At 42.2% G+C, this 143,178-nt stretch overlaps 7 protein-coding genes across 11 annotated transcripts; 4 read left to right on the top strand and 3 right to left on the bottom strand.

Moving 5' to 3' along the window:
• Positions 1 to 4,837: 4,837 nt before the first annotated feature.
• LOC139285386 (serine/threonine-protein kinase pim-2-like) lies at positions 4,838 to 7,110 on the top strand. The gene is made up of 7 exons (XM_070905949.1): positions 4,838 to 5,198; positions 5,672 to 5,766; positions 5,858 to 5,905; positions 6,040 to 6,252; positions 6,394 to 6,571; positions 6,695 to 6,883; positions 7,019 to 7,110. The coding sequence occupies exons 1-7, from the start codon at positions 4,838 to 4,840 to the stop codon at positions 7,108 to 7,110; spliced, it is 1,176 nt and encodes a 391-aa protein (XP_070762050.1).
• A 4,519-nt stretch (positions 7,111 to 11,629) lies between these two features.
• On the bottom strand, positions 11,630 to 30,450 carry LOC139285385 (alpha-2-macroglobulin-like). Its single transcript, XM_070905948.1, has 36 exons — positions 30,365 to 30,450; positions 30,012 to 30,192; positions 29,664 to 29,820; positions 28,399 to 28,451; positions 27,321 to 27,341; positions 26,031 to 26,196; positions 25,867 to 25,951; positions 25,616 to 25,766; positions 24,473 to 24,590; positions 24,233 to 24,342; positions 23,977 to 24,144; positions 23,615 to 23,845; positions 23,035 to 23,098; positions 22,777 to 22,922; positions 22,152 to 22,301; positions 21,522 to 21,662; positions 21,320 to 21,410; positions 21,007 to 21,187; positions 20,526 to 20,751; positions 19,475 to 19,601; positions 19,242 to 19,363; positions 17,978 to 18,029; positions 17,552 to 17,635; positions 16,629 to 16,805; positions 16,259 to 16,334; positions 15,877 to 16,033; positions 14,960 to 15,034; positions 14,341 to 14,503; positions 14,059 to 14,246; positions 12,997 to 13,209; positions 12,564 to 12,688; positions 12,390 to 12,480; positions 12,215 to 12,283; positions 12,028 to 12,133; positions 11,788 to 11,829; positions 11,630 to 11,634 (listed from the first exon to the last, which is right to left on the bottom strand). Exons 1-36 carry the CDS (start codon positions 30,448 to 30,450, stop codon positions 11,630 to 11,632), a joined length of 4,398 nt encoding a protein of 1,465 aa, XP_070762049.1.
• Positions 30,451 to 33,429: 2,979 nt separating this feature from the next.
• LOC139285382 (alpha-2-macroglobulin-like) lies at positions 33,430 to 52,769 on the bottom strand. Its single transcript, XM_070905946.1, has 35 exons — positions 52,684 to 52,769; positions 51,676 to 51,856; positions 51,328 to 51,484; positions 50,055 to 50,107; positions 49,446 to 49,466; positions 48,639 to 48,804; positions 48,467 to 48,551; positions 48,232 to 48,349; positions 47,622 to 47,760; positions 47,412 to 47,521; positions 47,135 to 47,326; positions 45,307 to 45,507; positions 45,026 to 45,089; positions 44,767 to 44,912; positions 43,488 to 43,637; positions 42,423 to 42,566; positions 42,224 to 42,302; positions 41,977 to 42,112; positions 41,500 to 41,725; positions 41,081 to 41,207; positions 40,699 to 40,820; positions 40,556 to 40,607; positions 39,794 to 39,877; positions 39,385 to 39,561; positions 37,697 to 37,772; positions 37,214 to 37,370; positions 36,067 to 36,141; positions 35,670 to 35,832; positions 35,399 to 35,586; positions 34,826 to 35,038; positions 34,377 to 34,501; positions 34,203 to 34,293; positions 34,028 to 34,096; positions 33,841 to 33,946; positions 33,430 to 33,479 (listed from the first exon to the last, which is right to left on the bottom strand). The coding sequence occupies exons 1-35, from the start codon at positions 52,767 to 52,769 to the stop codon at positions 33,430 to 33,432; spliced, it is 4,329 nt and encodes a 1,442-aa protein (XP_070762047.1).
• Positions 52,770 to 66,102: 13,333 nt separating this feature from the next.
• On the bottom strand, positions 66,103 to 68,832 carry LOC139285380 (serine/threonine-protein kinase pim-2-like). The gene is made up of 8 exons (XM_070905944.1): positions 68,778 to 68,832; positions 68,021 to 68,341; positions 67,447 to 67,541; positions 67,308 to 67,355; positions 66,961 to 67,173; positions 66,642 to 66,819; positions 66,330 to 66,518; positions 66,103 to 66,194 (listed from the first exon to the last, which is right to left on the bottom strand). The coding sequence occupies exons 1-8, from the start codon at positions 68,830 to 68,832 to the stop codon at positions 66,103 to 66,105; spliced, it is 1,191 nt and encodes a 396-aa protein (XP_070762045.1).
• A 6,223-nt stretch (positions 68,833 to 75,055) lies between these two features.
• Positions 75,056 to 81,929, top strand: usf1 (upstream transcription factor 1). Of its 4 annotated transcripts, none has more exons than XM_070905553.1 (11): positions 75,056 to 75,075; positions 75,761 to 75,822; positions 75,950 to 76,032; positions 76,410 to 76,522; positions 77,039 to 77,152; positions 78,935 to 79,088; positions 79,380 to 79,458; positions 79,560 to 79,618; positions 79,712 to 79,806; positions 79,912 to 80,040; positions 81,131 to 81,929. In XM_070905553.1, the coding sequence occupies exons 2-11, from the start codon at positions 75,815 to 75,817 to the stop codon at positions 81,218 to 81,220; spliced, it is 924 nt and encodes a 307-aa protein (XP_070761654.1). In that variant the 5' UTR covers positions 75,056 to 75,075; positions 75,761 to 75,814; the 3' UTR covers positions 81,221 to 81,929. The 4 variants fall into 4 exon arrangements, with proteins under 4 accessions (XP_070761654.1, XP_070761652.1, XP_070761653.1 ...); XM_070905551.1 differs by having other exon boundaries at positions 79,891 to 80,040; XM_070905552.1 differs by having other exon boundaries at positions 79,380 to 79,467.
• A 241-nt stretch (positions 81,930 to 82,170) lies between these two features.
• gkup (glucuronokinase with putative uridyl pyrophosphorylase) lies at positions 82,171 to 92,759 on the top strand. Its single transcript, XM_070906264.1, has 23 exons — positions 82,171 to 82,309; positions 83,201 to 83,307; positions 83,556 to 83,600; positions 83,694 to 83,847; positions 83,994 to 84,065; positions 84,458 to 84,546; positions 84,707 to 84,863; positions 85,240 to 85,317; positions 86,650 to 86,741; positions 86,832 to 86,937; positions 87,062 to 87,141; positions 87,228 to 87,296; positions 88,823 to 88,883; positions 89,001 to 89,017; positions 89,113 to 89,170; positions 89,383 to 89,475; positions 89,569 to 89,629; positions 89,717 to 89,830; positions 90,436 to 90,493; positions 90,683 to 90,751; positions 90,828 to 90,891; positions 90,997 to 91,068; positions 92,153 to 92,759. The coding sequence occupies exons 1-23, from the start codon at positions 82,253 to 82,255 to the stop codon at positions 92,246 to 92,248; spliced, it is 1,869 nt and encodes a 622-aa protein (XP_070762365.1). The 5' UTR covers positions 82,171 to 82,252; the 3' UTR covers positions 92,249 to 92,759.
• A 490-nt stretch (positions 92,760 to 93,249) lies between these two features.
• Positions 93,250 to 132,589, top strand: LOC139285536 (ubiquitin-associated and SH3 domain-containing protein B-like). Of its 2 annotated transcripts, none has more exons than XM_070906103.1 (14): positions 93,250 to 93,377; positions 125,923 to 125,976; positions 126,642 to 126,828; positions 127,401 to 127,599; positions 128,209 to 128,378; positions 128,496 to 128,704; positions 128,966 to 129,110; positions 129,208 to 129,331; positions 129,425 to 129,544; positions 129,655 to 129,747; positions 129,854 to 129,998; positions 130,131 to 130,237; positions 130,386 to 130,495; positions 132,452 to 132,589. In XM_070906103.1, the coding sequence occupies exons 1-14, from the start codon at positions 93,250 to 93,252 to the stop codon at positions 132,587 to 132,589; spliced, it is 1,929 nt and encodes a 642-aa protein (XP_070762204.1). The 2 variants fall into 2 exon arrangements, with proteins under 2 accessions (XP_070762204.1, XP_070762203.1); XM_070906102.1 differs by having other exon boundaries at positions 129,205 to 129,331.
• The last annotated feature ends 10,589 nt before the right edge of the window (positions 132,590 to 143,178 follow it).

Here is a 143,178-nt window from a genome sequence, read left to right as displayed (position 1 = left end):
TAGATATGAGGCAGTGGCTTCATTTGTCAACAAGTAAACAAGACAGCGGCGCCACCTACAGAAAATCAAACTTCATCAACAGTAAATCCGGGGGGGGGGGGGGGGGGGGGGGGGGGGGGGGGGTTCTCTCACGAACACATCACCATCACAACATGCACATGCGTTTTGAGGGCACAGCTTCTGTCACATTCGGCCTGACCCGGCTCTCCTCTCCTCTCCTGTGCACTAGAGCCCCCTAGTGGTTGTGGGTCATCCTGAGTGGAATAATGAATAGATATTACTCTCATCACCACGTAAAATACAAAGTGCAGACAGTTATGTCTGTTTTCACCAGTCACTCGTTTACTTCAGCTCTCTGCTGTTTAAAGCTGGGCAGGTGGTGTCCACTTGGCACCGACGTTCGGGTCTCTTGTGAGGTTAATGTTGACAATTGTGCCTTATTATTTTTAGACTTAATTGACTTATTATTTTCAGTTTTCAGTTGCAGTTTGGTTGGGTTTGGCAACAAAACTACTTGGATTGGTAAAACAAACACTGGAAAAAAAGTTAAATCTAAAGCGGAGGAAACTGGTATTATTAATTTTAATGTGTGCCCTCCAGTCTGTTGGTCAGTTGCACCTTCATGGCTAATCCCAGAACCTGAAGTTGATCCATACATACTGAATCATAACAAAAAAAAGAAAGAAAATAAGGAGATAAAATCAAAGAAGTGACGTCTCATCTGCAACAAGAATGGAGTTCATATTTACAGATTTATGCAGATGGATCAAAGAGTGGGAAAGTGGCATTTGGAGTAATCATTCCTGAATGAAGAATTCAAAATGGACGTAGAATTTCAGATCAGATGTTCAGATGTCAGTATTCACACCAAACATACTGGCAATGATTTTTGAAAGTTAATCCTTGGTCAATCCTGTGTTTGACCCATCCAGCCGCCAAGTTAACACAATCCCAATGATGCTCAACCTTTGTGAAAGGCCTGAAGATAATCTTCTCCCAGTGGCCTGCGCTTCCAGCTGGGTGACGCGCAATGTCCAATTGGGTCGCTCTGTCTGTCCACTGGGTAGTGGAGCAGGATGACTGGACAGGTTGTGTACAGTTTGGACGGGATATTGAATGAAATGGCTCTCCATAATAAAAAAAAGTTTAAAATTGCCAATGCCAGAGGGAGAGAAAACACTGGACAGCGCCCGTGGTTTGAACCCCAGGGAGGGATTGAACCGCGAAATCACAGAGATTTGAGGAGAGAAGTAACCACCGAGCTACACCAGTGCGTCTGTAACAGCAGGAAACAGACCTTATCAAGGCTGCTGCTGTCTGCTCTGCCCTGTCAGTCCTGAGGGGGCGCTGCTGTGCAGAGACAACTGCACTTCATCCTCTTAAAAGAAGACAGCACTGTAACAGTGGTGGTGCAGTTTGGAGTCAGAAGGGAATGAAAACACTGGACAGCGGCCGTGGTTTGATCCCGGCAACCAGTGGGGGACAGCATGTGAAGAAAATAAATAATTAGATTGAAAATAAGGATGAAGAAAAGAAGAGGAGGAAAAGAGAAGAAATAAGAAGAAATAAATGATCTGTTTGGGTTTGGATGCATGTCAGCCGAGCTTTGCAGGATAGCTTTGGTTTAGTGTTGTGAATTCATTCTGTTCATACACACTGCCACATACGTTGTTTCCCCCCCTTGTTTTCCTTTAGCTGTAAGAGCTATCACAGTCTGATCTATTGACACTGAATCCTTTGTCCTTTTGTACAGCGACATTTCTTCCATTACAAAGAAGCAGAAGGCCACGAGGAACTTGGTTTCTGCACAGACAGCATGTGTTCTCCTCTGCACAAAGTCAGTCAGAAAAATCTGTGACTATTCTCAAAACATCTCTCCTCTCGGCCTAAACACCATCTTCTGCTGACTCCTCACAGATTAGGACTCCTCTGGTGCATTCACACCTGGTATTACCTGTCAAAAGCATCACGTCGTCCAGCCCCCCCCCCCCCCCCCCCCCCCACCATGACATCAACCTCAAGCGCTGTCTGCAGAGGGCATGCTCCATCATCACAGACACTTCCCACACCAGCCATTGACCCCACAGGGATACTTCCAGGCTTCTTTTTGTGCTCCTTGGTTTGTCAAGATGCCCTGAAAGATGAGTGTGTTGTGTTGTTCTGTTAATACAGTCAAGCAAAAATGAAGCCTCACCCTCAATTCATTTTACCCCCCCTGCCCCTTAGTGAGTGTGTGCAGGAAAATCACATCTACACAATCTTGGCTTATGATATATTTTGAATCTAAGAGTTTAAATTGTGATTATTCAAAAGGGATCTTTGTGATGCTCAGGACAATTTCTTTCATTTTAGAGGCAAAAAGTCTTTCTGGGTTCCAGATCATCACATGACCTGCAGTTTGAACAGTGGCCATTATGTCAAAATCACGCCTCCACCCACACTGCTCCTGGAGGATGGGGCTTTCAAGTCGTTCATTAGATTGATAACACCTGTGTGCTTCCTGCTCTGACAAAACGTCAAAATGTCTGCTGCGAAAAAAGGCCTAATCTGAATAGTCCAATGTGGTACTAGACAAATGACTACCAAGGATGAACTGTTTTGAAGCTGGACATTTGTGTTTGTTCGTAACGCTGCAGTATTTAGAGAAGGCCATCAGAGGATAGAGAATGAATTGGGAAAGGTCATAAAATAGAAGTGGTGATAAGATACACAGCAGACAACAATAATTGTCAATGCAGCACATTCAAGAAACAACATGTACTATATATCTAATAAAATGAAACTATTGTTAGATATTGATAGATATGAGGCAGTGGCTTCATTTGTCAACAAGTAAACAAGACAGCGGCGCCACCTACAGAAAATCAAACTTCATCAACAGTAAATCCGGGGGGGGGGTTTCTCTCACGAACACATCACCATCACAACATGCACATGCGTTTTGAGGGCACAGCTTCTGTCACATTCGGCCTGACCCGGCTCTCCTCTCACAAACACGGCCCTTCAGCCAGGACTCGTTGTGAGGTTAATGTTGACAATTGTGCCTTATTATTTTTAGACTTCATTGACGAATTATTTTCGGTTTTCAGTTGCAGTTTGGTTGGGTTTGGCAACAAAACTACTTGGTTTGGTAAAACAAACACTGGAAAAAAATTGTCTGTCCACTGGGTAGTGGAGCAGGATGACTGGACAGGTTGTGTACAGTTTGGACGGGATATTGAATGAAATGGCTCTCCATAATAAAAAAGAGTTTAAAATCGCCAATGCCAGAGGGAGAGAAAACACTGGACAGCGCCCGTGGTTTGACCCCCGGGGAGGGATTGAACCGCGAAATCACAGAGATTTGAGGAGAGAAGTAACCACCGAGCTACACCAGTGCGTCTGTAACAGCAGGAAACAGACCTTATCAAGGCTGCTGCTGTCTGCTCTGCCCTGTCAGTCCTGAGGGGGCGCTGCACAGGGATACTTCCAGGCTTCTTTTTGTGCTCCTTGGTTTGTCAAGATGCCCTGAAAGATGAGTGTGTTGTGTTGTTCTGTTAATACAGTCAAGCAAAAATGAAGCCTCACCCTCAATTCATTTTACCCCCCTGCCCCTTAGTGAGTGTGTGCAGGAAAATCACATCTACACAATCTTGGCTTATGATATATTTTGGATCAAACAGTTTAAATTGTGATTATTCAAAAGAGATCTTTGTGATGCTCAGGACAATTTCTTTCATTTTAGAGGCAAAAAGTCTTTCTGGGTTCCAGATCATCACATGACCTGCAGTTTGAACGGTGGCCATTATGTCAAAATCACGCCACCACCCACACTGCTTCTGGAGGATGGGGCTTTCAAGTCTCGCCCCTAATAATGTGGACATGGAATTGGGACAGTATTTGGGCTGTGACATTTCACAGGTCATTAAATACATCATTGTTTGCTAACATGTTGGCCACATAAGCTTGTGTGTTTTAACGTTGTTCAGCTGCCACCAAGTGGCCAATAAATAAATAAATCCATTAATGTAGCTTCACAATGTTCCTTCTTTAATAAACACCTCATTGAAGTGTACACATTGTACTACTGTTATTATTATTATTTCAAGTGTGTGTGTAATGGAGGATCTACAGTGTATGGCTGTAGTACATGTTGTGTGTTATAACCAATGGTTTTAAGGAGGTTTTGGTCACTATGGTTATTTCAGCCCACTCTCTAACTGTGATGTCACAGAATGGAACTCCGGTGATCAGAATCGACACGTAAAGCGTCAGAACCTCAGAACACACAGAGAGACAAGAAATCCACTCGCACTGAACATTTCAGCAGAGCCAAACACAACTTCTGGAGATTCACAGTAACTTTTCTCAACCGTTGGTATAGAGAACATTTACTGAGCAACATGAACGTGAATTCCTCAGAGATTCTTCATTCTCTGGACTTCGAGAGCAATTCAAGTGAGTGTGAACTCCTGGCAAACACCTGCAGCTGCTTTTCATGCACCGCAAAAAGTTTCTCATCAAGTCATTTTGTCTGTAGTTCAGTGTTAATATGTACAATTGTAATCTGATACAAGTAACTACAGCTGTCCAGAGGGGGTTGAGGTCAGGATGGTGGATGGGCACGTAGAGCGTCTGACTTTCATGCAGGAGATCAGAGTTTGTGTCCCGTCAGACCTTTTTTTAAAAGGGACACTTTTTTTAACCGTTACTGCGATCTTCCCACGACCTTAACCATACCATAGTTACCATGTGCAGATATTGTAGGAAAAAATTAATATAATTTGAAAATGTTGGCACTGAATGTTACAAAGCAAAGTTGTTGAACGTAACAGAGAGTTTTGCAGAACCATCCAATATGAACAAGTTGATGTTCACTGGGTTTATCTCACTTGTAGAGATCAGTGGCAGCACCACCGAACCCAACAACGGCATGGGGGACTGCCGGGTGACCAGGAGCAAGAGGAAGGCCAGCATTAAGCCAGAGTCACCCAGAAAAAGGCAGAGGTGTGCCAGCGGCCCCACTGAGGTGGCAGTGGAGGCTGTGACGGCCAAGGGGACCAAGAGAAAGGCCAGCACCACAAGAGAGTCCCCTAGTAAGAAGCAGAGGGGTGGAAGCAACAACACCAACGGCTGCGACCTCCCCCCGAGCTCCTGTGGCCCTTCAACCTCCAACCAGAACAACGGGAGCTCGTCCGTCTCAGCCAGAAGCAGCCGAGGTAAGCTGATAGTGTGAAAGAACACGAGAGAGAGCTGCTGTTCGTACGTGAGCACATCCAGCACTCCTGGCTACCACCTGGCCAACAGATAGTCCCACACTTAACCCCCCATGTTGGTTTTTACACTTTGGTTTTTATTAATCAGACAAGATACAACATGTTAATTAGCCAGCTTTAGAGGGGCTGGCAGGCGGACTGTGTTACCTCTGGACAGCACCAGCTGTTTGCCCCCACCCCCAGCCTTCAGATAAGCTAACCTGCTGCTGGCAGGTTCAAGGTCTTAGTGATTTGAAGCAAACTGTAATTAACATTTACACATGAGGAAGTTTGTCAGCTATAATGCAGAACAGTAGGAGAAGATTTGACAAACCCCCAGGTTAACAACCACTGATTTCAACCACAGAGGGGTTAGGGTGGGATGTTCCTCACGAATGCAGTGAAACGTGAATCTGTGTTTGTGTTTGTGTGTGCAGCCAGGTTTGAGGCCAAGTACCTGCAGCTTGACAAGCTCGGAGAAGGAGGCTTCGGATCAGTTTATGCCGGCTACAGGAAAACGGATGATTTACCAGTAAGTATTACGAAGGTATTCTCACATCACACATGCACACACAGCCATCACTCCCTGCACTAACCAAAGCACTGCTGACTCTGTCCTGTAGGTGGCGATCAAACACGTCCCCAAAGCAGTTGTGAAGAGTCGACCAATGGCGAGTGACCTGATCTGAGATCATTGCATATCTTTGTTCTCCTCCTTGTTACTTTGTTGTTGATGAAGAAAGCACACACATACACGACCACGTCTATCAAAACACTCACATTGTCGTTATACTGTTTCCTTCAGGTCCTGAATGGAAAGACATACATGGTCCCCTTGGAGATGCTCCTCATGGTGAGAGTGGCACATGAACCAGGGGAATCTGCAGCCGTGGCATTGTTAGACTGGTATGATCTGGACCAGGAGGTTCTCCTGGTCATGGAGAGACCAGTCTCCTCTGTGGACCTGCTGAACTACATGAATGACATCGGTGGTCCCGTGGAGGAAGACCAGGCTAAGGTACTGAAGCTGGGTGGAGCAAGTTTCTGTGGCGGTGTTTGGTGTTCCCTTCAAGCTGCGCCAAGCTACTTTTGAAAATGTCATCATTTTGAATTTTGTCAGTTTCAGTGGAGAGTTTTAGGCTGTTTGTCTCTGTCTCAGAACATCATGAAGCAGCTGGTGAAAGCAGCCATTCAAATGCACTCCAAGGGCGTCTTCCACCGTGACATCAAAGCAGAGAACGTCCTTATTGAAACCTGCTCCGATGTCCCTCGAGTCCGGGTCATAGACTTTGGGTGTGGCTGCTTCGTGAAGAAGAGATCTCACCGCGACTTCTCTGGTACGACGTCTGGCTTCTGCTGCTGCTCTTCATCCATCTGTTGATCTCTGGAGTGATGACTTTCATTGAAACCTTCTACTCATCCTTTGTTGCTTTCCGTCTCCATCTGTCTGTGTTTTGTAGGAACCTCCCCGTACGCCCCTCCAGAGTTTTTCATACGGGGGAAATACAAGGCAGGTCCCACCACAGTCTGGCAGCTGGGTGCGCTGCTCTATGAACTGCTGGAGGGATACAATCAGTTTAGCACCACCATGTTCCTGCGCAGGAAAATGCAGTACAGCTGCGAGATGCGGATGCTGAAAGTGTCCAGAGGTAAGACAACACTGGTGTCAATGCAGTACCTGAGTTTTGGTTCTCATAGTGTGCAAAGCTTCTTCCCTCCATGTTCCCACAGACGGCTGCAGCTTCCACCCTAAGCTTTGCTTTGTTCTCTGTCTCTCGTCTCAGACTGCCTGGAGTTCTTACAGATGTGTTTGGTTTTGAACCCAAAGGAGCGCATCACTCTGGAGCAGATGCAGCAGCACCCCTGGCTCAACTAGTGCTGCACAACCCACCCCCCAAACACCTCCGACCACCCCTTGTGCTGGGCCAGGAACTCATATGGGCCTGTCAATATATGTGTTATATGTATAAATATGACATCATCTGCCTTGAAATGTCAGCCATCACTCCCTGCACTAACCAAAGCACTGCTGATTCTGTCCTGTAGGTGGCGATCAAACACGTCCCCAAAGTAGATGTGAAGAGTCGACCAATGGCGAGTGACCTGATCTGAGATCATTGCTGATCTTTGTTCACCTCCTTGTTACTTTGTTGTTGATGACGAAAGCACACAGATACACGACCACATCTATCAAAACACTCCCACTGTCGTTATACTGTTTCCTTCAGGTCCTGAATGGAGAGACGTGCATGGTCCCCTTGGAGATGCTCCTCATGGTGAGAGTGGCACATGAACCAGGGAGGAGGTTCTCCTGGTCATGGAGAGACCAGCCTCCTCTGTGGACCTGCTGAACTACATGAATGACATCGGTGGTCCCGTGGAGGAAGACCAGGCTAAGGTACTGAAGCTGGGTGGAGCAAGTTTCTGTGGCGGTGTTTGGTGTTCCCTTCAAGCTGCACCAAGCTACTTTTGAAAATGTCATCATTTTGAATTTTGTCAGTTTCAGTGGAGAGTTTTAGGCTGTTTGTCTCTGTCTCAGAACATCATGAAGCAGCTGGTGAAAGCAGCCATTCAAATGCACTCTGAGGGCGTCTTCCACCGTGACATCAAAGCAGAGAACGTCCTTATTGAAACCTGCTCCGATGTCCCTCGAGTCCGGGTCATAGACTTTGGGTGTGGCTGCTTCGTGAAGAAGAGATCTCACCGCGACTTCTCTGGTACGACGTCTGGCTTCTGCTGCTGCTCTTCATCCATCTGTTGATCTCTGGAGTGATGACTTTCATTGAAACCTTCTACTCATCCTTTGTTTCTTTCTGTCTCCATCTGTCTGTGTTTTGTAGGAACCCCTGCGTACGCCCCTCCAGAGTTTTTCATACGGGGGAAATACAAGGCAGGCCCCACCACAGTCTGGCAGCTGGGTGCGCTGCTCTATGAACTGCTGGAGGGACACAAGCAGTTTACCACCACCAAGTTCCTGCAAAGGAAAATGCAGTACAGCCGCGAGATGCGGATGCTGAAAGTGTCCAGAGGTAAGACAACACTGGTGTCAATGCAGTACCTGAGTTTTGGTTCTCATAGTGTGCAAAGCTTTTTCCCTCCATGTTCCCACAGACGGCTGCAGCTTCCACCCTAAGCTTTGCTTTGTTCTCTGTCTCTCTTCTCAGACTCAACTAGTGCTGCACAACCCACCCCCCAAACACCTCCCACCACCCCTTGTGCTGGGCCAGGAACTCATATGGGCCTGTCAATATATGTGTTATATGTATAAATATGACATCATCTTCCTTGAAATGTCCTCCAGCATTTTGTGTTGATTAATACTTGAAAATATGAATCATTGAAATTCTTTTTGACGTCAGCGTTTCATCCTGAAACATAAACATTAAGTATTTTCATGGTGATTTAGTAAATGTTTGGCCAGCCATCTAAATACTCTGACAACAGGTATTATTCTGATGCTAACCACTGATGAAAAATTCATTATTGACCTTATACGTTTCAACAACAAGGAAGTGCTCCGACTCCATTGCTTTCAGTTTTCACTTCCTGTCATGAGTGTGTAGATTGACAACTGCTGCTTGTGATCACCTTGCATCCGCACTTGAGCAGATATCTGATCAGTTCTATAACATAACGCACAGCGTGAAGGAATTCAACAGCAGTCTGATAAACATCCACAGCATTCATTATATCAGTTTTCCTTCACAGCTCTGGGATCAGCTGGTCAACGGTTATTTACTTACACTCTTAATGCAATATCTTTCTAATTTTATTTGTTTTTACATTTGAATGATTGAGTTAGTGATAATATGAAGCGAAACAGGAGTAGCACATGGAGTAGATACTTTTTACTTCAAGTCAGAAGCTGGTATTCAATTTTTTTGTCCACGGTGAACAGCAGCAGCTCAGATGGTGGAGAGAGAGGGAACAATAAATAACGGTTAGTCAGACAGATAAAGTCATCAAACTCAAGACTCATCAAGAGTCCTCTTCCTCATTAACATCATGACACTCAGCGTCAGGAAAAGCAAGGAGCAGCACGAGGAGCAGCAGGAGGGGAAGCACGAGCATCAGGGAAAGCGTAAGGATAAGCAATAGGAACAGCAGGACCTTGTTGTTGTCGCTCCATCCCATAGTGCCGTGGCGGGAACTGCTGGAGTGGAGGAGAGGGAGGTCTGACATTTTAAGATTAAACACCGTTCAAGCTCACGTGTTCGAGTATTTATAAATAAAATGTCGACGTAATAATGGCTCCCTCTGTGCATACCCAGTATGCCATCTTTATGTGACTCCACTTCAGTAATTTCAGTGTGTTGATACTGATTTTGTTGTGGGGCGATTAAATCAAGTGATCAAGTGACACTCTCACGCTCACATTTTGTGGGAAGAAAGTCATCTCAGGCCATCATGTGTAACTGTGTAAATACTTATTGTATGATGATAAGTATAAAGTGCTGAACCTGAGCACACAAGTGTTGATGAGTTTCACAGTATTAATTAAGATAACTGCGATATGTCACAAACACGACATTATTCAACACACGAAGCCCTCAAATGAATCAAAAAAAGTTGTAAATGCTTTATAGATGCTGTTTTCAAAAGTATTCAACCCCTTTCACTTTGGCAAACCTCAATTCAACCAGGGTGCACAATGTTACCTTTAGAAGGAACCTAATCAGGCGGGTGGTCAATTTGGGAAAAAAAAAAAACACATAGCGTCCATGAAACACATGTAATTCTAGTGTGAATGACTTTGAAAGAGTCTAAAATCACCAACGACAGAGACTTTCAGCGCCGGGCTGTCCTTCCCCTCTCATTGGCTGGTGGCATAAATTGCATTAAAATGAACATTCTTCCCAGATTTCTTCACCTGTTTCGAGCCATTCCTATGTTCATCCCCAAATATTTCTTCCAAAAGCTTGACAGTAGCATTTCACAGTTTATCTGGAATAAGAAGAATCATAGGATGCATTTTCAGCTCTTTTATTGGGTTGCCAATATGGGTTACCTTCATTCTGTTTTACGCTGGAGTAAGTCCAAATCTCTCCACCCGTTTCCCACCTGGCTTCATATTGAACCCGTTTCTTCTTCTTTATAAAAGGGGGCCTTATTAGAAATTGGTACCAACCTTATGCTAACAGTCTGTCTCCACTTATGTCCTCATTTAACAGCGACTGGGTTTTGGACTGCTGGTTCGACAAAACAAGCAGTTTGAAGACACGAGTTTTATGCAGTAGCACTAGTAATTTCAGATTCAGCTGGCAGACTGTAACTGCGTTCTTGTTCTGGCCATTAAGGCATTGAACTGTCAGTACGTCACGGCAGAGAGAGCACCGCTCACTTTAATAGAGAAATGATGGACCATGATTGTCACAAGCAACTATAACACACCCCGATAATATGATACATACATCATACATATTCTTTATCCCACCTTGTTTCCATAAGCAACCTCCAGCTATGAAAATAATAAAAAGCACGCACATTGATGTATTAATGTTAGAGTAACTTGAGTTCTGCAACAGCGCCCTTTAAACTGTGTGGGATATTTGATTTTGCCACATAAACAGTGATTACCCTGAGTGGACCATTTTCTGGCAAACAAACCCGCGTGGTCATCCTCAAACAGCGCTGAAGGGTTACAACACACTAAAGTACAACACCCACACGTCGGCCCAATATTTGTGCAGTGCTGTCCCCAAGGACAGGGACAGGGGACACACCTTTGAGGACAGCAGAGTCCAGCAATGTCCAATGCGAGAGAGAGAGGTGCAACAAAGGTCATCGGCCGGATTCGAAACCAGGGACATTGCGGTTCGTGGTCAGCTTAGTGGTTCTCAAACTTTTTGTCATGCCCCCCCCCCCCCCCCCCCCCCCCCCCCCCCCTTAGAAGTCTATTTATTTCCCTACAATCATATTCACTCAATTTAGTTCCACTCCATGTTTTTCTGCCCTCCAGTTTGAGAACCACTTCCCAAAGCCAAGGCGTCCACACAGAAGGGCCCAAACCAGCCGGCAGGTCCGATCCCCGGCAACCTTCTTGCTGTGAGGCCATCTATTGTTCTTCTGCAGGTATGTTCAACAACTGCTGCTAATAATAATAGCAGCAATAAATGTGTTATCTAATATAGAATAAACAGCAGAACATATGTGGAATATTCACTTCATTTTATTGCCCAACAGGCACGAATTTCACTTCAGACACATACAGGAGTTACTCAGCTGCAAGCCGTTGTGGCAGAACACTAACACATTCAAATCCGTGTTGAACGTGCGCGTGTGTGTTTACACGAACAGACATGGAGTTACACAAGGCACATAAAACGTATCTTTCATAAAATGCAGCTCGTTTTCAATCGCACCGGAATCAGCGACGACCCGAGGACTGACACTCTTCAAGCTGCAAAAGAAAGAATGAGAAATCGGCACATTCATAATCATTTATTATGAATTATCTCGTACTTGCGAGAGCTGGCTTCAGGTTTATGGGCCATTAAGTGACTTTTGTAAGAAACGTTGTCGTGCTACTATGTATGTTATTACAGACTGTTACCTGCAGCACAAGGGAAGATGTATTCTGTCTCAGCCTGGTCACCTGAGAGGAGAAAGAAGAAGCAGAAGAGAGATTGACTTTCTTTATATGTTCAACAGTCACACACACACACACACACACACACACACACGTAGTACTCGAAATTACTAATTAAGTGTTCAGGTTGTTGCATGGCTCTACTGAGGAGCAGAGCGTGTCAGTGTGTGCCGTGGTCTCTGTTAATGGATCTAGGGGTTTTACTTGGCTGGTAGTAGTCGTAGATCTTGACCACGGCTGGCTTCAGGTTCTGCACTGGGAGCTCCTGTACGAGCTTTAAGCTGTGGTTGATGGGCACGTCCTTTTGTAACTGTCGGAAGAGAAACAGGCGACGATCAGTCACAAATCTGAGGGGCGCCGTCCATCGTCCCTCACTGTGAATTCCTCTCACCTCAGTTATGTACACGAGGACATGATCCTCCTTTTGTTCAACGCGATCCACCAGCAGGGCACCTTTGAGCTGTGAGGAGAGGGCGATACTCAGCTGGGTTATCTTTACCGTCATCACGACATCAACGACTGACACCAACATGTCTGTTCAGGTTAAAGTCACTGTGATAACTCACACTCTTCAAAGACTCTGGGTCTGGGACAAAACCAGAGAGCATTTTGATATCCAGGATCACCATGTTTGTACTGTTCTCCTTTCCACTGTACCTGTTAGTGGACACAGGATCGTTTATAGAAATGATTCTTCAGTTATCGCTGTAACATGGATCTAGTTGTTGTGGATTACTTACAGGGACTTTAGCTTCAGACTGAGTCCAGGTCTCTGAGATTTGCTGGTGCAGTCGGCCTCTGGTTTGACCTCCACACTGAGAGTGGTGACATCAGTGGGAGTCGGGATGTTGTAGTGAAGAGAAATCTGGGAAAGATGTCCATAAGGAAGGTTTAATAATCATAATAAGTGAACAAGGGGGGGGGGGGGGGGGTCAAGTGATATTACTTAAATGTATGTATAACAGAGTCAGATTTTACCCCTTATTTAGACCAAAGAAACACCTTGGAATAAACACAGCACACTCACACCCGTAAAATTGGAGGTATGGTACTTTCTGCTACTGGGCTGCTAACATTAGGACATAGTTATAGTGTGTGTGGTGTGGCAGTGTGATGGTTGCGGTGGTGTATGTATATCAAAGAGAAAAGGGAGGAGCTGCAGTGACCTCTGACCTGCATTGAAGCACACGCAGTTCCCTTCACCTCCAGGCTGTACTTCCCTGTCACGTCCTGCAGCAGCTTCTCCTGGTAGAGCAGTTTGTTGCTCGGATTCACATCAAATGTCAGCTGGCCACTGGGAGACTGGACTGTCACTGTGCTTGAACCCCCCGGACTGAACACTACAGTGGAGTAAATGGCCAGAGCCTGGAGAGCCACCACTGTGTCCTGCAACACACACACAATGACACATAAATGTATGCAAATGTTATTTTCTTTATACATAAAGCAAGTTTCAAGCAGGTTTTCATACAGATGTGGCTGCCTGTAAAGTGAGAACATTATGGTCAGTATGGTCACATATGTGATTTGTAGTTAATGGGTTAGAACCAGACTGTGTATAAAGATGGACGATGCGTCTCCACGTCCTCCCACTGTACAAAAATTAAGCCAAAATATCCCGGATACGGCCGCTGCCATCTTGCGCTGGTGACGTCATTTGAAGCCAGAGACTGCGCAGTGGTGATCGAGTGAGAAGTTTATTTGATGTATACTTTGATTTTTAGTTTGGCCCATGTCCCATCCGTTAACATGGAGGGGGCGGGGTTTATGACCTATACTGCAGCCAGCCACCAGGGGGCAATCGAGCTGTTTTGGCTTCACTTTAGGGGAGCTGTCATGTCGTCCATCTTTATATACAGTCTATAGTTATAACTGCTGTTGTCCTTGGTGTGGCATAATCACTGACATTAAATTGTTGAGGTAGTGGGTAACGTCGCTGTCCTGTGAGAAATGTATAAATTATGTGATTTTGAATTTCTCAGATAAACTTAAGGATTTACTATTCCTTTATAGGTGCTCATAAGTCAAATTAAACATTTAAAAGCCCATTGAATAAGATGAAACATGCATCGACACAAAGATGGAAATTTGCCATTTTGGAGATTGATGGTTTTCACAAGACAGCGACTAAACGGTTAAGCTTCAGTGTTAGGTTACAGCTAGCCACAGTTACCTTCTGCTCCTATGTTTTCACCATAGAACACCGTACGTTTAACTCGTACGTTTGAGATGTACCTGTGTAGAGGAGAAGCCTCCATAATGGTTCTGCTGGCCTGTCAGCCATCTGACGATGCGGGCGGCGTCGCCCAGGTCTTCAGCAGTAGGGGAGCCACTGAGTTTGGCCAGCAGCACATAGGAGCTGATCTCCACAGACAGAGAGGCTGACTCTTCTGTCGCTGTCTGAGACCAGTGCCGGAAACCTCCTAAAAACAGCCATCCACAGACAAACAGGCACAAGGCGTGAGCTACATTCACAGCAGCGAAGCCAGAATGATTTCCTTTAGGAGGATGACTCACCTTGGTTTAATGCAACCGTGTCCAGGTGCTTGAGAAGGTGAGCGCGGGTCTCCACGTCTCCGGCCAGGGTGAAGACGTACGCCAGCAGAGCTGTAGTGTAGGTGTTGCTGAGGTCACTGATGGACTCCCTGAGGCAAGACAGGCTCCTCCTCACCACAGGATCCTGTGACAGGTTAGGAGAACACATTGTACACAGCAAGTTTATTCTGTGTTCCTATGAATGGAGGCAATAAAACTAAACAACAGCACATAGGGAGCTTTACAAAGTGAGGACACAGCGGAAACATGCCAGGAATCAAGTATTTACCAGCACCACTGACCTGAATGATAAAGAGGTGGCAAAACAACTACCAACAAATTAAACCACCACCATCAAATGTCATGTCATTGTCAAATGAGGCCTGCAGTGCTAACCAACAGAACAGAGCGAGCTTCAGTGTGGACTGGTTATGTTTCCACCAAGCTTTGCTCTGGATGTTAGCAGGGTCTCCCCAGTTTAAATGTGTAAAAACCACACCAACTTTGTGTTTTCTTCCTTATTGGTTTGTGCAGATCTTGTGAAGGAAATTCTCTCTAGTCGACAGTTAACGCAGCATGAGATCTTTAGGAGTCTACTCACATTTACGGACGTGTTCATCTCCAAGAAGGCAACAGTGATGTAAGCACTGAGAGTCACCTCATCGGACACACCACCCTGTAGAGAGGAAGCATTATGCAGACATCATCATCATCATCATCATCATCATCATCACTGTACCTCCAACACGCTGGCGCGCCCCATCCACAATTCTGAACACAGCTTACACGCAGATTGCAAATGGTGGCATGAATCTGCGAGCTCATGTTTTATTTGCTCTGGCAGATGCGACCGGCGCCCCCCCCCCCCCCCCCCCCCCACCTCCACTTTCAGACAGATTTTCACCCGTCCTGATTCAGGTCGGGCCAATCACAGCCGTTTATCTAATATGGGGCGGGTTTAAGTTGCCATGGAGGCATTTTCATAAACAACCAAGATGGCCGCCGCTGATGTGGAGCGCCATCACGTCAGTATTAAACAAACAAGGACGGTCGTTCATGTTACGGAGGAAAGTACTGGCTTCTAAGTCACGTCACGTTATGTTGAACTAGAAGCCATATGAATTGGACGTTGGAGCTAGCTACCTAGCCTGGCAGCTTGCTGCTACGTCACAGGTTGCGTTGCTCGGATTGGTTGTAGAGCCCAGAGGCATTTTGGTCTGTGATAACGTTGATAACGCCCCTTGGAAATAGAAAATGAACCGAGAGGTTGACCAGGCTACAAAATACAGGTATGAGTCCTACAGGGCTCTCGCATGACTCGTGCATGAGTCGCAATTATGGCGAGTGAAACCTTTTCAAATGAACTTGAGAGGGAATTATCTCGTGTTTTTGGCACTAGTTACTACTGAGCCATGGATAAAAGGGGCCCTGATGGTGCAGTGAAAATGAACATGTCCAACCACTGTCAGTCATCATCCCGTCATATTCATACAAACTCTACAGGGACTTTCAGCTTACCTTCATTCTGTTGTTGAAGAGTTTTCCCGACTGCTGGAAACAGCCATTTCGCTGTTGTTTGTGCTGCAGCCAAGACTTTGACTCCTTGATCTTTGTTGGGTCGATGTAAATGAAAGATTGTGCTTTGGCAAAAGATCTCAGCACAAAAGCGGTCAGCCTGAGAGGATATTAAAACAAAATCAGACAACCCTGCAATGTCTCACGATAGTACCGCAATGTACTAACACTTACGGCCATTAGCTAACCTAATTCGTGCATGAATTAGAAATGCTTGTGCACATGCTTGTGTTCACGCATGCATTTTTCTTTTCTGTAAAGGTTGCACATCATGTACATAAGTATTCTTTATTCTTTGTGAATGATCGATCAGTAATGTTCTCACCAAGTGTTCCCTGTTCCTGATCCAAATGTGCTGTAAGCACCGTCGTCATGTTTGTAGTTCAGTTGTCTCTGGTAGCCTGTATAACAATAGAAACACGCTTATTAGGCCATTAATGATACACACTTTGTCTCACAATTGTCTGCCTTTATTGGACAGCTGGCAGGAGAGAGATGACAGGAAATTAGGGGACGAATGACATGCAACAAAGGTCGGCAAGGGGTTATGGCGGGGATGCTATGGCCACCGGGGTACCCCTGATCTGTAGTCTGTGATTGGAATTATGAGCACTGTCAAGCGATGACACGTGACATGCTTATATCGCGTGCCGGCAGCACCGTTACAGATTCACACAGAGTTCACAGAGACTCACCACTGGTCAGGAAGTTGGTAGCCTTCTCCTTGATGGCTGTGGTCAGCTGCTGTGTGTTTTTCAGGTACTGGAGGATGTAAATGTTGGGGGCCAGGAGCGCCATGTTCTGCTCACCACATCCATACGGCATCTTCAGCAGCCCATCCAGGTTCTTCATGGCCCGGCCCAGGATGTCACCTGCACAAACCCCAACATGTAAATAACCTGACCTTTCATTTCTACATGGACAGATAATCAAACATTTTGTTATGCTGCAAGAATCAAATGTAATATGTTACAAAAGCATCTTTTGCATCTTTATATTTGTTCTTTTGCTCTCATCATGTATATTCTTTTCTTTGTTATTGTTTGTAGTGTCTTGCTCACACAGACTGGGCCCTTTTTTGTGCACGACACTCACTCACTTAAAGTCCCCCTCCGCTCAAACATGTGTTATTGTTACTTCACTTGGATGTTTGACCTTCATTGCGCAGAGTTTGACACCAGAGGGCTGTTTTCAAAGTCATCCGCTGAAGGGCGAAAGTTTTTCCAAGCTCACCTTAAATCTCAGTTTAACACATGTGCATACGAGCTGTGACATCACAAATGTTTGGAATCCAATGAATTTTTCAGTGAAGAAGAAGACATCTTGTGTCCAGCTGATATATTAGCATATTTATAGATTCTATAACATGTTACATGTGAGAATTTCACCCCTTTGTGGAAAAAACTATATTAGACACAAATTATTATTCAAAGCATAGTATTTTTATATGTCTTAAAACATGTCTGGAGGGGGGAAAAAATTGAAATTTGAAAGCTCAGTGGTTTGAAATGGTTTGACAACAATGGTATAAAAGCAAAACATGATTTTTAAAAGGTTAACCTGTCAGAATTTGTCTGGTTAAAGCAACACTCAATTAAAAATGAAGTTATTTGTTTACCCAGGACTGATAGTGAAGCACGCGCAGATCCATCAATCATGTTCTCAGGGAGTTTTATGTCTATTTCCTCTGTCAACGCTTCCCCTGTGTACAGACAGACAACACACACTTTACAGAGAGAAACTCAAGTAGAGCTCAGTACTTAAACAAAGATGTCATTTAGATGGTTAGCGCATTCTGAATTAAAACAAGTCAGACTGGAAATAAGATAGATCAATGTCCCAAAAATTGGGGGTTCTTGGAGCTCTTCTATTAGCTTGATAAAATGTAATAAAATGTTTTTGAGTAATGACATTTAAAAGAATCTGAGACGCCTGCGCTACACTTGGCACAATTGCCATAATCACAATGAAACAAATTGCTACCTGCAAGTAGTGAATGTCCCTATTGCATTTTTGACATGTAATCTAGTCGAACCACACTGACCTTTTGGGCACAGCAGAAAGTTGTGGGTCTTTGACATCTCAGTTCCCTCAGCCTGAGAGGAAGAAATAATATGAGTTTTAAAGTTTCTATCTTGTATTAAATGCAAAACTAGAATTATCGCCCCATGGTTGTATTCCTCTGACAACCAGTCAAATTGCAGTTCCACACATCCATGTCTGTCCAGACTCATATAATATATGCAGTGAATACTTGGAAGGAATTGAATAAAGCGTGGTTATCACTATATTGATGATACATAATTATGTATGATTGCAGTGAATATACATTGTTGAACTGATTAATGAAGGATTAGCATAGATGTATTGGTATAGCTACACAAAATGTGGTGCTTTTGTTTTCTCCTGGCATTTTGAGATGCGAAGCCTCTCTATGAGCTGTAGGTGAAACTCATTCATTCACTCATTCATTCATTCATTCATTCACTCACTCACAGGATCACGATCAGCTAGGTGCGCTCCAATATGTTGTTTGCAGTCACGTGATTCAGAAAAAGCAAACATTTCAGAATGAGGCAGGAAACGAATGGCAGAATGGACGAGGTGGAGGAAAGTCCGTACTTTGCCAGTTGTATTGTTCAGTCATTGTGAAATCTGGAATTGTCCAATTCATTCTTAAATTATGGCTAAAAACCTATTTTGGGGCCACAATGACCTTTGACCTTTGAGTCAAAAGTGTCACCTTATGGTGTTGAATATTGGCCAAAAAAGGCATTTTTCCAGGACTTGAGGTAACAGTGAAGTTGACCTTTGACCTTTTGGGTAAAAACTGTCATCACTTCATCGTTGTATTCCATTAACATTTGTGTGACCTTAGTCTGTCATAGCCAGACCTATCTCCACACAGGGTCTGGCTCAACCCATTATCATTCTGGCTCGTTTGTATTTCTTTAAACCAATCACAATCGTCTTGGGCGGTGCTAAGCCCAGGATGCAGCGGCGGTGCTCTGGCAAAACAGTAACACACAGATAGTGGAAGGGGAGGAGAATTCCGACTGAAATAGAATAGAAAGTCTTATCCCAACAGCCCACATCCGGTGAGTCAGACTAGAGTGACCTTGACCTTTGACCTTTTTGACCAACAAATTCTAATCAGTTCATCCTTGAGTGAAGTGGACGTTTGTGCAATATTTGAAGAAGAAATTCCCTTGAGATATTGCATTCATGAAAATGGGACGGACGAACAGATGGTGGCATGAAAATAATGATTAAGGGACAAACTTTTTATTTGTTTTTAAGGTACCAACCTTTACTATGAGAGATCGTGTGACCACATCGATGCGACCTCTCTCTGGCACGCTCACAATCTCATTATCACATGAAGCTTGGGATGTCACAGCCTCAGCAGTCACAGACACATTCACAACCCCTAAAAAAGATCAACACACACACAGTGTGAAAGTCGATTAAGTTAATTCGTTCAGTTCGTCCACCTTGGTACCCTTTAACATTTCACTCCGGTGTTGATGTTGATCCTCACCTAAGGCTGAGGGGGCCATGGTCCAGCTGAGGGTCTTACGCTCATTGCCACACAGACAGGACGTGTACTGGTCGCCAGAGAGGGGAGTGAGGGTGTAATCTAAGGAAGGTGCTGGAGTCACAGTGACCTGTTCAAGAGAGACAACAATATATTTTATAACTGGAGATATTGTGAAAATGCAAACAAGTTTGACCTTTCGTAGGTGCATCTTGCAAATGTTTTTGTTCCAAATAAAAGCAGACATCAAATTATTGAGTCGTTTGAAAACTAACCTAGTCAGGAAAGAGAGGATTATTCCAAATATTTACAAGAACTTTGGTAACTCTGTCATTATGACTGAATCGACAGGGCCCACAAGAGAGATGGGGAAAGTTGACCAGCGTGCCAAATTTTTGTCCATTCAATTTCAACAATGCTTTGAAAGTCCACCTTGAAAAGGGAGTGGGTAAAATCAGTATCTATGGCAATCTGTTTAATGAGAATAAGAAATTAAGTTTGCATTCGTCAAGGCCCGAAATATATAAAAGGAGTTCATCGGCATATAAGGACAGTTTATGAGTGAATCATCTGTGTTTGTCCCTTCAGTTTAATAGCTGGGTCGAGGAGTAAGTGACAGCCCTGTCTGGTTCCTCTATATAGAGGGAAGTATTCGGATAAAACAACGTCAGTACAAAAAGAAGCCAGGTGTGATGGAGGGTCTTCATCACATTTAATTATGTTTTGTCCTGATAGGTATAATGTTTATTTTTGTGTCCCAGATCATCCAAGTTAAAGAAGATCAGTGATTCCCTGAGAAGAAAAACTGTATTTTGGTATATAATATTGGATGAATTTCCATAACATTTCCACCAGAGGATGAATTATAGTAACTTTGGTGATTCCTTAACTTTTCATCTAGCACCATCATCAGGACAAAAATTCAATTTGCCCAATACTTTGATTTATGACCAAAATTACCAAATGTTAGCACGCCAACACACACACAAACTAAGATGGCAAGCATGTTGGCATGCTGACATTAGCTTATAGGTCGTGTGAAAACGTTCATTACCATGATGCAGCTGGACAGGTAGTTGAAGGTGGTGGCCCTCAGTTCAAAGTGCTCCCCCCGGATGATGGAGTAAGGCAGGCTGAGCTCGAGGAAGAAGGGCTGGAAGACGTTGAGCTCTTTACGAGGAGCCAAGCCAAAACCCTGAGGGGACAAACAGAAAGCCTCCGTCTCCCAGGTGGTGATGGTGTCTGGGACGGTGAGGGACACATCCTTCGTTCCAGACTTTCTGAATCAGCAGACACGCACAAACATATTCAGTGAGCTGGAAAGACATACTTACATAGGTCATGACAAAAATGATTTGTTACAACAATCAGGTTAAATTAAAGTCTTGATGAGCAGTGTAAGTCAATTATTTTCATGCAATGCATGTAGGCAGGGAGACACTTTAGTCCACATGCTCTGTGGGCCCAAAAATGCACACAAACAAATATTTTTCCCCATTTCATGACCATCAAAATCCCTTGTGACAGAAACTCACCCAACTTCCACCAGGTCCCATATCCATGTCTCTGGGAAGAAAGTGCGTATTGTCTCTATTGGTGGAGGTGGAGGAGCATAGTTTCTGCCACCGCTAGCCCCACCAGGACCAGGTACCCCTGCCATTCCTACTACTCGCGAATCCATTCTGTGTACATGAGGAGCGCCATCATAACTTATACCTGAAAAGAAACCAGAAAATATTCCATCAGGGAATAGCGGGGGGTAGCAATGACACAGTGAGTCAGTTTAAAGTCAGTTTAAATGCTGGTAAATATTCAGTGTCACTTGATAGAGCAAAAACAATAAGTTACCATAGTGGCCTTGGTGATATTCTCTTCCCCTGTACCTGAGGCATGAAGGCACTCGGATAAACAGGTTCGTTGCCACCTTCAGCCCTACATTCTAGATAATCCAACAACACACAGGCATCACCAAAAAGTTAATTAAATGTGTAACAACAAAAAACATAATATATTCTTTATATTGTATATTATTTTGTTGTGCAGGAAGTACCTGGAAAACTGTATGAGCATCGTTTTCCTCGACCCCGTACGGCATAACGTATCTTCTGGGTCTCACATGCAAGCATTCTACAGGATCTTGAACATCATAAGGGGTGTAGGATACCTTTCTGACAGGCAGCAAATCAAATATCTGAAAAGAAAGGTATGATTCAAAGCTATAAACTGTCAAATGTTTGTTGTTCTATGAAGATCTGACAGCTTGGGAGCTCTTGGGATTAAAGGCTTACTCTTTTGTCTTGAATCATGGATGTAAAGTACATCTGTGCCTTTATACATAAGGTAGACTTTTACCGAAGGATACACCTCACATATGTGATCATAACTTTTTTTGTATAGCATTTTCAGAACAGTGTGCTGTACAACTGGGAAAAAGTAACAACAAAATCCGCATTGAACTGTATTGAACAGCTGTATTACACAGTTAGTAACAATGTACAACTGGCAGAGGCAGAAAAGGAAGAAAGAATAATCATGACACGATCCAGTCTCTGGCTTCTGTTTGGTGTCTAGTGTCGGCAAAAAATGTCGTTGCACATTTCTGATCCGTTGTTTGCTTAATTAACGAATTCTGAGTCGGGTACAGCCCTAAAATGACGTACGCTTCTATTCTCGCAGTTACCTTGTCTGCCTCCAGAGTCTTCCCTGGCTCCTTGATGAGGACGCTCTGGTCGACAGCGCTCACGCCACACAGCGAGTCTGGCTGGGCCGTCACCTGCAGGACGCTTTCCTCGCCTGGGACAGCCGAGGACGGAGAAAACTCCAGCGACACCTGAGACATGCAGAAAACACACGTCGCACCACCTGGTATGAGATGAGAACCTATGGTTTTCGTCAACGTGACACAAATGTGTATTTTACTCCAAAACAAGATTGATCTTAAATCAAAACTGTAAATGAAATCCCTGACCTTTTCATTGTGGGGAGTGACGAGGTCAGAGCCTAGATGTCAAAAAGTCAATGCTGCACATGCTCCACATTTACGTAACAATCCATTCCCCGTGAACTGGCGAACTGAACTTAACTTTGACTTGTATGCTGTGGCTTCAGACAAGGGACATACCACCATACATAATATATCAGGTTAAAGTCATTCATTTGACAACTAGTGTGGTATTTATCATTTCTACAAAAAAATCTGTCCTCCTTTCAATGAAGGGCTACATATTGACCTTTTGTAACACAACCAGCCTACACATACATCTGGCGAGCGCAGTCGCTGCCACGCGTCTTCTCCTCACACTCACCTTGTGACTGAAGCATTTTTCGGTGGAGAAGTCGGCACTGTGGGCGATCACACTCTCACTGGGGAGGACGGCGTAAGCCACAACCTGGACCATTGGTGCCATCTCTGCAGACACTTTCAACTGGAAGGACACCTCGCCCTCAGTCACTGAAACAACAGGAACAACTGTTATGAACAGCAATCATCATTCCAAGGCCTCCGTAGATCAATCAAAATGCGGCCATGCTAATTTAAAGGGTAATCGTAAGACGTCATCCACCTGATGTCTCTCGCACTTCAACCTGTTTAACTCCTTGCATGACGATGGCTCCTTTGGATAAGACCTGGAGAATATGAGAAAAAAAAAAAAACGACACAAAGAATCACAACACTACCTGCTGTTCTGGTGTGTGGTTATTTGTCACGTTCCCAAGCACTTAGTGAAATATGTTGGTATGGTTCATGTCAAAAGGTCCAGCGTGGAGGACATCAACGGAATAAAATACAGTTGCTTTAAAGACAGATCTGGGGCCAGTCTCATAAAGCGAGTGGAACTTAGTCTGGCTCTGGTATCTGGTTTTACTGAACTAAACATCGGTGATCTTGAATAACTGGTCACTGTCTGCCATTGGGACATAGGGTACTTTTTTTATCTAGATGATCTATCATTGAGTCTATAAAACATTTTCTATTCACAAAGTAGCCTCATAATTTTCAATAGTGCATTTTATGTATTACTGATACTACTAAAGCTATTTCCCTGCTTACACTAGGGTTAAACGATTAACCCTGATGTTAGTTAGAAAAATGTGAGAGGCCCCTGGCTTCATTGATTGAGAAATACGTCACCCGCCACTCACCAGATATATCACATCCACGGAGCCCTGGGCCTCTCCAACTACAGTGTATTTGACGGAGATGCCCCCCTCTCTGTCGCAGAGAAGTGGTTCATCCTTCTTCTTCATCACCTCCAGGGAGCTGACTGTTTTAGTATCAGGGGAAGGAAGTTGGGCCACAGACAACACGTGATTTGCAACCTCGTGGTATGCCACTCTGTAACCAATGTAGTCCCACGTCGGCTTGTTGCTAACCTGGGTTGCAGAGGAGAAACACCATAAATGAGCTCATGGTGGTTGAGGTAGCAGAACGTTTTGGAAAGACATGATGTGACTGACAGATGTTGTGCTTGCAGGTTGTCTCTTTAGTGCTACTTCTTACTCACATAGAGTTGGATGTCATTGTTTCGGTTAGCTGTGCTGAACGAGAAAGCGGTGACGCCATCGCTGTCAGTTGTGAGGTTCTGCAGCAGACGTGCTGACCACCTCTCACCCTCGAACAGGTACACCGGCATGTCAGGAATTGGCGTATTGTTGTAATAAACTGCTTTCACCTGTTAGAAGCACAACGTTGTATCACTGAGAATGCACATGGCTTCATTTGCACTATGTATATAATCCCACTGAACCGCATGCACCTACCTTTCCCTCCACGTTTGATCCTTGCTCATAAATCTTGGGTGTGTCAATAAAGGACAGCTTTCCAACAACATAGGAAATCTCCATTCTGTTGTCTTGTTGGTGTGAAATACCTGCACAAGAAGCCTCCATGTTACAACAATGTGTGTGCCATATTGTTGAAATATATGACATTGTAATTTTCTTGTTACACCGACTCTCTCTTTAAGATATAAATATAATATAAAATATGATAGGACTCGCCTGTCCCCTCCTCTTCCACCACGGCTCTGATGTTCAGAACATCTTGCAGCACTTTTTGGTCAAATTTTGTGAAAGCTGACATCTTGAAGGTAAAAGTGGCACAGCCTTTCTTGTCTGTCTAGAAAATACAATAAAATATGATAAAATACAATGGAAAAGTAAATAGGACATTTTAAACCCCCCCCCCCCAAACTGGTCACAACGCTTTCATGTTTTTTCAGTATTCACACACACACACACACACACACACGCACACACACGCACACACACCACACAAGTGCCCATGTGGTGCTAGGTAACACAATGTCAAACACCCTGGCTCGCCCGGTCAGAATACTGTACATTTACACCACACCATGACTGCAGCTGTATGCGACGATGGAGTGAGGAGACAGGCAGACATTTAAATTACAGTTACAAATAACACTGCCTTTTTACACTGTTGTATCTTGCAGTTATCAGAGTGCAAAGCTTTTTTTATGAATCAAAAAGGTGAACACTTTTAATATGCAGGTGCAGGTCTATTGATAGCTATAACCTATACACTCGATTGTCATGGACATGGAATATAGGTTCAGAGCTTAGCACATAAAAGTGAGGGAGGGAGGAAATTCAGCCCATAAAGCCATGAGGGTCAGTTTTGTAGATGTGGTGATGACGCACTTGAACATCTATGATATGTTCATTCATTTCAAAATGGTTGTACATTTTCTTCCACAACTTTTTTGCATACTACTTTTGATTCATTTCAAAGTAAAATGATCTCTAACCTTGCTCTATTTTCCTGTTAGACGCAAAATGAACAGACACGTCAAAGAACCGACACAGGAAGAGGAGGAAGAAGGGAAGAAGGCAGAAAGAGGAGCTGACCCAGGAACACTTAAGAGTCCAGGAAAAGTGATATCTGGAGTTTCCAGGTGTCAATGGACTCCTGTGTTTGTTTTCTGCATGCAAGCCTTTGGAAATGAAACATCAAACCTGGCCAAAACACACACTCCTTAATTTTATGAATCTGGTTTTTGTAACTGCTCAAAAACTGCTGCTGTTATCCAGTACGTTCTGTATGGGCTCATCATGTAAGGTCTACCTTTATATGCACCTTGTTTCGGCAGAAAGATGAGACTGTCGCTGCAGCAACTGTACCTGCTTTGCCTCCTTTTGGCATGGGGCAGTTATGTCAGGGACTCCCTCCGGTTGGTCAGGGGTGATTAAATAGGTCGGATGCATGTAGTGATTAAAAGGTCGGCACACCTCAACTGTAGCACTGCCTGGCACAGGCTGTCCGTATGTATACCTAATCAGGTGGACATAAAAAAAAGACGTCATTCACTCACCAAACTGGACCTTTTTTAGGTCCATGTCAGAGCGAAGTGAGTGAGAGGGCTTTTACTTACGTTGCACATACTTCAGCTTTGATTTCTTCCTGCCCAATACTCGCTTCATTCGATGCATTTATTTTTACATCAAATTTGGGCAAAACTGGGGACAAAATAAGATTGTTAGCAGTCTTGCTTCATTACAAATGCATTGAAATGGAAGGTTAAAAACCCCGACTTACCGTATTTCTCCACCTTGAAGTTGTGATATAGTTTACTTTCACCAGTCGACACAATGACTTGGTAGATCCCTTCACGGGCCTCCGAGTTCAAGGAGTGAGAAAGCTGCAGTATTTTCCCATCTGACGTTTCATTCAGCCACTGTCCAATCCTGTTGTGGCTAGCATCCTGTTCAATAAGGCAAATGGGAAGAAGTTGTATTTATGACAAAAACAGGGATAATGATGTGAATACAGGGAGAAAATGTACATGCCACACAGAAGTGCAGTGCTAACCATGCTGCTCGTGGTTCTTTTTCCTCCTTCAACAAGACGGCAGATGAAACTGGGCCATACATTTGGACAGCGTGAACTTCTACTTGTTGACTCTCAGTGTGAAAAGCATCATGTTTGCTTAAAGCACTTTTAAGAAAGTTTGAAGCCGACTCCTTGGCAACATATTATTTGAAACTACTCTCAAACAAATCCCGATTGGGAGGCTAATATTAGTGTCCAGTTACAGATACATTAATTGGTATTTGGTGTCCTTTTAAAATCAGGTTTATTGTAGTTTGACAAAACTCAAGGTCCACTTACTTGCTTTTATTAGCTAGCGATAACACAGTCTTGGAGAGGAAAAAAAAAAAACACAAACAAAACTGAGCAAACATCCATCTGCTGATGAAGACCTATGAGGCTGTTAGAATATCCAGAGAATGCTAGTAAGTGGAGCTTGAGTTAAGACGTTTTTTAGCCAAACTAAATGTTGCTATACTTATACAGCACTTTTCAACCTTAACATGTGGACGAGGGGGAGCCGGGGATTGAACCCCCGACCCACTCTAACCCACTCTACCTACCGCGAAACACCATGCAGCCCACAACAACATTACACTTGATTTAAGAAGGATATGGGACAAATTGAAACATGACTTTTTAGTTTTAGATTTTTTTGTTTCCAGTAATTCTTCTTTATACATACCTTTTATGTAGTTTTTCTGGTATTGGTATGTATTGTTATCATATTATTATATATATTATTATATAACAGATTCATTTTCAGTGATGTTTGCTTTTCAAAATGTACTATTCTTATACTGTCATTGTTCAGAAATGCCTTGTTCAAAATATCCCAAGTACATACTGAATATATATACATATGTGTGTGTGTGTGTGTGTGTGTGTGTGTGTGTGTGTGTGTGTACATACTCCTTAATAGTCCTTGCCAATAATTTTTGTTAATGTAGAAATAATGTGTTTTAATAATAATAGTAATGAAAAAGACATAAGAAAAAAGTGTGGATATTGTCTTACCTCAATTTCGATGACATTGTACTGCAACAAAAGAAAGAGAGATTTGTTTAAGGACTCATGTTGTTCTCATCACACAGTGTCCAAATGAGTCTGAGTTAGACATTTGACTTTATTTAATCACTGAGAAATCAACAACGACGGTGATCAGCAGTCAATGCTCTGATGCTTCACAATCAGTGTACAGGTATGTGTAACACACATTGACAGGAAAAGGGCCTGTCCCCTGTAGTTCTTTGGGGGGCGGGTGGTTGCACACACAATTCTATGAATTTGTTTCGTATAGATTGGTTGTTATCACCTGTTACCACCATAAAATGTATTTTCTGCAACAAAATGTTGCAAAATGAGAAAGAATTAGGGTTCAATAGTTTTATTTCAGGAAAAATGTTTTAACGCAGCACCGGCAAGTTCACCTAAAGGGGCCCTGGTTGTACTATTAACCCAGAGCTTCACCAGGAGCTGATCGATTAGAGACAGAACTCTGGTTACAGAGCAGCCCATGTCTGTCAATTCATTATATCATTTCTGTTCACTTAACTCCATTAGCATATATATATATATATATATATATATATATGTATATAAATTCTGGATAACTGGGGCACAAATTAAAACCTGCATCATTATCAAACAGTATCGCTAATAGCTACAGTGGTTTCAGTCAGGGATGTCCCGATCAAGTTCTTTTTGGCCCTGATCCAAGTCCTTTAATATTGGGTATTGAGTACGATCCGATACTTATATTCACCTTGATGTTGACTAAATATGTATCTGACACATTGAACGGGTGTAGCCATCAGCTAGACAGGAGACTCACTCTGTTGCAGTTGTTGGGACTACAGAAACACTCGGCCCACTCTGATTGTACCGTGGTGTTACACAGTGGACACAAACCCGACCACAGCCACGTTTTATTTTGGACTGCCATCAAATTACTCCATTTGGCGGCGACGGTGCTCAGGTATTAGATCCATTGAAATATGCCCCTACCGGCCCCAAAACTAATCTTTAGGATGGGCTCGGGACATGGCTAAATGAGATCTAAAAGAAAAGGAAAGTTCAAAGTTCAAACACTCACCAGCCGACTGGCAGGTCTGAACTTGGTGTCCAGAGAAATGACTCTGAAATGTACTGAGAGAAATGCAAAGAGATTATGTGGAGCTTTTACAGTGAATCTACACCAGTGTTAAACATCCTGACAGACCACTGAAACTGACATCCTGTCAAACTCAGAAATTAGATTAAATTACATCATTAATATCAAATTTATAAACGTTAGATAAGATCACAATAACAGATAATCTAACGTTGGCTTTTACATCACTCCCTCTGTTGTCTGTCTTGCACTTTAACATTAGAACAGTGCAGTTTATCTGAAGCCGATCCCAGCATGCAGTGGGCTGCAATCTGGGAGATTACGGACGGGTTTCCGAGTGACGTCTTTGTGAGATGCGCAAACACGCAGCGGATAGACAGCAAACCAGAGTGACTGAGAGCTTGTGGGGAGATCAACACAACAAGTTGTTTTTGTTACTTTCGTAAAAGTAAAGTAAGAAAATGTTTAATATGCCAAGAAGGAAAGAGTGTTTCAAGGTAATATAGCTCACATGGCTCCTCCGTGTTTGTGGCTGCTTAATGAATATTGTAAATGTTTGACATTACTGATATGATATCCAGAATGTTGGGGCTTATGTGGTTTTTACTTGAGCAGCAGGCAAATAGCAGGATGCATGTTAATGCTACTTTTTTCATATATGCTAACGATACTTTTTAAATATATGTTAACATTATTAATGCTAACATTACATTTCTCATATATATTAATGTTACTTTTTTCATATATGCTAATGATACTAATGCTAACATTACATTTTTTTCATATATGTTAATGTTACTTTTTTTCATATATGCTAATGTAACTAATGCTAACATTACTTTTTTCATATATGCTAATGTTACTAATGCTAACATTAAATTTTTCATATATGCTAATGTTACTTTTTTCATATATGCTAATGTTACTAATGCTAACATTACATTTTTCATATATGCTAATGTTACTTTTCCCCCCATGCTATCATGTTGTTTGGGCTTCTGTGCCTGTTGATGTTCTGGGACACACACAGTTCAGTTCTCACTACCTAGCCTTACCTACCTCAGCGTTATCACTGTTTCCAACACATTGCTTTATTTTGAAATGTCCATATAAAAGATATTATGACATTGTGGCAATGAGTTTTCTACCCCATTCTGTGTGCACATCTGCAATTGATTGCAAAGGGGAAACACTTATATATGTTACCATATTGTGTACGACATCATAGATAAACAGCTCAAGGTTACCTGTTTGTCCAGGGAGGTAGATGGGTTTGTCCGTTTGGACGAATGTCATTGGCTGATAGGCTTTGGTCTTCACTTTCCTGACTTCTTTAGAGTAAAATGTGTCGCCTCGTACCTCCACCTCCAACTTCTGCACCTCTTCATTCTGCACTAAAGGAGCCTGTGACAGAAAGATATTTAATAGACAGCAATCAAGAGAATTACTCAATGTTAACAGCAAACACAAGTCATCCTCGTTTATAATTGAGATATTTCTTTTCAATGTACATTCTTTGAAGTTAAACCATAGCATGCTTTGTATTAACATTTTAAAGAGTTTTTGTAGAATAATTAAATGTCTGAGGAGCTGACCTTAAACTGAACGCAGGTGTGAAACTCGGCGTTGGATGTCTTCTGGAGGAGGGTTGTATTCTGCTCTTGGGACTTCAAAGTGACGGTCAGGACCAGAGTCTCGTTGGGCTGCAGGAGACTCGCACAGAATTTGGTTTCAGCTCCGGCTTCAAGAACTGCCGGGATGGCTAACATGTAGTGCCTGCAGACACAGAGACATGCACACATGGATCTCATATGGAGGAAACTCAGAAGATTGTGCGGCAAAAACTCATTATCCAAGATGCATGTAAAACTAGTAAACACTAAATTACACACATTAAAGACCCCACATGCTATTATATCCTTTTTTTAGACAGCACAGGTAAACTTACGGTCCTGCCACTGCTGGACCCACACACATCCAGCCCACAAAGACACACAGTGTCCATGTCCACATCTGAATCTCAGGGTGACCCATGACTGACTGACATGAGCCTCAGAGTCAGCATCTGTTAAATAGCCTCTGATACCATCCACCCCCGCTTCACACACACACACACACACACACACACACACACACACACACACACACACACACACACACACACACACACGCGCTCCCTCATCATGCAACCCCTTTATTTGATTTCCAGGTATCTCATGGGTCAATCATTTATAGACTTTAAGTTGTTTAATGTATTGTGTGAAGCTGACTTTTTTTAAAAAAAAACAATTTAATCAGGTTCAAAGTTCAAAAGGTTTGTCATTTCAACTAAAAAAATGAAATGTGAAAGTGGCATATTTTTCTACAGAACCAGGGTATAAAAACTTCAAATAAGTCAAATAAATCAAATAAGTTATAGTATAGATTCTATATTTTGTCCACCTGTTTTGTACAGTACCAATGCATTCACCAATTTAACATCTCTGACACTGTCTCAAAAAAATGGAACATTATGAGTTTTACATACTGTGGCGATAATAATATAGTATAATACTTATATTATAAAGGCGTTTGTATTGCTGTATATCTCATGCGAAGATATTTCACTGTTTTCAAGCATTTTGTTTCTTGCATTCCTTCCATGGTGACAGTGGTATCAGTGTTACAGTAAGTTGAGTTCTGCAACGTTGCCCTTTACCCAGCTTGGGATGTTTGATTTTGTCATGCAAACAGCTCCTGATTACTAGGGCCAAAGTAGACCAGTTTTTTCCCCACTAAGTAAACCTTTGTTGACTGATAAAGTCCTCAAACACCGCTCATGGGTTACAACATAGTAAGAAATGTGCTTACTGTTTAAAACAATCGAATGCAACCACTTTTTATGGTACTTATATGCAAATAATGTAACATTAAATGATTCTCCACGCTTTTCAAGCAGAAAAGCTGCATGCAGTGAATCCAAGCAGCTGGAGCTGCACACAAAGCAATAGCAATAAACTAATTCAACTGTCATTGCAGGGCTAAAACATTGTAATATTAAAATGTCTAAGCACTTCTGTTATAATATCTGTCATCTGGACAGGAAATAAAAGGGGAGCGTCACAACCAACAGCAGTCAGCCGTCACTAGAAGCCATTAAAACTGAAACCATGTACAGTATAAAGATGATGAACAAGTCATGGAGAGACTCATCAGCACTCCCCCTCAGGGACGAGGGGGGCGTCAGCATGTTTAGTTTTTGGCTTTTTTTTCCCGGACAATCTGTCTTCACTAGAAAAGAAGCCGAGTGTGTGCCCTCTTCCTGTTAATGTAATAATTAACAGCATGTTTAAACACAAAGAAAGTGCATAAGTGTATATGCTACGAGAGAACCCTGGGCCATAGGTCAAAAAACAATTTGTTCGATCACATCTGAGGCCATAATTGCGACACTCAGGTGGCGAGAGAATCTGAACTTTTGTGTCATCAGTGTGCACGAAAAGTTACAGGAAGGTTGGCGGGGAATTGCTGTAAACTTGACGGTTGACCTAATCACTCTGCCTATTCTTCTGCATACGCCGGTTTTGTGTGTGAGGCTGACTTTCACTGCAGTTACACAGTGTCGTCAAGGGAGCCATTTGTTTGTGAAAACCCAGTTAAGCCAGCCGCTGCTTGGATTTTAAAGCGCGTCCGTTTGTGCTGTTGCGGTACCGGTGGGCGAAGAAGGACATGCATCTCAGCAACCATCTCTCACATTTTATGTACCAAGTACAAATAACACTAGATTACACATCATATAAATAAGCCTTGTTGATGTGATGTCACCAAAATGTCTATCTAATATAATAAACTGTTTTCATAATCGAGAAGTGTGTTTTTGCCATGACCATATCAAATTAGCACTCTCATAAATGTGTCTTCAGTTTGAAATGTTCAGTGGAGTCCTGTTGGTTATTTTACTGTTCAGGTTTTAAATGAAATGGAGAGCCAAAGTCCATTTGATGTTATTTCACTACAGTTTGAGAAACTTAATATATGCTCATAGCTTCAGTCAGACTCAGAGCTGACATTGTTGTTTTTTATTGAAATATCTACATAAGCATTGGATGGATTGCCATGATATGATTGGCATAAACATCCAACCCAGAGATGTATAAACTGCCCTGACCTTTAACCTTTAATCAGCTTAACGTGTGTGTTCACCTGCTGGACATCAACATGTCAGCATGCTTGACATTTGCATTTAGCCAACTGTGGTTACAGTGGGACCCTGTCTTGTTTTAACGTTGACAGTGATACAGTTACTGTCCCTACGTATTGCAGATTATCATATTAATTTGTGTTTAGTCAGATTACACACAGCAAACCTGGGGCTATATAGGGATATTGTTGCACACGATGCACAGCGAGGGGGTCGAACGGAGGGTGAATAGGGTTTCACATCGCAGCTTTATTTTGGCGGGTGCATGAAATACATGCGATCCTCCTGATAAATAAACGAAAACATATGCGATAAATAACAACAAAAGACGGTTAATAATGGAACAGTTCGACAAAAGACCAATTTGTGTGAGACGTTAAAGATTACATGAGGCTCACATATTTTATTGCCCATTATGCATGAACTTACAGACACACAGCTGTAAGGGACTGTAGCAGAGCGCTAACAAGTCTACTACGTGTGCATACACATGTGCACAGTCTTGTCGGGTTATATCACTGAGGACCAGAGGTCTGAGTGGTGACCACACTTTTCTCTTCAAGCTGCAAATGAAAGAAAAAAAAAATAGTCAGTTCTATGGACTTTTAGATTTACAGATTATTTTAGGTTTAATATGTTACTAGTCACTAAATTGAATAATAATCCGCTATTTTATTGTACTTTCCCCTTGCAATATTTACTGGTTTTATAAAGGTACACACATCAGTTAAATAATCATATCCGTCAATATTTAACAAATGAACCAGTATTTGTAAATCAATAGACTGTGGTCTTTTGAAACACACTTTGCGGTGTCGCTGCACTGTATGTTATTACAGACCTGCAGCACAGGAGTACATGTATTCGGTCTCAGCCTGGTCACCTGAGAGGAAAAAGAGGAAATTAAATGATTAAAACTGTCATTCATTGTCTGTTTATACACACAGCCTCCACTTATGGGTGCTAATAAGGGCATTGTAATGTGTTATAAACCATTTATTAAGTGTATATATTGCTTATACATTAGTCTTAAAATATATGAATGCTGGCTAATGTGTTTATGAGGCTGTCTGGGATACTGTATTACAGTTGCAATTTCATGCAGTCATTCATTCATTCAGGTGTTGTGAAGCGCCGGAATCTGTCCCAGTTTATGTCAGGCAAAAGTTTTAAAACGGTCCGTTTGAGGAGCAGAGCGTGTCAGTGTGTGCCGTGGTCTCTGTTAATGGATCTAGGGGTTTTACTTGGCTGGTAGTAGTCGTAGATCTTGACCACGGCTGGCTTCAGGTTCTGCACTGGGAGCTCCTGTACGAGCTTTAAGCTGTGGTTGATGGGCACGTCCTTTGGTAACTGTCGGAAGAGAAACAGACGACGATCAGTCACAAATCTGAGGGGCGCCGTCCATCGTCCCTCACTGTGAATTCCTCTCACCTCAGTTATGTACACGAGGACATGATCCTCCTTTTGTTCAACGCGATCCACCAGCAGGGCACCTTTGAGCTGTGAGGAGAGGGCGATACTCAGCTGGGTTATCTTTACCGTCATCACGACATCAACGACTGACACCAACATGTCTGTTCAGGTTAAAGTCTCTGTGATAACTCACACTCTTCAAAGACTCTGGGTCTGGGACAAAACCAGAGAGCATTTTGATATCCAGGATCACCATGTTTGTACTGTTCTCCTTTCCACTGTACCTGTTAGTGGACACAGGATCGTTTATAGAAATGATTCTTCAGTTATCGCTGTAACATGGATCTAGTTGTTGTGGATTACTTACAGGGACTTTAGCTTCAGACTGAGTCCGGGTCTCTGAGATTCGCTGGTGCAGTCGGCCTCTGGTTTGACCTCCACACTGAGAGTGGTGACATCAGTGGGAGTCGGGATGTTGTAGTGAAGAGAAATCTGGGAAAGATGTCCATCAGAAACATTTTCATGAAAAAGGATCAAATGTTTCCTTTGGATTTCTTCCCATAGGCTGTGCTTGGTTACTCAAGTACAGTTATTCAACAGGGAGCCACATTTCCTTGTTTGTGCTGAATACCAGCAGGGGGTTTCACTTCAAAACATGGAGTAAAGGTATCTTACCTGTTTAGGATGTGCTGAAATGAATTCTAACAATTGCAGAACTACTACCAGCAAAATGTTTATGTTAATGACCTGAGCCTAGCCTCAGAGGGGGTAAATGTGTACAGAAGAGAAACAATAAGAGCTGCAGTGACCTCTGACCTGCATTGAAGCACACGCAGTTCCCTTCACCTCCAGGCTGTACTTCCCTGTCACGTCCTGCAGCAGCTTCTCCTGGTAGAGCAGTTTGTTGCTCGGATTCACATCAAATGTCAGCTGGCCACTGGGAGACTGGACTGTCACTGTGCTTGAACCCCCCGGACTGAACACTACAGTGGAGTAAAGGGCCAGAGCCTGGAGAGCCACCACTGTGTCCTACAACACACACACAGAGTCGTGAACACACTGGTATGGCATCATTTCTGCCTCTTGGCTGCATGTGTATCCTCGATTTTGGGAAAACCTGGAGGTATCATCAGACATTACAGCAAACATGTTTCATCCGAGTATGAGCATCAGATGCCCTTTTTATTCTTCAACTATGGGATGGATTGCCTTGAAATTATTCCCAGAGGACAAACCCTATTGACTTTGGAGATCCCCTGACTTTTCCTCTAGTGCCCCCATGAGCTTGACATTTGTGGTTTTGAATGATATGCCTCAACAACTATGGGATGGATTGCCATGGTGGTCACATTCATGTTCTTCTTGTAATAACTTTGGTGATGTGTGTACCTGTGTAGAGGAGAAGCCTCCATAATGGTTCTGCTGGCCTGTCAGCCATCTGACGATGCGGGTGGCGTCGTCCAGGTCTTCAGCAGTAGGGGAGCCACTGAGTTTGGCCAGCAGCACATAGGAGCTGATCTCCACAGACAGAGAGGCTGACTCTTCTGTCGCTGTCTGAGACCAGTGCAGGACACCTCCTAAAAACAGCCATCCATGCACAGGCACTCGGTAAGCTGACAGTAACATGACAGTAAGGATTTGTTTTAGGATGGCGACGCACCTTGGTTTAATGCAACCGTGTCCAGGTGCTTCAGAAGGTGAGCGCGGGTCTCCACGTCTCCGGCCAGGGTGAAGACGTACGCCAGCAGAGCTGTAGTGTAGGTGTTGCTGAGGTCACTGATGGACTCCCTGAGGCAAGACAGGCTCCTCCTCACCACAGGATCCTGTGACAGGTTAAAAACATGGTTTGATCAGCTAATAACTCGGATTATTTCATAGATCCTAACACAGCAATATTTCATTATATTCATGAATTCATGTAGAAATATTTAAAGTCCTACAGAGAAGCATATAATAAAACAACAAATAATGACACAAGAAATGTCCTCTCACTCGTGCAGTTAGAGGTGAAAACAACAACAACAACCAGTGAACGGTGGTGGAAAGGGTCGACTCACAGATGCGGACGTGTTCATCTCCAAAAAGGCCGCAGTGATGTAAGCACTGAGAGTCACTTCATCGGACACACCACCCTGTAGAGAGGAAGCACCAGTTACTCTCTAATCCCAGTGATGAGGGTCAGGTTCAGGGTTGTTGCCATTATACAACACAGGATCGCGCCATAAAAAACGCGGCTGTAGCCCTCTCCGTGCTACACACACAGACAATGTACAAACAGATATTTAAAATTAAATTAGAATGGGATAATAAAATAGGCAATAAAATAGACTCTATAACTATAAAAAAAAAAGTAGCACTAAAAGAAGAAATAAAAAGGAAAACTAAAATGTATTTAGAGGGGAGATATATAGTTACGTACATACACATACAATATGTGTAATATCAGTGTAATATGAGTGTTTTAAATTATAGTGGGAACTATATTTTTTTAATTTTATTAAACAAATCCAGTGACTGGATCAGTCATGTAGCAGAGGCTCTGCAGTCTATGTTGATATGGTTTGGGACACGCCAGGACCACTATGGATATAAGTGGTTTCTGTTTTTGTCCCGCATCATGCTTCAATTGAACACTTTCTCTCACTTTATTGCATGCTGTTTATAGTTTGACTGATTCCGTTCGTTTTGCGTTTCTGCGTGTTCGTGTGTTTGTTTACGTTGGATTGAATCCGTGTGCTTTTGTTGGTTCCCTTTATGTGGGGAAGTGTGTCATGTGTAGGTTGTAACAATGCCCTGTATTAGTGTCACACAAACGTGTTTCATACTGATTCCAACCATTTTAGTTTTTCACATTAGTGTGCATGCATTCAGCCTGTTACAGTCGCTCCTGTTTGTTTTCTCACTTTTCTCCTTTATTAACTCTGCTTCTTTTTTGGTTTTTTAAATACTGACTTTTGAAGTTGCACCCTCTCCAAACATGCTGGTGGAGGGAGTTCTGGTACAGTTTTTCACTCTGGAAATACTTTCACTGTGTATGATCCCCCCCCCCCCCCCCCCCCCCCCCGGGGATCAATAAAGTATTTCTGATTCTGATTTAAACTGATCCACAGTCAGTAACTCCTGGTTAGCTGCAGGCCACGTGATGTGTTGCCGTGCCAATATTTAACATGAAGGCAAATAAAGATTGTAAAATTTCGCCCCTACCTTCATTCTGTTGTGAAAGAGTTTCCCTGACTGCTGGAAGCAGCCATTTTGTTGCTGTTTGCCGATCAGCCAAGTCTTTGACTGTTCAATCTTGGTCGGGTCAACGTAGGTGAAAGACTGTGCTTTGACAAAGCATCTCACAACAAAAGCAGTCAGCCTGAGGGGAAGCAAGACAACATTAGCAATCTCTGGCAGAATTAGATGAACACTTGAGCTTGTCGCACGGTGTTTGTGCGGTTGTATTGTGCTCTGATATACGTCACATACTGTAGCACACATTGTGCACACTGGAAGAGTAGGTGAAACACTGGAAACACATGATGTCACTGTTCCACTTGAACATGAATGCTTGAAACTTAATATTAATACTTAGTTTCCTTTATTGCTCTTGAGGCAAACTCCACAGGAAGCCAGAGGACACGATATGATAAAGTTCTGCACACTGTAAACACATCATGTTGTTCACGGTGCCAACGTTCTCACCAGGTGTTCCCCGTTCCTGATCCAAATGTGCTGTAAGCACCATCAGAGTGCTTGTAGTTCAGCTGTCTCTGGTAGCCTGTACACAATGGTGGAAGACGTATTCAGATCCTTTACTTCAGTAGAAGTACCAATACAGAAATGGAAGGATACTGCATGAGAAATCCCACTTAAGTAAACATACAGAAGTATTATCAGCAAAATGTACTTAAAGTATTAAAGTGAAAGTACTGTTTTCCCTGTGGCGGATATATTATTATATATGACATGCTGTTAATACTGATGCGTCAGAGTGTACTGTAAGTGGCGTAGTTACTGTTTTAACTACTTTATATACAGCTTGGTGGACTAGTTGAGTGGTTCCCAACATAGCGGTCGAGCCCCCTCCAAAGGGTCACAAGATAAATCTTGGGGAGGGGGTCATAAGATGATTAATGGGAGAGGAAAGAAGAAATTTTTTGGACAGAATAGTTTTTTTTTTGGGGGGGGGGGGGGGGGGGGGGGGGGGTAACGGATAATTTAAGGTATTTGAACGGTTATTTGGGTGAAACCATGTGAGAAGTTTTGAGGGGAAATCCCTCTTTGGTTGAACTGCTGACAACTCACAGACATCTGAGATGTGAAGACACTGCTTTGTTGTGAGGGGTCACACGCAAAAAAGATGTGGGAACCTCTGGTTTAATCTCCAACAGTGTATTTCATAAGCGCATCATGTTTTTCCTTATGTAAAATCTTAATCTGAAAAGTTACTGCAGCGACCGAAAAAAGCTGAATATTTCCTCCTAAAAATGTGGTGAAATGGAAATACTCAAGGAAAGTATAAGTACCTCAAAACTGTACTGCAAGTACAGTACTTGAGTAAATATTCTTAGTTACTTTCCACCACTGATTGACTGCAAAAACATGTTTCTTATGAACGATATCAAAGTATGATCATTATGGAAGGCAGACATATTTTATATATATATATATCAGACATACTTTTTACATTACCTCACAGGTAGGACAGACCCAAGCCCACTACTAGCTTTTTTGCACTCTACATCAGTTATTGTATCCAATAATAATAATAAAATAATCATTTTCATAATAATGATGCATTTATTCCTTGTAGTTCTTCTTACCTCAGCTCTCAGGTCTACTTTTAATCATGTTTCCCTCCACCTTCTTATACACTGTGGAGTTTTATTAGATGAGCCAGCATCTTTGGTGTTATTTAATGTATTTTGTCCCAACTTGGAATTCCCTATGCGTTGCAGTCCTTGTACCATGTGGTACCTATGTGACGCGTGATGATTGATAAATATATTTAACTTTCTCTCCCTCACACACTTTCTCCCTTTATCTCGCTTTTTTTCCCTCCACACTCGTGTAAAAGTCAGCTCCATTCTGTGACTCTTGTTTAGAAAGAAGTCACGTTAAGCGCTGGTTGGCAGTCTGAATGAACGCAATGCAAAACTTGAGGCTTGTGTTTAACTAGCCAGCAGTGTTCATCACTGCTAACTCACACTGATAGTTCCTGGGACGTTTTTGGGACGATTGCTTTGACTGGACTTAGGTTTCTGTTGAAAGCTGATAAAGTACCTGAATACACAAGACGTTACTGGGTTCTTGATAACTTCTGGAGTCAAAAAGTACCATTTTGTCCTGTATTCCAAAGTCCGAATGTCCATTTTTATTTTTTTACTCACCACTTGTCAGGAAGTTGGTAGCCTTCTCCTTGATGGCTGTGGTCAGCTGCTGGGTGTTTTTCAGGTACTGGAGGATGTAAATGTTGGGGGCCAGGAGCACCATGTTCTGCTCACCACATCCATACGGCATCTTCAGCAGCCCATCCAGGTTCTTCATGGCCCGGCCCAGGATGTCACCTGCACAAGAACACATGTGTGACGTGTAACTAAACTGAATGAATGTCTTATTTGGGGCTGGGTCATATTGGGTCACAGACTGGGTATATTATCTACTGAGTGGTGATACACATCTTTCTTCATCTCACTTCACCTCTTCATCTCCACTCCATCGAGCAGAAGGCAAAATGCCAAAAAAAACTAAACGCAAAAGAGCAACATTGAAGTCAAATCAGTCCCTCAGTCAGTTTACCGAGCACTGATAGTGAAGCACGGGCAGATCCATCAACCACATTCTCCGGGAGCTGTAGCTCCACTTCCTCTGTCAAAGCCTCTCCTGGGTGCAGAAGAAAACCAAACAGCATCACGGTTACACGGTTGAAATGTTTTAGCATGTCATCAAAGTGTATTCTTACATTTCAATCCGAAACAATTCCTCCGCACATATTAGTCTACTTATTTTTGAAAATTGATCACAAAAAAAGTGAAGAGACAAATCACGCACTTAACACTGAAATACTTCTGTCTGTTTTAAAGTGTTCACGCTGCGTAAAAAGACAGCAAACCCCAAAACTGACACATATTCAACCCTTTAAACTATGTCATGAAATCCCTCCAAAGAAAAGATGTGTTTGCCAAAATTTCAATTGATTAAAAGTAGCCAAAGTCATCCGCCATGTCCTCACTGTCATTTAGCACAAGTCTACAGCAGAACAGTAGCAACAACTAAAAACAAATCCCATTGAGTGGGCCTCAGTTGGTGAAACCTTTAAAGCTGTGGCATGTGCAGCTCAAAGGTTTGAATATTTACTTCAGGCAGTTTGTATAGCTCCATTATCTGGAGAAATGTCCCTATACTCGAGTTTACATTGGTTGAGACGGAACTGTCTCGCAAAAGAAAGAAAGAAAAGAGAAAAAATAAAGCTGAGTAAGGGTGCAAGGATCTGGGTTTTTTTTTTTTTTTTTGAGGGGGTGGGGTCGTTGGCATTGAACAATTTTGGAGCTCCACACTGACCTTTTGGACAGAGCAGCCAGTTGTGGGTCTTTGTCACCTCAGTTCCCTCAGCCTGAGAAGGAAGGAGGCAGGAAATCATTTCACTTGCACATGTACAAACGCTTCCACTCAAGGTTAACCAACAAGACACTGAAGTTTCATACCTTCACTATGAGAGATCGTGTGACCACGTCGATGCGACCTCTGTCTGGCAAGCTCACGATCTCATTGTCACACAAAGCTTGGGATGCCACAGCCTCGGCGCTCACCGACACATTCACAACCCCTAAAAAAACAAAAACACACCAAACACTCCACTTTTATTCCGAACGTCAGGAATAAAGACAACGTAAGTAAGACAACGTTTCCAAAAGGTTTGTAGAATCAGTAGTTTGTTGTCTCAGAGACTAGTGGCGCCCCGCTAACACAGGAGCCGGACACTGTCCCTCTGCAGTGATTTATCTTGGGGTCCACTGAACTTTTGCAGGCAGGATTTTTATCAGACTTTAAGGAATCTGCACACGGGGGTGCAGGTGTGATCCTCACCCAATGCGGAGGGGGCCATGGTCCAGCTGAGGGTCTTGCGCTCACTGCCACACAGACAGGATGTGTACTGGTCGCCAGAGAGGGGAGTGAGGGTGTAATCTAAGGAGGGGGCTGGAGTCACAGTGACCTGTTCAAGAGAGACACACAAATAGAAATAGTTCAACATTTTGGAATATACGCTTTTTCACTTTTGTTCCAAGAGTTAGATGAGAGGAGGGGGGGAGGGCTCTCATCAAAGTTCACCTGTGCACCAAAGCTGGGTGGTGTCTGACTTCCACTCAACCCAAGTCAGGAGGAGGGGTGTGTACAAAGGTGGGCTGAGGCATGTTGCCCCATCATCAACTGCTGATAACTCGCATTCATTCATTTTTTTTCTTACAACAGCCCAGTAGCATTTTAAGTGTAAAAGCATTGATTACCATGATGCAGCTGGACAGGTAGTTGAAGGTGGTGGCCTTCAGTTCAAAGTGCTCCCCCCGGATGATGGAGTAAGGCAGGCTGAGCTCGAGGAAGAAGGGCTGGAAGGCAGTGAGCTCTTTACGAGGAGCCAAGCCAAAACCCTGAGGGGACAAACAGAAAGCCTCCGTCTCCCAGGTGGTGATGGTGTCTGGGACAGTGAGGGACACATTCTTCGTCCCGGACTCTCTGGATCAGCAGACACGCAGATAGACAGTGTGTTAGAGGAACTTTCTTTCACATGACACCGATTAGTCATAGATAAGCAATGTGAGTGGATGAAAGAGAAACATTTCACTGTATGACTGAATGCAAAAGTGCTCAAGAGCCTTACTTTTAACATGTTTTCTCATCTTCAAAATACACTCCCACACTCATTTTTTCCTGATTTTAAATCCACCAAAACCCCTGCAGTTAATGGTTAAACAGAAGAAGCTCACCCAATTTCCACCAGGTCCCATATCCATGTCTCAGGGAAGAAAGAGCGGACTGTCTCTACGGGCGGAGCAGCTTCATGTATGAAATTCCTCGAAAAGGGTCGAATAAAACCTCTTTCGCCTGATTTAAAAACAAAACCTGAAGAAACACACACACACACACACACACACACACGACACCGCCATGACTTTTGCTCACATCCTCCTGATACAACAATCGTCATGGTTCACTTGAGCCAAAAAGTCTCACCAGGGTAGTGTCTTGCCTGTCTCTCCAAACATGATGACATTCTAATAAACAAATTTGTTGCCATCTTCAGCCCCAAACTCTAGAGAAACCGACAAGATATACATTTGTCACTGCAAACCTGGGTGTATCACAGCGTCAGTTATATGTACAGAAAAAGCACTTTAAAAATATAATAAATAATAAGTAATATAAGAAGTACCTGAAAAACTGCGTGAGCATCATCTTTCTTGTGATACTCACGAAAGAAAATGGCTCCTTTTTGTCTCACATTGAAGCATGGTAAATCATCTTCAACCTCTTTTGGAATGCTGGATACTTTCTTGACAGGCAACAAGTCAAATATCTGAAAGGACAGATGCAACACGTTTGTTTAACTCGGGCTGTTAAACAGCGTGCATTCATTTCTTTCGAATCTGAAATCATTCGAATTTTAAGAAATGACACACAGGCCCATCAGATGAATCATGAGCTATTCAAAATTCACTTTCTGCCCAACTAAGTTGTCAATGCCACTACTGTTAATGACACAGCAACATGAAGCTGAGAGAGCATCACTTCTGCTCCTTATTCGTGCTGCCATCTGCCATGTGGTTTTTGAAACTACCAGCAGGGGTCACCAAAGTCAGCGCTAAGACCACGAATCACAATGTCCATGTTTGAGTCTGGCATGTGGTCTTTGTATGTTGTTTCCCCATCTCTCTCCTCACATTTCCTGTCATATCTCTACTCTAATAAAAAGGCATGAGATGCCCCTAAAAAAATTTAAACATAAAATAAAAAACATGAATGCAAAAAGAACAGGCTCTACTTTTCCCTCTTATTATACCTCATAAGGTCATTTGGGGTACGTTAGGCTACTGAACCAGCCAGGAACAAAGTCCTCAGTAGGATGAGCACTCCCAGGTCATTTCACGCTGCACAAATCTTAGCATGTATCAGTATCAGTGATTATATTGATGCAAACTCCACCCATCCACAGTCAATCAGAGTCATCACGCCTGACTTTACACAGTGAATAATAAATGAATAAAATGTAAGAGAATGATACATGTGCACCTTAACATCTCCGCTATAATGTGAATAAGCTTTAGTTTGACTTAAGCTTAACTTAAAATAACCCAAAATATTAAAATAAAAGACATTTACACGTGATGGAGACAAAGCATAAGTCACCTTGTTTTTTTTTAATCTAATGTCCTGCATCCTGATTTGTTCATCATCTTATTACCATTATTTGTCTGATTTTGTGGATTTCACCGGTTACCTTGTCTGCCTCCAGGGTCTTCCCTGGCTCCTTGATGAGGACGCTCTGGTCGACAGCGCTCACCCCACACAGAGAGTCTGGCTGGGCCGTCACCTGCAGGACGCTTTCCTCTCCTGGGACAGCCGAGGACGGAGAAAACTCCAGCGACACCTGAGACACACACACACACACACACACACACACAGCTATGAACCTATGTCACTCCAGTTAGTCACCTCATCTCAGCTACATCCCAGTTCATCCCAATAGCCTGTTAATAAAAGTAATCACATGTGAAAAAGATACCTGGTTAAATGACCCCGATACATGGTGTGGTTAAATCACAGATGTAAGAAGAGACAGGGCCCCTTTCATTCCTATGGAAATTGCTCAGTGGTGCAAGAAGCCAAAGAAGTTCGACCTCCGAGTATAAAATGACCCGGATCTTCAGCATAGCTTCCTCATTGTTCCTCAGTGTTTCCTTTAACCCCGCCTCCCAACCGCTCGGCCTCGGGCTCGCTCACATGAACAACAGTGACAATGAAAATGACTCTGGATGCGGCTATTAGTGAATTTTACAACATTTAGGACATAATGATTTAAATAAGGGCTATTTAAGTGTTCGTACTGGGAAGTTGATGATTTGCGATGATTGACGTATTTTTGGGCCAGTGTGCATCACGTGGCGGACCTGGAAGTTGTGATTACACGGTTTGGCCACTACGTCAAACTGACCTCAAAGCCCGGCGCGCTTCCCGAGGGCTTGGGTTAGATATGAAGCTACAGCCAGCAGCACCAAAAACTGGAAACAGGTAGCTCTGTCCAAAAGGTAACAGCCTCTAAAGCTCACGAATTAACACGTCATATCTCATTTGTCTGATCCATACAAAAAGAAAAGCTTAAAAGCGACATTCGCCATCGTTTGTGCCTGACTGTTTCTCAGCAAGGACCAGTTGAGATTACAGGAAGTGCCCATTTGTTGTCTTGCCTTCTGTTTTGCTCAGCCCTTGCATTGGTTTAATGCAGTGCACAGAAAACAAACAAACAATGATACAAAAGGCCATTAACACGTGATCTAATCTCCTTACATTATCTGGATAATGACATCTGATCCACAGGCCTTTGCGTTTACACCTTGCATTAATAAGCACTCTCGTTATCTTCAGTCTTCCTGTACTGTGATCCCATTGCATTCCAATCACAAGGTGCGTTTACATCTTGCATTAACATGAGTTTTTCCCTTATCCAGACATCATCATATCAAGCTTTTGTAAATATTGACCTGACGCCTCACGCTCACCTTGTGACTGAAGCATTTGTCGGTGGAGAAGTCGGCCCTGTGGGCGATCACAGACTCATTGGAGAGGACGGCGTAAGCCACAACCTGGACCATTGGTGCCATCTCTGCAGACACTTTCAACTGGAAGGACACCTCGCCCTCAGTCACTGAAACAACAGGAACAACTGTTATGAACAGCAATCATCATTCGCATTGGCGGGACCTGTATGGATACAAGTCGATGCCTAAACGGATCATTAAAGCCACGGTCTTCACCTACCTCGTTGATTCTGCACATCAACCTTTCTGAATCCTTGCGTGACAATGGCTCCTCTGGATAAGATCTGGAGAGTTAACGACAAAAACGAGTCAACGAATCAGTCGCTCTGCTATATAAAGCCTTGTTACCCATTAACAGCATACTTCAGCCGCAGCTATTCTGATTTACCAGCACAGGATGTGGGAGTTAACACATTACCAGAGATCCCCGTCACTTGAGTGATTCAGAGCTACAAGATAGTTCGAGACACTTTAGAAACATGCTACTCCACCAGGACTCACCAAATACATCACATCCACAGAGCGCTGGGTCAGTCCAGCTAATGTGTATTCGATGGAAATGGTCTCTACGCTGTCACAGGGAAGCGGTGTCTTCTTCTTCTTCACATTCAGAAAGCTGACTGGTTTAGAATGAGGAGAAGACGGCCGGATCACGGACAAGGTGTGAACTGCGTCCTCGTAGTGTAGACGTCTGTGCGGGTGCTCTGGCCTTTGTGTGATGTGAGCCTGGATTATAGAAAAGTACCAATAACTAACAGTGGTTGAAGTAGTCATTCATTTGTAAATCAGGAACGCAGACAGGGTGCTGATCCAACGTCTGATTCAAAAAAAAGAAAAGAAAAATCACATAAAAAGCTTCAGCGCCTGGTGCACAATGGACTGCACTGTCAGCTGCACTGTATAACAACAATATTGATGATGTAACATTTGATCCCAGTGCAGATGTTCGGGCTTTCATTCGCCGTTTCTCATCTCACTAAACAGCACATGGGCCCACTTGATTAGCTGCAGTTCATACAGCAATAATGTGTCAAAACTTTAAAGCAACATTATGCAACTATTTTACCTCAACATAACAGCTTCAAAATCATTGTGATGGGACACTGACTTGTAATAGGGAAAAATAGCACCTCTTGGGTAGAGGCGCCAGAAGTGCGTAACAAAAAACTGCAGGGGCGCTAAGATGCAAAAAAACTATTGTTGCATAATGTTGATAGATAGATACCAAACTACTATTGCTAGCACATATATTTCTAAAATCATAGGTCTACTACACTCATCATCACCATCGTGCTCATAACCACAGCCACACTAATCCTGCAAACCAAACAACCCTCATTAAAACTAACCAGCAGGTAGTGGTCAGAGAAAACCCTTCCATTTACATTCTTCTTTTAAAGTGTTATGCATCCACATCTGATCTCCTCACCCACTGTACTCTACTTTCTTTCTCTTCATCTCCTCCGTTATCTGTCTGCTGGCAGGTGCCACTGAGCTACCTCCGCTTTGGTCCTGACTATTGGATGGATTGCCTTTCCATTTGATACAGACATTCATGATCCCCAGGCGACGAGTCCTACTTTCTTTGGCGACCCCCTCTTGACTTTTCCTCTTGTGCCACCAGCAGGTCAACATGCTCCTTTATCCATTGAATTCTCTCTACATCTACAAGATGGATTGGCACCAATGCACCAACCCAGAGAATGAATCCTGATCCCTCTGGTGATCCCCTGACTTTTCCTCTCGTACAACCAACCGGTCAACATTTCTATTCGTCTAATACTTTGGTTTATGACCAAATACTTGTGAAACCACCGTCATCCCCATCAGCCTCAGCTGCGCTAAACAGTAAATGTTAGCATGCTAACTTGCTAAACTAAGATGGTGAACATGGTAAACATAACACCTTATGCCTGCTAAACTTCAGCATGTTAGCATGCAAACTCTTTTCTACCACAGTGTGCTCTTTATAGAACAGACATGCCTGGTAGGAACAATATCTTAATAAAATATGAAATCAAAATGATGCTTGACTTGTATTTATTCACACAAGAAAGAGAAATATAATGAGTTCCTGGAGGGTGGGCAGAGCCACATTAGTTGCTGTGCCATATGAAGGCTGGCGGATATCAGGGTTACATGTTTTCATAACTGTGCACAAACGACTAATTTGTGAAGTAAAAGGAATTACGTCATTTGTAATTCATACAGCTGAATTAATAAGATTGTCTGCAGGAATGAACAGAACATGAACAATCTTTTATCCTGCTTGTTGAACCCTTATCAGAGATAACAAGTAAGATATGTCAAAGACTGCTGCTTGGCTGACAGAATTCAACACAGTGTCACTCACTATAAGTCTGATGTCCCCGCTGAAGTTAGTGGTGTTTAATGAGAAAGCGGCGACACCATCACGGTCAGTTGTGAGACTCTGCAGCCGGTGTGATGAATGCGTGCCACTCTTGGACAGGTAGACCACCGTGTCAGGAATGGCCGTTTTATTGAAGTTAACGGCTTGGATCTGTCGGACACACGGGGATGCATCACTGAGAGTGCACATTGTTTCAGTTGCACTGTGTACAGAATCATGCCCATTTTGCACTTACTTTTCCCTCCACAATTGATCCTTGGTCATAAATCTTGGGTGTATCAATAAAGGACAGCTTTCCAATGACATAAGAAAGCTTTATTGCTTTACTTTGTGAGTGTGAAATACCTGTAAGAGAAGGCTCCCTGTTACAACAGTGAACATGCAACATATGTAAAAAAAAAAATATGTATAATATGTGTGTTTCTGAGGGTAATTGAAAACTTGCCTGTCCCATCCTCTTCCACTTTTGCATTGAGAAACCGTGTCACTCCTGGCATACTAAACAGGTTAAAACTGATGACGGAGTTTTGTTTTGTGAAAGCTGACATCTTGAAGGTAAAAGTGGCACAGCCATTCTTGTCTGTCTAGAAAGTACAGCATAAATAACAACAACATTAACGAGAACTGAGCTTTGTGTCATCCAAACAAATTCCTGTAGATATTGTGAGCGTTGTTTTTTTCCCAGAGACAGGAGACGAATGAAAAATCTGACAAACTTGAGGCAAGCAAATTGACATATGGTTTCTATTTTTCCATTTTCCAACAGTCCAAAGGTATAAAATTGAAAAAGCAAGTGACTTAGGTTGATCTGACAAATGGAAGATACACGTTTTTTTTAACAAAAAATGGAAGACCTAAAGATCTAAATGTTGTGGTCAGCTTACAATAGTCTGCTTATATCTACAGGATAAGTGTATCGTTCATTTTAAAGGTGAGAGCAGCCCATGCGATGGTCCGTGGTTTGCCACCGGACTGACACAACGGGTGATAACGGCCCCCTGGATGTGTTTGATGACGCTGTGGAGATGACACTCGGTGGCTAATAGCAACTGTACCTGCATTGACTTCCGGTGGCACCTGGGAAGATGTAAGCGGTGAGGGTAAAATCTCCTTTCCTGAGGTTGGCAAATCTCAAGTTCAGCACTGCCAGGCACAGGCTGTCCGAATGTATATCTGAGAGGACAGTGGAACAGTAATGAGTTTCGCTGAAAACGTTTTTCACTCCTCAAATTGGTTTGTTTATCAGCATATTTTGACAGGAGTCATGTAAGAGAAAAGCCAACTACTTACGTTGCACATACTTCGGCTTTGATTTCATCCTGTGCCATGCTTATTTCATCAAATGCATTTATTTGCACACCAAACTTAGGCAAAACTGTGGAGAAAACATGGTTGTTAGCATTCTTCAGCCATTAAAATCCCTGAACAGTAAAAAAAAGAAAAAAGAAAAAAAGTAGCTTACCGTATTTCTCCACCTTGAAGCTGTGATGCATTTTCTTTCCTTCAGTCTCCACAATAACATTGTAGGTTCCTTCACAGGCCTCAGGGTTCAAGGAGTACGAAAGCTGCAGTATTTTACCATTGGATGTTTCGCTCAGCCACTGTCCAATCCTGTTGCCCTTTGCGTCCTGTTAAATAAAACAAAATGGGAAGAACACTGGCAGCCTATGGAGATCCTTCTGTATCTGTATGACACGAAAGGACTGAAAACATTTTTTCAATTCATATGCAAAAATACTGAAACAGCTCTTCAGGCTTGGTTCAATTTTTCCAAGTCTGTCTTAAAACAATAGACAGGTGTCCATATGAACCCTGAAACAGGTTTCGCTTGTTATAATCATTCCTCCTGTTCATACTGGCCATGAAGAGATCTCTTCCTAATGTACTTTCAATGTAAGTGATGTGAGCGGGGCACAAAATCAGTCCAGTCCTCCTTCTGTGCAAAAATGTGTATGTTTATTAGGAGCTACTGTAAAGCTTCAGCCTTCTGAGTTAGTCCAGGGGATACCTTCCAAAGTTAGTCTTTTCAATACGAAATCCCCTCTGTAGGTTATTTCCCCTCTACTGCAACTCAACAGGGAAACAGGGAAAAGAGTAACTGGAAGATATCCTCTTCCAGCCTCATTTTAGCTTCAGATGAACGTCTCAATACATGTTTTGCACAAAACATTGATTGTGGATTTTGTGCCCCATCACTTACATTTAAAGTGCATTAGAAAGGGAGCCTTTCCTTTAATGTGCGCACACGATCACAGGGTGTGATTCTTACCTCAACTTGAATGATGTTGTACTGGAAGAAGAAAACAAATGAGTTAATAAATGATAGTGCTGATGGTTTCCCATCACGTCCCAGAATAACACTGATGTGCTAATGCAGCATTTTACTCAATACAAAGTTACTCTGCAAAATGTTGCTTTCCTGATGTTACACTGTTAGTAAGAAGCAGTCATTGGAAGCCATTCAATATGCAGTAGACTAAAACAACCACCATTATCATTGAAAACATACAGTAAAACGCACGACTTCCTGTGAAGCTGAGCCATTTTCTCATTTTATTTTATTTTTTTAATAACAAATGTTGCTCTATTTATATTTACATACAGTTGTAAATATCCTTTCCCCAGTTTTAAATTGGATTGTCTGCTACAAAATGTCACTAAACAAGACATTTGTGTTAGGAGTTATCACACCACTACAAAAATATGTGACGACCTTCAACTCAGCACAGGCAGGTTTACCTAACGGGGCTGTGGTTGTGCTGCTGACCTGAAAGCCTCGACAGAAACCCTGGCACTATGTTGTTTACAGTGTTTATCCGTTCTATTCCACTCCTCCAGCTGGAGTGAAAAAGCCATGGAGGTTTAAAAGAACACTCACCAGCTGGTTGGCAGGCCTCCACTTTGTGTCCAGTGTGACGACTCTGAAATGCACTGAGAGAAATACAAAGAGATGACTGAAACCAACAACTCGGAGTGGTTTTTAATGCATGGTAAAAGGCATTGTTGGTCGTGTTGGAGGTGTGCTGGTTCACACAAACCACAGTGGCTTTTCTTCCTCTCAAGGCTCACTGTTGTTTCTGCTCGCGCTGGTAAATATCTGGACTAAATATTGGACCGACAAAAAGCGCCAAACACGTCCACATGTTGCTCCATTCTAGCGCTGCTAATCGCTTTTCACTAGCAAGGACCACACCACAACAATATGTCATTTACAGGTTTAATGAAAAGTCTGGTATTGGATGTCAGAGACAGATGAATGAATGTAAAGGGGAAAGATGGAGGTTGAAGGAGGATGTCGTCTGTTAGGCTGGTCTGGGAGGTCGTAACCCTTCCGTCTCGGTGTGTTTCCACCCGAGCTGATTACAGACCCCCAGGCGGTACCTAGAATGAGACGTGAGAGGAGTGTGCATCGGATTGAAGGGGAAGGGATGAGGGGGAGGATGGAAGAGAGGATGAAGGTATGAGAGGGAACAGGGAAAGGGCGGGTGGGTCGAGAAATCTGAGACAAAGCAGCGCTGGATGGTTTGCCGGGTATAAGTAGGCTTGACAGGTTATTAGAGGTGTGGTTGAGGCGTGGCCCTGCTCCCGAACCTTTAAGTTAAAAGTTAACTAGTTCACTTCATTAAATGTGAGGCGGCAGCAGTAAGAAACGTTTAGCTTGCATCAAAACAGCAAATTCAACTGTGATACGGCTGTATGACGGTGAGCAGCACACAGAGAGGGTTTCATCAATTCGATTCAAATACAAACACATGCACGTGTATGTCATTTGACTCTTGTTTGGGAAAGGCGGACCCCACCAGTAACAATGAAAGCTAGTATATATATATAGACTCAATCACAATGGTTATAGCAGAAAAAAATGGTGACCATTAACAGTAGAGCACAAACAGGAAATGATAAATGACTAAAAAATGGTTTGTTTACAATGTAAAATCTGTAATATCTGACTCTATGATCTTTTGTTCATAAAGTCTGGTTTCACTATTGAAATACATTTGGTTCCATATGCAGACCACCAAATAAACAACAAATGTTTATCATCAATCACAAGGCGACAGACGAGTTACTCACTCTTTTTCCATGTTTGTCCTACATTCTATCAACTTTAGGACAAAACTTACTCAGTCAAAATCATTTATGATCGGTACCTGTTTGTCCAGGGAGGTAGATGGGTTTGTCCGTTTGGACGAATGTCATTGGCTGATAGGCTTTGATCTTTACTTTCCTGACTTCTTTAGAGTAAAATGTGTCGCCTCGTACCTCCACCTCCAACTTCTGCACCTCTTCATTCTGCACTAAAGGAGCCTGTGACAGAAAGATATTTAATAGACACCCCTCAAGAGTATTACTCAATGTTAACAGCAAACACAAGTCATCCTCGCTTATAATTGAGATATTTCTTTTCAATGTACATTCTTTGAAGTTAAACCATAGCATGCTTTGTATTAACATTTTTAAGGGTTTTTGTAGAATAATTAAATGTCTGAAGAGCTGACCTTAAACTGAACGCAGGTGTGAAACTCGGCGTTGGATGTCTTCTGGAGGAGGGTTGTATTCTGCTCTTGGGACTTCAAAGTGACGGTCAGGACCAGAGTCTCGTTGGGCTGCAGGAGACTCGCACAGAATTTGGTTTCAGCTCCGGCTTCAAGAACTGCAGGGATGGCTAACATGTAGTGCCTGCAGACACAGAGACATGCACACATCAAGGATCTTTAAAGTACACGGAATACATCACAATGGCCAGACAAGCGCTTTCCAATTGCGGCCCAGAAGGCAGCCTTCTTTTACTCAAATTCAGAGCACACAACCAGTATGTTCCTTGCAGCCCTCAGTGTCCCACAATCCATTCAGGCAGTCCTCGCCATCTCATTAAGTCAATAAACATCACATGACACATGACGAAGTATTTGCCAAGGCAGTCATAGACCTGTTTATCACTTAACTTAGACCAACGACAAAGCAATTGCATCGCAGTAAGTAACAGAATCATAGCATACATGGCAGTAGCAGTCCGGATCTCTGGTTATTAGGCATATAGTATTGGCCATATCAACCTGCTACCCTGTTTGCCATCATGAGTTGAAGTGAAATGAAGAAAGCAATAAAGTACTTTCATGACACTTGGTACAATTTTGAGGTACTTGGGCTTATGTACATCTGCTTTGCGCAACTTTATACTTTTTCTCCTTTATGTTTCACAGGGAAAGATTGTCATTTTAGCATCATCTTGAATGACTAAAATATTAAAATGCTGAGCTGTGAAAAGTGAATTCTTTATCTTGTAAATTGTAGTTTTATCTCGAATTAAAGCTGCACAAATCAATAATTTTATATAATGAGAGGTTGAGGGGTCAAATCTCCCTCTGCTCAATGCCGTCAAAATACACCCCCCCTGTCTGAATCTGTCCTGATTGATCGTTTCTGAACCGTTTTTATTTTTCAACAACATTTCACAAAAACCACAGGCGGTAGTTTGTTTTTTTAGACAGTACAAGTAAACTTACGGTTCCACCAATGCTTGTCCCACACAAATCCAGCCCAGGCAGACAAACAGGGTCCATGTCCACGTGTGAATCCCAGAAAGACCCATGACTGACTGAGATGAGCCTCAGACCCAGCATTTGCCGAACTCTGCTATGAAAACCCTGCTTTTATTTACTCAGCTGAAGCACTCACACACACACACACAGTTGTGTTTCCATCACTTGCAGGGACATTGCATTGACTTGCATTCATTTCCTGGAGACTTACTCTAACCAGACTTGCCTAAACCTAACCCTGACCCTAACCTTAAATCAAGTCTTCAACCTAATATTTTATGATTTACATTATGTGGACTTGTGTTTTGTCCCCATAAGGAAGGCGAGTCCCCACAATGTGACTGTGTTAACAGATTTATGTCCCCACAACATTAGTAATACTCGCCTACACACACACACACACACACACACTCAATAGACTTCCTGTTATTCAGTTGTCACGACCTGGCTCAAAGGAAGGACAAAATGTGGAGACCACACAATACTCTTTAAAGTCAAATAAATGTATTTAAGAAAACTAACTTAAGTCTGCAGTCAGTCCATCAGTAATGTGTGCAGTGTGTGGGTGTGTGCGTATGTACAGGTGTAAGAAAACAAAAGTAAACCAACCAAAGTCAAAACAAACCAAGTAACCCAGGGAGGAGAGAGAGGCTGGCTGCTCAGGCACCTATATAAATAGGTGAGGCATCACACCAACCCAGGTGTCAGCCATAACTCCTGATAAGCCACTCCCCAGATCCCAAAAGCCTAATAATCTGTCACAGAGTCTATAATATTAATCAAACCAGCTTGGGCTACATTTAAGGTTCAAAGTTTAGTTCACTGACATCGTTTCTAGGCACCCTGTGAGTCAATCATTTATAGGCTTCATGGTTTTCAGTTTAAAAGGCTGTCTGTAAAAAAAAAAAACCCAGCTTAGACTACATTTGAGAGTTCAGAGTGTGAATATTAATGTTGTCAATGTAAAGTTGACTTAACATACAGTATATGCCTTTTTTTTTTTTAAATAAATCTCTATGGCCTGTTTAATTTTACACACTCACTAACTGCTAGCTAAAAAGCAGATCCACTGAAGCAAACAGATTTGAAGTGTATTCATGCACTTATTTATAGTTTTACACATATTCACAACATTGAGCAATCAAAACAATGTCATCACTGGATATACCCAACATCAGTCAGTCAGGAGAAAGATGTCAGCTGATTTGTCATCATCACACATCACTTCAAACCTATTTTAACAGGACATAAAAAGCCAAAGATGGAGGACATCCGGTTATTGTTTTAAGAGGAACCAAAGTGTAGGTAACAGCTATAATTTCCAAACATCAGTAACTTGTGTAGAATTAATGTTTATTAAACTCTCTTTTTTATGAGTGAATTCTGTGTTCAGTCTAGTTTAGTTATTATTCAGAAGGTAAATTAGTTTGATTAGCTGATTAGTTTGTGAATGACATTCATCATTGAATCAGGGAATTCCTGCTAGCAGCAGCGTTCTCACCAGCACAAAGACACACAGGCAGGTGAACTGCACAGTGATGGAAGAAGTACTTTACGAGAGTAAAGGAGCAATACCACCATATAAAGATACTCTGTTATAAGTAAAAGTCCTGCATCCAAATCTTACTGAAGTAAAAGCACATAGGAATTTGGTCGTTTCATCTATTAAAATGCATCGTAGAGTGGATTCATTGAGTCTGTTTCCATTGAACTTCATCACAGTCGGCCTTTTCTTCGGATATTTCCAGTTTTTTTATTGGATTTAGGGCATTTCCTCTCCGGGTTTTTAATGTGTACATTGAAAAAACACTTAAATAGCAAAGATGCAGGTGAACCGAGTACTGACTGTTTTGTATCAACCCCAAAGCATCAACACTGTGATATAAAGACAGCAGTGCCGGCCCTAGCCATTTTGGTGTCCTAGGCGAGATTATGATTTTGCCCCCCCACCCCCGCGCGTGCATACACGGCAAACATTATAACATTAATAACAACAGCCGAGCGGCGCCCCCTCCGGCAGGTGGCGCCCTAGGCGACCGCCTAGTTCGCCTATGCCCAGAGCCGGCCCTGAAAGACAGACACATAACCCCTAAAGATTAGATCAAATACACTGCAGCCACTCCCCAGACAGATACTGATGGTGGAGGAGGTTTACTCATATTCATATCCAATGTTTGTCTGGAGGCTGCTAGATATTTAACATGTCTGCTGTCAGCAAAAAGCATAAAGTTTTGTCAATCTGAGACAGAAGCTCCAGAACCAAAATCATTGTCATACCAAATGTTTCAGCATCTTGAGTTTTTTTTTTTGTTGTCAAAAACATCTCCAGATATCTCCAGGTTGCTGTGTTTCTAGCCACCACTATTTATATTTTTGTTTTTGTTTTTTTGTAGCTATCGGGTTAGCAGGCACAGTATCTTTGTCTTCAATCAAATGATGTTTTGTACATTTCCATTTTAAGAGAAGCTTTTTCTCACTGTCTAGCATCACTTTCCACTCAAGGCGTGGCTGTTTTCTAATTTGTCTTTGGGGAGGGAGATCCAGGAAATGAAACCATAATCTAACCCATATCCATTAGTCCTAATGCACTAATGACTACAACACTCCTAATTTCCAGTTACAAGCTTCCCAAGGACACCATTATGAAGAGTATCATCATACATATCACAGGTTTATCAGAATAATCATAACTAACCCAGCAGTCTGCTGTTAGAGCAGTAGCAGAATAGTCACATGGGAGATAAAAAAAAACTGACTCTGTGTATAAAAAAGATGTGATCTTACATTGACATGTCACATATTAACACGACTAGAAACGTGATAACAGTTACACTGAAACCTAAACCAGAGCAGCAACAGGCGACGCTGTTCCTTTAACTTCTGCCATCCCTAGTGTCTTCACTACTGCTGTGGTGTGTTGGTATCCGTTCTGCATGTGTTGCATTTGGCAAGGCAGCTTTACGCAACTTTACGTCACAAAGGTCTTTACATTGCACACCCCAAATTTGAAGTTGATCTGATATGAGCTGAAATGGCCTAAAATTGAACAAAAGATTTAATGGAATTGGCCTGTAGGAGGGCTGCTATTCCAGCCCCCTAAAAAACAAACACGCACACAACACTTAAAGTCAGTGTAAAGCAATAATAAATGTGTTGTGAGTTTGTCACACGACAGAAAAATGTGCTATTAACCACCCAGCCAAATTTGAATGATAAAAAAAAAAATCAAGTATATTAAATTAGGTTTCAAAATCGTGAAAACATAAGCAGTATTCTCTGATGGCTCAAATGGTTGACAATATCTTCAGTTTACGTGGTAAAAAATGGTAATAGAAAGAGATACATACTAGTGTGTAGACATACTACATTAATTACATGCCTGCCTGAATAAGTAAGCCTTCAGTAGATTTTTAAAAATGTCAGATGTCAGTAAAACAGAGTTTGCATATCTAATGGTCACTTGGCTAAGTAAATCTGAGTGTCGTCGTTGTAGCTGTGATAAGCAACGTTATTGTCACATATGATTTGACCTAGAGAGAGCACGTACAGTTTGAATAATAGTGGCCCAAGAATCGAACCCTGGAGGACTCCACGTGTCATAGTGATCCGCTCAGATTTATAGTCACCAATGGCAACAACATCACTAACACAACTCTGCCTTCGAGATATGATCTGAACCAACTGAGGACTGAGCCAGCTAATCACACCCACTTTTACTTTCTTGTCTGTCAAGAAGTATTTTATGGTCCACTGTGTCAAACGGTGCACTAAGATCAATCAGCACCAAAGAAATGTTTTACCTGAATTATTATTTTATATTATTATATTTAGTGCGGTCTGTCCAAAGGTCTGTTTGCGACACACGCAAGCATAGGCTTTAATGAGGACGCGAGCCACTACAATGATGGATTCAAGTTTTAATTAAGGGGGTCAGACTCTCCCAATCCCCCACATAATTCGATCCACGTCTACAAGAGAGCAAAAATATATGTTACTGATCTGCCGCCACACACATACTACATAACAAATCTGTGACCTCCGGGTCTGAAAAGTGAAGCCAATGCGAAAGTGCCTTAAACCAGCATGGGGGCGACCCCACTGGTTGTGAAAAGAAGTCAGATTGTATAGAAGTCTTTGAGAAAATGCCCTACTTTCACTTGATTTATTACCTCCTCAAACATTTTCCTGATGAGTTTATGGTTTCAATCGCTAGTCGCAAGTCTTCTTCAATACAGCATGATGTCCATTTTGAAAATTATGTTCCCATTTAGAGTAAAATAGAAGATAAAGCAGGGTAGGCTTTAAGGTGTAGCTACCACAGCGGCCTGTCAGTCAGGATAGCGGCGTTCGTTGTTCTATAAGACACTCTAATGAGTGACTGTGAAGTCAGGTTTGCGGTATAAGTAGGTGTGCATAGTGTCCTCGGGTTCTCAGATCCCCAGCTCAACAGTCCAAATATGGTCACTTCTGGCTCAAAACAAACAAGATGGCGATGGCCAAAAATGCCAAACTCAAGGCTTCAAAATGGTAGTCCACAAACCAGTGGGTTACCTCACAATGGCTATGTCCACTTCTTTTATACAGTCTATGCCTCTACCTTGTCTGTCTCACGGATTGCGCAATACCTCACAGGTTCATCACAGCGGGCTCACCAGAGAAACGAGGACCGCTCTGAAGCGGGACCTGGAGCATATCATTGAGCACACATAACACAACAGTCTTTAGTAGATTAGTTTTAGGTGAAAGCTGATTGGAGGTCATACCAGAAAAATTGCAGCGCACAACCACAAATCAGGGGAAAAGGCAGGAAAGCAACACAATGTGTGTTAATCTTGACTGCTTATGTATTATGCACCCACTTTGAAAATGAGGGGTGCCAACGAACCGTCTGTAACTACCGTGGCTTGGGAGGTACAGTCTCACTGCTCGCTACCATAGCAACAGCAGCCGAGGTTCATGGTTATTGTAGTATTTAGAGGTGTTGACCACGCCAAAATGATGGATGATGTCTCAAAAACAAAGTTGAAATAATTGAAAGCGAACATAAATCTTTAGGATCATTACATTATCCAGGTGACCAACGTTGAGCCTATCGATAAAAGAAAAACTTGTAATAAAGGCGGAAGGCGGACCTATCCTAAAAGTCCTCCAATCTGAATTGTTTTTGTAGGGAATATGATGTTTTATTGTGTCTATGAGGCTATAAGGTTATGAGGCAGGGAGGGGTGCAATATCAAAACTCATTGAAATCGCTTTGCTTGTGGATTTTACTTTAATGTAGATGTCAGGCATTTGTTTTTTTTTCTGTGGCTTAACAAACTTGTAAATCCATCCTAATAATTTTGTTTAAAATCTCAATAATGCACAGTATTTATCTTTGTAGTCAACTTTACTGTTTGTTCCAGAAGGGCATATTGGACACTATACCCTGCACATCCACTATACTCTGCAAACACTGAACATTTTGTCTCACTGAAGTTTCTAGCAATCACCCAAATGAACTCAGACAGACAGACAATCTGTACTGTACACTACAGCAGCTCTTTAAGGCTCTTCCAGCCAGCCCTCCCACCCGACTCCACTCCCTCACCGTGCCCTGCCCAGCGCATTACACTGATTCTATGATTTCTGCCATCCACTGCTGGAGCCTCGCGGAAGAGAAAAGAACAAAAAGCGGATAGACGGTAAGACATTTCACGCACATTATTTTAAATGCTGTATATTCACTTGTGCAGCAGTGCAAGAGACCTGTTGGAACACAACAAGTATTGTCTGACTGTTAAGTGAAGATGAAGGCTATTTACACATCACATGGAGCATGACATCAGGGTTAGAAATGAGTTCCTGTTCCCATAAAAGTGAAATGCAAGTCTAATGCTTGCTGTCATGTAATGGCTTTTACAAGCTTATATAACCGTACTGCTGCTGGAAAGAGGAGGATCAGCTATGATATTAAACATGGCACGTGTATTAAGAAGGATTCTCTTGACTTCATGAACACACTATTCCTGTTATCCAAGCAAGTACTTGCTACCATTTGTTACTTTTGTCATGATGAAAAGACTCACAGCATTTGTATCAAAATGGTCATACAGTGTCATTAAGTGTAACATGTAGTCTGCTCAATGATCACATGTAAATGTACCACATTTGTTGTTTTTGTACAACGTCACAGTTGGATCAGGAAAATGCACATCTCTTTGTCTCTTCTCTTCCTCTTCATAGGTAAGCTCACGTCAAATAACACAAAATATAATAATTTGAATCAGCTATTTAGACATATCATCATGCATGATGTGTAATGGTAACGGTGGATATGAGCAGCCGGGGGCAGTTGAGGTTCTTAGCTTTGAGATTCAGGAAGACACTAACTACTAGACGCTAAACATTTAATTGGTTGCTGCTGCTTCTGCAGCTCGTCAATCAGCAGAACCAGCCTTAATCAGATTTGAGAGATTGGATTACATCACTGTTAGCCCATGGCCCTCTTTCACTGTCCTTCCACTATTGAGTTGTTTTTGTTGTTCTTGTGTTTTTTTTTGTTGCTGTCGTTGTTGTGGTTTTGTCTTTGATTGAAGAGCATTTGGTCAAAAGGAGTATTTCAACATTTTGAGAATCACACTTATTTGCTTGGTTTCAGTGAGTCAAATAAGATAATTAATGATAAAAAAATAAATAATACAAAATAATACCACTCATTGCATTAACTACTGAGCAAAGCCTTTTGTTTCCCCAGAGGGAGCTGCATGAAGTCTGATAAATGTCCTCAAGTGATGTCACATGAGTCAGTGTCGGTTGGGGCTGAAGACTACAAGTCAAAATGCAAAAAATCTGTTGGTGTGGAGTTAGACAGAAGTGAGTTTACCAGCCCGCTCCTCATCTCTGCTGCAGGCTAGTGGCTCGAGACTACAATAGCCGCTACCCAAATCTCCAACCGACCTGCCGGTGATCGAGTTGCATTTTGGGTGATGTAGGCGCCAGGTTTTTGATAAAAAAGACAGTTCTGCTGCATACATTTTGTTCCTTTTTTTCTTAAACTGTCCATCATGACTCTGACAATATTATAGTGTAATGCTAAATTGGTGGAATACATAAAGACTGGTTGCAGAGGGAAACAACCAGCATGGCTCTGTCCAAAGCTCAACACCTACACCTATCAACACCAATAAAGCTTAATAATTAACATTGTTTAATCCGCACAAAACAGAAATCTAAACACTCAAAATTGTGTTTTAAGAGGAAGTTACATGTTACTATTTCTTGATGAACAACAGTTTATCCATCAGTTCGGTGTTTCTGTGCAGCATCTCCATAGGTTGCCTTACTACCTCACTGTGACAACGAGCCTCCAGGAAGTCACTACCCCCGGGTGTTCTCTAAGAAATCATTTTTACATTTTACATTTTTACAGTTCTGCTTGTGTGAAATTGTGAGCTTTGGTGGTGCTAGCAGCTGTATTTTGTAACTTTAGCCAAGCTACTTCCACTTCCAATATTTATGCTAAGCTAGGCTAATCACCTCCTGACTCTAGCTCCATACTTAATGTGCAGGCATGAGAGTGGTGTCAACCCTCTCATACAACTTTTACAAGAATCACAGTCCTAGTGACCGGTTGGTGTGAGGTATTAAAGGTTGTGTTTTAACAACTGGTTGAATTAGAATCTTCAACTCAGATATCTGAATGAAATTATGAAATTGCCATTCACCTGTCAACTGGGCGTTCTTTAGACTATCACACATTAAGTGCTAAAAGAACTGACACTGGGTGTACAAGTCTAAAGAGCATCTTGAAATGCTAAATACTTTATGACATGGTTTATACAAACAACCTGCCATCTGATTGCAGGTTCAACTTCTGCCAAAAAGGAAGGGGATTTTGGCATTTTTAATGCTTGCATCACCAAGAACGAGAGCCTCAGGTCCAAGCATCCAGTTTGCTCATTCTCACATTCATTGCACTTATGTGGTATGCATTTGCTGTAGGTTTTGACATGAAATGAAGTGTGCCTTCCAAGAATTAACCACAACATTCTGATCCATTGCAGGTTGGACTGCTTTTATGCAAACTGTACAGGCTCTCCATCCTTCGACTGTGAATTTACGACATCGAACAGGACCCTGCTGCTTAAAGCATCCAAAGAGATGTGCAGGCTTATTCTCCCACACCATCGTCTGTCTCATGCCAATAAAACCATGACCTACAACTGCACGCTGACGCGAAACAACAGGAAGGAAGAGAAGCAAGTCACCATAGACTACGCAGGTAAAAGTAAAGTATTATTTTTAATTTGTAAATACAAATGTGAAGTATTACATGTGTTGCTAAGCTGTCATCAGCATTGGGAGCCCAGCAACATGTTTTTGCCCTTAGGCTCCCTGGCAGGTTAATCCAGACATAGAATGGAAAATGTATCAGTGATCGATTATTTGTAATTCAAAGATGTTGGACTGTAAAGAAATGTTCTCAAATCCATTGTACATGGAAAAAGGAGGCAATTTATCAACAGAAGGTCATGGACTCAAAGGTTTCTATATTTTATATAGACTTGGAATGGTAATATTCAACTTCTTTTCATCTTGCAAACAAGTTAATCCTGTTTAACTCATGAAAAACAATCCCATCGGTAAAGTTTTCTTAGTTTGAAGACTTTAACACGAAGAGCTATGAATGCTGTTGATGCCACTTTGTACCACAGTTAGTACAAAGGCAACATGCAAGCTATAATTATAAATATTGTTAGGTTTTCTTTAAACTACTAGAAAGAAGGGCCTCTAGAGAGTTTTAAACTCTCAAACAATGCATGCTGGGAAGTCTGCTAATATGCTGATGATGTTTCTTTAGACATTTACTTTGATGAGTTGAGTGAACTTGCAGCAGTAAATTCACTCAACTCATCATTTCAAGTCAAAATACTTCAAGTTAGACAACTCGTGTTTATGAGTTCTGAAGTGGTCTGAAAATAAAAGAAGAATAGAATTTTCAAGTTGAGTTCAAATTAATAAAACATATCTTTGCGGTAAGTTAATGACACAAATATTACTTAATTCCTCTAAATTCCTGTATGATTATGTTAAAGAGTGCAGGGCTCTGGGACTGGAAGTGCAATGCTCTGTATCAGTGTGCCTAATCTCGCTCTCACTTTCCCTTCAGAGCGCATCAAGCCCTGTCCTGCCACCACGGGGTTACTGCTGCATCGAGCTCCGGCCTTACTTTGGCCTGTGGTGACTCTGTCTCTGTGGAGGGTCCTCGTTACAGACAGCCAGACAACATGAGGGATTAGTTGTGGAAGCTTTAACCAACAGAAATGTACTCATTCACGTTTAACTGTCGTACATTTGCACTGTTTTTAGAAGTTGTCTTCAGTCTTCCGGATAAATGTGTGTTTTGTTTGTTTGCTTACAAAGAAATACAGATTTCAGCAGCTCCTCCGCTTAAAAAAGTGAATGTTAGGAAGTGACAAGTGTCAGTGTGATTTCAACGTGGTATGTGTGTCATCTCCAGAGGTGCTATGAGATATTCCCACGTAAATGAACAGCATTCAGTCATATCATAACTTCCTTTATTGCTTTGTTTTCAAGCACATATTCTGCTTATTCCCGTAGATACATGGGCTTGGGAGGAAAATATATGGCTTCAAGTTTACCATGTATGGGTAAACAAAGGTATGTGTGTTTATATATACGTGTATTTATATTTATAATGATAGTTATAGGAATAGTTAATGGGAAACTCAGGGCGCTCTCCGTCAAACCCCATCCTCCTCTACTGTTCCACATGCTCACTGTCACCAACAGGAACACACTCCTCAAAGTCACACACAGTGCCTCTAAAGTCATTGGTCTCCCAACTCCCAAACTGCCATCACGCGCAAAGCCCTCACCATAGCACACCCCTTGAACTCATGCTTCACTCTACTCCCAACCGACAGCAGGTACAGATCTCTGATCTGCAAAAAAAGCACTCTACAGTAAGAGTTTCGTGCCCTCTGCCATCACTGCCCTCAACAAACTAGCAATAACGCTCTAAGGGCAATTTCACATCAGGTACGATTGATTCGTACAGTGCCAGAGTAGAAAAGAGTACTATGAGCATTATGCCTACTAATATTGCTATTGAGAAGACAATGTCAAGAACGACCCACTCGCCCTCCATCCTACTTTATCAGCCATGGCCGTGCAGTTCAGAGGATGTGACCTGAACGGTACAGTCGAATAGTTACGGCGTCACATTCTAAATAGCAGTCTACGTCCGTGTCTTGGTACAGTACTTTTCACGCGCGATGCGAACCGCACTCGAGACCACCTTTTCAAGTGGACGCAGGAACGGTTTGCTGATCTGTGCCTGGGGACGGTACACAGTGTTCACACTAATGAAACGAACTGGACTTTGGGGTCAAGTGTACTCTGATCTGGGTCCCTAATGTGAAAGCCCCCTTGGACTCATGTTCTTGTGACTGTCCTATGTCTCTCGTTGCTACGTTGTTGTGTTAGTTCGATTGATTGATGCTCCTTAATTGTTCTTATGTGTGTACAGGCTGGACAATAAAGCATCTATCTATCTATCTATCTATCTATCTATCTTATAGGCTGCAGATTCACGTGGTGTACCACAACATATTGTGTGAAATAAGATAAATGACTATTTTAGTTTTGTCACTTGGTCCTGATTAGCTCTGAACTAGTAGCCACTAATTTGTGCACTCTGTGTGATTGGACCTTACAACTATTAAACTATTAAAGTCCAATCAAAAACTCCATAAAGTAATGATCAGGAAATATTAAGTAACAAAGAACTAAATGATGTACAACTTATAATAAATAATAGATATTATCAAGTAATTAGTAATGAATGAGTGACTACTAGTTCAGATCTAATCAGGAACAACTTGTGAAAAAAGTTATCGTTATTCCGATACACGGATACTTATGAACTAATCATTACCTACTGATTCATTAATATAGTATTATAACATATCAGTCACACTGTTTCAGAGATCAAAAGTATATTAAATTGACAGATTTTCAAATGGAGTTTGGTGTGACGGCATGTGACGGCCTGAACCTGTACCCACACAGCCCACATTAAACAACAACAACAACCTAAAATAAAGTTAAATACACACACGTCTACGTGTGTGTATTTAAGCAAGAGAAAAGAATGAATGGCAGCCCTTAGTATACTGGTTTCTTATCCCTCTCCTCAGAGGCACCAGTAGATGTTTGGCCTAGGGCACCAAAATGTCCAGAAATGGCGCTGCACAAGTCCATATACACTATGCAGTTAAACAAGAGGAAACAATGAATGGAAGCAGCTGGTGTATTAATTAGTGTCAGATATAACTTGGTACTTTTTCTTGTAAAGCTCGTTCTTGTTCACACCCACCTCTGTTCCATTAGTAACTTTTTTCTTGTAGAAATGCAGTTTGGAATAGTTGTGTGTGTGTTAGTATTCTGACTAAGTTCATTAAATTGACGACTTTTCTTTCTGTTGTTCGGTGCAGAAAGTTAGGTTTGTGTTGTACTTTATGCAATAAATTAATAAAAGGTAAACTGTCTTAACAGTTAATGTCTAAACACACCAAATATCAATTTATGATATAAAAAGACACCATTTATGAAGCATTTACAACTTTTTAGATTAGTTTGAGGGCTTTGTTTGTTGAATAATCTCATTTTTGTGACATATCAGAGTTTTCTTAATTAATACTGTGAAACTACAACACTTGTTTGCTCAAGTACAGTGTAGAACCTTCTCACAGCAGCACTTTATACTCATATCACGTTTGAGTGGCTACAACAGAATAAATGTTACAGATAAATCAAAACTAATACCAAGTTTGATACAATCATGGCATACAGTACTGATAATATCAATGCTGGAGGACATTTCAAGGCAAATGATGTCATATTTATTCATATAACACATATATTGACAGGCCCATATGAGTTCCTGGCCCAGCACAAGGGGTGGTCGGAGGTGTTTGGGGGGTGGGTTGTGCAGCACTAGTTGAGCCAGGGGTGCTGCTGCATCTGCTCCAGAGTGATGCGCTCCTTTGGGTTCAAAACCAAACACATCTGTAAGAACTCCAGGCAGTCTGAGAAGAGACACAGAGAACAAAGCAAAGCTTAGGGTGGAAGCTGCAGCCGTCTGTGGGAACATGGAGGGAAAAAGCTTTGCACACTATGAGAACCAAAACTCAGGTACTGCATTGACACCAGTGTTGTCTTACCTCTGGACACTTTCAGCATCCGCATCTCGCAGCTGTACTGCATTTTCCTGCGCAGGAACATGGTGGTGCTAAACTGATTGTATCCCTCCAGCAGTTCATAGAGCAGCGCACCCAGCTGCCAGACTGTGGTGGGGCCTGCCTTGTATTTCCCCCGTATGAAAAACTCTGGAGGGGCGTACGGGGAGGTTCCTACAAAACACAGACAGATGGAGACAGAAAGCAACAAAGGATGAGTAGAAGGTTTCAATGAAAGTCATCACTCCAGAGATCAACAGATGGATGAAGAGCAGCAGCAGAAGCCAGACGTCGTACCAGAGAAGTCGCGGTGAGATCCCTTCTTCTCGAAGCAGCCACACCCAAAGTCTATGACCCGGACTCGAGGGACATCGGAGCAGGTTTCAATAAGGACGTTCTCTGCTTTGATGTCACGGTGGAAGACGCCCTTGGACTGCATTTGAATGGCTGCTTTCACCAGCTGCTTCATGATGTTCTGAGACAGAGACAAACAGCCTAAAACTCTCCACTGAAACTGACAAAATTCAAAATGATGACATTTTCAAAAGTAGCTTGGTGCAGCTTGAAGGGAACACCAAACACCGCCACAGAAACTTGCTCCACCCAGCTTCAGTACCTTAGCCTGGTCTTCCTCCACGGGACCACCGATGTCATTCATGTAGTTCAGCAGGTCCACAGAGGAGGCTGGTCTCTCCATGACCAGGAGAACCTCCTCCCTGGTTCATGTGCCACTCTCACCATGAGGAGCATCTCCAAGGGGACCATGCACGTCTTTCCATTCAGGACCTGAAGGAAACAGTATAACGACAGTGGGAGTGTTTTGATAGATGTGGTCGTGTATCTGTGTGCTTTCGTCATCAACAACAAAGTAACAAGGAGGTGAACAAAGATCAACAATGATCTCAGATCAGGTCACTCGCCATTGGTCGACTCTTCACATCTACTTTGGGGACGTGTTTGATCGCCACCTACAGGACAGAATCAGCAGTGCTTTGGTTAGTGCAGGGAGTGATGGCTGACATTTCAAGGCAGATGATGTCATATTTATACATATAACACATATATTGACAGGCCCATATGAGTTCCTGGCCCAGCACAAGGGGTGGTGGGAGGTGTTTGAGGGATTAGTTGTGCAGCACTAGTTGAGCCAGGGGTGCTGCTGCATCTGCTCCAGAGTGATGCGCTCCTTTGGGTTCAAAACCAAACACATCTGTAAGAACTCCAGGCAGTCTGAGAAGAGAGACAGAGAACAAAGCAAAGCTTAGGGTGGAAGCTGCAGCCGTCTGTGGGAACATGGAGGGAAAAAGCTTTGCACACTATGAGAACCAAAACTCAGGTACTGCATTGACACCAGTGTTGTCTTACCTCTGGACACTTTCAGCATCCGCATCTCGCAGCTGTACTGCATTTTCCTGCGCAGGAACATGGTGGTGCTAAACTGATTGTATCCCTCCAGCAGTTCATAGAGCAGCGCACCCAGCTGCCAGACTGTGGTGGGGCCTGCCTTGTATTTCCCCCGTATGGAAAACTCTGGAGGGGCGTACGGGGAGGTTCCTACAAAACACAGACAGATGGAGACGGAAAGCAACAAAGGATGAGTAGAAGGTTTCAATGAAAGTCATCACTCCAGAGATCAACAGATGGATGAAGAGCAGCAGCAGAAGCCAGACATCGTACCAGAGAAGTCGCGGTGAGATCTCTTCTTCACGAAGCAGCCACACCCAAAGTCTATGACCCGGACTCGAGGGACATCGGAGCAGGTTTCAATAAGGACGTTCTCTGCTTTGATGTCACGGTGGAAGACGCCCTTGGAGTGCATTTGAATGGCTGCTTTCACCAGCTGCTTCATGATGTTCTGAGACAGAGACAAACAGCCTAAAACTCTCCACTGAAACTGACAAAATTCAAAATGATGACATTTTCAAAAGTAGCTTGGTGCAGCTTGAAGGGAACACCAAACACCGCCACAGAAACTTGCTCCACCCAGCTTCAGTACCTTAGCCTGGTCTTCCTCCATGGGACCACCGATGTCATTCATGTAGTTCAGCAGGTCCACAGAGGAGGCTGGTCTCTCCATGACCAGGAGAACCTCCTGGTCCAGATCATACCAGTCTAACAATGCCACGGCTGCAGATTCCCCTGGTTCATGTGCCACTCTCACCATGAGGAGCATCTCCAGGGGGACCATGTATGTCTTTCCATTCAGGACCTGAAGGAAACAGTATAACGACAATGTGAGTGTTTTGATAGACGTGGTCGTGTATGTGTGTGCTTTCTTCATCAACAACAAAGTAACAAGGAGGAGAACAAAGATATGCAATGATCTCAGATCAGGTCACTCGCCATTGGTCGACTCTTCACAACTGCTTTGGGGACGTGTTTGATCGCCACCTACAGGACAGAGTCAGCAGTGCTTTGGTTAGTGCAGGGAGTGATGGCTGTGTGTGCATGTGTGATGTGAGAATACCTTCGTAATACTTACTGGTAAATCATCCGTTTTCCTGTAGCCGGCATAAACTGATCCGAAGCCTCCTTCTCCGAGCTTGTCAAGCTGCAGGTACTTGGCCTCAAACCTGGCTACACACACAAACACAAACACAAACACAGATTCACGTTTCACTGCATTCGTGAGGAACATCCCACCCTAACCCCTCTGTGGTTGAAATCAGTGGTTGTTAACCTGGGGGTTAGTCAAATCTTCTTCTGCTGTTCTGCATTATAGCTGACAAACTTCCTCATGTGTAAATGTTAATTACAGTTTGCTTCAAATCACAAAGACCTTGAACCTGCCAGCAGCAGGTTAGCTTAGCTGAAGGCTGGGGGTGGGGGCAAACAGTTGGTGCTGTCCAGAGGTAACACAGTCTGCCTGCCAGCCCCTCTAAAGCTGGCTAATTAACATGTTGTATCTTGTCTGATTAATAAAAACCAAAGTGTAAAAACCAACATGGGGGGTTAAGTGTGGGACTATCTGTTGGCCAGGCGGTAGCCAGGAGTGCTGGATGTGCTCACGTACAAACAGCAGCTCTCTCTCGTGTTCTTTCACACTATCAGCTTACCTCGGCTGCTTCTGGCTGAGACGGACGAGCTCCCGTTGTTCTGGTTGGAGGTTGAAGGGCCACAGGAGCTCGGGGGGAGGTCACAGCCGTTGGTGTCGTTGCTTCCACCCCTCTGCTTCTTACTGGGGGACTCTCTTGTGGTGCTGGCCTTTCTCTTGGTCCCCTTGGCCGTCACAGCCTCCACTGCTACCTCAGTGGGGCCGCTGGCACACCTCTGCCTTTTTCTGGGTGACTCTGGCTTAATGCTGGCCTTCCTCTTGCTCCTGGACACCCGGCAGTCCCCCATGCCGTTGTTGGGTTCGGTGGTGCTGCCACTGATCTCTACAAGTGAGATAAACCCAGTGAACGTCAACTTGTTCATATTGGATGGTTCTGCCAAACTATTATGTTCAACAACTTTGCTTTGTAACGTTCAGTGCCAACATTTTGAAATTATATTAATTTTTTCCTACAATATCTGCACATGGTAACTATGGTATGGTTAAGGTCGGGGAGAGATCGCAGTAACGGTTAAAAAAAGTGTCCCTTTTAAAAAAGGGTCTGACGGGACACAAACTCTGATCTCCTGCATGAAAGTCAGACGCTCTACGTGCCCATCCACCATCCTGACCTCAACCCCCTCTGGACAGCTGTAGTTACTTGTTGCAGATTACAATTGTACATATTAACACTGAACTACAGACAAAATTACTTGATGAGAAACTTTTTGCGGTGCATGAAAAGCAGCTGCAGGTCTTTGCCAGGAGTTCACACTCACCTGAATTGTTCTCGAAGTCCAGAGAATGAAGAATCTCTGAGGAATTCACGTTCATGTTGCTCAGTAAATGTTCTCTATACCAACGGTTGAGAAAAGTTACTGTGAATCTCCAGAAGTTGTGTTTGGCTCTGCTGAAATGTTCAGTGCGAGTGGATTTCTTGTCTCTCTGTGTGTTCTGAGGTTCTGACGCTTTACGTGTCGATTCTGATCACCGGAGTTCCATTCTGTGACATCACAGTTAGAGAGCGGGCTGAAATAACCATAGTGACCAAAACCTCCTTAAAACCATTGGTTATAACACACAACATGTACTACAGCCATACACTGTAGATCCTCCATTACACACACACTTGAAATAATAATAATAACAGTAGTACAATGTGTATACTTCAGTTTATTAAAGAAGGAACATGGTGAAGCTACATTAATGGATTTATTTATTTATTGGCCACTTGGTGGCAGCTGAACAACCTTAAAACACACAAGCTTATGTGGCCAACATGTTAGCAAACAATGATGTGTTTAATGACCTGTGAAATGGCACAGCCCAAATACTGTCCCAATTCCATGTCCACATTATTAGGGGCGAGACTTGAAAGACCCATCCTCCAGGAGCAGTGTGGGTGGAGGCGTGATTTTGACATAATGAACAACGTGATGCTTTTGACAGGTAATACCAGGTGTGAATGCACCAGAGGAGTCCTAATCTGTGAGGAGTCAGCAGAAGATGGTGTTTAGGTCGAAGACATTCAGTGAGAGGAGAGATGTTTTGAGAATAGTCAAAGATTTTTCTGACTGACTTTGTGCAGAGGAGAACACATGCTGTCTGTGCAGAAACCAAGTTCCTCGTGGCCTTCTGCTTCTTTGTAATGGAAGAAATGTCGCTGTACAAAAGGACAAAGGATTCAGTGGCAATAGATCAGACTGTGATAGCTCTTACAGCTAAAGGAAAACAAGGGGGGGAAACAACGTATGTGGCAGTGTGTATGAACAGAATGAATTCACAACACTAAACCAAAGCTATCCTGCAAAGCTCGGCTGACATGCATCCAAACCCAAACAGATCATTTATTTATTCTTATTTCTTCTCTTTTCCTCCTCTTCTTTTCTTCATCCTTATTTTCAATCTAATGATTTATTTTCTTCACATGCTGTCCCCCACTGGTTGCCGGGATCAAACCACGGCCGCAGTCCAGTGTTTTCATTCCCTTCTGACTCCAAACTGCACCACCACTGTTACAGTGCTGTCTTCTTTTAAGAGGATGAAGTGCAGTTGTCTCTGCACAGCAGCGCCCCCTCAGGACTGACAGGGCAGAGCAGACAGCAGCAGCCTTGATAAGGTCTGTTTCCTGCTGTTACAGACGCACTGGTGTAGCTCGGTGGTTACTTCTCTCCTCAAATCTCTGTGATTTCGCGGTTCAATCCCTCCCCGGGGGTCAAACCACGGGCGCTGTCCAGTGTTTTCTCTCCCTCTGGCATTGGCAATTTTAAACTTTTTTTTATTATGGAGAGCCATTTCATTCAATATCCCGTCCAAACTGTACACAACCTGTCCAGTCATCCTGCTCCACTACCCAGTGGACAGGCAGAGCGACCCAATTGGACATTGCGTGTCACCCAGCTGGAAGCGCAGGCCACTGGGAGAAGATTATCTTCAGGCCTTTCACAAAGGTTGAGCATCATTGGGATTGTGTTAACTTGGCGGCTGGAAGGGTCAAACACAGGATTGACCAAGGATTAACTTTCAAAAATCATAGCCAGTATGTTTGGTGTGAATACTGACATCTGAACATGTGACCTGAAATTCTACGTCCATTTTGAATTCTTCATTCAGGAATGATTACTCCAAATGCCACTTTCCCACTCTTTGATCCATCTGCATAAATCTGTAAATATGAACTCCATTCTTGTTGCAGATGAGACGTCACTTCTTTGATTTTATCTCCTTATTTTCTTTCTTTTTTTTTGTTATGATTCAGTATGTATGGATCAACTTCAGGTTCTGGGATTAGTCATGAAGGTGCAACTGACCAACAGACTGGAGGGCACACATTAAAATTAATAATACCAGTTTCCTCCGCTTTAGATTTGAGCTTTTTTTCCAGTGTTTGTTTAACCAAACCAAGTAGTTTTGTTGCCAAACCCAACCAAACTGCAACTGAAAACTGAAAATAATAAGTCAATTAAGTCTAAAAATAATAAGGCACAATTGTCAACATTAACCTCACAAGAGACCCGAACGTCGGTGCCAAGTGGACACCACCTGCCCAGCTTTAAACAGCAGAGAGCTGAAGTAAACGAGTGACTGGTGAAAACAGACATAACTGTCTGCACTTTGTATTTTACGTGGTGATGAGTGTAATATCTATTCATTATTCCACTCAGGATGACCCACAACCAGTAGAGGGCTCTAGTGCACAGGAGAGGAGAGGAGAGCCGGGTCAGGCCGAATGTGACAGAAGCTGTGCCCTCAAAACGCATGTGCATGTTGTGATGGTGATGTGTTCGTGAGAGAACCCCCCCCCCCCCCCCCCCCCCCCCCCCCGGATTTACTGTTGATGAAGTTTGATTTTCTGTAGGTGGCGCCGCTGTCTTGTTTACTTGTTGACAAATGAAGCCACTGCCTCATATCTATCAATATCTAACAATAGTTTCATTTTATTAGATATATAGTACATGTTGTTTCTTGAATGTGCTGCATTGACAATTATTGTTGTCTGCTGTGTGTCTTATCACCACTTCTATTTTATGACCTTTCCCAATTCATTCTCTATCCTCTGATGGCCTTCTCTAAATACTGCAGCGTTACGAACAAACACAAATGTCCAGCTTCAAAACAGTTCATCCTTGGTAGTCATTTGTCTAGTACCACATTGGACTATTCAGATTGAAAGAAATTGTCCTGAGCATCACAAAAATCCCTTTTGAATAATCACAATTTGGACGACGTGATGCTTTTGACAGGTAATACCAGGTGTGAATGCACCAGAGGAGTCCTAATCTGTGAGGAGTCAGCAGAAGATGGTGTTTAGGCCGAAGACATTCAGTGAGAGGAGAGATGTTTTGAGAATAGTCAAAGACTTTTCTGACTGACTTTGTGCAGAGGAGAACACATGCTGTCTGTGCAGAAACCAAGTTCCTCGTGGCCTTCTGCTTCTTTGTAATGGAAGAAATGTCGCTGTACAAAAGGACAAAGGATTCAGTGGCAATAGATCAGACTGTGATAGCTCTTACAGCTAAAGGAAAACAAGGGGGGGAAACAACGTATGTGGCAGTGTGTATGAACAGAATGAATTCACAACACTAAACCAAAGCTATCCTGCAAAGCTCGGCTGACATGCATCCAAACCCAGACAGATCATTTATTTCTTCTTATTTCTTCTCTTTTCCTCCTCTTCTTTTCTTCATCCTTATTTTCAATCTAATGATTTATTTTCTTCACATGCTGTCCCCCACTGGTTGCCGGGATCAAACCACGGCCGCTGTCCAGTGTTTTCTCTCCCTCTGGTCTGACCTGCTGTCTTTCATATTGTAAAAGGCTAATGTCGCTAATATACCTACAAATGTTACAGTGAATATTCTGGAGAATTTGCGACAGTAGTCCCGTCAGACTCCCCGCTGATACTCGCTTATTTCACCTGCGTCAAGCTCGCGAGATTTAGGTCTTCCGGTTAGAACTCTTGTATCAAAATAACACATTTCGGCAGCTCTCTGCATGATAACAAATACACACAGTAAGTTGAGCAATATATTCAAGAGAATGTTTCGTGATATTGTACGATATTGTTGCCATTTACTTCACATATTCATAACAAAATATGCAACATTAGCATATTAGGGCAGCGCACAAGCTTGTGCATGTTACCATTTTACAAATCTACCAAGAATATTTTATTATAGATTAACTTTGCTGTCTGATATCCTCGGATATCTGCAGTGAAGAATCATATTTAAATGGATAAATTATGCCCACAGTGCATATCCTAGGATATCATAAAGCAAGGTTAACCTATACCAGAGCGTAGCCTGACTTTTATTTTGTTATTATTTTATGGTAAAAAGAATTGAGGGTGAGGCTTCATTTTTGCTTGACTGTATTAACAGAACAACACAACACACTCATCTTTCAGGGCATCTTGACAAACCAAGGAGGACAAAATGAAGCCTGGAAGTATCCCTGTGGGGTCAATGGCTGGTGTGGGAAGTGTCAGTGAGGATGGAGCATGCCCTCTGCAGACAGCGCTTGAGTTTGATGTCATGGTGGGGGGGGGAGCTGGACGACGTGATGCTTTTGACAGGTTTCACCACCTCCTGCAGTGCCTTACTGTCACAGACAGAGCTGTTTCCATACCACACTGTGATACAGCCGGTCAGGATGCCCCTGATGGTGCTTCAGTAAAGGTTGACCTGGGCCCGTGTTTATGTGTCTCAATAGGAAAGTGGAAATTAGCAAATTGGTCCTCAGTGGTCAAAAACTCTCAGAATGTGAATGTTATCTGATGACCACCAGAGGGAGACACCCACCAAGGGGAGAATCAAACTGGGGTCTTCAAGTGAAAAAGGTGATGGTGAGGTGTGTGTGTGTGTGTACTGGCTCTTCTTGCAGCCAGCCAGGAAGTCAGGGGTCAAAGGTTTCAGTGATCCCCACAAACTCTGTCTGCAGTCTGGTTTGCTTTCCCTTTGCTGTCTGATATCCAAACTGCATTTCCACATTTATTCCCAAACGACTCAAGACTGAATCCTCAGAATCCACTCTGTAACTCGGCAGATGTGTAGACTAATGAACAAAGGAGCACTTCTTTCTACATGACTTTGAATTTCGTCTTTGCAAATGTGTGTGATTTTAATGAAATACAAACTATAATTGAAATAAAAACTGCTTGTTTCATTCAGATAACACCTACAGATAATACCAGCTAATGTTTAGCATATTTAGTCCACTTGATACACGACTCATGGTTGGTTGATTATGAAAAGAATGATTGATTAATTTTGTGTTGATCTGCTAACTAATTAACTGTCTAATTGTTTCAGCACTACCACGGGGTCTTCAGCTGATTTAGTAGAATGACCCCACTGGAAGGTGTTTCACATTGACTTTTATAATCACACGTTTTACTTACCCCTTGAATGAAATAATCTATTAAGCTTTTCTCATTGAAAAGGAAAAGTCATAAATGTGCAAAAGGAGAAAAAAAAAAAGAAAAGAAAAAAACACCCTGTCAGAAGTTGAAAAATGTGTGTTGGTGACAGAAGTGGAAATGGCTGGAATATCGTGAGTCTATGTCTGTATGAAAGGCTCATGTTTATATAGCCAGTTTCCCACACATCCCGCTGCACTGGTCTAGCTCAGTGGTTACTTCGACCAAAATTTCTTTCTCAAGAATACTCTGATCTCTATCCCTCCCCGGGATCGAACCACGGGCGCTGTCCAGTGTTTTCACGCCCTCTGGTCTGACCTTCTGGCTTTCAGTTTGTTAGATACCATCATAAACACCACTGTCTCAGTGAGTAGAGCTGTCTCGGTTTGGCGAATAAAACACTAAACACTTATTTCCGCAAGTAGTTGCGACAACAGTCCCGTCAGACTCCCCGCTGATACTCGCCTCAACAGTGACCCCTCTCGGCTGTAATGCAGCCTGGCTTATTTCACCTGCGTCAAGCTCGCAAGATTTAGGTCTTCCGGTTGGAACTCTTGTATCAAAATAACACATTTCGGCAGCTCTCTGCATGATAACAAATACACTCAGCAAGTTGAGCAATATATTCAAGAGAGAGTGTTTCGTGATATTGTAAGATATTGTTTTTGCAACGTGCCATTTAGGCCTACTTAAGACATTCCACAGTAAAAAATATGCAGCATTGGTATATTAGAAACTCAGAGCGTCGCCTAACGTAACATCTTTTATATTTATATTTGATTTGATTTTTTAGGGTAACCAATTTCAACTGAACAAATGTTCTTGTTGTCCGCGAATAATGGGAAGCCCTGTTTGCTCTGTCGCAGTAAAAGTATACAGCACTGCTAACATATTCTCAGGCTTGGAAATGATCACAATCCGCACACCGTTTTGCTGTAAGCCCTTTATTTCAGAGACATAATAGTTCCCTACTGTAAATGTGGCGGTAGCAACTTCAGACCGCGGGTCAGATCTTCATATTGCTTCGGTGAGTAAAATGTATATTCAAGAGTTATGGACTGATCTGAAACCGTGGTGAATTAATTTCCCGTCGCGCATGCGTACAGCGACACCGACGCTGGTCTGTTGACAAATATCGGGGGAGGGACCACTGCGGCGTAAGTAGATCTTTGTTCGGACTGGAATATTTTCAACATCATTTAGCAATGTGTGCATAATTTATCAGTTTGAATATCATTCCACGCTGCGCTGGTCTCGAGATTGCGGACGCTGTCCCCACAAAGCTCGCGGGGGGGGGGGGGGGAGTGCTTTGTTAAACATCTGTAAAAACCGCTGGGGCCGTGTAGTAATGTAGCAGAGAGGTGGGATCCGTGTCGAGCTAGCCGCAATCTAACATATCACTTCCGGTGCGAATCCCCAAAGCAAAATACGTGTTTACACATCTGTCACGACATATCTGACTGAAAGAGCTCAGAAGTTCAAATACAAGACCGCACGTCGGAATTGTTTTGTAGCACGTTTAAACGCGCTTCCATGATACTGCTTTTCGTCGCGCATATGAACGGCCACGTCCTCGTTGTTCGGTACGCTCTTAATTTCATGCTTAAATTTTGAAGGCAAAAACGGCCAGTTTCCGTTATCATCCGCGGTAACGTTCGCTCTGACTCAGCTCGCGCAGCCTCATAAGCTAGCTACCAACAAGCGTTTTCTAACAGCGGTCCAGATTGAATATTCTGCTCTGGGCTCATTGTCGTTTAAAGTCACATCGATAGTCGATATCCTGTAGTTTCGAGCAAAGTGCCTTCGGTCTTATTTTGTCAAACTTATGAACTTGTTTCACAGCCTGGCTGTGGGAGCGAGTGAAGGCGGTCTCCTCGTCCAAGACTGTCGGCAGAAATGAAGAGGTGAGTGGGACGGTAACCTGCGCCATTGTCAACTAATAACAACAAAAACAACACGTAGAAACGGACTAGGCTACCAGTCCGCTAACTGGCTAGTACTGAATTAACGAACCAGCTAATTTAACCACAGCACGACTCCTCTCGTGTGTTTCCATGTGTGCAGCCAACAGAAAAGCCCTGAACCAGATGGGAGCGTTGCCGTCAACGAGGAAGGTAAAACAAAAAAAACCTACTACTCGTTAAATAGATGTCACTGTCATTATTGTATTGTGAAAAGGTTTGTAAAGTTATTAGAAATGTACAAAGGGATATTTGTATGTGCTTTTTATGAGTCAAACCCCCCAGTTTCAGGTGCTGTCTTTGAAAGTTTAAAATGAGTGGCGGTTCAGGCTTTTTGCATTATAACCATGGAAACGTGTGTGCTTACTGTATGTCATTTCCTAATACTCTGTCCACTTCCGACCCTGTCAGATCCCACATGGCTGTGATACCTGAAGCACTGATAATATGGTTTTCAGGTTGTCTTCGAGCCAGTCTTTCCATGTTGTGTAAAGTTGACCAGCGTTTTATGTGTCTTTGTGCTCCCTCAGGGTCCGTAGCCACGGCAGAGGACCCGGCAGCTATTGCCACCATACAGTCTGCTGCCACCTTCGCTGACCAACCCATCAAATATCTCTTCAAGACGGAAGGAGCAGGCGGGCAGGTCAGAGAGGGCATTGGCAGAAACATGTGGGCCTTTCGGTTAAACTGTGAGGTGTTATTTCATTTTGGATTCATGTTGTAGATACAAAGCTGAAAAGTAAGGAGCATTTTAATGAACATACGTGAACAGAAATGAAGTGGATTTAGATTGTTCCACTGTAGACATCCACTCCTGAATCCACAGGGTCTTTACAATACCTGACTGACGACTATAGCCAAAGGCAACACCCCCCCCCCCGCGCCACTCCACCCAACTCCCTACAAAAACAAACAAACAAAAAAGTAAGGGCCAAAAGAAGCTCCATTGATAGGCCAAGCAGTCATCACAAGGTCCCTTCTTCACATTTCTTAATAATTATGCCAGTCACATTACCTCCTGGTCTCAGTACTCATGACCCACTTCCCTTTAATGGAGACCTAAAAGTAGAAGTTAGTTTTAGATTCTATATCTGTGTGCTCTACATCACCTCAGTGATAATGAAATATTGACCGCTCAGGGTAATGTGTTGTGTCCCAGGTCACCTACAGGGTGATCCAGGTGTCAGATGGCCAGTTGGAGGGGCAGACAGATGGAGCTGCAGCGGTCAGCCTGGTCACTGGTTTCCCCGCAACCACTCAGACTGTCACACAGGTGAGAACAGCACTGACCAACTGTACGAGGGTGAATTTCTGATCTCTGTGAAAGACAAAAGTACGAACCTTTTACAGTCCCCTTTCAAACCTGATGTGTTTGATACTAAAATCCATCAATTTCAGGTGGTGTACTACATCACAACGGGTATTTAGTAAAGCAGAAAACCTGAACAGTTAAGCGCTGCCTGTCTTTTGGGGCCGATCCTAATTTATCAGAGCCGATCGGGGCATATTTGAATGGATCGGTGTCGGCTACAATAAGGCCAATCAAAATCCGACCCCGTCTTTACGGAACTCTGCTGTGTTTTGTCATCTCGGCCTGCTTTACCACAGCCAGCCTCTACAGAGCGAGCTGCACATGTGAGTGAAAGAAAGAGTGTGTGAATGTAAAAAAAAAGCATTCGGGCGCACCAGCGAGCTGAGATCAGACACTTGAGGTTGGCAAAATGTACGGATTCGCTCAACTCCGAGGCTGTTTATCGTTCGCGAAGAGAAGCGCACAAAACACTCAGGGAGGAGTTTTCCATTCACTGGCTAAAGTCGCTGATTAATGTTAATTCCGTGAGTAACTTGACGGCAGGCCAAAATGAAACTTGTCTGTTGTCTGGTTACAGTGCCCTCTGCAGCCGATGTTTGTACTCAGCCAATGAATGTTCCTCATCTTCTCTCTAGCTGCTGGCCTCAAGTCAGTTTCAGAAGCCACATTCTCCCAGTCAAACCTTCAGTCATATCATATCAATAATATAAGCTGATCAACTTAATAGTTTTGAACCAAGACGTCCAGTATTTGGATCAACTAGCTTGTGAAAGATAAATAGGCTAGATTAATCTTTAATAAAAATGTATGTAAATGAAGTATAAGATGGGACTCAACCCAATATTAAAGGACTCAGATGGGGGGCCTAAAAACACTTGATCGGGACATCCCTACCATTTTGTCTGTTGGTGACTTAGGATGTCTCTGCAAATCTAAGCTATGTAATGCAACACCAACTCCAAAACATGGTCCCCTCTCGTCAGGAAAAGAAATGAACTTCCTTGCCATAGAGGCAGATGAGGCAACAGTTTGAACAGGTTCAGCTACACCCCCTCCTCACTGATATTCTAATTGAATGACTTATTATTAGATGATAGACTTGGAGGGTGGAACTTTCCTTTTGTGTAAGTGGTTGACATTGATTGACCGCTAGTAGTGGCCAGTAGGCATTACAAGTCATTGATTAACTGACCCCCACCTCTGATCCAGAGCCAGTCTTAATCAGGCCGCTGATACTTTCTACTTGACGTAATCACAAAATGGGTTCTGTGCTACTATCTACTTACACACGCTTCAAAAACTTTTGTTTGCCGCTAAAAGTGTTAGAACTGACACTTCACCCTCCCACAAGTGCACTTTCTTAAATGTTTATTGCAACTTCATTGTCTTCTCAGTTTATTTGTGACTTTTTTTTGTCTCAGTATAGTGACTAATTATGTTTTGTGTGCGTAGTACCTTTTTTATGTTTGGTTTCTTTCATGCCCAGGTTTTCTTTATATTAGATGCTCATAGTATACAGTATGTTTGTTATTTATCTATAATATGCACCTGTCCTGCTGTGACTGATACAATATACTCAGTCACATTGAGCATTTAGTGTAGAAATGCTGTTTCAGAGGCTTTTAAATCCACCCAAGATGAAAGTAAATGTTTCTGGTAAAACACGTGGAAGTTAAAGGTTTGCAGGCGGTTCTGGATATTGACACCGGACTAACAGTGGGGTTAATGTCTCCTTGATGCCAGGCTGTGTTCTCCCAGTCCGAGGGCTTGGAGGGAGACGGCAGCACGGAGACACAGTACACCTACTACCCCGCCACCATTGCAGACGCCACCACTGGCACCATGGTGACCACAGTGCAGGCCTCCGACACACTGCTGGGCCAGACCACACCCACAGGTAATTACTGCCCATATATAAAGCCTGGGCACATACAGTAGCTGTGGCATATGCTAATGGCTGTTATCTGCTTCCTCAAAAAATACAGTACAATGCCGTTTTTCATTTGACACTGGCTTTGTAAAATCTAAACAGCAACTTTTGAAACTATTCAACAAATATGTTTTTAAATTGTCCAAAATGTAAAGGCGTTACGGTGCATTCATTCGTTAAGATGTTCATTATGTAACGCTATATATATATCTACTTATACTTATTCTCTGCCGCTGACAGTAAGCTTTTGTTTTACAGGGCAGCTTTATGTGATGATGTCACCCCAGGAAGTTTTGACGGGTTCCAATCAAAGGACAATCGCACCTCGCACTCAGCCGTACATAGCGTAATTGCGTCATAATTTAACAGAATTAGAGAACTCTAACCTTCTACCTTCGTCGAGCCAACTTAGCGTCTTTGTTCCAATCTGTTTTCTAGAAAGCAAGAGGCTCCTCGGGCTTCCAGAGATGAGAAGCGGCGAGCCCAGCACAATGAAGGTCAGTGCTCTCATCCAATGTGACAGTGTACAAATATCTGAGCAGGTATGAATGACAGAGGAAAGGTCTCAAACTCAAGTGTTGGTCCAACAGTTGAGCGCCGCCGCAGGGACAAGATCAACAACTGGATTGTGCAGCTGTCAAAGACCATCCCAGACTGTAACATTGACTATACCAAGACAGGACAGGTGAGTCCAGCTCCGACTCAAACTCCACGCCGCCTCTCATTCTGGCAAAGATGATGAATCCAGTGAAAGTACGTCTCTCCTCAGAATTCGTGTGTTCTGTCTCAGAGTAAAGGAGGGATCTTGTCCAAAGCCTGCGAGTACATCAAGGAACTCCGACAGAGCAACATGAAGCTGGGGGACGACATCGGCACTCTTGATCGTCTCAGGATTGACAACCAGCTACTCAGACAGGAGGTGTGTCTGCATGTTTTTCGGTTTGCCAGTACTTTGGGAGCTGTCAAGTGTCAGTACTTCTTACCACTGTACAAGAGATCATTCTCAGTCAAGTAGAAAGAAATGGCAACGATGTGGTGCTTTCCTCAGAATATTGGTCTTGTTGGTGTGAAAAGGTCTGTATAGACTAATCTGCCTACATGTGAAATTGGGATGTTTCAGTCAGATAGTCTCAGTGAAGTTATTTGTCATTAACACACACAAAAAAGTAGGTTTTTGTCTGACCTCCACAGTCCAGATGCAAAACTGCTGTGTACTGGGAGAAATTGCTATCTTATGATTGCGATTCAGCGTTATTAAATCCACGAGTCCTTGCATTATAATCAGACACATGGAATTGTAAGAGTGGAAGGAAACATACACAGATGGTAGACGGCCCAGCTATCAAGAGATCAGCGGCACGCCACAGGCAGACAGCGTTCTTCAGCGGTCCCTGAGTGGTCGGCCGTTGCCATGTCACTTATAATGCAAACAGGAGGATTTGATGGAGATTAATTATAATGTAATTGATGCAACGATTGTTTTCGTTATCGATTTAATCTGCCGATTACCCTCTTCAGTCATCTAATAGTTTGGTCGATAAAATGTCACAAAACTGTGAAAAATGCCCATCACAGTTCCTAAGGTGATGTCATCAGATGTCTTGTTTTGTCCAATCAGCAGTCTTCAACCCGAAGTTATTCAGTTTACTGTAATGTAAGACAAGGAAAGGCAGCAAATCCTCACATTTGAGAGGCTGGAACCATCAAATTTATGGCATTCTTGCTTGGAAATTGATTGATTAATTTCGATCAACTAATAGATTAGTTGACTAATTGTTGCTGCTGTAATTGATTTCATGGAACAGAGCCTTGTGGATTTTGCGTGGATTTTCAGAGCAGCTGATACAGTGATTTGCAGGTAAATTGGGTTTCAAAAGTAAAATTCTTCACATGCGTTATAGTGTTAATGTGCTGGTTTACCAATAGGATGCCACTGCAGTAATGGTGAGCAAATTGCTCATTGCTCATTACTTCATTGCTGCTGTGTTTTCTGTGTTGCTGTTGCTCAGGTGGAAGACTGGAAGTCTAAGAATCAGATCCTGAGGAACCTGCTGCGACAGCACGGCATTGTGGGATCATCCAGCACAGATCCCCAGTGAGAAGAAGCCTGATGCCAACGGGTGTTTGAAGACAGCCACGTATAGGCCAAAAGAGTACTTGAAATGCTTTGAGATACTTTATTTGTGATCCAGTGTGCATGAAATAGGGGGAGGGGGTAATTGAATATTATCGTTTAATATTCAAATCCAGCTTCTTTGCTAAATGACAGCTTTTTGAATATTATCTTTGAAGCTTTTTACAAAATTGAAATCCTTTGCCTGGTGAATACAGCCCAAAATGAAAATGTAACATCAACTTGAGTTTCAGAAGTCCAATCAGTTTAACAAAGCCCCCATTGAATGCCTTCCTCCACAAACATCATGATTGTTCATTAACCTCCAGTACAGTAAGCTCTAAAACATGACCAACTACTCATGTCAGTTTCTTTTTCTTAACCTCTGCAGTACTGTGCTTCTCTGTATCAAATGCACTCATGTTAATGTCTCAGAAAAACAGTGTATTCATGCTTTGACTTTTCATTCTTAACCAATATCACGTTGACCAGTTCGTACCAAGTTATCAATACCAAGTTTGTCATCCAGTTCATAGTTCAGCTCTTTTGCTTTGTATTTTTGTATGTTTCATGAAACCTCACTGGGGACAATAATTGCATTGCAACAATGTAACTAACTAAATAAACAGGGGTTGTTAAGCATTGCATTGTAGGTAGGCTATGTATGTCTTTATAATAAAAAACAATTTACTGTATGTCATAAACCATGTTCTGATGTGTTTAGTTGGTAGGGTTGGTAGATTGGTTAAAACATGCAGAACAGATTTTGTTAATTGCATCTTAGCTGTAAGTATAGATTGTGTGTACTTACATTTTATTTATCTTCATGTCTGTAGCGTCAAGATGAGCTGGTATACGTCGTGAGTGCATGTTTTATTGTGAAGGTTCTTTGCGGAAGTACATCACTTCAGTGACGCTGGGAGAATTAAGCACTCGTAGACACCGTTGATATTTCTCAACCACTGCACTATATGTTTATTGATTTAAAGGAACGTCAGAACAAATTGAAGTTTCACCAATGATCTGTATACTGCTGGTAGCCGGCCACGGCACCGTCTTAGAGGCACAAATCAAGGTAAGTAGCTTGAATCTTGCAGCAGAAAGGAGATACTTTAAAGGAGTGCAAAGTTCGCACTAGTAGAGAAGCGGTCGTACTACTACAGTAAGCCGAATTGCGTTTAAGAATCTGGCACTAACCACTAGTTACTTGTCGGCTAGCTTGTATATCTTTTAGACCATCACTTAGGACATTTACGGAATCGTTGGGACGCGCCTGTGCATCCGGCTTATCTCTGAACCAACAGCCATATCGTAATTTTTGTAAAATTATATTTTTTATCATTGGCTCACACTGGTTTTCACTGCCCCCTACCGAGCATTGTGGCAGAATTAAATAGGAATTCGAAGGGGAGTATTTCATGAAAGTTGAGTTTGAGTGAAAATGAATGCCGTTTATTGGCTTGTACATAAGCCGAATTATTGAAGGTAATCTAGTGGTTGACATGACAGCATAACCATTTTAAAACAAGTACGCGTCGTCTTCAAGAAAGAAAGATGAGCATAAAAAAAGCTAGTTTCTTTCATTACGTTTGGCATGACGGCTCCTCCGAAGTAGAAGGGGACGTGTTGTGTTCACAGGTCCACGAATAGTCCTGAGTTTGAGTTGAATATTTATATAATGTCGCCAGTAGCTATTTGGCATTAATTGCAACATATAAACCTGTAAGTATTCTACATATAGACCTCACGTGGAGAATTAATAAAGGTATGTAATACAGTATATAGAATGGACATAGACATCATACAATAAATCACCTACACTCAGTGTGGGAACACATACTACATACTACAGCTACAGCCAAAACCATGTTGTAGAGCAGCACGATTACACTTGTTGCATGAACTGACATGGCATGGTGTGACCTGTATTTGAGTCCAGCTCATTTTTCCACCTCTCCTCTCCCAGAATGATGTCACAGGCTTATACAGCCACTTGACTGGGGTACCAAAGGCCTTACTTCCTGGCATTGGGGGAAAGAAGATCCTGGATTTTTGGTGGGAAACGGTCAAGATGTGCGTAACAGTGGCAAGGGGCCCGAACACGAACAGGCCTAATTTCTTATTATCTTTTAACCCCAGTTACTCTTCTTCTAAGACTTTTTTTGTGTACATATTTTTTTTTATACATTTATCTCTAACTCTATACATTTGTCTGTAAAAATCTATTTTATGTTTATGTACTTCCTTATTATTTTCTTATTTCTCTTAGTTTTTCTCTTAGTTACGCACCAAAATACCAAGGAAATTTGTTTTCTCTCCAGGCGACAGCTCTTCACAGAAGTGTATCTGGTCACTAATGCAGACAAGTGAGTTCTAACTGATGCATGACCCAGTTGGTGTTGATTCTGCAGTCTTTTATCCTGCTCCTGGCCTTACTCCTGTTCTGTTCCACTGACCAGGTATAAGCACTATGAGCGCTGGGCCACAGCCAATGACTTCCCGGTCGAAAACGTAGTAAACGACGGCAGCACCACGTTGGAGGACCGTCTCGGGGCCGTGGCTGACCTGGAGCTGGCCATACGAAGCCGCAAGCTGCAGGACGACATCATGGTGGTGCGATGAATCTGTCTGCTGTTAATGTTTGAGGGTGTCTGTTCGCACAGCTGCTCAGTTACATTTCATTGTGTTGACCGGGTGTATTCTGGTAGAACTGAATGAATGTCTGTCATACTATGAGGGTTTTCTTTTTGCGTATGCAGATTGCAGGAGACATGCTGTGTGCAGACCAGAACTTTGACATTGCTCAAGTGATCCGCTTCTTCAGGTCCAAGGTGAGATTTACTACAATACAAGTGTCCGCCAGGACCTCGTGCTCATAGTATATTCACATACACATAATTAGTGGATGCAAAAACCATACAATCTAATGCGTGCAAAGGATATTCATCACAAAATGTCCTCTGCCGCCTGTGATAGCAGCGGCAGACTGCAGAACTGAGCTTCACTATGAATACATGAGTTCAGAAGACTGGTCTTCATCTGTCAAACATGTGAAAATCCCCTGCACAGCTGGGCCAAACACAGGGAATCTGAAACTACCCAAGATGACTGATGCACAAATTCACATTCAAGTTCAAATAAATCTTTTGTTCATGGCCTTTTTTTGTGGAGGGGAAGTCATGAGCGACTTGCAGTAGCCCACCCTTTTATGTCTGTGCTGCAGCCTGGAGAGCTGGTCATATACTACGAGCTGGAGGAAAGTGAGAAAAGCAGCTCCAGGGGCATTGTGGAGGTGTGCCCCGATACCCACAGGTGAGCAGTGTTTTTCCTTTATTCCCACAACGGGCAGCATGCTGTAACAGCAGCACTCCGAAATGCTGAAATGGCGTTTCAGAACCTCATCGGCATACATGTCGTACACGTCACTATGTTGCAGATCTGATTCTTAATTCTGCTCGGCTTTCTGAATCAGGATAACCCGCTTCTTGGAGAAACCGCAGGAGGCGCTGACAGGATCACGGCTGGCCAGCGTGGTGTTCTACTGCATCCAGAGAGACACCCTGTCCCACCTGTCCGACTTCCTCGGCCTGCAGCCTCAAGCCACAGACAGGAGCTTCGGACGATACTGGGTTCGTAAGTGCTCATTCAGTGAGTGTTATTTCAGCAAAAAGGATGACTTTTTGTTGTTGTTATAAGATTGAGTCACACCCTTATGGCTTTCCTCAAAGTTACTTAAACACAAGTGTGGGCCAAGTTTTCCACCAAAACCCTCTGATTACATAATTCAAGTGAATATTTCCATTCAAACTAAATCAACGACTGACGCTGGATCTGCTGTATAACGTCTTAGACAATTAGTAGACAAACTATTGTGACTAATGGGTAAAGATTGGATCTAACTGCTGACTCACTTGGATTATACGTGGTCCTACATTACCAAACCCAAATGACATCGGTGCATTATCATGAATGAATCAAGTCATAGCCAGTTGCCTTTCTCTGCAGGAGTGGCTCGTTAATGAGAAGCAACTCGATGTGTTTGGGATGAAGCTTCCAACTGGCTTCCAGCTCATTGGACAAGTGGTCTGTATCCTTACCTCAGCTATGTTTTTTTCACACAGCATTGCCTTCAGCAAATCCATAGACTATAAGGGACAAAGGAAAATAGTGATGATGATTCTTAACTTAGACCTTAAACGAGTGCTTTAGTATTCCACTCCTATAACACTGTCAGACTCACAATGGACGGTTTAAAGAAGCCTTTTTTAATTCCTCGCATTCCTCTTCCTTGTCAAAACATGACGCCTACATCACCCACAATGCAAACTTGACTGCGCACTGAGATTCAAGTGTGTTTTGCTTGTTGAAGATAATGTAGCCTGGAGTCACGAAAGGCTTTTATGCAACTTTTTCCATGTATGCAACAGTGCTCTCAGACACCTGGAAACAGACTTTGGTGTGTTAAATCGGTGGAGTTTCCCTTTAACTTGCAAAGCAAAACGTACTGCAGTGTGTTAAAGCTGCACTAAGCAATTTTGCAAGTGGCAGGAAGAGAAAATGCTTAAATATTTTACAGATTGAAAGCTGTCAGAAATCAGCTGCAAAGTGGGCACTCAGTCCTAAATGTCTTCCGCTTTTGCTCAAAATGTCCACTGTCAGTTCCAGTCTAGATGCATCTGAGAATCTGTAAGTTTCCAGGGTCCAAAATACTGAGAGCATCCCCCACTGAAGTGTATACGGAGCAGCACAACACTTGACTCAAAAATGTAACTCCTGTGTGAAAAGTGAGTAACTTGAACCAAAACAGCTGGTGCTGGATCATTGCTTAAGTCGAGACAGTCAGATGTCTAAGGAATTGTGTCACGATGTCTTCATGCCATTTCTCATTGAGACATACAGCAACCAAAATAGAAAGAAAGTCAAATGTCCTCTGTAGCCAAATGAATAAACGCACGTCATGCAAACATCAATTTCAACAGTCTATTTCTCACTGTCGTCGTTCACCTCTCTCGTCCCCACTCACAGTAGGAACCTTACATGTAACAGTAACATGAAAAACACAAATGAAAGTACAGTAATAACAATTCTCCACACAGCAAATTCAAGCAAATTAGGAGCCATTTATAAATGAACATGCAAAGCCGCCCTCAACATCCAGTGAGTGTAATGCAAACCAATAGAAAAGCAGTGTCCACTGGAGAAACGCGTATAATGTGGGAGAAGGAGAAGGGTGGATTTGAGAATTGCACATAGAAGTGGATGTGCCAAAGCACCTGAGAAAAACCGTAATCTAGAGTTGTTTACTCCGCACTGTTTGGATGCTGGTTGTTCTGTTGCAGCTCATCAGCGGATTTGTCCTTTCATTAAGTCAGCTATTTGTTTCCTTTAATAACATGCCTCCTCTCGACACCTCAGGGCCTGTCAGACTACACCAAGTGGCTCACCCACTACTCCACCAAGCAACTGGACAGCCCTGCTAAGCCGATCACGCGCCGATCATATGCCAGGTGAGAGGAATGCCGACACAAACGACTCTCCCTCCTTCCCAACGAACAGACACTGTGAGAATTCATGTCCTGATATGTGGTGACTCACAGGGTTGGATTAATGGGGAATCCCTCAGACGGCTTCAACGGGAAAACCGTCGCTATGTCCATCTCTAACTTCTGGGCCGAGGTCACTCTAGTGGAGAGCCAGACTTTGGTAACACACACACACACACACACACACACACACACACACACACCTCTGTGCACACAATATGCTGAAACACTTTCAGCAGGGGACATGTTGTGCAAAAGTCACGTGGATTTCTCTGACTTTGTAGGTTTTAGTCCCTCATCCACTGAACGACCCCACGGAGTTTGGAAGCTTGCAAGATCTGTTCTGTATCAGCAGGAAAGAAGGGTGTGTGTACACGACGAGCCAAAATACGTGACAGAGGCGGTCGCGTTCAGGCGTCTTCTGAAAGTTCTGTTCTCCGTGTGCTGCAGGTACCTGGGAGGTCTGCGGCTGCTGCAGGCTACCTGCAAGAAGTTCTACCAGTTCTGCTCCAAACAAGGGTGAGATAAGTAGCCGAGACAAGACAAAGACACTGTCATTTTCCTGATTCATTACCACAGAGCGGGACATTGGCTTAGCCCACATGTTTTTAATGCTTTTTTATGAAAAACGTGTACCTCCACAAACTGTTGTTTCCTGTACAGATTAATTATGAATTGTGATGTTGAAAATAAATTCGAAATTGTTAGTAATTAATAATGAATATTGAGTAGAAACAGAATACTTCATACATTTAGTGACTAGAGTTGGAAAAACAGTTAAATGAATTTATGTTTTAACAAGTTTATTCATGGGAATATTAATAGGGTTTTCCTTCACACACACACACACACACACACACCATCTGCTGCTGTCTTTATATCTCTCTCTTCATCATGCATCATTACTATAGCTTTACTATTGGTAAAGCTATAGTAAAGCTATAGTAAAGTATAGTAAAAGTCATTTACTGTAACCTAAAGTAATATACTATATGTGTCTTTTTGTAATAACTGTATCAAATGACAATGTGAAAACAATGTGGCGATGTGATAGGGGTTAGTCGTAGTGATGAACCTACAGAGAATCTTCATGGAGCTTTATAGTTTTGGCTCATTGTTTAGCTGCAACGTTACTGTTTCACTCTTCACAGCGTTGTTTTCAGAGAAAAGCTCAGCTCCAAACAGCAGACAGACACAGTTAGAGACAAGCTGGTGAACATAGTGGAGCATTTAGAAGCTAAAGAGCTAGGTATTTCCCTCAGGAGTTGGTGGAGACCAAAAACAGAGCTAAAAGAAAAGTAAATACTGGACTTACATTCACCAGGTGGCCAGAGACTCGACTGTTATCAGTGATAATGTTGCTCTGTACCTGCTGGGTGTTTAAATAAGCTGTTAAATAACAGTTTGCTAACAGGTTCATCGTATCAACTTAATAGGTGATGATATGTTAATGTTTGTTTCCACTGCCCCCAGGTGGCAAAAACAAAATCAATTATTGCAGGTTTAAAACAAGAAGGAATATGATTATTTTCTGAATTAGACTGAAGAAAAATGGAACTTGATTTTAGAAAATACAAATTGATTTGCATTGAAAACAGGTGAGAATATTCTTACTCTTCTACGTTTTTCACTTGTTTCGAGAAAATAAGGTTTTAGGACAATTATAGACAAAAGAAATACTTACAGTAAACAAATACATCACATTTTAGAACGTGTGTTCTGTATGTAAAGGCATAATTAGTAAAGTAACTAAAGCTCTCAAATAAATGTAGTGCAGGAAAAAGGTTCCCTCTGGACACACTGAAGTACAGCACAAGTACTCAAGTGATTGCCAAGTACAGTAGTTGAGTAAATGTACTTCACACTTTCACTTTCCGCCAGTGTAAATATATCGCGCAGTCCGTGAGGTGAGGTGTTTAGCAAAGCACATAAGATGCATGCATCAAATCACTGCACACAAGACGTTTTCACTGCTCATGCTCATTCGATGTCTGCTGTGTGTGTGTGTGTGTGTGTGTGTGTGTGTGTGTGTGTTTTTACTGCAGTATTGCTTTGACAAAGCAGAACTTCACACTGAAGTACGACACCAACATTCCTCGGCAAGTGGTGAGGATCCATTCAAACACCGGTTTCTAAGAAATAAAGCCCAGCGATTCACAACACACACTGTTGAAGTATGCTCACGCTCTAATGATGAAATGATTTGTCTCTGTTTTAATGAAGGGCCTTGCTGGAAGCAGGTAAATAGCTCTGTTTAATGGATTCTTATCTGTAAAGCCCAATGTAAAGGTACTTTTGCACACTTTGAAGTGAATAATTGACCCTCTTTTCACAGTGCCATCGTCTCAGCCACCCTGAAGTGTCTAATGAAATTCTACAACATCACAGACAATGTAAGGATGGCAGATATTTGTCCCATCTCATGCTGTTGCCAAAGCCCTCAGAGTTATCTCTTGATTTCCCCACCAGTCTGTCACTCCCCTCCACTGTTTGCTGTTATCAAAACAACTTCAACTTCAGTCATGTTCTGCGTTCAGAAGATTTCCCTCACAACACACAAAACATACCTACTGAGTCTTTCGTATATTCCTTTTTTACACTCCAGGATCTCCCAAAGCCGATCCGAGCCAACTTCATCCTCAACGTGGAGACTGATGAACTTTTCATTACTGCCGGCCTGCAGGACAGAGTTGTTCAGGCCAGTAACAGAATCAACACTACGCAAACATGTCAGTTATCTTTCACTTAGTACCTATAGTAGCATGAATCGTTTGCCCCTTTGTCTTTGCAGGTCTATGAAGGCTTAGTCTACATGGATTTCAGTAAGAAGCTCATGGAAGAGCAGGGCTACGGTATTGAAATCATCGTCTGTCTGTAGATGCTACGTAGATGATGCGAATGCATTTCTTTCCTAATGCTTGTGTACTCTCCACTCTCAGGGAACTATGTGTCTCTGGACATGAGTGGGCTCCCGCCGTTCTGGCTGGCTTACCTGAGCGACCCCAGCGACTCTGGACGCATCCACAGCAACATCCGACAGCGCTGGCTCAGTGGTACGCCAAAAATGTCTTCAAAAACAAGGGACCTACTGTTTGACCAACAGGGGTGTGTTTTCTGATATTAGTCATAGTTATTTTTTCAGGGATGGCAACATCAGTCTGTCGGTCAGTCCACCGCTTAGGTCCAGACTAAAATATCTCAACAATTATTGGATGGATTGCCATAAAATAGATACCCACCATCCCCAGAGGATGAATCCTGATGACTGATCCTGATCCCCTGACTTTTCCTCTAGCGCCATCATCTGGTCAAATTCAAAATACCCTCAAAACTAATGGCATTCAGTCTCAGCTGTACTTTATGTTTGGTGCTAATTAGCAAATGTTAGCATGTTAACACACTAAGTCAAACATCAGCATGTTAGCAAGCATATATAGGCTAGTTCTATATTCTATGTCATTTTTATGGCCACAAAATATTCCTCACTGGCCAGAAAAGCTGCTCATTTTAGAAAAGCAACACATTTCAGTTTTCTATAAACAGACAAAAAAGTTCTTAGCCGTTATTTACATCTTTCTGTTCCCTCAAGGAGTTATAAAAATGGAAACACATTGGTTTGTTTGTTGATGTACTTTCATGTTGCTCTGTCTTTCCACAGGGGAGCCCCTGGTAGTTGAGGCCATGAAGACTTTTGCTGAGCTCACTGATCAAGCGAGGTTGGTTTGAGTACTTTGGAAGTGGATTGTTGCTCAAGAATGAATGCAATAAATAGCGGTGGAGGTTATGTAAAAAAACAAAAACAAAAAAACAAGGCTGTGTTTTTGTCTATGTTGTGGCATTTCAGAAGTTGAGAACATTAGAGGTGATACTGACCTCAGCACTGATTGAAAGTGTTCTCCCCTCAGGACTGCTCTACAGGACAGAGACTGGAGCCGCCTGGCACAACTGATGGACCAGAACTTTGAGCTGCGGAGGTACACAGTATATGTTGATGTGAGGCATTAATATTGCAGTTTACCCTCACAGCTAAAGTAACAACACACCCCACAGGTCTGTCTACACTGATGACTGTCTGGGTCCTGGGAACCTCAAGATGGTTCAGCTGGCGAGGCAGGTAGGTGCTCAGAGGCTCCACTACCTGCTAGCAGAGAATTGTTTTATTGGACATCTGTGTGTCTTTCTGTTCACGCATTCATAAAGTTCTTGCCGCTTCTTGCAGTTTGGCTCGGCGGTGAAATTACCAGGCAGTGGGGGGGCTGTGGTGGGTCTGTGTCTGGATAATGCGAGACTGGTAAGACTGCAACACGTAGCTGACATTCCCTATCTATGCCCGTCTGAGGCCATGGCTTTGGAGCTTCATATTAATGTTGACATTCCTGTCTCTTGGTTGCCCCAGATATTAGTGATCTGTGGGCTTTCAAAATGTACTTCAATCGAGTAAAGTTTAAAAACACACCACTCAGAGGTTCCCAATCTGGGGGTCCCAACCCCATCAGGGGTCGCCAAAGCTCCACAGGGGGGCTCCTGAAGCCCTCTTGATTTTAAGGGTGTAAGAATTTTTATATATATAAATTATAAAACCTTTTTATCTTTATTTATTCATTACAAGGTCAGGCTGCTTGGACTATTGAAACGTATATATGATAGGGAAATTAAAAGAGAATCATAATACGGGCATAGAATTGTGATCCTAGAAATATAAGGAAAAATCGTCTGATACATTGATACTTTTACACAAATTTCCTGCAGCTATTATGTTCACTATTTAGGTTAATTCTGTTATTGTTTTTTATGCAATGAATATAATGAAAAAGAAGTAGGCTACGTTTCCCCCTTTTTATGTGAGTGTAGGGGGCGGTGGGGGTCGTCAGTGTACATACAATGGTGAAAAAGGGATCCCTTAAGAAAAAGGTTTGGAACCACTGCTCTCCCTGATACCTCTGTTATGGCAATTCTTTACATTAATTTTTCGGGTCCATCCCTAACACCTTACCTTCACCAATGTGTTTGCTTTTCAATTAAATGATCCGGATACAAAACAGCTGTAAAGTTTCATTTTCTTTTCATCGTTTTTTTACTGGAGAAAAACAGAGTGGTTAGAATATTTCCACCCGGAGGAAGTCATCTTTTCCATGATTACAGCTGTCTTGCACTCACGCTGACATTTAGGTGACTTGACAACAAAAGGAGCAGCTAGTTTTCTGTCGTTTTCTGCATCCATTTCCTTTGCCCAATTTGAAACAGATGCTGATCTAAGTCTGAAGATATCGGCTATGCTAGTAATGAACCTGTTCGGAGTAGTAAACCCTGTGGTAGTATGTACTGTATCTGTGAAAGTGACATCAACGCCCTGCTGTCTGTGTTTGGCCCACTAGGTGGAGATGAGGCAAGCTTTCCAGGAGGCCGGCTGTGTCTTCAGTGTCATCGCACCATACAACCCATCTGCCAGCACTGTCGGTGGCCAACACTAACCTCATATCTCCCCACGACTCAGCCAGGCTACTCAAGGCCAACTCATGGCCATCGGTTGGACATGGCACAGTGTGGCCCTCAATGAGTCATGTCATATCATAGGACTTAGTACAATGGACAGCAGAGATCACAATCAGTTTACATGAATTATGTGAAAGCCATAAATACAAAGTAATCAGGGTTGCTATTGGGATCTTCCCCGCTTTGGTGATAGTTTGTGTAACAATTTACCAGACTGACCAAATAATGTTTGGTCAAACTTCAGGTATTGCTTCACTTTGTCATCAGATGAATGGGAGAATCTGCACTGTTCAATTCAATGTCAAGATTATATGAGATTCAGGACATTCATGGTCGTTTAAGGTGTAGCGAGTTAACGCCCGTCTGTGTCAAATGTATCATCCACAACAATGTACAAATGATGTAATTATTTATCTACATGTGTGATCCATGGATTGTATAGACTCAATGTCTTTATCTTTGCATAATGAATGTAATTTATGTACACAAATTAAACGCAACTTTCATATCTCTTAGTGTTTGGTCCTGTATGCTGTGTGGCGTGTATCTCTTGTCCCTGCGGTTTAAACATATTACACACGGATATATAGTTAAGGGTAAACCAATCCATTCAAGACTAGTTGAAATAACATTTAAAGCCCCCTGAGGCAGACTGTGATTTGTGATATTGGGCTATATAAATAAATATTGTATAAGCCCTTTTTCCCCTCAAACCCCGCATACTCTGATCTATCATGTTGCATTCTGTGTTGTGCCACTGTACCGTGTGTATTCAGTGAGCACATCTAATTTGCTGCTTCCTCCGGTGGGCGGAGTAGCAGGGCTCAGCCTGGCCGCACAGCGCAGCTCTCAGCTCCGCTCCGCGTAGTTGCCGTCACCTCTCTCCACTCATGCGGACCCGGCCGTAGCTGGTGGACTAGCCGGAGGTCTGGTGGTGGACTGTGTCGGGCTTGTAGCGGACTGGGTGACCCAGTGGACCATGGCTGCCAAAGAGGACCTTTACAGTAAAATCCTCCCTCGGAGGCTCCGGCAGAACCGGCCGGGCTCAGTGAAATGTGGCTCCAACCTGGACGTGCTGTTATCCATGGGCTTCCCCAGACCAAGGGCGTAAGTAGCCTGACACTGAACACCGTGTGTGTGTGTGTGTGTTTGTGAGGATTACATGCATGTCAGAGGTCGTCAGAGGACTTGACGGGGACATGGCCGGTTGTGTGAGCAGCGAGTAACGGTTTTGTTATGGGAGTTAGCGGACGGGTCAAACGCAGCATCACTCCACACTCGCCGTTTCCCCGCATCGGTTTTCGCCGTGCGCAGCTAGCTGGTGTTCCCTGTGTACAACCACACACAACCGAAGAGTAGAATAGAGTCGAATAAAGTAGATATAGCAGAACTAAATACATGAAAACAGTAAATACAAAGTGGGCTGCAACTGAGTAGAGCCCGCAAGCGACGAGCCGAGTGGAGCGACGCAGAATTAGCAAGAAAGCGACATAAAAGTTAACAGAAGAAGTGTAACGTTAGCATTAAAATACGAGGAAAAACGCCCGGGAAAGTTGATTATATGTTCCCCTTTTTTTCACTCTTAACCTTAGTTTAAATTGTAGCTCTCAATGAAGATTGAGGCTTTATAAGAAAATACCGTTTGTTTAGCTCAATGTTTAATTTGCTTACTTATTTTGGCTTTAGACAGTTTCAGTTGAGGGAAATCTAAAAGAAAAACATAAGTCGGGGGTAATTATGTTTCAGCCATATTCACGAGGAGCTGTCATACGCAAACTATTCAGAAAACTGGAGTCAGGAGTCATGAAGTCATGACCGTGTGTGTGTTTGTGGAGGGGGGGTGTCATACGGTTCACCCTGTGTCCTCTGCTGTTGCTGAATGGAGGGACTGTCTTTGACTTGGCCAGATCAGTGAGTTCACATCCGTCCTGTCGGCTACAGGCTCTCACTGTAAACACAACACTAATGTATACTGCTGTATGTCACCAGCCAGGAGGGCAGCGGTTTACACACAGTTACACATACATACTGGAACACCACTGGGAGGATTTACCATTTTGATGTTTTATAGTGGCATGTTGACTTTTTCTTTGTTTTTGCGTGTTGCTTATCGATTAGAGGAAGACAAATGTTAATGTGCTTAATCACATCTGCCAAAGAGCACCAGCCATGCTAGCGCAGCTGCTAATGGGCTCATGGTCTCTGGTGTCCGACTTGTCCCCAGTGAATCAGTATACACATATGACATGGATTCCTGGCTCTGATTATAGGTTTATGATCAATGGACACTGAGTCAGTGGAGTAGGGCAGGATACTGGGACAGCAATACAGCAAGTACAATAATGTAACAGCTGAAATACTGGATAGTGGGGGGGGGGGGGGGGGGGGGGGTTACATAAAAACATACAGTGTGTGTAGTTTTGTGCTCAAAAGATGTCTGTTATCAGCTAACTTGCTAATGTTTACTACCTACCTTGCACAGTGGCTGTTTTAAAGCCTGAACTGTTGGTTCTTAGACATTTTACAATTTAAGAATAAACTTGTAAGTCCTCTCTGAGAGACAAACTATATTATGGTAACACTGTTAATTACCTGTCTTAATTGTCACAAACATATCTTTGACATTTCTGTACAGCAAGTTCCTCTCTTCACCAACACTGATATGCCTATGCCTTTTTATCGATCTGCCTCTAATATGTATTCTGTCCATGTGTTTTGCACTGCAACTCTCAGATCATTTGTTTGACAAATGCTGTGGCCATTGCTGAACCAGAACCTCTGCTTCTTATTCTAAAGAACACTTAAACATAAAGTAGGGCTACACGATTATGGCCAAAATGATAATCACGATTATTTTGATCAATATTGAGATCACGATTATTTTGCTGTTTCGCATTCAAATAAACAGAGCACTGTTTTCACTTCCTATTGTGCTACATTCTGCTAATGTACAAATCTTGCGTCGAAATAACAGGCGGGCTACATTGAACAGGTAACGTATGTTGCTTTTTACCAGCTACACCTGCAGCGCACATAAGGTGTGCAGAGTGTTGCGTGAGTCACAGGCAAAACACGGTGAGCTTTCCTTTTGGGATTGTGTCTTCAGTTTTTGGACCCAGCACGTGAAACTTTTTCACAGAGTTTGTGTAGTTAACATCTACAGACTTCATGTAGGGTATAAAGTTACTAAGCAACCGCCAGCTGGTACAGGCAAAATAAATGCCGGCAGGGTGATCAACACCCCAAAGTGGAATCCCTGTGTGATACAAAGTATACAGTATGACTACTGAAAATATAGACACTTTATGACCCATTTCTGTGTGAAAGGACAGCTCCCTAAAAGTGAAGCCAAAACATCTCGATGGCCCCTGGTGGCTGGCTGTTAGTTTAGGAAGCACTTGATTTGATATGCAGCAGAGTTTTCGATGAGCGGCGCACACATTTTAAACGTCAGTATCGCAGACGATCATGTTCATTTCATTGTTGGAAGCCAGAATCGCGATCGAGATTAATATTCGGTTAATTGTGCAGCCCTTACGTAAAGAAAACAACACTTCCTGTGAACCAGAGGATTTTCCAAGGGACGACCTCTCTGACACCAGCCAGTCAGAGCAGCAGATGGGAAAGCTTTCATAAACCATCTATGGTAGAATCAGTATTGTGTCATATTAATTAGTGAAAGTAGCTGAATCTATTTCTGTCCATATTATTTGAAGTCGGGGGGGGGGGGGGGGGGGGGGGGGGGATCTCACAGCACTTCTCCAACCTAACCTTGGGAGTTTTTCCACCCCTTTCACCCAGACAGATGTCACACGTCAAGAGTGTTTGTGTGTAAGAGTTTGCCAGTGTGTGTGTCAGGGGAAGCGTGCTGTGGTTTGCCGAATGGACACAGCAGATGATGATAGGGCCCCAGGCAGGCCAGCGCTGGCCTAGAACACACTCCCTCAGGGAAGCCATAACCTCTTTTATATCAGCCCATGACTACTTGGCCTTGACATGGCCACTTATTAATTCCCTTTCTCTGTCTGTCTGTCTGTCTGTCTGTCTGTGTCTCTCGTCCTCCTTTTTTCTGTCTAAAGAGGTTGACCCACTAAATTTCCTGACCAACTTCAGGTGTCCTGGTTCTGCTGTAAAAGGATTATTTCTGTGTAGAAAGATTAAATTTATCTGCTGTTCTGGTCACGCCATTGTTTTGGTTTGGGGGCATCCCCGCATTGCTCCCAGTGTTCACACAATAGAGAGTAGATACCCTTAGGCTTTATATAATAGAGTTAATGATATCAGTACGGGAGGATATGATTAAGAGTACCTCTCTGGCAGCAGCTTTTGAGCTTGGGGTGTTGGAAAAATGTTGATTCAACTATATATATATGTGTGTGTGTGTGTGTGGGGGGGGGGGTATATTACCATTATCATTCTTGGTTACAATGTAGAGTTCTAATGAGCCATTTAAAAAACTTTTCTCCCCAGACAAGAATTAAATAACAGTCTCCAGTTACTGCACCTACTACTGATAATAAAAACTGGCATTTCCATCTTCTTGGAACCAGGAAATGGCTGTAGGTCTCCTGTCCATCGACTCCAGATTAAATCACTCAGAGCAAAATCGATTGTGCACATTCTTCTTCTCCCCTGGGAGAAGAAGCTTCCGGCAAGTTGCAAGGTGCATCTCTGCGAATTTGCAAATGACAGTCTTGTGCATGTCAGCTAACTCTTAATGTGCTTATCAATTACACATGAAATAACACGAGTCATGCTTGTTTCTTCAAGAATAGCCTGACTGGGCTGCTTAAACATCTCTGCACATTGGCACAAAGTGACGAGAGAGGGTCTATCATTGGGAGCTAAAGACAGAAAGCTTCATTAGTATCGGCCTTATTCTCTGTCCATGCATAAAAGAATCCTGTCCGAAGGACACCAACATCTCTCTCTTTGTATGAATAAACCCTTGTGTGCAAGTTGTCACTCTTGCCCTGAAAACAATTTCCCAATCAGTTTATTACCATGTGATGGGATCCAACATAAGCACACTATTTTCTACCAAAGCAAGTATTTCCATTGTAGTCCTTGATGAAGACAAGAGACATGTACTTGTAGATGAAGATAATGTCAGGGAGATAAAAAAAAAACGCTCTGGCTTGTTTGTATTTCTTTAAACCAATCACAATCGTCTTTGGCGGCACTAAGCCCAGGATGCAGAAACGGTGCCCTTGCAGAACGGGAACACGGATAGTAGAAGTGGAGGAGAATGCCGACTGAAATAGACGGCCAATGGCAGACTTATCCTAACAGCCTACACCCGGTGAGTCAGACTTGAAGACAACTAACATCACCTGCGCTGGCTGGTGTAGTTTTATCATCAGTGCTATGTGGCTGAAGTCCATGTCTTCTAGCCACACAGCTCTCCCAATCACTCCACTAATGTTACACACACTCACTCTTTATAAAATTGGAAATATGGTAAGGAAAATGGTAAATGTTGTGTGGGGAAAATAGGGAATAGATAAATGATTCGATGTTTGCAAAGATTGCTTTTTAATCAGCTGATAGGAGGTTATATGTCTTTTTGCTCTCCTTTTTAATTGTTTAACTAACAGCGTTATTTATTGATCGAAACACGTAAAGAGGTCTAAACTTAAGTTCTAAATCAAATGGTTGTCTTGGCAACACATTCTTTTTTGACTAATCACAAATGATCAGCCTATATCTCTGCTAATTTTTTTAATTTTATAGGGTTGAATGATCAGATCAGTCTCCATCGCCACTTTTTTATTCCTCAGTCTTGCAGTCAGTATTTCTGGGTTCCAGTGGCAGCGGGTAGAATGATGCGCGCTGAAAAGAAATAGACAGATAAGTAATTGAATGCTTTTCATTGCCTCGCCACAGTTATCTCCAGTCTGCTTTCATTATACCCACAGCTGTCTTATTAGCATGACGGGATCAGTATCTTGAGATCTAAAGTTTTAGTTTAATAATTTAAGTTTGCTCTCTGTGTTTGAAACTGTGTCATCTTTTCTTATACCCCCCTCTGGAGCAGACGATATCCAAAAGATGTTTCATAACACTTAACAAAGTATGCCTGATAGCACTTTTAAAGCAGCTAAAATTGGACAGAATTCGCAATGCAGTGTTTTGCAGTGAAGTACCAATGCAGTATTTACTCACTTAACAAACTCTTAGAGACCTAGAGGAAAACTTGGAGCCTATGTGATGCTGTACATGTGGCCATATTTTTGAGTTCTTCTTTTAAATGGACGCCCACTCACTTCCTGTGTAGATAATGTGTTTGGGGTTTTTTTTGTTTTTTGGTTTTTTTACAATTGCTATACTGGTCATAAAATTGTATACCGTTAACACTGAGAACTGTAATGCACCACTTATGCATATCCGGGCCCCAGATGTACAGTCAAAAAAGAGCATGACAGATAAACACCCAACGTATTTGCATTTTACAGTACCGTACTTTCTCAATGCTGATGTAGTGTTTTCTCTCCTAGTTCTCAACAGCTGTCGACACAGGACATGTATTTTCTGTATAGCTCAGCTCAAGGGTTGCGTGTTTGCTGATTTGAAGGAGGAAAGGAAAATGTCTACTACGTCTGTGAGAGCTGCGTACAGTATATCCCAGCAACGGGAACTCTAAAGTGCTGTGGAGTTGGTAACTCTCATGAATTATTGAGTCATTCCCTTGTTTTTTTTTTTTTAGCCAAGTATCTTTGAAATGCAGATGAATATGACCTTATTCTTCTTATTCTTTCACTCTTCTCTCACAAATTGGTCCCAGCTCTTTGGGACTATTTGAAGGTGATTGTAAAGTCAAAACAATATACCTTTTATTGCATTTGATGTGTCATCATTATATGTCTGCCTCAATAGGGAGCCTCTAACAAGGTCATATAAATGTCATTAGTCTCCTTCCTGAAATAGGAGAGGTGCATCTCTGTCTAGATATAGCCGCTGTCGTTCACCGGCGTGCACTTCCACTGCAGCTCGGTGATCATATCATAGTTCATTTGAAGCTCTGTCCGGAAGCAGGCAAACAGACGGCACTATCAGATTATGGAGCCATTGTCTCCACTCAAATATCTCACCGTGGTTGTATGAAATTCAAGGTTGTGCAACTGCTGGGGTGCAGGCCGGTTTGCTTTACAAATTAACCCACAAGCAAATTTCGTATACCTTCTATAACAAGAGCCTCCGCTGATGATGGCTTTTTTAAAAACCCTCTCCTGCTGCCTTATATTAGAGGCAAGTTGTGTGTAGCAAGCTATTATGTGCTTGAGTCACAACAGTCTTAGAGGTTTGCAGTGACCCACAGTATTCACTTTGCTCGAGTTCCTAGATGATTTCACAGTCATTCATTATTTGCCTCCTGGAATCAGAGGCTCTGAGTCAACATCAGCTTGTGGCCTCGGGCACAGATGGAGAGATTTTGCATGAGCAGCAGAAAGGGGACGAGTGTACAATTTGCATCAAGGTTTGAGTGAAGTGGGTTTTTGAAGGTTGATACTAGTTGGTCAGTAGGTTGCTGATGATTTTCGGTATTTTGTGCTGGCATTTAGTGTCTTGAAATCCTACCATTTGATTGCTTTAGATGTCCAATACAAAAGCATTCTGTCATTTTTGTATTCCCAAAATATGTAATATTAATTGTATATATAAAGCATTGAGTAATGTTATTCATGTAAGGGTAGAACATCTTTTGATGCACAGCATTTAGATCATACTGGCTAACTCTTAATAGTAATGTTGTTTGTAGACGTGTAAGCTGCTTCTCAAGGCAGGGTGAGGCAGGATTTACTGCTAATAAGGGAAATCAAAGTAAAACTTCTAAGAACGAAGATACAGCTACTAATTTAATCAGTGTAGAGTTTAGAGTCAAATGAAAATGCAAAAAATTGCCAAGACAAGACAAGGTTATTAAATCCAGTTAATCCAATAAATGCCCGTTTCCATCCACTACTCTTAGCCAAATATTAGGAGTTGGATGCATCAACATAAACAGTTAATGGCACTAATTCTCCAGTCAGGTGCCATTAAACCACTGCAGAAGAAGAGGATGTAAAATCGTGCATTCTAGCAAGCATAAGAACTTTTTTGGTAATGTAATTTTTTTTTTTTTACATTTTGGAGTTTCCGCACAGGTTTATTTATGTGCAAATTGAAAACATGCATAAAGACATGTGGCCGAGCGCCCCGGTAGCTTACTGGGTAGAGCACATACCACATTAGGCAGCCCTTCCCTTTGCTGCAAGTCATCCCTCTCTCTCTCTCTCTCTCTCTCTCTCTCTCTCTCTCTCTCTCTCTCTCTCTCTCTCTCTCTCTCATGTCCTGTCTCTCGCCGAGCTGTCACTGTCTAATAAAGGCAAAATGCCCCAAAAACAAACAAAAAAAAAAAACGTGGCTGGAAACACACTCATATACATGACACATACAATGACTGCTATCTTCCTGTTCTGAAATAGAAAATATTGCCCATGCAGGGTTGAGTTATTATATATTGACTCCACTGGCTGTGGTTATGCTTGCAAAGTTGGCTTATGCTTTCTGGCTGCCGTCAGATTTTTAATAAATGGTTGACATTAGTGTATCTGTCTACCCCCAGTAAGCAGCTCCCAGGACAGCTGTCTGCCAACAGTTGCTGAGCCAGCAGCAGGTTTCATGTAGGCCTGGAGGCTGCTACGATTGACAGCTGTCCTCTGCCTCCCTTCTGCAAACCCCCAACCGCAACACTCCCCCCCCCAGTCTCACTGTGTCTTTCTCTTTAGCTCAGTACTTTGATGACATGTTTATCAGAGATGATATTAGTTACAAATAATTAGAATGACCTCCGACAGGCAGTTGTAGAAATATTCATATATTAAATGATGAAGAACACGAAGAAAGTGTTTATCATTTACTGTATGAAGCTTTTAACTTTTACTTTATATATGGCTAAATACTCATTGAATTTCAGCAATACAATTCATATCAGACCATATGAAAGTACAATGCTAAATAATTTGGTGCAATACATCAGACGTTTGATTTTATAGTTAATACTCTTATGATTATTATTATCAACATAAAAATGATAAAAAAAACAGTTTGCAAATTGAGATCATGTAGACACACCGGTGTTATTCAGAAGCAGGTCATTGTGTCTGAACAGCCCTCAAACTCACTGAATGAGTTTGTTCTACAGATGGATTCCTCTGAGTTTGGGAGTCCTTGGAACATCATATTCGTATGTGTTGTGCAGCTGCATCAGGACTTGGCTGTTGTAGAAGTCAACCTGGAATGACCACTTCCAGTCAGGCAAAGCGTTTAAAAGGGAGTGAGGGGTGCATGATGTCAGTTTCCCGTCCACCACTGGAAACACTCGATTCTCGATAGACACAAATGGAGGTGTTGGTGGGTGGGAGGCCGGTGAGGGTTCTCTCCCTTATCGCCGCTGGTTCTTCTACTGGTTAGTCGTGTTACACCCTCAGAGTGAAACTTGCCAATGGCAGATGAAGAGCAGGTCAGGATAACAGCAAGATTAGTGTCAAAGACGGCAGCACATACGGAATTGGACATTAATGTGGAAAATTGTAAAATATTGTAAGACTTTTTTTTTTTTTATGTGGCGTGTGCACATCACACAAAACAGTGATACAAATGTAAAGGACGAACTGCTGGAGCAAGCTTCTTGTAGTAAGGTTGCTGTCGTGCCACAGCCAGCTCATACAGCTGATAGTCTACATCTAAGGAATGACTGTAAAACCAATACGCAGAGAAATAAATGAGTATTTGTTACCGTCAGAGGTTCTAAACATCATTGAGTAAATAATGGAGAATTCTAAATGAAATGTTGCAGTCAGGCTGCGGTGTAAAGGTTTCACCTTTCTCACACAGTGATCTGCACATCTTCTTTTAGTTGTTACCCACTTAAAGATGTGTCACAAGTGATGTGGTCAGATATGGCTATAAGGCTTGTCTTCATTCAAATTAGGGGAGACAAACACTATAACTTTAGGTCATTAGAAGATGATGCTTTCATGACATAGTCGCATCTTTTTCATGTCATCACAACGCACCAAGTTATTTAGTTTGAATAAGAAGCATTTGTTTTTATAGCAAGGTACGTTGGTATTCATTATAAAACCAGTAAAAGATCCTCAAATGAGTAATCAATTGAATGGAGTGAATTCTACATCTATTTTTCTATCAGATTTTAGTTCAAACACTACCAAGGCTATTGAGTAATTCAGCGTTGGCATGACCTTGAATTTCTGCGTAATGTCATGTATAGTCATTATTTCTTAGTTTCATTGTATCGGTTTTTCAGTGCCAAGTCAAACCTACTGGGATTTCCCCAAGTCTCAATGCAGAATACCCTCTGAAGGAGTACTTCACTCCAGAGCTACGGCCTGGTTATTAATGCTGCCTTTGGGTTCCCTCCAGCCGATTAATGACAAATAACACTTAATTAATAACGCTTATAAGAGTCTGTCTCATGTACAATACCTAACACAAGACAGGACCTTTTACTGTGCTCAGTAATAGCAGAGTCTCACCATGTCTCACACCAAAGGCGAAATAAAACCTTGTTTGTGTAATTTGTCTGATATGGTGTATGATATGCTACAGTGTCTTGTCTTTAGGCATTCATTGTCTTATTTAACTACAGTTAAATATTTCTGTTCAGCTGAATGACAGCCTTTTTTTTTCAGGAAAAACTTTAGACCAGTAAGAAGGATCATGTCACCATCTTATCATGTCATGATACCGAGATCCAGTATATATTGTAAATGATTATTTTCTTTCTTGTCAAGATTAAGATGTAACATTTTGAACATGCCGTTTTTGCCCTAACCAGAGCACACCTTAGCAGAAAAGGGGGACATTTGGAGAACCTTCAGCAAACCATTGCTAACAAATGTGGAGTTCATGTAATGTCGGTGGAAAGTGACTTCCTGAATTCTTTGACAGCCATCGAGGCATTTCCTTATGTGACTTTCCAGGTGTTGAGGTCATCTTGCCAGCACGCACTAAAGTTATCCATGAACATTTGACATTTACCCACTTCAGGTAAATAAATAACCAGTCCCAAACATTTGCTCACTGTGAAAGTAGACAGCAGTCTAGAGGTATAGAGCAGGGAGAAGTTCCATTGTGTCTATGAGTCAAAATGGCTTCTGGGCCTGGTCAGAAAGTCATTTAGCCTTCAAATGTAGCACTTTAGAAGCAATGTTTTGCTTGTTACTATATTTCACCCGAAGGCGAGTACGAAAAGGATCTTTCGTTCTGCAGGGATTCCCTTTTTCCCCCTGAAGTTCACCTCAGCAGGGGACTTTTTTTAATGCTTTGTATTAGAATCAGCGCTGAACTACTTTAACTCCATTATCTCCAACTTTTCTATGTCTCGTAGGTGTTTTGTCTCGAACTCAGTCTTGTGGGCGTTTGGACTTGGACTTGTCTCAAGATTCAAGATCAAGATTACTTTATTTGTCCCAAGGGAAATTTGTCTGGGACATAAAGGCTGCCACATTAATAAAACAAAAACAAACAATTATAGTGGAGTGACAGACATAAAGTGCATAGCACACACAAGTGCAGACATAAGTGCATTCAAATACATGCAACACAGCCCCTCATTTCACATTTCCGGTCTCCTCTTGTGGGTGTTTTGACTCGGACTCGTCTCAGTCTTGTGGGTGTTTAGACACAGATTTGTCCCGTCTCATTAGTATTTTGACTCCTATCTCTTCTCCTGGATGTTTTGGCTCAAACTTGTCTCCCCTGTTGGTGTTTTTACCCTGAACTGTCTTGTCTCGTAGGTGTTTTGACTCGGTCTTGTCTCGGTTTCATGGGTGTTTTGACTTGGACTTGTCTCATAGGTGTTTTGACTTGGACTTGTCTCGGTCTGTGACATCAGTCTTGCCTGTTGCAGTGTTTGGTCTCAACCAAGTCCAACAAAGTGTCCTGTGTACATGTAGTTTTATGTGGAAAGACATACTTTCATGGTTCCAAGCTTGTGACATTTTGCAAGAACAGTTAGTTTCTAATACGGTTTTAGTTGTATAGTTGTAACCCCAATTTTAGCAAACATTGCCACATTTAAGCAGTTGGTGTTTCCTGTAAGTCCTGTACTCAGTGATTGAAGTTATATCACAGACAGCAGTATGAAGAATAGTCTCGGTCTGGATTTGTCTTGCGCATGCTTGGACTCGGTCTTGGCTAAGGTTGCAAAGGGTCTGTAAATTTCTGGAAAGTGTCCGAAAGATTTCCAAGATAGGTTAAGCTGGGGAATTTTAGGAATTTAGATTTCAAAATAAAAATCTACGACTGCACTTTCTAAGCCAAAGGACTACACGCTGGATTGAATATATTTTGTATTTGTTATATTTCAGTTAACCAGCAGATAGTAGCCCAAAGCAAAGTGTACAGTTTATAACTTGTGAACACCTTCTACTAGTTTTTGCTAGCTAGCTGTTAGCTTGATTAAGCATGCTAATTGAGGAGTTTTAATTAAGGGCCTTCAATTAATTCTTTATTGTAAAACATTTCTTTCATAAATTAGTTGTTCACATTACACTCCAAGTTTGCACACAGCCCACATTGTCGGCTCAAATGTTTTAAGTTAACCTTTCTCCATTAGTGAACTTAGCTAGCTAACTCACCACATGGCACTGTATGGCATTGTAGTTGTTTCACAAATTAATGGATTTATTTGGCCAATTGGTGGATTTTTGTCTTTTAAGAAGAGGGGTCACAGGGAAGGTTTTTTGTTGTTGTTGTTATTGTTCAGTGAAAATTCAATACAATGTTAAATGAGCCAACTAATTTAATTAAAGTTCAACTCAACTAAATTGTTGATTTATTCATTATTCATTTATTCATTTCTAATTTAGATGTAGGGTTTACAATTATGTTTTCTTATGATATGGTAAAAGGTTTGTTTCTACCTATATTTCCATTTTATTCCCGTTATTTCCTGTTAATGCCCATAAATTCCTGTTAATTCCAATAGAAAGTGTCCACCTCGAACATTCCTGGAATTTTGCAACCCTAGCCTTGACTCAATCTTGAAACTGCTCATACTTACACTTGTGTGGGACTTGTCATGGAAGTGGTCTCATGAGTCCTGAGCAGGATTATACAGTATATCACCTCTAATATGTCTATGAATGTATATCATTTCTCAGAAAATGCTCATCAGAAAGTCAGCGAGGTCCAAGTGTGATAGGATGGATATGAGGCACTTCATTAAATATGTATTGTAGAATTGTGCACTAGTTGTCTATAGGAAGGACCTAACCCTAACCTTGACATTTGTTCATTAATTTCTAGCCTGAAAATATCCACAGAAAACCACAGAGCTCTGCAGCCGCAGTCCAGTTCTCTCCAAAAATATCAATATCAGCCTTCAAACCATCATTATTCAGACCCTGCCGTGTTGCCCCTGCTCTCCAGCACATTTTAAACATTTATCTTCTCACTTTTTTTAAGTCTTACTATGCAAGCTCAAATTCATAAACCATGCAGCTGGCTGCTTTCTTTTACTGCACTGCAAAGTCTGGTTAGCCGTACACTGGAAAAGAGGAATGTGTCCTTGTCCAATGGTCCTCCTGTCACTGTCAGAGGGCCTCTCTCACTCTCTCTAACACACACACGCTTGCCCACACGCACACACGGGCACACACGACTAATCTGTGAACACAGTTGCTGTTTTTATTTTGGTTTGGTAAAGGAGGGCACTACGGGGTTGAAAGGATCAGGAACTAAAGAAGATTTGATGTGGCATTTAATCTCATGCCCAATTTGATGTGGATTCGGTGTGTGTGTGTGTGTGTGTGTGTGTGTGTGTGTGTGTGTGTTTGTGCATGTGTTTTCATTCACATATTTCTGTCTGTTGGTGGCTGTGCACTAATGTGCTTGATACTTGTTTGCTGCTGTTTGCGTGTGTGTGTGTGTTCATGTGTCATCTTCTGTCAGGAGCTTTTACATGTGTGTGTGTGTGTGTGTGTTCAGTGATGACTGAGCCATCTGTGCCTGTAGTAGCTTTGCCAATACAGCGATTGGAGCGGCTCCAGCAGCCAGCGTCCTCCAGCTCCTGCCGTCTGCCCTCACACTCACTTCACTGGGACACGGCAGGAAGCTCCTCCATCTTGGACCGGCTTCCTGCTCCGTTCTCCCTCCCACTGCGCTCCAGTAATCCTGCTGGATGACTGGATTGAAATGATTGTGGAGGAAAATAGATTTGATGAGACATTTAATTACAGGCCTTATTGGATGTGGATATCGCTGGTTTTAATAAGCGTTTTGTAGAACCAGACAGTAAAGGCTGTATTCTGTAACATTTATGAATTTCAGACCACTGCAATGCATTTTCATGTTTTAGTGAATCTTTATTTGTTCCTCCTGCGCTCAGTATACTCTGCAGATAGCACACGATATATCCAAAAGAGCAAACATAAGAGTGTGAAAAAAAAAAACAGAGCAAGAATCTGCTGTTTCCTGAGCCTCACTGTGATATGGAGATAAAACACAGCTCCTAAGTGACCGCACTTCAATTCTAATGCTACATGATATCTAATCTGTAGCTACATGTAGAGCCGAGTGCCGCTTCTTGACAGGGAGAGCAGCTCAGCCTTTCATGGAGAGATACTTGTGCATTTTGGTCAGGCCTTTTATATGTAGTGAGACCATTAGCCTGAGAGTGTGCATCATTGCAAGAGAAGAAGTGATCCTTTCCAATTAGTCATCCAGTAATGCACACAAGGTATTGATGATTTTCAGTTCTGCTCATGGCTTTCAGGAATCAATACTTTGGGCTTAAGAGAAAGGCAACTAGAAAGCTTTAAATATAGAACTGACGCCACCTCTAGCAATAGTTATCATATTTATTATTAACCTGGGTTACAGTGTACCATGGTCTTTTTGCTTATTAGTTAGAGTCTTTCGTATTGACATAAATATACATTCTCACGCTCTCTTTTGGCATGAAAATAGTCAGACTGAAAGGTATTGAGTGACTGTCAGGAAGTATCACCGACTGAAAGCTTCAGTCCAAACCTTCAGTGTCATATCAGTGTCCGTCCTTTAACTGATTTTCTATATTTATTTTCAATTTTTGAATCATATCCCATGCGAGTGTGTGTCATTCCAGTTCCACCAAAACAGCATCTGCTTCATCATACAGACCATTTGCTTCTACATGCACTCGACCGTGTTTAATGTTTCCCTTGACACTTGTGGTTTCTGATTTAAGTGGAGAAAAATGACATGACAGCTGTTCCACTTCAAATTTCAAGCCATCAATGTGATTGGAGAGCAGCAGGCTGAGCAAGGTGTTCCATCGCAACATAATCATAACAACGGGCAATTTTACCGCCCCCATTTTTATGTCTCATCTCTAAACAATAATTATAGTGCACATGTTGACATTGATGATTTTTCCACTGGCCTTGGAAAAGCCTTTTACATCAGGGTGCTGAATTGACAAGAAACAACAAATCAACCGTAGCAAAACAGAGAACCTATTGTTTATTTATTAAAGAGTATGAATGTGATAAATATGTTAAGTCAAATCTTCTAAAAGAGAAGATGTGGTACACTGCCACTACATATTGAAACTGGAAGATATAGTGGGTTGGAGGAAAATGAGAGGAATATTGTGAGAGTTCATTTTAATTTATTTTAATTCTATTGTTATGATTTTCAACTAACATTGTTGAAAACTTTTAAAATTCCACATTCATATTGGAGAATGGAGCTTTAATTGAATACCTTTGACAATGTTTTTTTTTTAAATATATATGAAATATTTCAAAAGCTTTGGAAGAGGATGATAAAAAGAACTTGTAGATAGATCAATGTGTCATACAGATTGTACATGATTTATTTTTTAACTGAATTAGCTCATGATGTGTGTTTTCCTTTTGTTATTCCAATAACCTAATACACGTACTGTCGAATGCAGTTTGAAAGTGTCATGTTCTCTCCTTATATCATCGTCATAATATCATCTCTTTCCAATGGTAGATCGCTCATTATTAAAAAAAAAACAAAACGCCGTGTCACACGTGCCTTGTACACATTGTTCTTCGTCGCTGTGACCTTAATGTCTTTCAGTGAGCACACTTAGCATGCTGCAGTTGGTGCATGTGCTCCCATACGTTGCGTGGGATGAGAATGATTGTGTTTAGCGCTCCAGTTAGTCGGAGCACTGTTTAATGGTTTACTCTTGTACGGTGAGATGTTAGTCTAAAAAATGCTAATGGTTTGGCAAGTGAAGTGTAAATTATTGAACAGGGGAAGAATTCTGTCTGGCAGATAACTGTCCCGTGCAAACTAACACAAGACAATCAGTGCTGAAGAATACACCTGTTCCTAAAATGTCTGCCCTGTACAGAATTATCCTGCGACTTTTGTATATATTATGTTAATGTGTGATTTAGCTGGTTCATTGGTGAGAACCATAATCTTCAGTCTCCATTGTTTTCTGTGATTATCTTTAGAAGCATGAGCTTGTCTTGCAGTGTGTACAGCCTTGTTATACACAGTTTTTCTTATTAATTGCGTGATCAGACCTCCAGTCTGGTTTTCCTCCGTCTCCTTTCACTTGGTGTTCGTGATCTCTCGAGTGCTTGAGCAGAGTTGTTGAACTGTGGCGGTGTTCTGTCACGCCACCGCGACCTGTTCATTTGGTTGTTGTTCAGGGTGTGAACCACTCAACCTCCTCACCGATGTGAACCGATTATCTCATGAGTGGATTAAATGAGATAATAGATTCAGAGAATTTAAAGCTGCACCTTTTTTTCTTTTTTTTTTTTGAGATTAACACTGAATAAAATGCCATGTTAACGTGAAAGGGGTCACTCACAATGATGAACCCTAAGAGAATTATCAACCAATTTTACAGCTCCACACAGCCTTTATGGTTTTTGGCGATTTAGCCCGGGAATACAGCATCATACAATGCATTCAAAGCAAAGAAAAGCTTAGATGAACCCCCTGTACACTCCCAGCCCAGCACCAGACGGCAAAGTTAGCCACCAGCTGGTGAGGAAGTTGGAACATCTAGCAGCTAATGAGCTCGATATTTCTCTTAGGAGTTGGTAGAGACCAAAATAGAACTTATATTCATCAGGTAGACAGAAACACGCCTCCCGAATGAAGGCTAATGTTAATTATGACATGAAGTTAGTGAATGTTGTTGACAACGTTGTAAGGCGATGAAATGTCAAGGCTGTGTTGTCTTCTTCTTTCCCCAAGTGGCCAAAAAAAGATGAATGCAGCTTTAATCAAAGCCAGGCAGATTATGTTGGATGTAGTTCATAAATTTTTTTTTTGTTTCAGAAATGGAAGCACACATCGACAGATTTTTTTTAGAGCAGTAGATCTCTCAGTGATGACAGAAATGCCGCTATCTTCTGGCCAGTGATGAAGGCCAGAGAAAAAAAGAGGCTGGTAGGTCAATGCCAAGCTTTTAACAGTGCAATATGAATGAGATTTTTCTGCTTTCCATTAGTGTCTGAGTGTGTGTGAACTACTTTGTGTATGAATGACTATGTGTGCATAGTTGGACTTGAATCAGTGAGTGAGAATAAGTTGTGTGAACACTGAACACTCGCTGTGGGTTTGGGGTGGCTGGAGTGTCTGTAGTCTTTCTCCAGCAAGGACCAATTAGGATTAATGAGTTGGGAGGACAAACAACACAGAAATGAGTTGTGGAGAAAGAGGATTATTGTTTCCCTGAAGACGCCAGCAAAAAGGCTCTAAACCCAGGGTTCATTTTCACCATGAATAACAAACAGGCTCCATCTCCTCTTATTACTGAGCAGATTAGAGTTTTAGCTCTACAAACATTTCCTGGAGGCAGAGCTGGCCCAGAAGCACAAGTCGTTTCACTGCAGAGCCAAAGCTGAACTCTGTTCAAGCTTTCTAGATCAAGACCATGGTTAAAACATTCTCATTACATACAATATCATGCCCTGTGATAAACACTACCTTAGTAAAGCTTGTAATGCTAAGAATGGGCCAGGTTTCAAACAACTAGTAAACATATAAAGCGGGTGAGTCCAGAGTTTCACTGCCAATTTTGTATGGAGCCCGAAAGTGGTCAATATTAAACAAGTAAATAAGTTGTTATGAAAAGGGATGAGTCAGTGTTAGCTGTGTTAGCTAGCTATCTGTTGTCTTTCGGCTCTTCTTTCTCCAAGGAACATCTTTTGAATCAAAATGCTGCCGAAGTAACTCTGACTTAACCAGCTAACGTACTCACAACCCAGACTAGCTAGTATATAACAAAAGTCATACAGACTTATATAACAAAATAACATACAAAAAATAGTAGAGAGCATAGTACAAACTTTCTACAAGGCAGGGGAGTCCATTAAGTCAACTGAAGTCCGGTAAGTTCACCTTAAGTTAAACTTAAACTAAATGAGTTAAAATATCAAAAGTCTTCTTGGCGTTCTTGTTCTTCAGATCTTCAATTAAGGTGCCATAGTGTTTCAGTTCAGCAATGAAATAATGAAAGCCGGGTCTGGACCCTGCATTTGTGGATGTGAAAATCTTAAAACAATAATTCATCACTTATGCACCAAATTTGGTAGCAGGTGTTGAGCTTGCTTGCGCAAGTGAGGCTGGGGACATATGATTGGCTCAAAGGTGAGGCGGTGATTACTGGCGACAACACGTTTGTCATGAAAAGTGATGTGAAATCGCAGTTCGGCCTCTCTCACACACACATTCAAATTGCCTGCCAAGAACTTCCTGGAACCATCTGAAGTCTATGTGAATCACGTTGTGGTCAAGCATTTTGAACTTCCTTGATGGGCGTAGCTCCCCCATTCAGCTCTGGCAAACGAATCATTGCTGGTTGACGCAAAGCGCAACACTACTTGCATTAACTAGCATTAAAAAACTCCATATACTGAGAAATACAGAGCGAATTACCTGGCAGTGATGGGGTTAACCAGCACGGCTTGAATGTAACGGATGTTCTTTTATACGTAAAAGTCCAGCGCTCGAGCTTTAAGTAGAAGTGAACTTCTAGAAAACTGTTGAATGAAAATAAGAATTATGAAACATTTCATCATAACAATTTTAGTTTTAGTGATTTCTTCAATTATTTCACAGTTTATTGGTTCATTTATATGAATGCTTTTACACAATCCATTCATGTTATTTCATTATGCCTTTTTTATTTAACTTTGAAGTATTGACACATTGTTTTTCACTGTATGAGAAGTTAAACTATGACATTGGTTCTTGCATATATTGTATGGTTCGTAAGCGAATGTCCCATCATGCGAAATGTTAAAACGTTTCCATCCCTGCCCGCTAAACTCAATCATCCGTGCAGAAATGCACAGTCATTTGAATGCGTCCGTGATTTAATTTGTTCACAGTGCTTTGTGGTGATAGTGTAACTGCTAACATCCCGGCCAAGAAATGCTGTCAAGGAGGCAACGAAGAACATTTTGGAGAAAACCCTGCATATTTTAAATTGCCAGGAGTTGGCACAAAATATAAGGCAAACAGCAGCTTAAATCCAAAAATATCTTTATGGGGATTTAGCCTGATCTCAAGTAACCAAGTTGAGCTGAAGTGTAGCGTATATATGTGTGTGTGCTTTTGTCTGTCCGGAGACTCCCTGGAACAATGTACAGTAACACAGGAAAAAGATTATCAGTTCTATTATTGTGAGGGCGGAAGTTTGTATCCCCATCCGCCACACACATCACAATGCTGGCTCAGTATAGAAACAAAGTCTCTGAGAACAAACACAAACTTCTGCCAATACAACCAGAGCTACTAAAGCAGCTTAGGAGCAACTTTGAAAAACCACCCATTCACCACCACATTTTCGAACACACTGCACAGACTGCTTTCAGCCATCTCTTTTCTGCTGGTATTTTAAGCAGCATGTCGGGCTGAAAGCAGGGCTGTAGTTTAGTGAACGGTCAATATGTTTCAGTTCAGTTTGTACATTGTATTTGTAGCGTAGAGCGTAGTTAACCATTTTGCCTGACATATATCTCTATAATTCATAATATAAACATCACTTTTTTTTCCAAAAAAGTATATACGTGTTAGGCTACAGGAAGTGCTGACCCAGTTTTACAAATTTGTATTTTCACAAACCTCTTTCTTTTTCATTTCTAGCTCAGTAGTTGGATCCAGGTTCGGTTAAATTACATGAATAGATTTGGGTCACAATAACTTATTTTGGGTAAGCTGCACTCTGATTCTTGTTAGAGCGCACACATAGCTCACTGTTGATGTTTTGAAACTCAACTTTGTGACCTGTGCCTGTCTTCAAAGCGGTAACCTGGGAGGAGAAAGTCCCTGTGAGATCAGGGCTGAGAAATGACTTCAGTCCACAGGGACTTGAGGAAATGTGAAGCGAAAGAGCTTCTATCAGTGAATCCAGCTTTTCTTGGATGGATCACTTTCCTGCTGCTGCCATTGACCACAATAACACTAGAAATTAATTTCATAGCGATATTTAACAAGGAACAATTAATGGGTGGGGGGGGGGGTGTTCTGTTCTGTTGTAACCAGGCTTGATAACTTCATGCTTTTTTAAGGGGTTTGTAAGTTGTAACAAATGGCTTTATGTATAAATTATTGTTATTATTATTATTATTTTACTAATGTTTATAGATTATTTTTAAGCCTTTAATAAGAGCAACTTTAGGCTGCCAGGTTGTGAAAAATGCTGCTGAGTCATTGCTAAAGTGTCAGTGGTTTGTCAATAGTTAATGGGTGACGAGTTTCTTACTTTCTAATAAGCCAACAGCAAAAAGGAGTGAGTCATCTGGAATTGTAAATGTCAATAAGTCATAAAGGGTTTTCATAATACTTCCTTCAGTCTGCAGTGAATATAGTATTATGTTGTTAATAAATGGATTTTGGTCCAGATGGTCTTCAAGATTTTTCCAGAGACAAAGGGTCAGGTTATTAACTGGTTTGTACGATGAGTTGTCTGATCACATCAGGAAATCAAAAGTGTGAAAGGCGGGGTAAAAACAAAACGGCCATCATAGAGAGAGAGGGGATGCGATGATGTCTGTATATCTGGATGATGGTGCACATTTTCAGATATAAGAGTGTGTTTTACATGTGAAAAGTGACAGAAATAGTCGTGAAAACACAAAAAAGAAGAGAGAGAGCTTGGGAGAGAAGTTCAAACCCCGACTCCTTACAGAAATGGTCGGACACAGATCCCCCTTAACCTGACGACTGAGAGTTGTGGGGGCGGGGGGGTTCCAAAGCTATTCGACCATCCAACAAGCAGATGGAGTATATACCGGCACATTAAGCTTAAAACTGATTTATAAAGCTTGAATTCTCAGTACTAGTTTTATTATATATTACATCCGTGGTAGGACACAAGAAAGACCAACATTGTGCTACACAGCATCTTGTTTATTTTTCTTGTGAAATACCTCTTCAGGCCTTTAAAATGAATTAAATGAAATAATCTGAGAGGGCTAAACCTCTCTTTGATTAAACTGCTTACAACTCGTGCACAACTCTTGTGCTTTTGCGCCAAAAAGGTTGAGAACCACATCATTAACTGATTTCCTCTCCTCCTCCGTGCGTCAGTGTGAAACACAGAGAGGAACAGAGTCCTGTGGTTTTACCTCTGTGGATACTGTGGTGACCTGCCTCACTGTATGAAGGCCTTGTTTATGTGTTCATGTATCTACAGTGCATGAGTGTGTGTGTGTGTGTGTGTGTGTGTGTGTGTGCCTCTTTGCAAATGTGTGTGTGTGTGTGTGTGTGTTTGTAAACAGGAAGTGTGAGGATGCATGCAGCCAGTAGACACAGAGCCATGGGATTTCCCACAGTGACAGAACCGCTCAGCTGAAAGAGGCTTCCCGCGAGTGGGTGGTGTGTGTGTGTGTGTGTGTGTGTGTGTGTGTGTTTCCTTTTACCTGGGTGGGCCCTTTTGTGGTCTGTGTAAATGCTGGACAGCTGATAAACAGCATGAGACCAACAGAGAGCTTAATTATCACAGTGAAATATATATACGTGTTTAATCTGATCATAGAGTCTTCTCGCAGATAGTGCGATGATAAATTATGCATCATATCTATCAAAGTGGACCTAATAAACCAATATCAGCCCAGTGTGTCAGCTGGAGTCTGTGAGACATGTGTCAGTGCAGTTGGCGGTATCAGGGCCACATGTGCTGTGTGGGAGGAGGAGGCGAAACAAATGAAGGTTCAGCAGTTGTCAGACAATGCAGGGACGGGCTCAGGGCATCCTGACTTATCCACCATCCTCACTGTCAAGACAACTGGCCCTGGCACCTGGTTACTAGCGTTTTATTGAACAAACCAGTTCAACTGGAGTGAAAATAATGTCACAGTATACATATCGACAGAATCTTGCCACAGTACTTTTAAGATTTGCAGCCTCTGCATTGGCTGTCAAGTCAGTTTCTTTTGAACTTTAATATGCTCTTATGGAAGTGAACCATTGCCTACTAACAGCTGCTATATACAGCAGAAGACAGACTAGCGTTGCCGGCTCAAGCCTTACTGCGGCCCGAAGCAGAATTTCATTTCACCCCATCAACCTGCTGCACTGTATGGTCACACAGCAGCCTGACGTCTTTGCAATGCAGAGCAGTACGGCTATGTGCACAATGCTACACACAGATGCTGGAGACCAGTTTTTGTATTTTATAATGCTCCTTCTAATATGATAACAATATTTGATCTGGTATGTGGTCTGAGGATCCTTCCTGATCAAAACTAGTACATGTCAGCATATCAGTGAGATTGTAATCCTGTGACATTTTGGTCAGATTACACATTCATATGTGTGAATATTCATGAGTGAATTGTTTCGAAGGTGGTATAGGAATATATTAGTCAACATCATCTGATGTGTTATCATGGTGATCGAAATACTGTTCTATTGCAATCGTCAACTCATTATTTTTTACGAAAGGCAGCAAGTAGCAGCTTCGGGACAAAAATAGTAGGAACCTGTCTGCCTCATAAAAGCCACATTAGTCTGACATTTATTCACATAGCTTTAAGAAATCCACTCATTCATCGTTGCACCCCTGTAACATTGTTGAACTCGCGATCAAAATTGATGCAACAGAACCAGAGATATAGTCGTTTTTATTCCACGCATTCTTCTTTCTTGTCAAAATCTGTCACCCACATTACCCACAATGCAACACGCCCCTCAACAGTTCGGGTGTGTTGTGCCAGTAGGAGCGAATGTAAAATGTCTAGCTGCTACCGTCAAGCAGAGAGGAGGAGCGGGCTACAGAAGTCTGGTAGCTCACTTCTTACTTACTCCACTCCCTTAGATTGATTGTTATTGTCAAACTCGTAGTCTTCAAACCCAACCGATGCTGACTCAAGTGACATCACTTAAGGCAATTCATCAGCTCCCTCTGGAGCAACAACAGGCTTTATAGAAACTTTTTCACATGCAATAGTACTCCCCAACACCTGTAAACGGACAATGATGTGCAAAATTGCTGTAAGATTTTGTCACTGTGGTTATTTTGGACATTAACCTTCATATAGGCTTCAATAGGTGCAGTATGTATATTAATATATTTGCCAAAATACGGTGCTATAAATAACTTCTAGATTTTGACATTTGTATTCCTAAGGCCTTTATGACACATCTCTGATTCACAAAATGACACTGAATGTCAGTCACAGTTTATTTCTTCAGGTGGATATGGAACATTTTGGGGGTTACAACTAAGTGGTGTGGAAAATGAGTGACTAAAGGTGTGGTGTCACAAAATGTAAGTAAAGGTAAGGTGTTTTTCTTGTGTCGATGGGAGGGGGATTCTTTCCTCATTGAACAGTGAGTCATGGTACTCCATGATGACAACAAAGCCCCAAAGACGCATGATGTCCGATGTCTGACTGAATAATCAATGGAAAATATCTTTCACATAGTAGTGGATTAATCATTTAAGCTAAAAAATGTACCGACTCCACTTCAATCACTGATACTATACTTACATTTTGAGTGACAAAGCAGCTCATTTATAATGTGAAATGTCTTGACATTGACAGCTACTACTTCTTACATATTATCTTTTCCTGGTAATGCTTAAGGAACAAGAGGATGGTTTTTACATTCCATACTAGCTAGCAAGATTAGCAAACTATGTTAGCTAAACAGCAACTATGCTAACCTAACATTAATGTTAATATGGCTTTGCTCCGCAACAATATTTCTTCAGATAATCAGTCCTATTAAACAACTGATATAGTGGCATTTTCAAGGGCACTAGAGAGATGACACTCATAAAATGGCGGACAGTAAATGTAGCGCACTATATAGTAAATAGGATGTGAGTTCAGACACAGCCAATGTTGTCGCCTCCATTGTGTTTTGGAAGTATTGTACTGACAAGTCGAACCTGAGTTATCGTTTTCTAGAAGTTAGCTTTTATCTGAATTAGCATAATACTGTAGCCGGAGGAAAGTTAGCCAACATGCTATCTTTGATATAGAATAAGAAAAGAATATTTTGTTATTTCCACCTTTAGGAATATAGCCCATAAAGATTACACTGATTAGTCCAACCATCCATCCAAATGAGCAATTTCTTTTCATTTGAAAGGGGCTTTACATCGAGTGAGATAAAACTTAGAAGCATTTTGCATCCAATTTGTTGCATGGCTCACCAATAACTATTGCTTTGCATTGTTTTATATCCCACAACTAAAAATAGAGGTCACCTAACTGTACAACTCACTATTTTCTACTACAATATTGGGTGTATGTAGGGAGTATGCAGTACAACTACTACAGGCTAGGGATGTTTACACTCACTTGTATTTGTAGGCTACACAGTAATCCTACATTGCAAACATGCATTATATATAATTATGTATTGTTGCAAGTAATTGGAGACTATTGTTGACCAGGTGTAGATTTTATACAGGTAATATTTCGAGAAGGCTCTTTTTTTCTGTGAACCTGCTAAACCAGAACACATAGACTCTCTAACCTCTGGCTTTCAGCGTAAATCTTTTACCATTGTTCATATTAATGTGTCTTGTACTCCTCTATATATTTTGTTTATTATGATTCCCTACTGTGTTTTAGGCCACGCTGCGATGCACTCAGTTTTAAAGTTAAACATTATGTGTTGCGATGTGTTGCGTGGGCGGGTTTCTCGCTGTCTTGTCTGTTTCTCTTCCTGTCTCTGAGAGTTGAGCAAGTGAACAGAGGATCTCTCTACGGTTGGAAAACTTGCTTTCTCATCTCTGTGGGCGAGAGCGAGCAAGTGGTTTTCTCACAATAGATGACAATTTGCCTCTGTATGTGTAGGTGTAGGTGACAAAAAAATGTTTAGGGGTATTGCATGTCACAGTATACAGTACATCTTTACAAATAGTTGTTTAAGCAGAAGCACAAGTATTTGTTTTAATGTGTGCATGTAATGTACAAAAAGGAGTTGAACCAGTGAATGGATACAGCAGCTCGAGGGGAAACAACCTCTTTGTGTAGTTGAGGAAAACCAGTGCGGCACTCAACAGCCTGTATTTAATTTGACTTTTTTACTCTGTTTTCATTGCTGATGAGGAAAAATCATCATCAAGGGACATTTTGCTACAAAGACCTTTTATTCTGTCAGCTGTCAACCCACACTGTTCTGTCTGCTCACAGGTGGAGAGCCTCTAAGAGCTTTTGTTGGGACTGTCAGGCAGTGAAACAGCTGTGGAGCAGTGGTTTTATCTTGGGGACACAGGGAGTGGTAACCACCAGAATTTGACAAACACATGGGGCCGATATTGGCCCTTTTCATACCATTCTGTTATGCAGGGCCGATACCGGGGATTATTTTCATCATCGATTCATCTACCAATTATTATGTCGATTCATCTTGGTCTAATAAAAGGAAGCTAACTATGAAAAATTGCCCATCACAAGTTCCACGGTGACATGTTCGGATGTCCTGTTTAAGGTATTCAGTTTACTGTCATAGAAGGAAACCAGAACATTTGATGACGTGAAACCAGTGAGGTTTTGATGTTTTTGTTTAAGAATAATAACAGAATTGTTGAGGATTACATTTCTGTCGATTGATTAATCAATGAATTGACTAACTGATTCAGCTCTACTGATATTGGCCAGTCAGTGTCATCCACCTTTAAGATTACTTTGATTACTGTAGCTCATTTTAGCAACCTGGGAGGAGCTTACATTCTACGATTTAAAATGATCCAGTATTCCAGTGTTTATTGGATGAAATATATTCAGCTTTTACCATTTTTAGGCTAACTAAATAAATTAATAAATACTTAAATACATAAATAATTCTCTCTCTCCACCAGAAATGTATTTCTGGCAGTGAGGAGAAGACCTACAGTATTAGACTTTCATGTTGGAAAATGTAATTTACAGAAAACATATGAATAAAATATGAAGACTCTAAATAATTTTTTTAAAAGTGAGACTTTTTTTGTGTCTTGGGTGTGAGTAGCACTGGGGGGACTGTTGGAGTTTGTATGAAGGCGGGTTATTTCTGGGCCAGCGGTTTCTCCCTGCTTTCATAACTTGAGCTAAGCTAGACTAAACTCGTCCCGAGAGCACTGGACACACACCGATAAAATTGATTTCTATCTTCTCATCTAGCTGTGGGTCTGACGGCAAATTAGCATAAACCCCCAAATGACTGGCTTTAAATGCTCTTCAAGAGGCGTTGCCATGCTAACACTCACTAGAGAATTGTAAATGAAAATGACAAAATACATGTTGATACAACTAGAAACACCCCTGTGATCGACTCTAAATTAAGTACTTTGCTTGTATGCACCAAATTGTTGGCTTGCAACAGTTTCAGCCAAGGACTGGTACCAGTATTAGTCCACATTGTTGAAACCGTAGTGTTATTTTCTTATTGCCAAGAAGACCATGCTGACCAGTTGAAGTTAGCATCAAAGCTATGCATGTTCATCACTGCAGTTGGTCTGTCATTTTCTGGTCCATAATTTGTAGCTATGTAGTAAAAGAAGAGTTGTCTTTGGGAAACAGGATTTGACCACCAGCCTTCTGACAAACTACAAACCTGGCAATCAAAACTAGCAGGAGAAGACACTTACTACTTAGCCCAAATGGTGGCTTTTTTTTAAATCATAGTATTGAAATATGTCAGCTCTTTAAGTGTCCCTCCAGTGCTTTTCCGAGACCCAGTTTCTGTACAAACCAGGGTAAATCGGATAAAGAAATGATGGTTCTGAGGATATGTCTGTTGACAGCTTGATTTTACGCTGTGACTGCAACCGCCTGAAGCCGCTGACTTCTGCTCGGCAGCATTAAACTGAGCAGAGTGTTCAAGGGTTGAGAGCGTCATCATGAAGACTGAGGGAGTGGTGAGTAGCTGGCCTTTGAGACTTTGGTGAGGCAGCTCTGTTCCCACCAGACCTAACTGATCACTCCCTGCTTTGATCCACAAACCTCAGGCCAGGCGGCTCTGCCATCAAGCTTTCTGAATAGACTAGGTTTGATTTCTTTCGTGATTCAAACTGAATTTAGTTTGCTCCCAAAAAGGCTCCTTGCTATGTTTATATGGGATCCTCCTTGAGTCCCCACTGGCCTCTAATCGACTGGTTTGACTCAGCTTAGGGCTCGCCTTATGAAACAACAACCCACGGCTGTGGAAACCCTGAGAGGCAACTGCAGAAACAGGAAATGTGGGTTGTCATGGGGAATCCAAATAGATATCTTTTGTGATTTTTTTTTTCTGTGGTGGTTATTTTTAAGTCATGATTCACGAACAGGTACAGAAAAGAAAAAAAGAAAAGAGTCACTTTAAATTTAGTCACCAACTACCCCTGTGTGTTTGCAGTTACAGTTGTTGTCTTATATGTAAAGAATCTCCTACACAACTCTGCAGGTAGGGACTAACATTACTCCACAGGAGCCAGAAGTAAAACATGTGGAGCAAAGGTCGCATGAATGTCATGAGCAGTTCTGTTTCAAATGCAGGAACCCACCATAAAATAGTAATAATAGTAAACTCTATGCCAATTAATGTATTAATTAAATATTTAATTAATTAATCTTCTCAGAGCCACATCAGCTCCAGAAAACATGTTTTTTAAATCTAAAAATAAATAAACCCAAGACTGCCGTGTGGCTCTGGAGGAGCTTTCTAAAGTTGGAGAAATAACCCAGATGATGTCATCAGGGTAATCTTCAGACTGAGACTTTAACTGCATTAAAATCTAAAATGGGGTCTAATGAAAGACACCACTGAGTTGCATTGTGGGAATTGTAGGATCCAGTGTTTTAGGAACTTGACCCACACTGAAGACTAAAGGTCAGTATATCTCGGCCTCTGACCGTTCTTTTTTTCAATGTATCTCTCAAGTCCTTTATGGAAGTACAATACTAGATTGCTTGAGATCCTTCGATGATTTGTTTATTTAGGCACATTATGCAGTGCCACACGTCCCTGTGTGAGAAAGTAATGTCTCATTTAGATTCAGTAACTGGTTGCACCACATTTAGCAGCAATATGTGCTGCCGAACGCTAACAGTAGTACTTGCTCAGTCTCACACGGTGTTGTGGAGGAATTTTGGCTCAGTCCTCGATGCACATCCACTTTAGCTCAGTGACATTTGTTTGCTCCCAAGCAGGAGTTGCTTGTACAAGCTCTGGAACTTGGACTTTCCAGTTTCAAAACTGTCAATTTCTGGTTTGTTTTGGATGAGGGTCATGCTGCATGGCCCCGTGTTGCTTTAGCTTTAGCCTATGAACTCAGGATTCTCTCATACAAAGCAGAATCAAGAGGCGGTTGAAAGTCATACAGGTCTTGATGCAGCGAAGCATCTGCAAACTGAGACGCCGCTGCCGACACATGCGAGGGTCTTACCGTGGAATGCAGTGTTTGCTTTTCACCAGACATAACAGGGGGCCGTGCCAGCCACAAATATCCAGTTGTGACTCATCTGTTCATGGAGCATCATCCCAGAAGTCCAGAGAATCATTCAAGTGTTTTTCACACATTTGACACTCATATTTGTCTTACTAAGCAATGTGTAGCAATACTGGCTTGCTATTATTCTCGTCTCTCTGAAAGTGGAGTAATAAATTGAGGCAGGAGAAGTCGCCAGAGAAGTCTTGTTGATGTAGGTTTTTTCTGTGACTTCCTGGATGATTGTACGCATTTTTCTTGGAAACATGTTGTAAACACAGCCTCTTGTGCAAAGGTTAATGCTGTACTTTCTGCTTCTGGTCAACATTTGTGAAATTTGGTGAAGCCTCCGAGCTTTAGGATTACCTTCGTTTTAAACAAGAACCCCATAAAAGGGTCTTAAATGTGCCCATGATACATGATATCATGCTAAAAGACTGAGGCTAAAGCTAACTGGCTCCAGGTAAAAGCTCAGCATCCTCTCATGTCTTCAATTTAGAAGACATGGAAATAAAGAAACAGCTCTGCTCTTGTATTGCAGTATATGGCTAGTTAGTCCTCGTATTATAAGCATGAAAAGGAAAAATGTAAGATCAGAGACTCTTCGTCCATTCTAACATAATCCTGTTTGACTGCTTAGCCCACAAACAAGACAAAAATGTACTTTAAAAAAGGCTTTTAGAACGAGGACTGGTTACACGCAACTGTTTTGGATAATGAGTTTGACTGGAGTTGCTGAAGTGTAAACTTCCCTACAGTAGGACAGAGCTGCTAACATTATTCTAACCTCAAGCGTTCAGGAGCGGCTTCAGTGAGGAAATGCTGCACAGTGGATGTGCTGTGCTAGTCAGGAACAAGGCTGTGTGTGTGTGTGTGTGTGTGTGTGTGTGTGTATGTGTGTGTGTTTTTACATATCATCTATCTAACTGCACAAAATAATGTAGTGAGTTATGCTCTTTGGCCTTGGAAGTAACACTGGGTCAGGTTGCGAGTATGGGTTAGCTAGTTAGCCGGCTATGCTACCGTTAGCAGCTTACATCAGAGAAAACACTGTTTAATCCATTCCTTACACTTCAGCTCTTGCATTTTAGACACCACCCTCAAAACTCTTAAAATGCTGAGTATTGCTTTTACTACAGCACAGCACTTCTGCATGTGGAGGAATCCACAGCCTGACAGGCCTGCCGTGCCTTATTATGGTTGCTAAGTTATGATTGCACAGTGTCAGTGTTAGGTTGAGTGGGTTTTGTGAAGATCAGATATTGAGAGCGCATTGAACATTTATTTGCATGAGAATGCAACTGAATTCAATTCATATCGTACAGTAACTTCCGACGCAGCAACGTTTTCCATCTGTGCAGTCCCTTTGCTGTTGAGCTGCACGCTTGTCATGGCAAACAAGGTCTCCTCCGCCTTGCAGTTAGGACATTGATGCTTGCCTAGTGATACGCAGCGTCTACAGAATAGAATCATCATTTCTGTTGTTGAAGGATGATAAACCTACTGTCACGTTGAACTATATGTGTGGCTTTCTGTATTTCATATTCTTATATACACAAAGTACAATTACATTTGAGTGAGTATCTACGCTAAGTGACACTCTCGTCTTGCACACTGACTGACATGGTGACAGATTGAATGTCATATGCATCACAGGACCCACTTCTCCTTTCCAGTTCTTTCTCGTGGTTGCGAAAGCCTGATGTGTTTCAGGCAGGTATCAGATCGTCATTAACGCTAAATGTTACCCAGGTGTTATTTAATGTGGCAAAGCCTTCCTTTATGTTCTCCATCTCTGGCTTGATTTACTGTTTGTTGGTGTGTGTGTGTGTGTGGGTGGGTGTGTGTTGAAGTGGTTTTAAGGCCCTTCCTTCGAACGCTGCTTCTCGCACTCTCTTCTTTCTTTCGAATTCTCTCACACACATATGCAATGGTATGTAGGTCTACACCTGTGGGACACCGAGGCTTCATAAAACCCAAGCTGCCGCTAGCACACCAGTAAGCTGACTCTAATGTCTCTGACTGTCTCTGCTGTGGTCAGAGCTGCTGCTTACTGAGCTCCCTGTGGTGAGGTTGCATGGAAAGGTGTTTGTTTTCTTGGTAGATATTATTTGCGTCCTGTGTATAGAAGACCTTCTCTGATCTTTGAATACAAGTATGTTACCCTCTGCTGATGTGACACATATGATCATGTTCAACAGATACATTGTCAATCAATCATTAAAGCACACATATACAGTATGTGTGCCGACACACAAGCACACACACATCTGTAGCACCTCCACCCGTCCCATCGAACAGGAATAACATCTGACGCCACGCTGAGGAAGCTGCTTGCTCCCCTGAGATGAAAACCACATTAGCATGTACAAGCTTTTATCTTCTGAGTGGCAGCTAATTAGGTTCCGTGGCTCTAATGTGAACAATCTGATCTCCTGCTTATCAGCCGAGCCTCCAGGTGTTGCCGAGGTAAGGACGGAGGCGATGAATGGACAAATCGCTGTTCCCTCTGCTTCTTTCTTTTAAACTGGCCTTTTATCTCTGTGAATGCATTACATATTCCAGCAAATGACAACTTGTGTAATTGCCCTGGCAAAATGAATTAGCTACATTGGTGTTTGTTCGGTTTTTATTCAAATCAGAAAGCTGTTTGAATGAGCCAGTTAGTTCAGCATTCACACTATTTACACTCTTTCGGGAGCTTGTGAAAAGCACTGTATTTGGCTGTCCATGACTGACTGATCTCTTCAGTCATTCAGCCACAGAAAGCAGATAGTAAACACAGGTAACAGCAGATCATCTTGATGTGCACTGTGGGCTTAACTGGGAGTCTTTAGTTATGGTTAAGAGGAGTCATTAACGCCGATTCCTTCTCATGAAAGGAATCTATGTTAATGTCTTCCTACACGTGCTGTGTATCATCTTCCACGCTGCTTTGAAGGACCTACGAGGAACCAACGCTTCCTCTGACTTGTGATCCATATTGTTGTGCCCCCAGACTTTGTGAGCCAGTAACCCATGCTTTACTCGCTCTTAATGTCTTTCTCAGTTCCTGCTTGTGATATAATTTTACTCATTGATTCACTCTGACCTTTTCGGATCAAAAGGTGGGAGTGGAGAGAGTTCTAAAAATATGCTGCTTACATGAGAGGTTGTTACCTTGAAATGGGTATGTTTTATATTGGACAACAAAACTAAATGACTTAGATTTGTATCACTAGTGGGACAAAATGTGACGTTGGCCAGAGGAAAAGGCTTATCTGCCAGAGCTACCACACTGTGAACATGCACCAAATGTTGTGGCAACTCAACATTTGGTGCATGTGGATGTTGAGAAATTTCTCTCTGGGCAACAATGTTTTTCAGTACAGTAGATGCACCGACCAACAGGCTGACATCATCACGCCTAAAGCCACGGCACATTGGTGCATGGTTAATAAGAAAATGCATTCAGTTTAGCATGAACTATGTCAGAATGCTGAGTCTGAAATTCATGTCATTATACAACGTTTGTGTGTAAACACACTAACTACTGAAGTGTGAAAATACCCATCAATATGATTGACATATAACTGAATATTATATGCAAGATAAAGTTTACTGGGACTCTAAATGGAGAGGAAACATTGTTAATGTTAATAATTAACCTGTTCAGTTTTAGTCCGGAAAGCTAATATTGGCTAATAGTAACCAAGCTAGTATCCAGGGTAAACTGACAAAATAATAACAAAATTGACCAAATTGTTCAACAAATGTATTTATTAGATTAAAGCTGAATTTTTATATTAACAATGGGTCAGATGACTATGTGTAATGTGAAAGGTGTGTCTCCTAGTGACAAACCCACAGAGATTATCACCAACTCTGCAGTTCCTCTCAGCTATGTGGAGAGTCTTCGCTTCTTTGAGCTCAATGTTTTGGTTTTATGGACTGCGACTTCATAGTTTGGTTCAAACAAACCTTTGCATCAACCTTGTTTCCAGCAGGCAACTATTTTCAGAGAAGAAACCCCACTCTACACTACCTGCCCAGTGCCAAAACCACTGCTCTTAGCTGCTAGATAGTGGAGCATTAAGCTTTAAAATGAATTCTTCATACATTTTCACATTTATTACAAATGCAATGACAGAAAATGTTGTTTGTTTCTTCCACCACTGCCAAATGCAGTTTTCTCTAAGCTCTAACTAGTGAGAGATATTTCCATTTGGCATTGTAACGATTTTTCTCTCTGAGTCGACGCTCGCTGAATTTCTGTTTAGATATTCACTTTAGCCAGTCAAACCAGGGGGAAACGCTGAATAATTCACCACTTTTCTTTCTCCAGTTGCATTGTTTGTGCCCGACTCCAGTGGCAGTTCTGTTCAGTCAACAACTTTAAACCTTTTCCACACTATTTCCTTTTCCTCTGAAGCCGCCACTCGCATCTCTGTTTACAGAGTCAGAGTTTCCACATAGGTGTGGATCCACAACAGTTCTCCTTTTATTTGCCATCTGGTGCCAGAAAACTCCCGAGGATACAAACTGTACAGAGAACAAGATCAATGTGTTCCTCTGCTGCTTAACTCATTCAGACAGAGACACCTGAGGGAAGTCACTTCTCTGGGTTTCTCATTGCCGCGTTTCATTGCTTACTAGTCATAGATTGTTCTGGCGCTCATTTCGGACTATAGACGAGCAACCTGTAGGTGAACATTTGTTGAGAACATGATTTGATTATCTTCTTTCTTTCTCTGTTGTGCTCTTTTACAGACTGAAAGCTCTGGTATCAACAGGAGGTCGGAGTGTGCAAGCAGCGTGTGACTGGTAAGTTAAAACAACAAATGTGCGTACAGTACATTTCACACATACACATCACAAGTCAGCGACACAAATGTGTGTTATACTGCCCTCTGCTGTAGAAGAGTTGTTTGAAGGTTGTACACAGTAGGCACTTAATATTTTCAGTGTTTTGTGGATAATTTATGATTTTCAGATTTATTTATTTACATTTTCATTGTCTCTTTTGGAAAAACAATGCATTCTTTGTGGCGACAGGTTCAATAATGATTCCAATAAGGAACTGAAATTCCTCTCAACAGATTGAATCACTAAATATTTGTGACCCCTAAATAAGAAAGCCAGTACTCTTCACCAATTACACATTATGTAGGAAATAGAGAGCAATGTTACTGGCAAACAAGAAAGTGTTTTGTCCCAGAATCTCAGTTCAAAACAGGAAATGTTCCAGTTATAAAGTTGCTGTAGGGCTCATATGTGCCAGCCTTGGTGAATTGGTCGCACGGCTGAAATCATTTGCATTCAGGGCTATGTGCTTACTCGGTTCTTCTTTTAAGATTATATTTGTGCCACAAGTGATTTGGCAGTGTTTCTTGAAAACTGTGCTAAAAAAGAAAATAAAGGCTTTATATTGAGACTGTCCTCACAGCACAGCAGACCTGAGAATTCCGCTCATGTCTGTCTCTCCCCAGGCTGTTTTCCCATGTGGACGACCCGTTCCTGGACGACCCTCTGCCCAGGGAGTTTGTCCTCTACCTGCGGCCCAGCGGACCGCTACAGAACCAGCTCTCCCACTTCTGGCAGCAGAGCCGGGTCACATGTGGCAAAAACAAAGCCCACAACATTTTCCCCCACATCACCCTCTGCCAGTTCTTCATGGTGAGTCGGAGAGTTGAGCTGAACTTCAACTCAGACTGTGCAGTTTTATGAAGGTTGATGGTTAAAGGTCCTCAAAGGTTCTGAGGTTCTAGATTCTCTTCTTCATCCTCGTGTGTCGGAATAAGCAGCCGAGTTACTAGCTGGGACCCAGGAACAGTTTTGTAACACAGCTCACGTCTGAATTGAATGACATCAGATTAACATAAAGACCACAGGTTAAACATGCACAGAGAGAGATTTAACACCTTACTAGGAGCACATTTATCACTAATTTCCACCTGACTAGTGAGCGGTCTTCTTCCTTGCCTTTGTTGGTGTATTGCTACACTCCACCAACTGTCAATCAGTGGAATAGCGTAAAAAACGGTTGCGATTATGTCCTTAAAACATGGCTTCATGGCACTACTAGTGGATAAAAACTCCCTAAATTTGTAACCAATGTTTTACAACACCTACGTCTGAATGACAAAGAGTCATTACTGGACAGAAAGGTAGAGCGAGCAATGTGACGTATTCAATGTGTGAATAGGGCTTAACTCTACATCCCCATCACCCTCCCTCCTTCCACACAGTGTGCAGACCACAAAGTAGAAGCTCTATGCGAGGCCCTCCAGGCCACCGTCCAGCAGTGGCGGGGTCGATTTCCCAGCCCGCTGCCTCTAGAGCTCTACACGTCCTCCAACTTCATTGGTCTTTTCGTGGAGGAGCAGGTGGCCGACATCCTCAAGCTGTTTGCGGCCGACTTTGCCACGGAGGCCGCCAGGAAGGCCGGTAGGAACCACAAGCATTAGGGATAAGAGGCACACACCATATACCCACAATGCCCTGGGTTTTGGAAGCATGTTTAGGATCTTAGCTGCATGTCCTCCCTTCTATCAGTCCCATCTTTACTATCTTTTATGTTGTTGCAGTGTTTAGAGTTTGTCAGTTCATGAGATTCACCATGTAACGTGTGGTGACTGGCTTTCTTTTCCAGCAGGGCCGGTAAACGATTGGTCAGGGCGGCGGTCACGTCGGGTTATTAAATCACTCACTCAATCTGTCGAAGTACATCTTTTTTAAACAAACTGACTGCTAAACAGTATTTCAGGCAGCTAAGTGCCAAATCAGATTAGAGCCGTGGTGTTAGCGCTAATGCTCTGTCATATTTCTGTTTCATGGTTAAGAGACGGATTAGAGCGTGTCATCAAAATGTGATGAGGAAATGTTGAGCGTTGTCGGTTTTATTCTTCAGTTCTCCTCTCTGACGCTCCGTGCAGTTTTACCCTCTCTTTTGCACAGATAACAAAAGTTGCAGATTTTGCACTTTCTCATGCTGAATTGTTGATGTGATGTGCTGTACTGTGTAAAACAAAGCCCCGTCTCATCTTTCAACTCCAGAGGTCCATGTGGAGCCTCATAAGAAGCAGCTTCATGTAACTCTGGCCTACAACTTCCCCACTAATCACCTCCCGTCACTGGAGAAACTGGCCAAGGGCATCGAAGTCAAGCTAGGCTGTGATTGGCTGGCAGTGCTGTTCTCCCGGGACATTCGTTTTGCAAACCATGAGGTGGCTAACATTCATACTAACAATTTATGTGTTTGAGGTCACAGATATCTGTTAACCAGCGGCATCAAAACATACTGACACGTGATTATTTGTTCTAAATGTCTCTCACGTCTGCAGACCCTGCGGGTGATGTACCCCTACATGCCTCAGAACGAGGATGAGCTGGAGCTGGTCCCTGGTGATTTTGTCTTCATGTCTCCGGTGGACCAGAGTAGCACCAGTGAGGGCTGGGTTTATGGGACCTCGCTGGCCTCTGGGCTGTCTGGCCTGCTGCCTGAGAACTATGTCAGCCTGGCCGACGAGTCCGACACCTGGGTCTTCCACGGGTGAGCAGAGCACCTCATACCGGCAGGCGGTCGTAATTAACCAAACAATGATACAAAATACACATAAAACATCTCTTTGACTCTTTGTTCCGAATAAATCCGTTTTTATTTGCAAATGTTTTACTCATAGCCCCTGGTAATTCTATCATGTCGTGGATCAGTTGCAGATATTGTTTAGCCGTTGCCAAAACACACATGGATCAACTTATCTCATTTGTACTGCATGCAGTACCTGACGTGTGCTCTGCTCGTCCACCACAGCTCCCATTCATTCTTCAGCTGTGGGCCCAGTGACAGGACCAGCAAGGAGAGAGGGATGTTCGATGGACTGCTGGACAGCCGACGCCCTGACAACACGAGTCCTGGAGACACGCCCACCCTCAGTCTCATTTGTCATCCAATGCAGGTAGATTGGCTTTTATGTTCATTAATACATGTATACTATTATCTATACACATTTTCACAAAGCAGTGTAATTCACTGTTGCCCTTTATTTCCAGCAGGTCCTGCGGATTAGTGGTAGTCACTCTCGGCAGCCCAAGAGGACGCTCTTTGTCTGTCGGCACGGTGAGAGGATGGATGTGGTCTTTGGCAAACACTGGCTCTCCCTCTGCTCAGACAGTAAAGGTGAGACGCCAAAGGTATAGGAAGAAAATAGGAATAAATGAGAACGATTCCTTCTGCAGACATTTGAGAAAGTGTGTGTTTGTTGCGCTGCAGGCAGATATGTACGCTCCAATCTGAACATGCCCCCCAGTTTGCCTCTGTGGGGAGGACAGAGAGACTACGACATGGACGCTCCTATCACTGTGTTTGGATCCACACAGGCTCGACTAGTGGGTACGTCACCTGTATAGATCTACATGATGCGCTACACCTGGTGTTGTTGCATTGCATTCTGTATATGACGTGTGTGTGTGTGTGTGTGTGCTCAATATGTGCTTTTCCAGGTGAAGCCCTGTTGGAGAGTAACACAGTGATAGACTTTGTGTACTGCTCTCCCTCTCTGCGATGTGTTCAGACTGCACAGAACATCCTGAAAGGTGAGCAGTATCATGGATCGGGGATTCTCCAGCAAAGGTCGCACAACCACCCGTGTTTTGTTTTGGTTTTAAGATGAGCTCTGATGAACTGTGTTTGGGGAAACAGGTCTGCAGCAGGATGGTAAGCTGAAGGTGCGAGTGGAACCGGGGCTTTTTGAATGGACCAAGTGGGTTTCTGGGAGCTCCCTGCCTGCATGGATACCTCCCACTGACCTGGCTGCAGCACACTTCAGTGTGGACACAACGTACAGGTGATACAAGCAACTCAGGGCAAAACACACCTTGTGCAATGAATTACATTTGATCGATCATTAGTTATGTAAATGTATTTGTCTTACATGTGCCGCTGGTTTTCTAATACTTGGTGTTTCGGCTCCGTATAGACCTCTGATCCCAGTCAGCAAGCTCACTGTGTCTGAACCCTATGAGACCTACATGAGCCGGAGCTACCAAGTGACCAAAGACATCCTGTCAGACAGCAAAAACACTGGTAAGAGACGCACGTCCGAGCTCCTGGAGCTCCTGGAGCACCTGGAAGAGGCTGTTTGAGCTTGTGCTGGTGAGCCTTTACTTTATAGTTTTACATGTGTTTGTCCACTGCTGATGTTGCATCCTGCCTGGGTTTCCACTCTCTGTAGGAAACAACGTGCTGATTGTAGCCCACGCTTCTTCCTTAGAGGCCTGCACACGCCAGCTGCAGGGCCGCAGCCCACAGAGCGCCAAGGACTTCATCCAAGTAGTCCGAAAGGTTTGTTCACTGCATATCTTTTTTTCTTTTTTTTTAATCTAGTCCATCTGATTTTCTTTCCTTTTGTACATCCCACTTTTCTCTTCATCTATCATTACTTCCATGTGGTTTCCTCAGTTCCTGTCCCCGTGCCCACTGTGGCTGGATGTGCAAAATGTGTATAAACAAAAGGAGCAAAAAAACAAATCAAACTCAAACCAACTTGTTCAAAAAGTCTTGAAAAAAGACTGTTTTTATTCACCTAACCAGTAGACTGCCATCCTCAAATGAAAGGTACTTTTAGTGAATCTTTAAAACATTCAAAAACATGTTTGGATACTTGAGTGTGTCATTTTATTTGTCAGCTGAAGGTGGGGGGGGGTTATTTTGCATTCCCATATTGTAGGAAATAAATAACCAACTTGGAATGGCTGGAATCAACGTGCAACAGCATGTATTACGTTCAGTCTCAAACTCCAACTTGTCCAGCTTGACCACTCTGACCTGACTCGGTATGATGTGTGTAGTGTTTGTGGATTCCCACCAGAATAAACTCCCTCTTCAGATAACAGTTCTTTGTTGGGTTGCTCATTAGTGGGAAACTGAGTGTGCAGGCTTTTGTTCCTCAGGTCAGTGAGGCTTGAGTGTTCCGTGTCTGCATGTTTTTTTCTTCTTTTTTCTTTTGACAAAGAAACAGAACATGGCTATGGAAGATTTACAATGTGTAAAGTAAATTAAATACAATATATATTGTTATGTATTATGTTACGTACACATTGTATTTTCTTTTTATCTATGCAGTTACTGTCATGATGAAATTAAAACATATATATTAAAAGAACAATTTGATTTAATTTCTTTGCCACATCAAAATCAAATCACAATACAGAAAATAAATCGAAGTATGTACTGCCAGATATGCAAGGTAGACTGGTCCAATCCATACTGGAAATTTGTCTTCCGGGTGTTGTTGGCGTACTGCATATTTTGCATATTACATACTACATTTTGGCCAAATCAGTACGTAGTGCTAGTATAGTAGGCGGTTTCGAATACAGCCACTGTCATTACTTTTCATGAGGAGGTGACAACTCGTTCTGCCATGGGAACAGAGTGTTTTCAGTTATGGGCTGGCTGACCTCCACCAGACGGAGCGGCCTGTTGCTCCTTCATTAGCTGGCCTGCTGTCAGTTTTGACGCACTGAGATCAATAAACCTCTTTAAACACAGCGGCTGTTTGCTTGCTTTCTGCGTCGGCACCATCCACAGAGTGAGATTTGTCCCGTGTTACCTGGACAGAACCAACATCGTTCACTCTATTTTCATTGTTGTTCTCTTTTTTTGCCCTCTCCTAGTCTTTTTTCATCTTAATATATTTCCATATGACATTTTTGATTGGACTCCATATAACTACATATGTATATTACTTTCATTTTAGGAGTAGTAGTAGTAGGAATTGTGGTTTTTACAAATGGACCATGATTTCTGGGAGAAATGCATTATAATGGCCAAATTTAGAAGAAGTTAACATGTTCATCATATAATAAATTAAATTCACAAAACTATACTAGTAACTACTATAGTAACCTAAGCTTGAACAATATTGAAATTCAACATCCCTCTATCATAACTTTCAGATGATGAAACGATGGTATTGTGAGTGCAAAATGTCAAAAGCTTCATGTAGATAATGGAAGAGGGGTTAAATACACAAAACAGACAAATTCACCGACACAAAAACAAACAAAATTGTCACTACAACTACTTTGGCAATTATATTGTCCAAGTCTATAGGGACTACAGATGAAAATGAGCTTCTAACTGTATCTGGTACAATATATGTATTGTGCATTGTCACTGCTAAATAAACAGAAATCGTAGTGGTTCCGCTTGAACCTACTCTCTCATCCAAAAAGCACACGTCATTTCCATGAATTTCTTTTTAATGGACTGTTAATTGCTCTGCTTGGTCCTTAGATCCCCTACCTGGGCTTCTGCTCCTGTGAGGAGCAGGGAGACACGGGGGTGTGGCAGTTAGTGGACCCCCCCATCCTCCCCCTCACACATGGACCAAACCACAGCTTTGACTGGAGGGAGACGCTTCTGCAAGAATGACATCTCTCTCATCCGAACTCCGCCCAGCCTGATCATACTGTACTCCCACAGACTGCAGTCAAAAGCTTCAGACCAGTGCCCCCGAAGTGCTGGAGCTTTTCTCTTTTCAGCCTCTTTACACAGCTGGTGGCTTAGCAGGGACGGTTGAAGAAGCTTCCTGCCTGAAGACGAGGAGCCGAGTCCCGGCCAGTGAATGGTTGGTGAACTGACTGCATCCCCCTGAGGGTGGTTTCAACAATGATTGAGCAAACATTCACATTCAAATTTCATTGTATTATTATTATAATTTTTTTCTTTTTTTGCAAGAATGAGGGAGACATTAGTTTGGGCAGTATGGGTGTCAGCTGCCCTGTGTGGGAGAGCTCTCACTGAAATCCTGCTGGATAATGTGTCACCGCAGTCTCTGAGAATTTTGTGAAATTAGCACGTTTTAGCACAGTTTGCTCTGTGCATGACTAGCAAGAAAAAACACCAATGTATTACATGAATACTACGACTATAGTGGCGTGACACTGGAGTAATGCCATAGGAAGCAAAAGCACTGCAGTTGGTGATTTAGCTACCTTTATTTTCAGCTCGGCTCACTCAGGTTTTATTTCGAACTCAGTCAGTTCATTTTCACTGAAAGATGTCTGTATTTCACCAAAAGGTTGTACTTCCCTAAATTTAAGCTGCATAACCCCAAACCTAGCAAAACTTGGTTTACTTGCTTAAACTTAACCGTGAGCTAACGTTAAACGTTAGCTGTGTCCAACATCACTAATGAGCAGTACATTGAGACATTTAGGTTGTCCGCCAAATCAGACACATAGCATTGTGGAGTCGTCAGCAAAAAGTAGTGTTCATGCTATGTACATTCGTTTTTTCATTCTGTTGGGCAACATATAGTACATACATTTCACAATTTGGACACTCAAAAGTGCACTAGACTTTGAAAAAGTGACTTGTGTTTTTAACTTTTGCATTGCTTTAGTGTGCCAACATGCTAAAATTAGCATTACCATGTAACCACGCTAGTGTTTGCATTAGGTTGAGCAAGTGGTATTAGCATGTCATCATGCAAACATGAAAAATGTCGCATGTTAACATGCTAACATTAGCATGGCTCAGCTGTACTCTTGAGTTTAATTCCAACATAGCTCACATGCTTCATCTTAGCATTCAGCATGGAAGCCTGATAACAAGCTGTGTTAGCGTGTCCATTTTACAGAGGACACTGTAAACCATTTGGATTTGGGTAACAGCGAGGGTTTTTTTTTTTTGTTTGCCCCCCTGAATTTTATTTTCTGGTGTTTTAATTAGTGGCCGTAGACTTTTAGTCGCATGAAAAAGTGGCAGCTGCAGGTCGATTTTTGTACAAACTTGACATACCAGGGGGGGACAGTAACTAAACATTTGCATTATTTGTGTACACAATTTCTGATTTGTGTTGGTGCTTATTTCACAAAATGCAATGAGACTGTTGAGATTTGGAAATGTCACGCCCTAACAGTACTGCTCTCCTGCACAGAGCGCAGCAGCATTTCCACTCCACCGTACATGGGAACGAGTACACATGGGCTGTTGACAGCACTTGACACACAGCGCTCCTGACCAGGATAAAAACAGATGGTATTGATTATTTTAAAAGAGATGGCGTCTTTTGTCCTGCCTGCCCTACTTCAGTGGCTGAGGGGAAACATATCACACATGTAGCACATCCAGTACAGCAGTGTCTTCTCCCATTCATGTAGTGTATGTACAAATATAACAGCACAACCTGCACTATTGACAATCACACAGTAGCTTCTTGATTCTGGTCCAGCACATTTTTAGTGTGCGTTTGTTAAATGTTGTTCAAGGGTTCAGAGTAGCTGTAAATAATCATATTTTGAGAAAAGTCTTCCAGTCGCATTTTTATTTATTTATAAACCTTTCTTTCATATGTTAGAAGCAAAAAATATATATATATATAAAAAAGAAAGAGGATCATCACTTTTAACAGCATGCAAGAATTTATGCTCTGTATCTCAGGTGTTGACTGCATTGAAGACGTATACGTATATGCAGCTTTGACAGGTGTTCCATTGATTGAGTGACTGTGTTGTCGTGAGTGCCTCTTGGAATTAAAGTGATGTCTCCTGCCGTGCGTCTGCCCATTCGTAGCCACAGAGGAGGAAGTTGTCAGCTACACCAGCTGTAAACAGAGCTGGAAGGTCTGCTCAGACCCTAACCCTAACCCTTCAATTGTGTTCAGCAAGACTTTCCCCTAAAAGCACGCCTATCTTGTCAACTTACACCATGACGTGTTGCTGTAACAGAGAACATCCATCACCTACTAAAACAGACCCTGCAGCTGTTCCACCAAAATAAACCATTTTTTGGTCACTTCAGAGACATACACAACAAATCCAAGATAATTTGTCAAATACAAGCTGTGTAACGCTGAAAACTCGTGGTGAATCCCGTGAACACCGCGGGCTACTTTTAATAATAAATAAATAAATAATTCAGTATTTATCTACCTGAAATGTATTCGTGTCGACGTAATGCAGAAGTAACGCCGTTCATATGCCCGTGACATACAGTAATGTGTTGTATGAGGTTCTGCTGAGTCACATAGCAGCGCAGCACTGAGCCGTGTTCAAACTTCAAATCATGTCCCACCTCTTCCAGTTCTGCCAGGAGGCTCGAAAAAAGCTGCGCCTTTTTATTCAAGTTCAGCTCAACTACTGTCTCCCAGAGCCTTTTCTTAGCGGAGGTTGTTGTGAGAAACATAGCGCCCAGCGTCCCCTCTATAGTGATCTGTTGGCTCCGATCAAAAATACGCTCATTCACTTTCTTGCTGAGAGTTAGAGCTAAACATGATGCTAGAGCGAGCAGGTGATTGGCTTAGCTTAGCAAGCTTGGATCTGTCCAACGTTTAAAATGCACCCAAAGACACCTCAGATCTTACTAATGAACGTGTGTTATTTTGTTTGTTTGATCTGCACACGACAGCAGGAAGTCACTGCATCTGGCCAAGGAATAGTTTCAGCACATAACTTGTTCTTTTTACATTTTGTTTTACCTTTTGCTTTATATGGAAGTAAATAAGAAAGCTATGTGAACACAACATCCCCATCTTCAAATTCGTTAAGGAAATAAGTCAGGAAAAATGCAACATCCATGTGCATGTAGTCCATCCTGTGAAAAAAAGAGAGCTCAGAACAGCCATCTTAACCATCTTCCTGCCCCCCCCCCCCGATCTGAACCATCACACCAGTAATACTGTGGAATCGCCGTATTGCTGTGCGCCTGTTGCCGATGCTTTGCTGACACAGGGAGGCGATGATACGGGTGTTGGGAAGAAAGACACCGCTACTACAGAAATGTGAAAGGTTTCCTCTTTTTAATCAAATGTTATTCCCGTCACACGACATCCTGGAGCGGCACACGTTGTATTAAAGAGTAACAAACCGAGTGCTCGTAGAAAATGATGATCGTTTGTGGAGTGGAACGCCAGAAGAAGAGACCCGTGTGACAGAAACACAGAGGAAGAAGCCATGTTGTTCCTGTATTCTTTATTTATTGTCTGAACGTATCACGTGTACAGCAATTAACTTAAAGTGACTCCTTTTGAAATCAATATTTGATTTGTAATTTAAGATGAAGTGTGTCTGTAAGGCTTCATGTATCTGTTATTTTCGTTGTTGAACCTGTCTTCTGTTGTGTTTGTGAAGCATTGAGTCATACAGAGAAAAAGATGTCCTTTTTAAACAGCTCTAATATTTTCATATTTTGAATACACTGTGGAGGGAAAGTAAGGAACGTGTCATTTTATGATTTGTGGTGACAGTGTTCACTTCCGGGTTTAGTTTTGCTCTGATTGAACGTGAAATAAAAGCATAATTTTCTACATAGCAATAACAAAAAACAACAGGTGTGCAAAGTTACTATTTATCTGTTTGGTTTGCACCTACGCTGCAAATACTGTAAAGGAGTACAAACCCAATAAAATTCTACATCCTTCTTTTTGCTTTGTTTTGTGAGCGGATCCCGAGTGAACGCTGCAGCATAGTGAAAGTGTTGGTGTGTTGTAAGTGAAGGATTAGATAACACCAAAACGGTTTCTTGACGTTTGTGAGATGCAAAGTTTCCACCACGCAACAGCAATCGGCTGCTTCTTAAGGCTTACATGCACATTAAAAGAGTAATGATGGTGCTAAATGAATATGTAACGGGACCAGCAGCACGATATTATCAGAGCATTAACTTACCTTCCTTAATCTTCCATCAGTCTGATACCACTGCATTTTACTGCACTGCTTCTAGAGACGCAGCAGGCCGAGCTACACGATTTTTACCCACAAATTCACTGTACATTTAATAGTAAGCAAGCTCTTTATTAACTGACCCCCGGCCTCATGTCATCTTGCACAACTGGCCCCCCCTGGGCAAAGCAAGTTGAGTATCCCTGCTCGAAGATGTCAGATGCAGTTGCAGATCAAGCAAAAGCTTCATCCTTGAATTAATACATTACATTTGCTCTTTGTTTCATTTCAGTCCTTGCTACACTTAAAATAACACTCGCTCACTCACAAAAAAGATGCTCATCAAACTCCATATATGGACATTTTGTAGTATTTGTAATACATAAATATCAATGGGTGAGAGTTTTCAAAGAGAGAGTGGTTTTAGAAATAACACGCATCAATAACGTTCACCAGGTACTTTAATTCAGTGAAGGCGCCCTCTTAGCTGTAATTCTGGAGCAGTAAAGAGCCTGTTCCTGTCGAACGACCACACCATCGAGTGCCATCGCCCCTCCTGTTTTCCGCCTAGTTGCACAAGATTCAGGATGTTTAGTGACCCTACAGCTCCTCAGAAGGGTGGAAGCCAGACGCTGGCTGAGACTGAAGATAGTATCGCACTAGTGGGGAACCGCTCCTATTGTCCTGACTCTTAGTCCTGTCAGATCTGCCAGACCTGCCAGACCCTGGCCTGTAGAAGACTAGACTTCCTTGGCCAGCCAAGTGGATCGTTCAGTCCTTCGGGGACAAAAACCAGAGTGTGATGTGAGCTGGAGGAAGTGATGAGGCAGAGCGGGGCGACTACCGCTGTAACAGGAAGCTCGAGCTGCTTTCTTAAATTTGACCCTGTTGCAGAAGCTATCTAGTTTTGTTAACGTGTCTTCGTTAAGCTTCTATGACGTCGATGTTATGATAGTTGAAGCCCGTAAATGAAGGTAATGTGAAACGCCTTCTCAGGTGAAGGTCGGCCAAAAGGGAAGATGGAATAAAAGAAAAAAGCAGTGGACAATATGTGACAGCCCCATCACTGTTGTAGGAATTAAGGATGTTGAAACTTTTTGAGCTGAACCAATACGGGAAGACATCAGAGTATTATAAGATGTATTATAAGTATATAAGAGTATTATTATGGAAGATTTAACATGCCTACATAAAAATATTTGTTGTTTTTCATTTCATTGTGAAGCAGTAAATGCATACATAAAAAATAAATGTCTGTTGTATTACACTTTATTTCTTTTAAATCTTCCATCTTCCTCTGGCTCTATAGGCCACCAATTTATGTTTATAGCACTTTGGTAAAAACTTTTTAAAATCAATATGTAACTTGTACACTTGGAATAGTTCCATTAAATTGCCCCATGGAACCACAATCTCAAATTCATAGTGCAGTTAAATAAGCTTTCACCTGCCTCCGGTTTTAAACTTAAAATACAGGTTGCTTCAGTCACAACACACATGAAACTATAACTCACTTTCTTTCTGACTTTAGCCTCAGTCAAACCTCTTGTATGACCTTGATAACTTTTCAATTGAATCTATTAAAATTGGTATTCAAATAAAGAAAGAAAATCAAGAAAATGTACGTCAATCTTGTTTCTTCATTAGCAAAATTTCTTATAGGCCTACACACAAGCTAATTTGCAACACTTATGACGAATGAATGAAATATTATTGTTTTATTTTACTTATTTCCTTCCTACTATTTCATAATTGTTAATTATATATTATCATTTGTGTACTACCTCAGGCATACAAACCCTTCTTCCTGTCTTTGGAATGGTAACCCTGGTGTGAGTTCCATTTTGTTAATTGGTTGCTAAAATTCAAATTTAGATGTTTAAATTTAAAATGGATCCGTGCAGAACTGAGGGAGGCCTCTCCCCAGAAACAAGTCTTACAGCAGGTAAGAAAAACCTTGCTAAGAAAAGGTCAGACCATTAAGCACACAAGAAAGTCACCCTGGTGAGTTAGAAACCATTATAATACCATGCCACTGAAGGGATAGGAAGTGCTTTTTGGTCATTTAATGTACGCTATAGTTTCTTTCTTCTTCTTTCTCTTCAAATAGTTAGAGAAGATTGATACCACTCTTGTGTCTGTATGGTAAATATGAAGCTGGAGCCAGCAGCCAGTGCAAGAAATTGTCCGCCACACAACCCCCATAAAACCACAACTTTTTTTACACTTCCGTTTTTGTACAGATGTAACAAAAGAGATATAACGTGTCGATAAGTAAGACTTAAAGGTGCTGGTTTTCTTTGAGCCAGGCTATCAGTTTCCTCCTGTATCCAGTCTTTATGCTATGCTAAGCTAAGCTAACAGTCCGCTGGCTGTAGCTTCATATTTGCATGATAGTGGTTTTCTCGTCTAGCTAGCTAACTATCAGCAAGAAAGCAAATAAGTGTATTCTACAAAACATCAAACTCGCTTTCCTGTTTAGAAGCTACGGCTAAATGTTGGGTGCCGCTGGTCCAAGAGGCTGGAGCTTCAGCTGATGAAAAGGGCCGAATATCACATCATGTCTCAAGCTGGTGGTGTGAACACGGAGCCTCTGAAATGGCCCATAGCTCCAGACGGCTACATCCCCAACTCCGTGATCCGGAGCTGGAGGAGGAAGGGAAAGGAACTTAACGAGGCGGACTGCTGGCATGACTTTCATAGTCTTCATCGGGTGGATGGATGCACGCCAAATGATGATGAGGAGGAGGATGTGAGCACAAGAACTTTCTGGTTCATTCAAGATGAGGAGGAAGAGGAAGTGGAAGGGGAAGAGGGAGAAAAGACGGATGGTGTGAGAAGGAAGAAGAAAGGAAAGGAAGATGAGAAAAATGAGAAAGACAAGGAGGAAGCAATGAAGGTGGAGGGAAAGGAAAGGGCGGATGAGAAGAAAGAAAAGGAAGAAGACAAGATGGATGGAACTGTCTTCGTGAAGCAGTCCTACGACATCCAGACTAAGACTACTCTGCAGAACCACCTGAAAACATTTGATGACGAAAAAATGAATGTGGAGCCTCAGAGGCAAGAGGTCGGTTCAACATGCAGTTCAAGAGAGACCGTGAACTTCACGTAAGTCTTAAAACTGAATAATGGTTTGCAATTATTCAGACCTTCTTATGCAAGTTATACAAATCCCCTTAATTAACTGTGCATTGTTAACTTTAAAAAAGTTTTTTTAGACCAACCGCCTGTCATGAAAATGGATCTAAACGACTGAGAGAGCTGAGGGAAGACATGAAGCCTCATGAAACCATCACACCTCCACTCCAATATCTCCCTGTGCCCAATAAACAAAAAACATCCACTTTCATTCGTAAAGGTACAAGCAAATGGCGTTGACATGGCATTTGAAATAGTTATCTTGACCTGTATAAGTGAAAATTCATATTTTGCATTTTCTTGCATTTCTAAAGAGTGGTCGGAGCCTCCGGTGGAAGGTCCTGTGGTGTCTGCAGATACCATCATCCCAAAGCAAGGTTACCGTCATCAAGACTACACACTGTATATATTCACTCAGTGCATGAAGACATTGGGCCTCATGCAAGAACAGACGAAGTGGCAAGTCCAAGTGATTTAAGAGAACTTATTCTCTGAGGTACAGACGAAATTCACATAAGTGGTCCAGACCAGCTGTATGAGTCATGAACTGTTGACGTAAGAATAATAAAGTTTAAATATGTTTAATTTAAATATGAAATCTGGTCAAATTAAACAATATAATCAAACTTAAACTTGCAGAGTCATCATTGCAAAAATGAATAAATAAAAAAAAAAAAATAAAGTAGATGAAATTCAGAAACTATCCTAATGCTCTGGGTCTGATCTCGACCATTGCATATCACTAACAATATCTAATTGAAGTTCCTTTAAAATAATGTGTGTCTGTGAGCACCCGTCCCTTTGTATTTTTATGACAACCAATCAGGGTTAGCTAGAGCTAGCGCCAAGTCAGACATAACTAGCCGAGTAGAACTGATGTTAGTTTGCAACAGTTAGCAACCTTGACGTTCCGCTTCATACCCAGAAAAATGCATGTGCGTGTGATTTGGTTGTAGGAGGGAAGCGGAGTGATACGAGGCAGCGGGGAGCGGTTTTGCCTTGTTAATGTTCAAGTGACCTACTGCAGCTTTAAGTCATGGTATTACGAGAAAAAAAAAACAAATTGTGAGTGAAAAAAAAATTGTAATATTTAATTATGACTTTATTCTCGTAATATCAAAACCTTTTTTTTTCCAAAATATTATGACTTTATCGTTGAAATCTCAGATTTGCTTCCCTCATCGTGGCCCTAATGCGCCGTCATAGTAATATCACCTACTGTGTAATGAAAAGTATTCTTTCGTCCTAAACACACTGAATACACACAAATGCATTCTGGGACAGATGGAGATTTGAAGACTCTCGGTCTCAGCAGGCCCAACGTGAAAGAAGGTGACCTGGTACACCTGGTAAATACCTATCACAAAACTTGAAACAAGCAATTCTTGATGAGTTTGCACAGTTAAGGGAGTTTGCTGAATCGGACTTGGGACACTTGCACAAGCAGACCTCACAGAAAAAAGGAGATGTTTAGGATAAGAATACGAAAATGTTTTTGTCTGAGGCCCTTTGCTTCTTACTATATTTAAACCACCATTCTTGAGAGTTCACAATCTTTGTGTTTCCTTTCCGTACTCATAGAACCCAGGATAATGTCGTACATACCATCTATAGAGCTCAAAAAGTTGACTCCTGATCCCCTGAAGCCTCCCTCTACAACCCCAGAGGATCCTCAACCCCAACCAGACCTTGGGCCTCCCGAATGCTCGCCAATCAGAGATAAAAGCTTCCTCCTGTCTTCCACCAAATACAGCAACATCAGAGACCAAGCACAGGTGCCCCTTGATAGAAAGGTCTTAGAGCTCTTTAAGAAGTTCAAAGGCGGCAACAAGAACTTGTCACACCCTCGAAAACTCTCCACCACAGCTAAGTGCTCTGTTGCTTATAAGGATACGCACTCCAGCGTTCTGACTAATACTGGGGGCCTGGGTAGCCCTCTTGAATTTACTATTTCTCTCCAAGGTTTCTGTTCTCCACGGGCACCAAGGTTGGCCGCTACAGATCATCTGGTCAAGTCTTCTGATGTTAGACAACTTGCGGCAACCACCCCCTCACTGCAGCCTGGCCCGGCAGCAGCACATCAGAGGGTGGTGCAAAAGATTCAGATGAAAGACACCCTAGAGCCGGCCCCCTGTCATTTCCACTATGTGATCCCAAAGGCCTCCCAACACAGCTTCTGCACTTTGAATCTCTGCGGGAAGACTCAGTATGGAAGACTGCAGTTTGACTGGATGAGGGGATCTGAGGAGGACAAGCTTCTGGAAGTGTCTGCAGTTAAGACCAAGGATACTGCTCACAAGGTTGTAGATGAAAACAGGGCTTTGTACCATCTGAATAGATCTGCTTAGCCAACTGGGGTCTTGCACCATTTCATTATGCGCTTGTTTGGTCAAACAATAAAATAATCTGTTGAGCATTATATTTGTCTACATTTTTGGTCAAGTAATACAGCAACTTAGTTTTAAACTATGGCAATGTTGGTCCACTAATTTGGTCCAGACTGACATCTCTCAACAAATATTGGATTGACAGACATTCATGGTCCCCCAAGGATGAATCCTGCTGACATTAGTGAGCCCCTGGCCTTTCCCATAGTTCTACCCGCAGGTCACAATTTTCTATTCTCCAGCAAAATATCTCAACAGGTACTTGATGGATTGGCACAACATCTAGCACAGACATTCATGGCTCCAAGACATTGTGTCCTAATAACTCCGGTGATCCCCTGTTCACCTTGCACCACCAGAAGGTTGATATTTTAGGTGATATGTCTCGACAACTAACGGATGGACTGCCATGAAATTTCATACAGACAGTCACGCTGCCTAGATGATGGATTCTCAAGACTTTGGTGATCCCCAGTAGGATGAGGTCATGAGGTCATGAGGTCTTTGGTTTATGACCAAATACCTGCAAAACTAGCAACATTCCCATCAGCCTCAGCTTTACTGTTTGTTGCTAATTTGCATGTTAGCATGCTAATACACAAAATTAAGAAGGTGAACACGTTTAACATTACCTGCAGCATGTTCACATGCTAACATTAGCATTCAGCTTAAAGCACTGCTGTGCCTGTGTACAGCCTCACAGCTGCTTTAGTGGCTGTAGACTCTTCTAGTCATTAATATGCAAGTGCTATCTGATATTTTGTGCAGATTATATATTCAGATTTTAGTCTTTATGGCAAAAAGTTGAAACTGTTTGCTGATATATGATTAA

The sequence above is a fragment of the Enoplosus armatus genome, chromosome 5 (assembly GCF_043641665.1).
Source record: "Enoplosus armatus isolate fEnoArm2 chromosome 5, fEnoArm2.hap1, whole genome shotgun sequence".
Lineage (NCBI taxonomy): Eukaryota > Metazoa > Chordata > Actinopteri > Centrarchiformes > Enoplosidae > Enoplosus > Enoplosus armatus.
Note: the sequence above shows the minus strand (reverse complement) of the source record. Positions and strands in the feature narration are given on the sequence as shown.

Coding starts and splice junctions, on each gene's coding strand:
- LOC139285386 (XM_070905949.1), top strand. CDS start 4,838: ATGAACAAGTTGATGTTCACTGGGTTTATCTCACTTGTAGAGATCAGT. Junction 6,572..6,694: donor ATCTCACCGCGACTTCTCTG/GTACGACGTCTG, acceptor TGTGTTTTGTAG/GAACCTCCCCGTACGCCCCT. Junction 6,884..7,018: donor GATGCTGAAAGTGTCCAGAG/GTAAGACAACAC, acceptor CTCTCGTCTCAG/ACTGCCTGGAGTTCTTACAG.
- LOC139285385 (XM_070905948.1), bottom strand. CDS start 30,450: ATGGGTCACCCTGAGATTCAGATGTGGACATGGACACTGTGTGTCTTT. Junction 25,952..26,030: donor CTTCAAGGTGGAGAAATACG/GTAAGTCGGGGT, acceptor TTTTGTCCCCAG/TTTTGCCCAAATTTGATGTA. Junction 23,099..23,614: donor CCGTGGATGTGATATATCTG/GTGAGTGGCGGG, acceptor CATATTCTCCAG/GTCTTATCCAAAGGAGCCAT.
- LOC139285382 (XM_070905946.1), bottom strand. CDS start 52,769: ATGGGTCTTTCTGGGATTCACACGTGGACATGGACCCTGTTTGTCTGC. Junction 47,761..48,231: donor GCCACCGGAAGTCAATGCAG/GTACAGTTGCTA, acceptor TGTACTTTCTAG/ACAGACAAGAATGGCTGTGC. Junction 43,638..44,766: donor ACAAATGCTTCAGTCACAAG/GTGAGCGTGAGG, acceptor TGTGTGTCTCAG/GTGTCGCTGGAGTTTTCTCC.
- LOC139285380 (XM_070905944.1), bottom strand. CDS start 68,832: ATGAACGTGAATTCCTCAGAGATTCTTCATTCTCTGGACTTCGAGAAC. Junction 66,820..66,960: donor TGGAGGAAGACCAGGCTAAG/GTACTGAAGCTG, acceptor TCTCTGTCTCAG/AACATCATGAAGCAGCTGGT. Junction 66,519..66,641: donor ATCTCACCGCGACTTCTCTG/GTACGATGTCTG, acceptor TGTGTTTTGTAG/GAACCTCCCCGTACGCCCCT.
- usf1 (XM_070905550.1), top strand. Junction 76,033..76,409: donor CGTTGCCGTCAACGAGGAAG/GTAAAACAAAAA, acceptor GTGCTCCCTCAG/GGTCCGTAGCCACGGCAGAG. Junction 76,523..77,038: donor CGGAAGGAGCAGGCGGGCAG/GTCAGAGAGGGC, acceptor GTTGTGTCCCAG/GTCACCTACAGGGTGATCCA.
- gkup (XM_070906264.1), top strand. CDS start 82,253: ATGATCTGTATACTGCTGGTAGCCGGCCACGGCACCGTCTTAGAGGCA. Junction 90,752..90,827: donor CAGAACTTTGAGCTGCGGAG/GTACACAGTATA, acceptor CACACCCCACAG/GTCTGTCTACACTGATGACT. Junction 91,069..92,152: donor GTCTGGATAATGCGAGACTG/GTAAGACTGCAA, acceptor TTGGCCCACTAG/GTGGAGATGAGGCAAGCTTT.
- LOC139285536 (XM_070906102.1), top strand. CDS start 93,250: ATGGCTGCCAAAGAGGACCTTTACAGTAAAATCCTCCCTCGGAGGCTC. Junction 93,378..125,922: donor GGCTTCCCCAGACCAAGGGC/GTAAGTAGCCTG, acceptor GCTCTTTTACAG/ACTGAAAGCTCTGGTATCAA. Junction 129,111..129,204: donor TCATTTGTCATCCAATGCAG/GTAGATTGGCTT, acceptor CTTTATTTCCAG/CAGGTCCTGCGGATTAGTGG.